Here is a 144,179-nt window from a genome sequence, read left to right as displayed (position 1 = left end):
TTTATAATATTATTACTAGCGACCCGCCCCGGCTTCGCACGGGTGCAATTCTGATACTAAATATACACTACAGAAAAACTGTGAACGTTGTACATATATAAAAACATAGCGGCCCGCTCCGGCTTCGCAAGGGTATAAAATAGATAGCCGGGCGGCCGGTACCGGTACGCTACGTCCCGCAATTTTTAAATCTGTAATATCTTCGAAAATATTCACTTAAATCATACGGTGTAACGGGCCATATAGATCTATATTAAATGAACAATGTATTCAAGGTATTTAATTGGTTAAGGATTAATGCTGTATTGGTTAAAATCGCTTCGAAAATTAGCCATTATTTGTCGTAAAAAGTAAATGACAAAAAAAAGTTATTGTGGGTTATCCATAAGAGATAGACATATACCATCGCGGACTTTTCCGTAGACCTTTTCAATGTGTATAATACTTAGTACATTATTTTGATAAAAAACGTATAGGCCAGTGGAAATTAACATTAAATTCGCAAAGCACGATGTAGATTTGAATTTTTGGTATGTTGTTTGGATCAGTTAGGGTGATGTAAATCCCAATTTGCAACTTCGAAAAAGTTGTGCTCGCTGCGCACCACGTGATAAACTGCGAAAATTTTGGACTTTTTTCACTTTTTGCTCTAAAAGTCATAAACTATGCGTTTCCGACAAGTATGATTCAGTACATAAATTAAGGTTATTAAATTTGCAACAATTTAAGCCTAACCGCAGCTCTCTAAACCTTATAACGACTAAACTGTGGCCATTCGAAGATGGTTCATTTTTCCGGAAATATTGAAATTTTTAGTTTTGCTCCCGTTTGAAGCAAAATATTGGCAAAAACCGCTCGTTCTATGAGAAGTTCGTATAATAAAGTTGTAGTGCATTTAATTTTCTTTCATAAGAGCATAGAACAAAGTCTGTGAGACAAATATTTCACACACAATATCTGAAAAACAAAAAGAAGGTAGAAATAGATTTTTAAAGAATTAAAACTGAGAGCATATAAAATCATAAAAAGAATAATACTTTTTCATTTGCAGGATAGGTAATTAACAAAATTACAAAATTTGGGAAAGTAGGAAAAAAGATTATACGCAAATAATAAACTGCGAAAATTTTGGACTTTTTTCACTTTTTGCTCTAAAAGTCATAAACTATGCGTTTCCGACAAGTATCATTCAGTACATAAATTAAGGTTATTAAATTTGCAACAATTTAAGCCTAATTAAAGCTCTCTAAATCTTATAGCGACTAAACTGTGGCCATTCGAAGATGGTTCATTTTTCCCGAAATATTGAAATTTTTAGTTTTGCTCCCGTTTGAAGCAAAATATTGGCAAAAACCGCTCGTTCTATGAGAAGGTCGTATAATAAAGTTGTAGTGCATTTAATTTTCTTTCATTAGAGCATAGAACAAAGTCTGTGAGACAAATAGTTCACTCACAATATCTGAAAAACAAAAAGAAGGTAGAAATAGATTTTTAAAGAATTGAAACTGAGGGCATATAAAATCATAAAAAGGATAATACTTTTTCATTTGCAGTATAGGTAATTAACAAAATTACAAAGCTAATTAAATTTGCAACAATTTAAGCCAAACCGCAGCTCTCTAAACCTTATAACAACTAAGCTGTGGCCTTTCAAAGATAGTCAGTTTTTCCCGAAAATTTCAAATTTTTAGTTTTGCTCCCGTTTGAACCAAAATATTGGCAAAAACCGCTCGTTCTATGAGAAAGTCGTATAATAAAGTTGTAGTGCATTTAATTTTCTTTCATTAGAGCATAGAACAAAGTCTGTGAGACAAATAGTTCACTCACAATATCTGAAAAACAAAAAGAAGGTAGAAATAGATTTTTAAAGAATTGAAACTGAGGGCATATAAAATCATAAAAAGGATAATACTTTTTCATTTGCAGGATAGGTAATTAACAAAATTAAATTTTCTACAACTTTATTTTATGACCTTCTCATAGAACGAGCGGTTTTGCCAATATTTTGGTTCAAACGGGAGCAAAACTAAAAATTTGAAAATTTCGGGAATAACTGACTATCTTTGAAAGGCCACAGCTTAGTTGTTATAAGGTTTAGAGAGCTGCGGCTAGGCTTAAATTGTTGCAAATTTAATTATCTTTGTAATTTTGTTAATTACCTATCCTGCAAATGAAAAAGTATTATCCTTTTTATGATTTTATATGCCCTCAGTTTCAATTCTTTAAAAATCTATTTCTACCTTCTTTTTGTTTTTCAGATATTGTGAGTGAACTATTTGTCTCACAGACTTTGTTCTATGCTCTTATGAAAGAAAATTAAATGCACTACAACTTTATTATACGAACTTCTCATAGAACGAGCGGTTTTTGCCAATATTTTGCTTCAAACGGGAGCAAAACTAAAAATTTCAATATTTCCGGAAAAATGAACCATCTTCGAATGGCCACAGTTTAGTCGTTATAAGGTTTAGAGAGCTGCGGTTAGGCTTAAATTGTTGCAAATTTAATAACCTTAATTTATGTACTGAATCATACTTGTCGGAAACGCATAGTTTATGACTTTTAGAGCAAAAAGTGAAAAAAGTCCAAAATTTTCGCAGTTTATCACGTGGTGCGCAGCGAGCACAACTTTTTCGAAGTTGCAAATTGGGATTTACATCACCCTAACTGATCCAAACAACATACCAAAAATTCAAATCTACATCGTGCTTTGCGAATTTAGGGTTTTTTAGTGTCGATTTCTACTGGCCTAGTAGGGTTCAGCCTGCGTTTGCAATGTAAGCGGAAAAAATATAATTTTTTACGACATCACATTAGAAACCTCAAAAATAACAGTACTTCTCCACTATTTAATGGATGTTATTATACATATAAACCTTCCTCTTGAATCACTCTATCTATTAAAAAAACCGCATCAAAATCCGTTGCGTAGTTTCAAAGATTTAAGCGTACAAAGGGACATAGGGACAGGGAAAGCGACTTTGTTTTATACTATGTAGTGATATATAGTATATATAGTATTATAGTATGGATTATATTATAGGCATACATGGTACACGATTCATTCGAAGACAGCGGCATCATAATAGACTCGACGCTCGGTTTCGCGCACAAGGCTCACTTGGTCAGGTCAAAAGGCACGCCATTGAGGTAAGCTTATTTTACATTGATAGGCTGATAGCCAAAAATTAGTTTTATTATGGTGGCTATGTAATAAATCCTTGGGATTTGTACATTTTTACATTTTTTTTCTAATTTCCAAGAATTTTTCCCAAGAAAAAGGAGGCTTATTTATTTCGTAGTAGGATCACTATTATTAATATCGTTAATAAATTTTATATTCTAACGCCATGAGTCACTTATGATTTCAATGTCCAAAAAAAGCAGTTGATTAACATAGAAAAGCAAAACATTCAAATTCAAAATGATTTATTGTGATTCACAGGTTATAAGGGTTAAAGGGTAAACATTAATAGAGACTATTTCTTGTCTATGTTCTTCTGTGATTCAGAAAAAAATTAGTGATTTTGCTTGTTTTAATTAGTATTTGTTTAATAACAGGAACAAACTATCAGACCCAGTAACAATAGAATCAGTAAAGGAAAAATGGACGGACGTCGTGAACATGAGCAGTGCAAAGAGGATCGACAAAATCACAGAAGTCACTATGGATTTAGTGCAGAACTTACAGGTAAATTAATTATCAATTATTATTATAAATCATGTGACATTTGTTATTTTATAGAATTATATAACCTTGGTCTAATGCACAAAAAAGTTATGGCTTTAAAAAATAATTTGTCAGACTGGTAGGTGATAAAAATTGATCGGTGAAAAACACATAGTAGAACAAAATTTATATGACATAATATATAAAATTTAAACGTTAAAAGTGTATGTTGTATATGATTTTTTCTCGATACTCAGATAAGATTAGGACTAGGATGATATTTTGAACATTTATAGTTAGTAAAACATTCCATTTTTAACCCTTTTTTACCTGGCTAGATCTACAATGAGAAACATTATCATACAATAGTAATATCATGTTGTTTCTAATGATGGAGGCATGAGGAAATAAATAAATGGTAGTAAATAATTTTCCAATATCCTATTTACTGTCGTCACTATAAACAGGATAATATGTGTGTAAGGATGTTTGTTTTGAGGATATAATTGCTTGAGGTAGTTACCATAATTTATGTAATGATGTATTACTTTATATGAATGACCAGTCTCTGAATTTTCACCCTGTATTTCGTACTTTAGTTTATGGCACTTCCTTCGTATTCAACCTCGACATAAAAAAAAAATTCAACTGACTTCAAAAAAGAGAAGGTTCTCAAATCGACTGTTTTTCTTTCGTAATAATGAGTGCCGTAAGTTTTACTCAAATTTGTATGTGTGTTAATGACAATATTACCCAAAATTAGAGTTAAATGAATGCACTTATAATACCCATTGCAAAGCAAAACCAAACAAACATACTTTCGAACTTATTATATTTTAATCCTAAGTCATATTATGTTTTATGTTTTAGGACTTCGAGGAACGAAGCAAGTTAGACAGCGAGAATCCCTCACACTGGTCGACTTATAGTTACAACTCGAAGGACCTCGTCTGCTACGCTTTAGGAGGTAAAACGAATAACATCATAATTAAATAACATTTAGTTATCTATTAGTTGGTAATTGATTGCATCTTTTAAAGAACTAAAAATAGAAATATTTAATAAAAATTAAATTATAAATGAAAGTAAATATAAGTAATAGCATTATACAACTTAATACGTAAAAACTTTTAAATGTAAAAAATGAACATTGGTTGATGTTGTAGCTCGTAAAATTGTTCTACATATAATATTTTATTCGTTTTTAAATATATTGTTACTTGATATTATGTAAAAAATAAAAAATTGTATTATGTTTGACTTTTCACAGTTGTGTAATTGACACATTAAATTATATTATTTAGTATCTATATACTAAATCGTTAAGTGCCTATAAAATCAGTTTTATATAAAATAGCTCAGTCCATGACCCCAATAAACTTCTTATAACTGAATAACAGAATAATTTTCTTGTACTACGAATATACGTAATTAATGTTTTTTAGTTGGTGCCTCCGTGGTGAACCCATCAGACTTGAAGTTCTTATACGAAAGCCATGAAGATTTCACAGCATTACCGACTTTCTTCATTTTAATGGGCATGTGCATGGAATCACCTGTAGTAAGCAAGGCAATGCCTCCTGGCAAATACGCCGATTTTACTAATGTAAGTATTTAGTACTAGGTTGCTAAACTGATATTAACGTTTCAGAGGCGGCTCGTGACAAAATTTTATGGGTGTTCACTTGAAATAAAACACTGAAAATACATGGTGTAAAGCAGTACAATTTATCAAAAAAATTACTTATAAAGAAAATGCATACGTGATACGTCTTTCTTTTTGGTGTGCAAAAATACCTATAACTTAAAGCGACAAGACCGATAGACGCCAATTGCAGTTCATTCAACAAATGGTACCGAGATTGTGAATGTTTTTTCATCTTGATTGAAAGATGAGCTAAGTCGTCAACGCACGTTTCAGTCCAAGCACTCTCACCTCCGCTGGCCGCGCCCGCTTTAAATAAAAGACACGGAAAACAAAATAGTTTGTTGCTTTCATCACAACCACACAACCACGGTGTTTTCACATATTGTTCAGATTTAAACACACGCGTATATGTTTTCGTTTTTGTCGTACATTTTTGCGTAAGATCAAGTTCAGGCCGTGGCGGTCCCTTAGCTTTACATTCAAGCCGAATTTGTAACGTTTTATCACACTTTTTTATGAACGCCACATTATAATTATTGTTCATTTTAACACTCACAAGTAATACTGATAACTACAGGCTATACAACACGTATTTTATAATTTTAATTAGAAAATTGCATGAATCGCGCGCGAGCATTGAAGTTGACTCGAGTGTTTGTTTATATTATAGAAGTAACTGGCAACGTCGCGCCGCGCCGCGCGCGCTATCGCTGTCCTGCCGGGCGGTAAAAACGAACCGGCAACGTTTGCGGGTGCGCCGCTCCGAATTTTGCTACTTTTCCATAGAAAATCTTTTGTTTCACGCGCAGGGCTTTGGCAAAACCCTCTCTTTCACTCCTATTGGATTTCGTATTAGGAAATGTACTAAATCTTTTTTCATTGGAGCGCAATCGTGAGCGCACCGCTTCGCGCGTTACATAATACAGTAGGTATTATACAGGTGTATGGGATGATGGAATGATGGATATATTCATTGGTATTAACAGTAGTTTTAAAGATTACGATTGATTTTAAATAGTAATAATTAATGGTAATAATTAAATTAAGGACTATGATTTTATTATATGTAATTATTTATGGGAGTTCACTGCACCAGCGCTCCTTAGGGCGAGCCGCCTCTGTAACGTTTACCTGTTACTTACATTACTCCCAAACACCCATTAAAACGTCGTCAAACAATTTTCGGGCAACATTGTATAAAGCATGTTCATTGAAATTAACATCTTATTTCGTGGCAGTAATGTTCTAAGTACATTGTATCGATCATAACATGTATCGAACTCTGCCTAATACAAAAGAAGGCAGAGTTTTGCTTCGGACAATTTTTTACTATCATATATTTTATTCAAGTAGTTTAATAGATGAAAATGATTATTTTCATTGTATTTTTATACAGATTTTGCACGGAGAGCAGTACGTGGAGTTCCTGGACGAATTCCCGGGTACTGAGGGACAATACACAACCAGAAACTATGTAGTCGACTTATTGGACAAGGGCTCCAGTGCTGTTGCTATTGTTAACAGTAAGTATAGCTTTTGGTCCCTTCTTTATATGGTTTTATGCAGGATGATTGGACGAAAGTGATGTACTTACAGATTTTTTTCTTTTGAATTTTATAATGTCTAAATTGGCATGTATATGTGTTCAAATGCAAAACAATAAAAATATCATTAACATCATTTTAAGTTTTATAACTATTCTATTTAGAATAATTTATTGTTACTTTACTTCTACAAGTCCAGCATTCTTTATTTATTTATAATAGACCGGGAGATACTGACACAAAATTTCGAGTCATTTGTAACAGGATGGCGGTTCTACAGGGGTCTTAGTACGCAATGACGAAAAGAAAAACGATGGTGTGAACACTGGTACCGGCGGCTTAGTCGCGTGGGCGTTAGTCGAACTCGTCGTAAAAATAGCGAAAGTCAAACGATTTGTAACACAAAAATTTTAGAATTTACCGATAGCCCATAAAAAAGAAGTAGGCGGTAGTGTCATGCCATACTTTTCCGGTGTGACTTACAGCCCGCCATACCGACGCAAATGTGTTGATTTAAAAAAAAACAATTCAACCATTTGTACCAGGCTAACTTTTGCACAGGTAACCATCGTCGTGTAGCCATTTACGAAAATCACCATACCATACTTTTCGGACGATTCCAAATGGTCGCCATACCGCCAAAAATCTGCAAAATTTTTTTTTTCGCCAAACTTTTTGTACCAGTATTGCATTTGGATTTTTGGAGAGTATTTGATAAAATGTGACCATTATTATATTTGCCATACTTCTAGTAGGGGGAAAAAGTGCTGCCATACTTCATAAATAAATTTATTATTAATTTATAGAAGTGAAGATTTCTACCACCTAGATCTTTGAAATTTTGTATTTATCTTTGTTGAACCTCAAACTAATAGGAAAGATTAATACCATACTGTTACAAATCGTTCAAAATACGAATAAAATCATACAATAAAAAAAAAATCTTATACACATTTGAAACCTCCCACAGGTATGGCATTATCACACTTCTATTTATAATCATTCAGGAGTTGTTGAAAAAAAAATTAGGGTGTTACAAATGGTTCGGCGAAAAAAAAAATTTGCAGATTTTCGGCGGTATGGCGACCATTTGGAATCGTCCGAAAAGTATGGCATGGCGATTTTCGTAAATGGCTGCACGACGATGGTTACCTGTGCAAAAGTTAGCCTGGTACAAATGGTTGAATTGTTTTTTTTAAATCAACACATTCGCGTCGGTATGGCGGGCTGTAAGTTACACCGGAAAAGTATGGCATGACACTACCGCCTACTTCTTTTTTATGGGCTATCGGTAAATTCTAAAATTTTTGTGTTACAAATCGTTTGACTTCGCTATTTTTCCAACGAGTTCGACTAACGCCCACGCGACTAAGCCGCCGGTACCAGCGTTCACACCAACGTTTTTCTTTTTGTCATTGCGTACTAAGACCCCTGTAGAACCGCCATCCTGTTACAAATGACTCGAAATTTTGTGTCAGTATCTCCCGGTCTATAAAGTTTGTCATAAAAATGTATTTAATGTTTTCAAAATTTTGAAGAAGCATATATACAGGGTGTCCCAGCAACGGTATACTAAGCCCCAAGGAGGTTATAGTTTTGCATACGCTGAGTACGTAAAAAATACTTATAAAATTCCAGACGAATTTTTTCGACAAATAAATGAATTCTTAAAACTCTATGTGTACACCCCTAACAAGCAACCCGTTCAACTTTGCCACCCGCACATGAGCTATCGTTTAAGATTATGTTTTTATAGACAATATGCTCATATTAGCGAAGCGGTATATGCCGGCTGCGCGAAGCTAGAGACGAAAACATGGATTTTAAGGAAAAATTAAGCAAAAAATTTTTGGCGTAATTTTGTTGTTTAAGTATTTTTTATGTGATCAGTGTATGCAAAACTACAAGTCCCTTCGCGCTTAGTATACCAATAGTGGGACACCCTGTATACAGGGTGTAATCGTTAAGTGTGCACAAGCGATTATTCCGTAACTATTGCAGATATCAAAAAACTTTAAACTGATATCGAAAGTACTTAACCTAATGAGTAAAATGGCCATAATAAATTTTTAAAAATAAAACGAGAAATAACCAAAAATGTTACATTAAACGCTCCCATACAATTTATTTCCCATACATTTTGTATTCATAGTAGATTTTCGAAGTGACGTCCTTATTGTGCAATACAATGAGGAGGTCTATTTACAGTTTCTAAATGAACTTCCCTCCAAATTTGCGAAGTAATTAAAGCAGAAAACCAAAAAAAAACAAAAAAAAAGCTAAAATCTTTCATATTAAATGTATAGGTTGATCCAAAAGTAATGATAATTGGGTATTTCCTGTGCACATAAGAATATAAAATAAATGTTTTATGCTTGCTCATGTAATCACTAAGTTATCACAAAAAAATTATATCTACAGGCCACGTTTCCAAGTATTAACATTAATTTTAATGTGAACAGTGCGAGCCAGAATGTTTCCCGACGAAAAGAAGAAACAACGATTCGACATTTAGAGGGTGAATTTCTAAATTTTTAATGAGATCAGGATAATTTTTAGTCACGATTTGTGACCATGGGCGTTACCTGGGTTCACCATGTTTATGCTGAAACCAAGAAACAATCAATGGCCTGGATGCGAGCTTCCAAAGTGACGGTGAAGATTTTCAAAGTGAAAATTAGTGGGATAGATTAAAGCCGTAGTTTTTTGGGACGCTGAAGAAATGTGGAATATTTTAAGAAGGTAGCCACTACTACACAGGGCTCTTACTACACAGACCAAATTAAAAGATTGCGGGTAGGTTAGTAAGAAAAAGAGACATGGCAAACTTCAGTCTTGAATGTTGGTTCACCAAGACAACGCACCAGATCACAAAGCGTCAGTTGCGATGGCTGTCAATCAAAAATCGGCATTGAAAATGCTTGAACACCCACCCTGTTTGTAAGATCTAACTCCTAGTTAATTCTATCTCTTACCTCGGCACAAGAAACACCGTCGATACAAGAAATTTTAAGACGACAGCGAAGTGATGGCAGATTTTGAGGGGTTTTTGTAGATGAAGTCAAAGTTTTTTTTTTCTAAGTTAAGAAAAAAAAATATCGAAGTATATTATCTAGTTAGAAGACTATCTAGAGAAATACATAATTATTTTAACTGTAATGACCTTGTTTAATATTGATTATCATTACTTTTGGATCAACCCATGTACATGGGATATTCATATCTCATACTAAATGTATGGGAGGGTTTAAAGTTAATTTTTTAGATATTTCTCGTATTATTTTTAAAAATTTATTATGGCCATTTTACTCATTAGGTTAAGTACTTTCGATATCAGTTTAAAGTTTTTTGATATCTGTAATAGTTACGGAATAATCGCCTGTGCACACTTAACGATTACACCCTGTATATGTACTGTGTGTATGAAAAAATCAATCAAAAATAACAATATACATAATAATTGTGTATAAGGAAATGGGAACGTAAATTAAAACGTTTATCGTACCTGCTGTGTAGCTAATATATATTTTCCTGTTAAATATACATAGGTAATATTGTTTGATAAGATTGTAACTGAGTGGTGTAATCTATATAGATGATTCGTATAATATTAAAGAAGAATAAATCTACAGATATCCTTGTATAGCTAGTTACAAATAATGTTTCATTAATCATACACTCCTATATTATAGAATCATAATATGTTTATGTCGAACCTGACATTTGTGCGTTCAAATAACTTTTTAACTGCATTCTAATGATATAAGTACTGCATAGAATTTAATTGACAGAACCACAGATTAAAAACTATTGTTAAAAAAAGACGGGTTGCACTCCGGGAGTGCCGGCAGAAGTGAAAACTTGATTATTAACGTTGAGCATGTTTGATATTTTGGAATGGTATCCGTCTTACGCTTTTTCGATCAGGTCACGTGTCCTGACGCGATTTTAAGATTATACCCATTACAGAAAAAGTGCTCAACGCCGCTAAAGAAGTTTTCACTTCAAAAATATTTCATCATTTAATTTTTTCCATAATTTCCTTCACCAGGCGAAGTCTACCAAGATAAACAACTAGTGTTACGCACACAGCAGCACATCTTCGTGGTCGGTCAGGGCGGGTTCAACGGGCCCAGGAACAGTAGCAAGGCGGTCGGAGTGCTCCCGGCGCCCAAGAGGAGCCCTGATGCTGTAGTGGAACAGAAGACGGCGGAAGACCAGGCGGCTTTGTATAGGTATGTTTGATAACAATCCATACTAATATTATAAATGCAAAAGCATAGAAATCTAAATAACAAGACACTAGAAGTCGTAAGCGTGCGTGACCTTGTCGCCACTCAGGTGATTTGCACAACACCAGTGCATTCGTCACTGTTCAGTTGCTCTGGAGACGTATGAGTGTATACATGGTGTGTTTCAGCAATTCCCATTGCGGAAATTCTTCCACAAGTTGTAATTATACTTATAAAGGAATAATATTTCATCGGAAAATATTTTTTTTTAGAAATAATGCCGTTTTTCCTTAAAATTATAGAATATTTACAAGTATTACGAGCGTCACCATAGTAATCGAAATAACAATGAATGACACAGTCGACCATTCTTATTATCACGTTTGTTCGTATTGGAGCAAAAAGTCTCATATACTTAGGGATGTTATTCTAAAATAAACCGTAAATTCGTGCGTTAGGATACATATTCAAAAGCTTAATTTAATAGATAAGTTAGTTTTCACTAAAATCAAGCTGTCCAATAAAAGGCATAGTTTACTTGTGTGTACTGTTTAGCTTTCGGTTTGAATGTGTTGATTTTGGCGACAGCGGTTTTCATACGAATTATGACATTATAGCACTTCTATGTGTCTTGTTATTTAGATTTCTATGTGCAAAAGTAACTCTGTCTGTCTGTCTGTTACTCAATCACGCCTAAACTACTGAACCAATTTTCATGAAATTTGGTATGGAGATATTTTGAAACCCGAGAAAGGACATAGGCTACCTTTTATCCCGGGAAAATGACGCATTCCCGGAAATCCCACGGGAACGGGAACTATGCGGGTTTTTCTTTGACTGCGCGGGCGAAGCCGCGGGCGGAAACCTAGTATTTGCTTCATCGGTTTTCTTGACGTTTTAATAAGTGTGCACATGTTACTACCAGGAATTATTTCGTGCAGAAATTGCGTAACAAATTTATAAACATTTTTTGATTTCTTTATTTCAATTAGTAAAAAGTTATGATATGCCTATCTGTAATTTTACTTTTTTTCGAAAACAAATAAGATTGTAAGATGCCATGGCTTGATGTATTAGGATTATTGATTGAAGTGAACTGTATAAAAATGGCACAGATTAAGAGCCGATTTTTCAATCCTTGGTTAAAATTTATCCGTCCAATAAAGTATTACACGAACATTTTAAAATGTCACCTGTAAACTGTCAAATACGGACAATTAGAATACATTTTTTAAATGGTAGTTTAATACGTTATTCGATGAATAAGTTTTAACCAACGATTGAAAAATCAGCCCTAAAGAAAAAGAAACTATTTTCCTCATTGTTTTCTTATTGTATACTAGCGGTCCGCCCTGGCTTCGCCCGTGGTACATATTTACGTTTTTTCTACATAAAAACCATCCTCGTACTTCAAAATATAATAAAAAAAGAATTATCGAAATCGGTTCAGCCGTTCTCGAGTTATGCGCTTACCAACGCATTTTGCGATTCATTTTTATATATAAGAAGATTATATTATTTTATCAACAGGTTGTCCGGCGACTTGAACCCACTCCACATCGATCCAAACGTAGCCACAGCCAGCGGTCACCCGCGTCCGATCTTGCACGGACTCGCTTCGCTCGGTTTCTCCGCTAGACACGTGCTCGCCAAGTGAGTAAATATTTATTTATATGTTAATTTTTTTAAGAGATGGAAATAATTTAAAAATGAGGAAATTTGAACTCGAAATACGAAATGTAAAATTTATAATTAAATATCTACCAATTTTTGCTTCAAAATGGCACGAATGTCGATAATTGCCTGACTGGTGTAGGCGAGCAAGAGAGTGAGAGCGAGAATGAAGTGTCATAACTACCTATCGACAGTTTAATGTCGCTATAAAATGTCCGACATATTAAATGATCTTATATATTATCAGTTTTTATTATATGTAATAATAATTTTGATTGTATAAGTAAATATCAATAGTATTTTTGAAAATAAAAATTACAGCTCATTCATAAATATGTTTTAGAAAATAAGCTTGACATTTTTTTAAATTTAATAAATAATTGTTCCTCAGATTCGCCGGCAACGACCCTAAAAACGTGAAAGCTATAAAGGCGCGTTTCGCCAAGCCAGTGTTGCCAGGACAGACGCTGGTCACTGAGATGTGGTTGGAGGGCAAGAGAGTGCACTTCCAGACTAAAGTGAAGGAGACTGGCAACACTGTGATTGCGGGTATGGCTTTATTTTAATTTTATTTTTTTTTAGTAGAAAATGTAGTTGTTTATGAATGCCTCTATAAATTTTTGGATTCAATCATTAGCACTATAATATGGAATAACTGTTTATATAAAACATTTTTTTTTTGTTTTATTAATATTTGTTTGTTTCCTGAAAAGAAACTGCTAGTAAATTGAGAAATACATTCAATTTTTGCTTGTCTGAATATTGAATAATCATGAACTTCCTGCATTTTATGAAATTTAGTAGGTATGTTTTACAGTTTCTCTTTTAACTCAAAAAATACATAATGACCCATCAAAATCCACGAAACAGTACAGTACATATATGTATAATATGCAATACCAATTTATTTTACAATTCTAGGAGCCTACATAGAGATGAAGAACGTAGTACAATCAAACTCAGTGGCCGCTCAGAGCGCACCTTCAGACTTGAAGAGCGACTCTATATTCATGAAAATGCAGGAAGAAGTTAAAGCAAATCCCGATAAAGCTAAGAGCGTTGCTGCGGTATTCGTGTATAAGATCACGAAGAATGGAAAGCTCGTGAAAACATGGAGTAAGAAACATTTTTTATTACGGGCCGATTTTTCAATACTTGGATAAAACTTATTCGTCAAATAATGTATAAAACTACCATTTTAAAAACGTATTCTAATTGTCCGTATTTGACAGTTTACGTGACATTTTAATATTATTGTGTAATACTTTATTGGACGGATAAGTTTTATCCAAGCGTTGAAAAATCGGCCCTTATTGTACTTTTTGTATGTTTGTGCTAATATTGAAATGTGGAAATCTGTTTGCTGATGATTTAATCTTTGAATTATTTTGATGGAGTTACTTAACAGTACTAAGGAATCTCGAACATGCAACATGTAAATTTAAATTTCCTAGATATTGGGATTTTTTTTAGAATTGCCAAATATTGTGAAGTGTGACTGAAACCATGTGCGGTATCAAGTTACATACAAATAAATTCTATGATGTGTCTTCATAGGTGTTAATTTTAACATTCAAACTAACATTTCTTTTTCTTTCAGCGATGAATCTTAAGTCAGATATTGGAGTATATGAAGGGGAACCCAAGACTGGTAAAGCTGATACCACAATAACTGTCAGCGATGATGATCTAATCGAAATTGCTTCAGGCCAACTGAGCCCACAAAATGCATTCCTCAAGGGAAAAATAAAGATCTCCGGCAACCTTATGCTCGCTCAAAAACTTGGTCCCCTGCTAAAGTCTAGCTCGAAATTGTAAAAAGGTTAAGCATTTATGAAATATGGGATTATTAAGGTTAATTACACACCAGTGTCAATCTATATAATAAGGATATGTTAATGAAATTTTATTTTACATGTTATGTATTTATAATCATTCCAACATATTGTAAGGTGGAGGAATAAATTTTTATTGTTTTTTTATAATATTGGTTTTATTTTGCCCTGCATAAGTAATTCGGTTTCTTTCACTTCATTCTCCCAGGAGGCTTTCATTTGTGGGTAAGCGCTGAGGTCAACAAACTTTGTGGCTTGGATTTCTGGCAAGCCTTTTGTTTTTACAGCTACACCAATTATACAGCAATAGACACCTGTAACATTATTGAAGTCAGATATTATGTAGAGGATTTTGTGTAACATGTTTGCTTGCCATTTATACAGCAAAGTTTAAATTTTATGAGGCCAGTCTCAGTAGATTTAATGTTGTCACAGGATAGTCAATTACCAAGCAATTTATGCAGAACCGATAACTAGCGTATTTATTTGCATTTATAATAAATCAAACTTTACGCATTATTTAATTTAGCAATATTTTCTAGGAAGCTTTTCTATAAAGTCCTTGTACAAAATTTATCAAGATATCAACGAACCTTTTCGCAATGAGTTCTTATTTATAACACCATCAGCTGATTCACATTTAACTATTTTTGCTCTTCCAAAAGTGTCTGAAATTATCAAAATATCATTTCCGACAGTTTGTTCAATTGTGCCTTGAAGCCATACATCTAAAGGTGCTGGTTTATTAATGAGATCATTCGTTAAAAACTTTTTGGGATTTAAAGCCATTTTGTATCTATATTACTGGATTTAATTCCTATACAAATGTAAACATTACCAATCGGCAATCATGTTTACATTTTACAATAATTTGACATCAGGATGACACATGCTGATGCTTTTGACACTTGACATTTTATGTTTTGAAAGATGTCAGTACAACTAAGTAGTATAGATTAAAAAGAAATTCTATGAAGGATTTTGAGGAAGAATAGAGGAACAACATAGAAATATAATATTATTTTACCGTTATTAGAAAGCTACGTCTTGAACTATATAATATTTATTTCTTCGGTCTTCGAGTCAAACCAATCCAATGTGGGACGGTTAGTAGGTATTAGCGTAATTTTAGATTTGTAATCAACTATTTGGAATGTTTTGACAAGGCAAAGTGTGAATGGATACTACATATTTATAGTATTATATTATCTGTGCTATGTACCTAAGACAATATATTATTATCCTCTAATTTCTATAAAGTGAAGTCCCATATCCCAGTGGGGTAAGGGGTAGATGCATTATACATCTGTTTCACTAATCGATTTTCTTTATGGACAAGTAAGTGATCAGCCTTCTGTGTCCTGCCAGACCGAGACATTTTTTTTTCTTCGTCTCCACATGGAATCGAAGCTAGGACAATTTCTACTATATATTGTCCTGGGTTCGATTCCCGTGGAAGTAATTTGTACCTATTATAATGGTAGGTACAAATTACTTCCACTACTTGTGGTGAAGAATGTTAATATGCTTACCTATAACGCGCTTATTTATGTTTATATGAAGTCAACCTCATAATTTATACTATAGGTACAGACTTTAACCCACTTTAAACTGAAATATATTTCTGAGGATGATATATATATATGATATGATATGATTCACACTTTGAACACTTATCAATCGATGAAAATATAATGCCTAATCCTGAATAATCGACAAAAAAATTCAAGTTAAGAAAAACAAGCGTCCAAATTCCTATATTATATTAGATACCTACATGATTTACCTACCTATAAATATTAAAAGGTACGTAATATTTTTGTAAAAAAATCCGTCATAGGTAGGTATAGTAAATAGTTACCCTGAAACTTGTCGCTCGATCTTTTTCTAATACATATGTAGGTATTACAATCTTCAGAAAGAAAGCTTGAAACTTATAAGCGCTTATAAGCGCTTATCGGCGCTTATAAGCGCTGGTAACCCGCGCAGGAAAATATATGAACATGCGCTTATAAGCGCTGATCGGCGCCGACAAGTTTGTTGAAACTTGTTGGAACTTGTCGGCGCCGATCAGCGCTTATAAGCGCATGTTCATATATTTTCCTGCGCGGGTTACCAGCGCTTATAAGCGCCGATAAGCGCTTATAAGTTTCAAGCTTTCTTTCTGAATACGCCCTAAGGCCCCAGGTTCCTTGTTAAAATATAGGTATTAACACAGACTAATAATAATATACTACTTATACAAGTATTAATTTTAATATGATTTTAATAAACTTATCTAAGTTTATTATAAAACATTTAGTTCAGACAGTAGATACCTACGTGTATTCTAAAAATCCTTGTCTGTTTTTCTGCAATATAACGATACATAGAAAATAGAAATATAATTAATTTTGAATTTCATTTCGATATTTTAACTTGCTTAAAATTAAAGGTTACCGGATTCAAAAAACTCTTATCACTTAAGTATTGAAATATCATCAAAAAATCTTTATTTTGTATCGCTGCCCACATCAGCTAAGATAGGAATAAAAAAAGGACTGTTCCTGACTCCTGTCATGTTTTATGTAGTACCTACAACTTATTTGGCGGCCTTATCACTTATTAGTGATCTCTTCCAGGCAACCACGGTAAAAGGTAACAAGCTTTTGCTTGTGATCACCAAGTAGCGGGACGAGCACAAGGTAAAAAGAATAATAAACAAGCGAGAAAACAAATAAAAGGGTATATCATCATTCATTTAAGTCTAGAATATAATAATTATGATAAAGGCAAATCAAATAAAACAAAAATCTTTTAAATCCGTTCAGCCGTTCTTGAGTTATAAGTGGTGTAACCATGTTGACACGATTTTCTTTTGAAATACATATAATATTTAGGAATACACTACCTACAGATCTATTTGAAAGTACACAAACACGTATTCGACTAGACATTCATATAAAACAGATTTTTGAACTATTTTAACAATAAATATCTATTATTAAAAGTGTAATCACAAAGAAGAAAAGCGCGCGATTGTTAACATCATTTTATATTTATGTGTTCCTATTTCAGTATCCACAAAAATCTTCCTCAATACTTTATCATGTATCAAAAATAAAAAATACAAATAGCATACACGCAATCCGGTGTTTATGAACCGATGCGGTGAGCATGAAATCACTCCAATATCAGAGCTCCCGCCGCCAACTCCGTAACAACTCAATCAACGCAATTTTAAAATAAACGTTTTTTATACAAGACACTATAAGTACCTACACACACAGTCGTACAACCGGCCGAACAAAAAATATGGCCCGGCGAAGGTCTCAATAATGACTTTCTCGGGAACTTGTTACATATAAACAACTCTCCAAGTATAGTCAAAAGCTCGGGCTTTATGCGGTTTTGAACCTTATATACCGAAGTGAAATTATGCATGTTGAATGCATTTTCGAATTCTATATTTCAAGAATTGAATATTCATTTTATTACTGAATGCATGTTTAAATTTTGCATTTTAGTTTTTGGATGTTGTATTGTTTCAATGTCTCTATGTAGAGATTAAAGATGCATTTTTTTTACTAAAATACAATGTTAACTCTACATTTAATACAAAAGTATAGAGTTGCTATGACAGACTATTCCCAACTAAGATTTACCTATAACTTGGACCATCAATCTTCATCCAATCGGTACATCATAGCCGAAGACAATCTCCGTCGCACGAGGACCGGTCGTCGCGTCGGTCTAATAAAAGTAAATAAAAACAAGACAAGTCTATTTCGTATAGAGCTGTGTTTAGCTTAGCGGAGGGAAGGGAACGCAAGACGGCAAGACATTGGGGCTGTCATCTGCCTGCGTTCACAACTTAATCGCAGGCGTGCGCGCCGGCCGAGTGTACGTTGTGTGTCGCTCCGCGCTAAAAATCGATAACAATCCAAATATCAAGACATTCGTTATCACAGTGATACCATTAATTAAACCCACCTGGAACTTGCTGAATGTTAAACGTGACGTATACCGTGATATATTAACAGTGATATTTTTGTGGGAGATCGTAAAAGTTCACAAAAACTTTCCGAGCCACAAGCCATGTGACTACGGCGAAAGCGGATAAATAAAAGTACGTACATTTATCTTATTTTAACTTAATTGTAATGTTTTTATAAATAGATTCACGGCGCTGCTCGCATTCCGAGAGCTTTTATCGTAAGTTTATGTAGGTAGTAGGAATAAGTATTATAAATGTAACGTCGTCTACTTATCTGTAAGACTCTACATCAGAATAAGAAAGTCGATTTTTATTGTATTTATATTAAATTGTGAGATTAGGTACATTTTAAAACAAAAGAAATGGGTGAATAGATTATATGTTACGTTAAAGTATAAAATGTAGAGCGAAAAGCTCTATTAAAAAAAAAATATATACGTTGTTTACGCATTTATACAGCATTATTATTTCGGAGATTTTGCATGGATTGCATGGATTATTTTATAATATGTTCAGTTTAACTTGTATGTACCTAAATATAATAATTATTCATTGCAAGTTGTTCCGTTAATGCTCATACAAACTCTACAATATTGTCGCATAAATTTCTTTCATTTGACTAGAGAAGAAATAATGAAACGTAATCAGTTCTGATGCATTGATTGATATTAATGTTTCTATTATTTCTGGTACATAAAAATGTAGCAAAAGCTCTATTTAAACTCATCTCTGCTCTACCTATATAAAGCGCGGGAATACTGGAGAGGGTAGAGACAATATCTGTTATCTACAGTTTTCATTGGCTAAATTCTCTCTTTACAATTTATGTTCTTATTTTTTCCAGATTGTTTTTCATATTCATTTTACTCTACCATCATTCGTACTTTAAATTCATTGAATGATCTACATAATATATCGTTTCTCGTATTGAATTATTTAAAAGTTTAAATAAAGCAGACAGTTTCAAGAATTACATCACAGAATTAAAAATTGCGGAAAAATCATTAGCATAGTCGTGGTGTTGCATAGAAATAGCCGTTGGATTAACAATACTGTATATTATTGTCTCGTACCGTGTCCTTAGCTGTAATGTAGACGTGATTTGAAATAATACGATGGGTTATTAACTAGCTGACGTAAATATATCGCACAAGGATACGTACACACTAGGCTACGAGTTGTTATTTATCATTTGTAATTTGTATAGCTTATATGAGATGTCAAACAGCATTATTAGAAATGTTAATTTTTCCACTTTTATGTTGCTTTCCTGTGGACAAGTACTCATCTATGTACTTGATGTCTGTTGATGATTCATTTACTTAAAGTTTATTATAAACACATACTTTATTTTTTGTCCAACATAAAAAGAAAAATATCCTGCTTTCATTACCTGTTATTGTTGATACGTTTTGAATCAATCAAAATCTTTAAAATGTAGACAGTTTCTATAGTCTATATGTACCAAAATATATATTATATAGCTTCTCCTACTTACGTGAATTCCTATTTGGACCGGCGATGTACCGAGTAGTTATAAACAGTACTTACTCAACGGCGCCCGTTGATTTATAGCGCCACGTTGCCCATAATAATGTTGTTTAACTTACTACCTGTGCCAGCTCGGGTTCACAATATATTTTAGAACGTACCCTTTACAGTATTTAGTAGTACACTCTTATAAAATAAAGACTTTAACGGATTTTAAACGCGATTTATTGATTATCCTTACCTAACTTCAATTGAGTTAATGTAGAGCATAATGTGAATCCAAGTATTATGAGATTATGTTGGTTATTGTTAAAATTGCCTTAATACACTAATAAGCATTATGTACAGGAGATATTAATGAAGACATTAAAATATACACATAATGTTAACACAAATGGAAATACATAATATGTCAAAAAATATTTAAAAAGAAATATGTTGATCCCCTTGAAACTAAAAAAAAAAATACTTATAACACGAGTCAGTTTTTACGACGTACATACTATATTTAGATTGTTTCAAATTATTTGAACGTCAACTTTAATAATTTGCGAGGCGTCTGTTGAGCTGAAAATTATTCAAATGCCTTCAAAGAATCGCCTTCTTTGTATTATGGTTAACTACTATGTTATTTTAAACGTGTTTGACTAACGTTCTAGTCTAATGCAGGGCATGTTAAGAAATCCGATAGCCGCATCCCATGTGTGTAATCTCTGTTTAATTGTGGATGAGTGTCCTCAAGGATATAAAGTTTCATGACACGTCTTGCCTACTCAGCTATCTCCGAGCTGAGCCACCAGTTTCCGTTTATTCCACATGTTTATCTAAGCTTTTGATTTGATAGTGTCAGTTTCATCATTAGACGTGTGTGTAGTCGTTAACATAATAATGTAATTGTCTTCATAAATCTCATTGATAACAAAACAACTGTTACTGCTTATCGTCGAATTGACATGCAATAAACTTGCTTTGAGTTATATTTGTTAACGTCTTAGTTTTACTGCATGAGCTTATAGACTTTAGATATCTTTTAGTTTTCCATCGTGGAATTCTAATATTGTCACGTATATTAACAGTCTCTGTAAGGAGTTACGACCGACACACAATGGTATAAATTAATCCAATTTATGAGGTGTCACGGCATACGATATGAGAAACCGGTGCCAATTGTGTGTTTTACGGCCAATTTGAAGGGACTCGACCAAATCTGATTGTTGTATATTTGGCCGCTGTTTTGGATTAAGTCACGCTTGTGTGACCCCTTTTCCTGTTTACTTCTTTAGTTATTAATAATAATTATTGTTATTCATCTCACATGCATAAATTATACGGAGACTATTGCAATATATTTTTAGGAATAAAATTTTTCCCGTTTCAATATTGATTTGTTCTAGTTTTCTAGGTGTATTCAATGATCCAATTATGATCTTCTGAATATTATACTTGATTAAAAATAATGTTAACAGTCCACAAAGAAAACAGATACTAGAGCAAGGTTAAGATTTCTGCATTTGATTTAATTACAAAATCAAAATCACGTTTTTCTACAAAACGTAGAGCAAAGCAGCTGTCTACCACATGTGTCGATATGTTCAACCTTCTTGTGATTTATAGTAGCCTTTTGTATCGTATTCAATCTTTCTTGACGTCCGAACCACACATGCCATGAAATAAAACTTAAGACATTTTCAGGTACCTACATTTGCAACCAAAATTATTCATATTCCCTAAAACTCCGTAACTCTTTAAAGATGTAGATTGTAGAGTAAAATATTGCCACAAATGTCTCTACACTGCTCTGTTATGAAGAGATATTTTTTTTACTATTTATTTAGTTTAGACGAGCTACCTGCGCCCTTTTAGGATTGTTTACTGTAATAATACTGTTTAAACATTGTTCTAGCTTCTGTCCGTCACTTTAAACATAAGACAACTTCGTAGATAAAGAAACATTAAAGTTTATTTTTTAGAATTTATTTTTACTTTATGATTGCGTTTATTGATGATAATTTTGTAACGCATATCGGCCTTTATCAAGCGGTTTTTAAACAGAACTTATTGATAAATAAATCAGATAATTATAGGGACATATCGAGAAACTTTTTTTTATAAAAAAATAGTTTTGATAATACGAAGATTTCACAAGAATTGTTTAAAGTAATAGGCACGTAATAGGAGTTTATTGCACCTTTATAGTGACAAGTGACAACTACCTAACACAAGTAATAGTGACAAGTTACTATGTATAGTGCCACAAACTTAACTGACCCGGTGACGGTGTCACTGATGTCGATTTTACTACTGGCGGCACGTAGTTCCAGATTTTTTCACTGGGTCAGTTAAGTTTGTGGCACTGTACTATTGAACTGCTACCATTAAAAAGCTATCTCATGTAATAATGGTACTCTACGTAGGTATAGGCCGGCCTAGCACTCACAAGTATCTACTTATATTGAAACATGTGATAAGGACCTTGGTTCCAATAAAGGAAATATGAGAGGTATGGGAAATTGAGTTATACGGGCGTAAGACGCATACAAGGGTTCTAAGAACATCTCAAGTGCAGTAGCAAGAAGGCAGAAGCATGATACACCAGCCTCCACACCACCTCGTATAAAGAATAGCTTTCCTCATTAAATGCATATTTAATAGTTCAATTGTATGCGATTAAAGTTCTTTTATGGGAAGGTATCCTGTTTCCGTGCAAGTTCCCTGAAATGAGCCTGCATTCCGGTATGTTAATATCGTTCTTAGAACTGACGCTATCGAAATATTGTTTTGTTCCTACTTATCTAGTATTTATTATTAAATAGGTTGTTATTGATCTTTCATTGTGCATTATTTAAGTGCAGATATCCTTTATGAAATTACATAGTTCGAAAAAATCAATACAATGAAGATACTTTCATTATGAACCTATGTGTTTATGATTTGAAACCTTAGTTTGAAACTCTATCATTTTATAAATACATTGCTGTAATAATATTTCACGAGTCTGTTATAATGTTCGTATTGTAATTGGTATAACAAATTACCAGATTTATTTCCGGCTATTAAATAGTGTAATGCAAATGTTTATCAGAGCTGATAACAAGTATCTTAACTACATGTTCTCGGTGTAATTACAGTGTGCTCCATTACGCAAGCGTATTGTCCCGAGGTTATGTTTTATTGCTCAAAATTAGACCGTGTAATTATTTGTTAAATATGCAACAATTAGCTGGTTTGTTTACTTTAAACACGTCTGAGTACCTACTGTACTGATATATTGCTCTAGTTTAGTGTGATTTTGAAATGTTTTTTTTTTAAATAATAATGAAATCGTGGAGAGTTGTATTGTTAATTTAGTCGAATGGAAAGATCAATTTTGAGTTATGGAAATATAAATAAATGGCTTTTCCTCCGTTTACTTCTTAAAAATTCGTTTACAGTATTTCTCTCGGTATTGATATTGTTATAGCAATGTGCAGAATAAATTCAAGAATTAAAAAGCTCTATGCACATTGTAACAAATTTTCTATCAATCAATTTCTCTTCGAAATCAACAAAACTTTTACCAAACTCGCTTGAAGTTAATACAATTCATCTCAATTTGTTTTCGTAGCACATCCACTCAACAAAAACAGGACGTAACAAATTATCTTAATTACCAAACGTTACCAAGTTTATCTATACTAATATTATAAAGAGGAAAAGTTTGTAAGTATGTATGTATGTATGTATGTATGTATGTATGGTTTTCACGCAAAAACTACTGGACCGATTTCAAAAATTCTTTCACCATTAGAAAGCTGCATCTTTACTGAGCAACATAGGCTATATTGCATTTTCAAAAAAATTAGAGATCCTTACCAAAAATGCAATAATGTAACCCAAGGTGTAAAAAAATCCTCAATAAAACTTCTGTCATCGCGTGCGCTGCAGAATCTATTGAAGATAGAACAAAAAAATGTTCTACGGTATTATAGAATGGATCAATATCTACAAGAAAGTCCGCGATACCATATGTCCATCTTCAGTAGTTATGTTACTACAACAACTTTTTTACGTTTTCAAAGTAAATAGAAGTGCCGACAGTAATCAAACCATGTTATCCATACACATATATTAATCCTTATCCCATTAAATGATGTTTTATTATAGACTGTTTCAATACCAGCAAAATACTTCTTAAATGAAAAGAATTGGATATTCCATTCAAAAGATATAACGAATTTTTAAAAGTGTCAATCTACAGAAAATAGTAGGTATACTGTTCGAGCAGGCCGTAGTGCGGGGGTCACGGAGGAATTCTACCAATATGCGTCTTGACGGAACAGTGGGGTTTTGGTCGGTAGGAATCCGTCATAACCCACGGCCCCTCCCCCGGAGGCCGTGGGTATCTATGAAAGATTTCCCCACTAAAACAAAAAAAAAAGGCCGTAGTGCGGGACGGGGTAAAGGTGATTTTCATGTGATTAAAAATTAAACCTATAGTCCGACCTATAGTAGACTTTTCACTGTAACGATATCGCTATCTATGCGAGTGAAACCGCAGGGCATTGCTAGTTGTAAATATAGGAGTTATTTATATTTAATAAAAGGTTATTAAAGACATAATTGCGACGAATCTTATCTTTATTTGAACGTTATCGCCAAGCGTGATTCGTTCATTCATCTAGGTTACAATATCGCCGGGTGTTTTCAAAACCAACAATCGTCTTATCACTTGCTGTAATTAGGTTCTTTAAGCGAACTCAATCATGTGCTAAAATTTCGTAACATAGTCGGTCGAAGGATACTTGTATAATATTAATTATTGTAATTTATTAAAATTGATTTGATACATTTTAAATTGGTTCTGGTATTGGTATAGGTTTATTTACCACTGTTTTCAGTTCTGTACCAATATTACACGCTATTATAAAAAGAGCGTGTGTGCCAAGCACACGTGTCAGAAGTGAAACTTCTTTTCACTTCTGACACGTGTGCTTCAAAGATACTAAAATCGCCGCCTTACTCCATGACGTGACGGTATTGCCATGACGTGACGGTATTGCTATGACACGAAGTTTTACTTCAGAAATATTGCAGAAAAAAGAGAAATGGGAACTTAGGTAATTTTGTAGAAAGGCTAAAAAGTAAAAATGATAAAGAAACTGATTGGCTCTCAAAAATTTCGTTGCGAATAAAGTTTTTTTCATCGATTTATGTTCAGAAGATGCTGCACATTACATAATAAGATTGTAAATAATGAATTCTAACTAAGTGCATCTAGGTTAGTGGTAATATTTAAACATTTGCTTTGTTCAACATGCAGCAATACCTTGAATTAATATTAGCAATGACATTCTATTCTAGTAATTTAACATCACGACTTGATGATAGAATAAATAGAGTTATAATCCCACAACTAAGACAAATAAATAAAGTATTTATGTAATTATATATTTTATTGAGTAGGTAGTCATATTAGCATTATATCAATGACAAAGGACACAATAGGCTATTTGACAGTATAAAAAATAAATTACTTTTTTGTGTAATCCATATATACAGGGTGTCCCACTGTTGGTATACTAAGCTCAAAGGATGTTATAGTTTTGCATACGCTGAGTACGTAAAAAATAATTAAAAAATTCCAGATTCATTTTTTTTTCAAATAGATGAATTCTTAAAACTCTATGTGTACACCCATAACAAGCGAGCCGCCCAACTTTGCCACCAGCACGTGAGCTATCGTTTAAGATTATGTTTTCATAGATAAAATGCTCATATAAGAGAAGCGGTATATGCCAGCTGCGCGAAGCTAGAGAAGAAAACATGGATTTTCAGGAAAAATTTAGCAAAAAATTTTGGACGTAATTTTTTTTTTAAGTATTTTTTACGTGATCAGTGTATGCAAAACTACAAGTTCCTTCGCGCTTAGTATACCAATAGTGGGACACCCTGTATATAAGGTTTTTGAAGCGATTTAAATTAATAAATGATATAAATAATAACTTATTTATTTATAAATTGTCGAGAAAAAACATCATATTTTTAAAATGACCACGTGACCGAAAACATCCATGATTGGCTGCATCTGCCATGACGTCACAACGGCGTAAATAACAAGTGATCCCAACGTTTACTCACGTCGTTGCTGAATTTCGCTTTTGGTTTTGTTTCTTGTATAACTTATTTCTTGTGATTCAAGGTGTCTGTAATCAGTTTTGTTCTTTATGTGTTATTTTTGTTTGTCATGGAACCTAATTTCGAAAAAGCAGACAGTAGAAATCTACCTAAAGTGGACGCTATAATTAGGAAATAATATTGTAATACTGTGCTATAATGGTTGGCATGTTCTTTAAAAACAACCAAGATTTTTACGCTCAATTGAGAAATGTGAAAACAGCTACGTCAGTTAATATTTCAATCGTCATTCATTACCTTTTTAGTTAATTGTACCTACAAACATGAATCACAATAGCACAATAATTATGAAGTATACATTTTTTAGATTAAGTCCTTTATTTTTCATTTCAGCCATCCAGTTTATAGGATTGACGGGTTTGTATTGATTATTTTCAATATCAATACAAACACGTCATCATCAATTTATATATATCATTATCTTACCTCAAGCAGGTAAGTAATGAGACGATTTATACTATGTATTGCAAATAAAATAAACTGCCTACTAGGTATTCAACACCATACTTACATCGAAGTGGTCTTCACAAAAAAATATAACTGTTTTAATTGATATATTTAATATCACTTGGATTTCTGCGAGCTAACTGCAACCACTTTCTACGCATTTTTATATCTTTTGGAGCACATATAAATAGTTTGTCAGGGGTTTATTTCTGCATCCAGGAACTACACACCACCTATAAGAACTCATTTTCTGGTTTTTAAACAGATTACCTTAATTATACTATAATTAAAACAAAAACGAACAATAAGTACTAGGAGCAAGTTGATGTTTACGCCGCTGTGACGTCACCATGGTCGCGAGACGCCATATTCTTCAAAATTGTGTTTTGGCGGCGTATTTGAATATCATGTTTTTATTTTCCATTTTCTCAATGAATAACTACAAAAAATTAAGAAACATGTGTTTTGTGTGCTCTATAAACGTAGGTATCTTAATAATTTGAGACAGTTTTCAAAACCTTGTCAAATAGCCTATTGTATACAAATAATATTAAGTCGGTAGGTACCTATACAAAAACAATAAAATCACAAAGAAGAAGTTTTCTCATGTACGTATTCCCTTATTTTTACCTTGGCCTTATAAAGTTATAAATAAAACTGATTATTACTTATTGTTTTATAAATTTCGACTAATTAAAAAAGTCAGAGCATACGGTACCACAATAATTAAAGAAAGCGTGAAATGTGCGTTTTTATGCCATCGCTTTATGGGCTGCGCTTTCTCAATATGGCATTCTGTTTAATTTATAGTTTCTGTCAAGATAATGATTTAACAGCACTTAAAAGGCAATATCAAATTATAATGTCCCAAAATAAGTTTGGTGTTTTCGTTAATTAAAGTAAAACTAAAATCTTTTAATATTATAATGGGTAGAATATCTTGATTAAATTATAAAGATTTGTTCTTATAAAATATATTTTACACAGAGGAATGAAACTCGCGTATTAACTCAGGTTCAAAATGATTAAAAACTAAAAAGAGAAATATTAATGCGTCTCTACCTAGATAATTGCAGAATAATATTATAATTAATGATCTACGTTCGAAAACGTCTAACTATTCACGTTTATCGAAACGTAATAAGATGTATGCTAACTAGGGTTGTACTCAACTTCCATTTGGAGGGAGTGGGACCAGACCTCAGCGGGAACCAGTTCGGCTTTCGCCGTGGTCGGTCCACACTCGACGCAATATCTCGCGTGAGAGCCACCGCAGAAGATGCGGCCGCTAGTGGAGAAGTCCTCCTGGCGGTGTCTTTGGACATCGCCAATGCGTTTAACACCCTACCGTGGGGCAGTATTCTGCAAGCTCTCCACTATCATCGCGTGCCGGGCTACATGGTGCGACTGCTGCGGTCATACCTCTCAGATAGGACTGTTGCCTATCCAACCCGCAATGGATGGAGTGAGAGGGAAGTGTCGTGCGGTGTCCCACAGGGGTCGGTCCTCGGGCCTCTTCTGTGGAACATCGGGTACGACTGGGTCCTGCGCGCCACTAACCTCCCAGGTGTTGGCGTAACTTGTTACGCCGACGATACTCTGGTGACTGCGCGTGGGACCACATACGAGGAGGCAGCTTTATTAGCTACCACGGGAGTTGAGCAGGTGGTGTGCCGCATCCGGCGGTTGGGACTACGGGTGGCGCTGGAGAAATCCGAAGCCATCTTCTTTCCCGGTCGCCGGAGGCTACATAGCGCCGGCTCAGAGATCCGGGTGGATGGGGTAGCGATCAGGGTCACCACCACCATGAGATACCTAGGCATCGTGTTGGATAGCCGATGGAGATTCACGGAGCACTTCCGTCGCCTCGCCCCCCGTCTTGTAGGGGCGGCTGGAGCACTGGGAAGTTTGCTGCCAAACCTTAGAGGTGCTGGGGGTGGGTGTCGCCGGCTATACACTGGCGTAATCCGCTCCATGACCCTCTACGGGGCCCCCATCTGGGCAGACACCCTGAGCGCCCGTACCAGACCCCTCTTGCGGAGGCCGCAGCGGGTCATGGCGCTCAGGGTAGTTAGGGCATACCGCACGGTGTCTTTTGAGGCTGCCTGTGTAATGGCCGGAACGCCGCCATGGGATCTGGACGCCGAGATGCTAGCGGACGTGTATCGCCGCGTCTCGGCGTCTGGGTCACATGGGGTGAATCCTTCCTACGAGGAAGTAAAGGAGTGGAGGGCCGAGGCTGCCGAGCGGCGGTTCCGAGAGTGGGAACGCCGGCTCGAGGAGCCCAGCGCGGGTGAGAGGACAGTTGCGGCCATACGTCCAGTCCTCCAAGAGTGGTGCGACAGGCGGCACGGGGCCATAACCTTCCGCCTTACGCAGATACTGTCCGGGCACGGCTGCTTCGGGCGGTACCTGTGTAAAGTCGCGAGGAGGGAGCCCAGCATGGTCTGCCACTGGTGTGCCTGCCCGGAGGACACGGCAGATCACACTCTTGCCGTGTGCCCCGCGTGGGCCGAGCCCCGTGCTCGCTTAGTCGCGAAAATCGGGCCGGATCTCTCTCTACCCTCTGTTGTTCGTGCAATGGTGGGTGGCGACAGATCCTGGCGTGCGGTGATCGCGTTCTCGGAGAGCGTGATCTCGCAGAAAGAGGAGGCAGAGCGGGTGCGCGAGAGGGATCCTCACGCGGACCCGATCCGGCGCAGACGTCTTAATGGGCGTCGTCGCCGCGTTGCGGCCGCTTTACACGGTCGCAACGTGCCTCCTTGACGAAGGGCGCCGGGCGGTGGAACGGGGAATGTAATCCATCGTCCGGTGCGGTGAGGCGACTTGAGACGTGTTCCGCTCATGCCGCCAACGGGAGGGAAGAGCAGGCAAACCACCTTTCCTGTTCTTGGCTTGCGCCTGGCCTGGAGATGGGCTGCCGCCGAGGGGGTCGCGGAAGAATTCCAACAAATACCCGCGGCCCCATCATTAAAGCGGCTCGACGGAACACAGTGGGGTTTTAGTCGGTAAGAATCCGACATAACCCACGGCTCCTTCCCCGGGGGCCGTGGGTATCTTTGGAAGATTTCCCCACTATTAAAAAAAAAAAAAAAAAAAAAAGGGTTGTACTCAACTTATTTGGCATACCAAATAAGTGTCGTATGTTCAAATCATACCAAATCATAATTTGGGCTTAAATCTAAATAAAAATGATTAGCTCATAGTAAAATACTCTACTAATTTTGCATTATTTTATTGGTACAAAGTATAAAATACAAAATAATTTTCAATAAAATACAAAGTTCCTAAAACCATACTAGTAGAGCATCATATATTAAGACAAATATTTGCGTATATAAAAATGTCAGCTCTAGATTACGGTGTCAACCCTATCAGGAACACGCTTCATTTGCTTTTCAGTCTAGAAACATGTGCATACATCCATGTTTTGAAACTGAATATTTAATTTCACAACAATTTTAGATGAATAATAATTTACTACGAAGTTATATCGGTGTTGGTGTAAAATAGAAACTTGATACTAATCCGATAAGCGGTCTAACGGGTTCCATAGGTTTAACGGAATACTGAATTCAAACATGATTCAAACTATATTTCTTGTTTATATAATAAACGACGGGAGACATTAACACTTGAAAATTCCTAATCTAAACATCTTGACGACGTGTTGATTTTGTGTGAGCAATTACGAGCGCTTTTCACACTTATGTGGTAATTAGCCCGGTTTACACGCACGCTCTTTCGCGCGCGATTCGGCTTTCACGCGGGAAAGAGCGAGCATTTAAACGATGACAGAGAGAACGAGATTGCGCGTCCACTCCGCACACACTCCAACGCGCCACGCTTTCCTTCGTTCAATCGCGCGCGATTATCGTTTACACGCACAATCTTTCCTCTTTCCTCAAAGACGCACGAATAATCGCGCGCGAAAGAATAAGTGCATAAAAAAACGTGACAAAACAATCCCTCGCGATTGTGCGCGCGTGCTTTCCCGCGTTCAATCCCGCGCACTCAATCACGCGGTAAAGAGTGTGCGTGTAAACCGGGCTATTGTTGGACAACGTTTTCGTGAAGAAATGTCACAGAATATATTTCCACCAAACGTTCTAATTTTAGGGTTTTAAATAAACATGTCGTGATATAACTTTAAGGTGTCACATATTTTAACATAAATATATTATTATGTAGTAAGTTCACACAATATTTTTATAGGCTTAAAAATATACTTCCATTCACTTGCTGGAAACGGGAATATCTTATTGAAAAATGAAAACTATAATATACAGTCAGTTTTAAAAGCTCATTCAACAATTTCTTCGTAGTTGGAAAAAGCGGCTCCAAGTTTGGGATTAAATAGAGATACTAATGTTTTATCTTTCTTTCGTGCATCACGACATCACTTCTCCGAAATATTGACGTTAGATTTTATCGACAAAAGCGATTAGTTCTCGAAATTTCAAACATCCAACTGGAATACTTGCGAGTCACGGATCTTAACCGTGGACAAAAAACGATGAGGCAACTAACAATACTTTATTAAAATACAATTTAATTAAACAAAATGAACGGGCACGCTCGTGATGGTAATCCGTGTGAGGGTTGAGTTGTGGTTTTTATTACGTGGAAATAAGGACGATTTTTTGTGAGCATCGACATCAATTGTTATTGTAATGTAACACTTGAAGTGCGAGTGGTTGGACATCTTGAGTTGTCACTTTGTTTTCTTTTACCATCAGCCTTTCCGCCGGACGACGACCTGCACTCATATCTTATTTAGTAGGGTTGGTAGCGTGTAACGTATAAACGTAATCAATAAATATTTTAACTTATATACCTAGGTAGCTATAGTTTCTAAATATCATGCACTAGCCGCTCCGCGCGGTTTCACCCCCGTGGTTCCTCTCCTGTTGGTCGCAGCGTGATGGTATATAGCCTATAGCCTTCCTCGATAAATGAGCTATCTAACACCGAAAGAATTTTTCAAATCGGACCAGTAGTTCCCGAGATTAGCGCGTTCAAACAAACAAACAAACAAACAAACTCTTCAGCTTTATTATATTAGTATAGATTTCTATAAAACGTTACGTGTTAATTTAAATAATTTATCTGGAGATTAGAAATTTTGCGTGAATAAGCGAAAGAGCAATTTATCAAACGAAAAGGAATACTTTTTAATAAGCTAACATCTAAATAATAAATCAAGAAATGTGCTGTTGCAGTTCTTGTATCAGTCGTTTATGTCCCTGAAAATAAGAAATATATCTCTATAACTAAAATATTCTATTGGTTAAATAAAATAACAACATAGTTCTCATCTAGGAATCATTATCTACCTGTTAAAAAAAATAATAAAAAAAAAACATCTAAAACAACACGCTGGCAGCCCTAGCGTGTTACGGTAAATGTGTAAGTTAGTAGCCAGTCGGGAGATACGTGACGCGATTCTGTTTGTTTGCCGAGGCCCGAGTGGCCACACTTCCCAGAAGGCTGCAAGAGGATTACCAAAGTTTCAACATCGCTGCAACAGCGATAGCACACTGTTAATAGATCATACGAGTAAGATTTAATAACGTTCATTTACGTTTTATTACTCTACAAACAGAGATAATAAACTGAGATATATAGGTATTCTAACAAAATGCATGACAAGAACCGCAATAATTATCTGAATATTATAATGATAAACTGAGCTCTTTTATCTTTAAGTATCGTACTTCTATCATGGGTAATATGAACTATGTATTATTATTTAATAAACAGAGTTTTTACTATTTTAATATGTATAAATCGGTCATCGATATTCTTACCTACTTATTGATAAAACAACACTACATAGTATAAAAAAGTCGCTTCCTCTGTCCCTACGTATGCTTAAATCTTTAAAACTACGCAACGGATTTTGATGTAGTTTTTTTAATAGTTAGAGTGATTCAAGTGGAAGATTTTAATTATATAATTTAGTAGGTTTTAGACAAAGCGGGCGAATATAATTCTAATTATTGTATTCTATATTGTTCAGGTAATGTGGTTGGCAGCGATTCTGCTGTCGCTCGCGGTGCTAGCGTCGGCGACGCCGTGCGAGGAGGCGCGCATGCGGTGCGCCTACCGCACCGGCTGCGGCGCCGCCCTCAACAACTACATGATGCTGTGCAGCGACGTGCTCTCGCAGCCCACTAGCGTGTGTCCCAAGGAGTGTGAACACGCGCTTATAGCGCTAACTTCTACGGAAGAGGGGAAGGAGTTGATGAATGTAAGATTGTATTTCCGAATAGGACTAGTCTATAAAATAAAGTTGTGTTAGTTACACAACATTAACTGAACTGCTGAACTGGTTAAAGTAATTTTGTTTGTTAGATTTGTCTCCACTTGGATTATGAACTGTGAAAAATGTGTAAGTTAATAATATAGAGGGCTTAATCCTTTGGCACCGTTTCCTGATAGTGTCATTAATAGCCACTTTTAGACTTTTATTTTCATACATTTTCATTTTAACTGATGGATAAACTATCCTAATACACATATCCAGCTGTGAAATCGACCATTTAAGTTCTGTGGCCTTCGGTGTTACTGGTAGGTAACTAAGTAGGAATGGAATTTTTAGCGGACGTTTACCTACTTAAATATTCTTCTAGTGTTTCTGATTTAAAATTCGGCTAGCAGTGATATATGCGGCAAACGTGTTAAAATTCTTAAAATACATAGTTAACTTTTAGCACCTACTAAACGAGATCCTATCTTGTCTCTATATTATGCTCAATCATTTCATGTAATATTATTCGTTGCATGTTTTGATCAATATGAAAGCTGCAAGCGTTAAAGTAACACAATATATACGCAATATACTGTATTCTATATGTGTTTTAAATGCGTGAACTGATTGAAAGTGCATTTCAGTAAATACGAGCACTGAGAGCAAGCACATCACTTCTCATCTGCCTTGTTTATGGCGTCTGCCCAATTGAGGCGCGACTCCTTAATTAAGAGCTGTATGCGAATATGATTTCTTGTTAGCAGTTACCAGTCAATCATAACGGCATGTTCTTTTATTCGTCTTATATTTGAAGTAGTTAATTTTATGTGCTGGCTGATGTCATTGTGAAAAATTGTTGGTTTCTAAAATGGTTCTCCGCAGCGGCGGCCTTACCCATTGCGAGGCTCCGGGCGGCAGGCCCTTTGCGAGGCCCTTTGCTCTTTGTGAAATGTATGTGATGCGAAAGTAGGTCTGGTTGTTTGGTTTAAGTATTTGTCATATTTGAGGAGAAATGATAAAGTTATACAAATGAATAAAATTTGAGTTTTATAATATTTATACAGGGTGTCCCAAAAAGTAGTGATGAACGGAAGCTGGGAGGTAGAGGACCTAGAGGGCTATCCGAATCACCCCCATGTATGTTATGCGATTTTTCGTATTTTCGGAGTTATGACATTTTTTTCAATTTTTCATCTATCGCTGAGTACGATGAGATTTTTATTTATGGTGACGTGAATTATTGCGCTAGATGCTTGATTTTTTATGTGTGCTAAGCTGAAAGAGAGGCCAATTCAGTATGGTAACATTTACTATCGTTAGATCTTCGAATGGAATAAAAAAAGAATTAAATGCCAAGAAATATGAAATTACCCAGTATGTTCACAACTTCAAGGGCCCATAAAAAATAAAGTCACATAAAAAAAGTTTTCCATTTGGCTTTTAAAAACTTGCTCTATCTATCAGGTAGCAACCCTAAAAATTTCATTTTATTATTCAGAAGGCTTCAATCGAAAAATTGAAATCTAAATATGGTAAGTGCAAAAATTTTATTAACATGGTGATCATTAAAACCAATAAATAGGTGTTTAATTACTTACCAGATTTTTTTTAAATAATCCCGCTGTTGCTCAATGCAAGTGCGACATCACCGTAAAAAGTTGTCTTTTAAATGTCTGAATGCCCTTTTATCATTTTTATTATTTCCGGGATATTTCTTCCAAATTGTGGCATTCTCTCAAATAGCCGAGGTCTTTTTGGTATCCCCATTGATACAAATCAATGGGTGTTAGGTTGAGGGACCGTGGAGGCCAGGCTTTAAGGCAGGCGTCACCGGCGCATGCGCAGGCTGCAACGACCAATCCATCTTTCAAGATATCTTTGCCCTTTAGCCTGGCCTCCACGGTCCCCGGACATAAACCCTATTGATTTTTTTCCGTGGGGATACTACAAAGACGAGAGACTGCCACAATTTGGACGAAATAACCCGGAAATTCATAGTAGCAGAAGAAACCATTAGAAACGATAAAAGGGCATTCAGACATTTAAAAGACAACTTTTTACGGTGATGTCGCACTTGCACTGAGCAACAGCGGCGTCATTTTAAAAATTTCTGGTAATTAAAGACCTTTTTATTGGTTTTAATTTGTTTTTATTAATCATCATGTTAATTCAATTTTTTCACTTACCAAATTTAGATTTCAATTTTTCGATTGAAGCCTTCTGAATAATAAAATTAAATTTTCAGGGTAGCTACCTGATAGATAGAGCAAGTTTTTAAAAGCCAAACGGAAAACTTTTTTATGTGATTTTATTTTTTTACGGGCCCTTGAAGTGGTGAACATACTGGGTAATTTTATCTTTCTTGGAATTTAATTTTTTTTTATTCCATTCAAAGATCTAACGATAGTAAATGTTGCCATACTGAATTGACCTATCTTTCAGCTTAGCACACAAAAAAAATCAAGCATCCTTCGCAATAATTGACGTCACCATAAATAAAAATCTCATCGTACTCAGCGATAGATGAAAAATTGAAAAAAATGTCATAACTCCGAAAATACGAAAAATCGCATAACATACATGGGGGTGATTCGGATAGCCCTCTAGGTCCTCTACCTCCTAGCTTCAGTATATCACTACTTTTTGGGACACCCTGTATATTTATACATAGAAAGATTTACCAAATTAACAAATACAGAGATGATAAATTTTAAAATTGATGTTTGCGGCTTTTCCTAAGGCTAAAATCTTTAATTAAAGCACAATAATCCAACGAATGAGCTACGTCACTTTCGATTGAAAGAATAGCAAGGGCTGAAAGCCGATCTTGTGTCATCGAATTCCTCAAATATGTTTTAATAATTTTAAGCCTCGAAAAACTTCTTTCCACACACACCACAACTGTCACAGGTGTGGTGGCAATAATTCTCAGGGCTATTTCGATAGTGGGGTAAACTTCAGTTAATTTGTTTTCTATTATGTATTTCAGCACCGAGATAATATCGTCGTTTCCTTCATACACACGCATGAACATACTCAGTACACGCACACATTTTCATTTTTTTAAATTTGCTTGGGTGGTTGCTTGTTGCGCGAGGCCCCTGCAAGAGCGAGGCCCCGGGCGATTGCCCCGTTCGCCACCCCCTAAGGCCGCCTCTGGTTCTCCGTATTCATAAATCTGTGCGATAAAATAAATAAGTACATTCAGATTCAGATTAATATGAATATGAATTATAAAAATAAAATAAATATAAATAAGACTTATTTTATAATTTCTATTATAATTTTTAGAAAATTGAATAAAGTAGTAAAATAATTACTTACACACATTATTACTACACTTAGTAAAATTTTATAACTATAATAGGTATACGGTACAAAACCCGTGTTGTTAGATTATATGTTAAAGTAATTTCTCATCTGGAAATTATGGAAGATGTTAAATTGGTGTTGTTTAGTACAGACGGGCTGCAATAAAATCTAATTTAGACGTCAGATTTGTCGGCCACGCGGCACCATGGGGTCGGTTGACGACCTCACATGACTTTTACCCTTTTTACTATCTGACTTTAAAACTTTGAACATGATGATTTTTATTGTAGTACAAGTATTTATTAGTTCGACGCAGTATGTAGTAAGTAGGTAGGTTAAAATACATAATAAGTATAGGGTTGCACTCGGCTAGCTTTGCCAATTTATACTGTGTAGTTTCTATTTTTAATTTTTTATCAAACATTCAATTTGAAATAATTCAGTTTGAAGCAGAGCTAGAGCTACTTTAACTACAAATAACTCTAGAGCTAAGTTTAGTGAATGTAGTTATGTACTGTGTTTTCTAAAATGGATTATGACTTCACCTTATTGATCAATTGAAATTTGATATAATTGCGATAATTGTAACTGAAACGGAATACTTAATTATGACTCTACATAGACTTTCCGTTTCATGCAGGTGTCTCTATTTATTCTATACACTCCTTGTATGTAGATTTCTTTTATTATCGTCATAAAACCCTCACTGAATATTAAAACAGTTAAATTTTATATGGCAAATCCACAATGGGCTGGTATCATCTATTAAAATTATTACACATAATTGGGCCCAAACTATTGCGTACTCGGAACCGGTCAAATGTTTAATTATGTCGCTGTAACGGTGTGATTATTGTTGGCCGTTGGGCAATGTGTATCGAAAGGCAGGGCAATCCCGCGCAGCCTTGAGATTTGACGTCTTGATCGGACCTACCGCAGCGCTCTCTTGCGCAGGTGTTGCCCTATCACAAAAAACATAGCGTAAGACGGAGGCTCCTTTATTCTTTGCCTACAATCCATATATCGACTTTTAATTAAACGTTACCGGCCTCAGCTAATTAGTTCCATGGCAAATGCCAACGATCGAATTCCACACGCGTTCCGTAGAGTCAACGTTGCTTGTTTCTACCGTCAATTCCACGGAAAATGTGTAACATATGGCAACGAAAAATAATCAATTCTAATGATCCATATGAGTCAGATGCTCACATATTCGTACTTGGTTCATTAACCGCTAATCTAGGTTGAACAAATGTAAATGTATGTAAAAAGTGCATAGAAATAGAGCAAAAAAGTTCTGTTTTATTTAGATTTATGTGAAAACTTAAGCAAATATATAGAGACTTTATTTTTCTCATAAAGATAGTTACGACGTTCTGGTATCGTAAAAAGTTTTATAGCCTAAATTTTTCGATGCGCATTTATGCCTTTCCCAAAATGTTTATAATAGGGTAATATGTATTTTTGTAACTTTTTTATAATAACTTTTTTTTGTTGCAGTGCCAATGTGAGGATGAGTACTGCGTGGATGCAAAACAGAAGATCAACGTGTGTCGTGCGCAGGTTTTGAGGGGCGCTGCGGACGCGACGGCCTCTTGCCGTTTATCGCAACTCATCTGCTTGGCCGATGCCCAGTGCGCTACAGCTTTAGACTATTATAACCAATTCTGCCGCTCCGTGTACCGGGGCAGAAAGTGCTCCAACAAATGTCTCAACTCAATAGAAATATTAAGAAAACAAGAGAAAGCTGCCGCGTTAACCGCCTGTCGTTGTGACGGAAATGAGGACTATGACTGTCCGCGAATGCAGAGCAATCTAGCGAGGCTATGCTTTCACAAGCACTCCAAGAACCACACGAAGGCTCATGATAGAGGCTATGAAGAGAGACATAGAAAGACCCATCACGTTGTACAATCTGCAGCTCACAGTTTTGCTGTATCGATCGTTCTAATTGCTCTATGCCTCATCTCTACAAAGTACAATACGTGACATCGTAGCTGGGCTACCTCATATTAATTAAGATTCCTAGATGTAGATTCGATGTAAATATGTACAGAGCAGTATTGTTTAAGCGCATAGTATTTACATTTGAAGTAGAGATTAGTGAGTGAGTGTGTTTGTGGTTAATATAGATATTCGAATAAGACTTATACGCTTTCGCCGCCCACGGGAGCGTGCGCGGGCGTCGCTATAAATACAGCGGCGCCGGTGGTCCGGTGACAAATGCTAGGGTGTACTGTCCCCGACGCCGACACCACGCCGATTGATCTAACGGCCGTCCTAACTTGTCAAACGCGAGACTATACCGCGACAAAAATCTCGTCACTATCGTTAAAAACGCGATATAACAAAGTCAGGGAAGTCTCCAGCGGTAATTCCGGTGACACTAATCTGTCGCTGTCGACGCGACAAATATGCGGGATGCGGTGCCGCCATTCCTCCTTTTTTCTTATCGCATTTTCACATCCTTTACGCTGTTCTTAATTACGCTTCTCATTAAAAAATTGGTGTTCCCTTTTGATAGTCGTGTCATTCTTTTTTGTTTCAGTATACATATAAATCAAAACGAAATAATTTTTTGCTATCGAACGTTATTAACAAAATAGTGTGCTCTACAATTGCTTACAAATGATGCTCGAGTTTCTCCAACTGTTTATTGTCAATTGAGACATAAATTATACTGTCAAGTGCGAGCTATGAATCACATAATAATTTGTTCCCACTACATCAGTTATTTTATTTGTCATTTGCATTTATAGTTTTGTCATGTCTGACCCTTATATTATGCGCTTTGGACATTAACTTCTTGTAGAGACTATAATTTTACCGTCCCAAATTGAAATTTCCATGCAAGAAAATTCTTCGAAGAGCCATTGTACGATGTGTATGGTGTCTTCATAATACTCGGGCCTTGTAATGAAGAAGATGGAACCGGTTTTCAGAGCAAGGTCTTACGTGTGATGCTCCGTTTGTTGCCGCGTAAATCGATACTTAACACACGTGTAGTAAGATTTGTTTAGTTGCCTATTTGTGCGTAACTTCATTAGTACATCCCTGATATTCTAGCAATTATGATATACAATGGCTACAAAAAGAAATCGCCAACAGAAAAGATAAACTTTATAAGAACTTTCTATTCTGAAATAGTTTGTGATGGAGTTTTTGCTTCATTGATATCTCAATTTATTTATTATTCACCTGTATAAAATTGCACGATCATTTGATATTCTCGAAGAATCCCTCATCGATTATTTACATGTAACAAACGTAGAATATAAAAAAATATATCTTATTCATAGAAAGTTGTATCAAGTAAATTCTTATGGCAGTTTTCTTGGCGGTATTTAGTATGCGCGTCAGGATGATTGCTTACTAATGTTTCTTTCGAAGCACCGTGGTATACATAATGCAGCGCACGATAATGTAGGAATATGAATGAACTGACATCTTCGCGATGACATTTATTAGTAGAAACCATGGTCTGTGCTCGCCCCGTTTTTGCCGCCATGTGATAATGTCATGGAACAACAATTATGTGAAAGTTGAATGTGTTGAGAATTATTTCGATATTGATGTTCTTATGAGTTGTAATAAATTTATTGGTAAGATAAGAAATCTTAAAATATGCAGTTTTTCACATTTTAATGTTCGGTTTGGAAAAAAGAATGTAAAAATTTGTCTCTATTTATTTGTAAGAAGTAAACCCTCTGATTTAAAATTCTGCATTTTTTTGATTCGTAGTTTAAATGTATTTTCAATAGATATAATATATCTACTTATTAAAAATTATTATGTGTATGTGTGCGTGTGTCTGTTTATTTGAGTATGTGATTGTATTGTTATATTTTGTTTTAATGTATTATAATTTCTAAGCACAATTAATTAAGGAATTAGGAAACCCTATTAACCACAGTTTACCAAAGTGAGATTATTAGAATTATTCAACAAAAAACTGTACATACATTTTATATAATATTTGGAGAGTTTTTAATATGAATGTCGTACAAAGTATTTTAGATTATGTTTATTTATTAATTTAGATTTAATTTAGTTTATAATAATTTGTTGCATTTGTTTCGTTTGTTTACAAAATCAAATATAAGGATTTTAGTTGTATTTATTATTCAAAATTACAATAAAATTTCTGTTTTCTAAAAGGTATTTTATTTTTGTTATTCAATAAGTATCCTATACCTCCATCATTCCAAATGTGAAAAATTTAGCAAAATTTTTTTGACGTAATTTTGTTGTTTAAGTATTCTTTACGTGATCAGTGTTTGCAAAACTACAAGTCCCTTCACGCTTAGTATACCAATAGTGGGACAGCCTGTATAAAACTCAAAGGTACAGCCCAAACTACTGTACCGATCAGCCTGGGCATGCAGATATAGCCACTGTGATGTAGCCAAGAAAGGATTTTGTCAAATTCTTCCCCCAAGAGGATTAAATAGGGGATGGAAGTTTGTACCATGAAATTTTGTTTTGAGCATGCGGGTGAAGCTACGGGCTTGTACAAAAGGATATAAGGATTAGGGCTTATACTGATAGAATGGAACTCATTTGATTTAAAATATGACTACTAAATAATAATACCTGAAATACTACCCAGATCGATATGCCATAGAAGTAAGTATAGAGAATGGTTTTGATTTAAAACTGTGTCAAAGGAATTGAGATTTGTACCTAAAAGTAAAAACAATGGCGATTTTTTAATCTGTCTGCAATCCTCCACTTGGGAAGTAGTCTTTACCTCATTCATCATACTTATACAATATGTATTATTAACGCGAAACTTTGTGAGGATGTAAGGATGTTGTTTCTCTTTCATGCTTCACCGGCTGAACAGAATAATACCTGGTAGATATAAGCCTGGAAAAAAGCTACCTACCTTTTATCTCAAATTAATGCAAGCAAAAGCTAGCACCTAACCTTTATACAAATGATGCCATTGCCGGAACAGTTTCTAAGATTCAAATTATCTCGAACAAAATTAATAAAATAATTATGCTTTAAAAATTTGATTTGATAGTAACAAGAAAAATGACCTTTTTTGCTACTGCAACTTTAAATAATTTAGCATGCATGAACTGATATAGTTTTTATATGGATTGAATTTGTTTTTTTGCATATTATTAATACAAAATAAAGATAAGAGCTGAGATTATTTGAGAGTGGCTAATATTTTTTGCTGCTCGAAATGTGGCAGTATTTTTATCGGTTTATCTTGTGTGTGATTACTCTTGGTTCGATAAGTTGAATAGAATTATATTATCAAAAGATCATGTCGCCCCTAGAACCGCCCGCCTAAAAGTACATGACGTATAAGAACTGTTTTATTGCCATAGCTTTTCTACAAGGATTTATATTGAATACGAAGGTTGCTAATAAAGGGAAAAAGGGTGACAAAAAGGTATTGAAATAAAATCCAAAAACTGTTTTAAAAATTAAAATTATCTATATTTCAATCCATAAGTATGTCTTCAGTAATATAATATCGCTAACACGCTCACAAGTCACTTCAACCTTTCAAGGTTCAAGTCATGCAAATTGAAAACGTTTTTATAAAAACGGGGCATCGATAAAATGTTGCAATACGTAGGTACACCTGCACGACTCGACTCAACGAGCGAAACATAAAAACGATGACACAGTGTATTTGCATATTTCATTGAAAATTCCGTGTACCTCTCATACAAAATAGTTTTTTTGTCGGTAATAACCCCGCTGTTACATAAGTGCTACATCCGTTCCCATACCTCTGTGGATTTGCCAAAATGATCACGTACCGGTGGATCAAGGACTCTCGAGCTGTAGACCTCGAGGTCAGCACTCTAGGGTCACTAATGAAATGCACTTATCTGCATTAGCACTTAGAGATAACAATTTGTATCCTGAGGGGCGACATCCGTTTTAGAAATGGATGTGGGAAACTGCAAACTTGGAACATTTAAGTACTAGACAATGGACATGTCGCGGTCGTAACTCGTAGGTCGATTATAAAATTATAAATGCTCTTTTTTCCCCTTAAACTAATAGAATCGGGTATACGTAGAAATAAATACAATGTGTGTTTTAATACAATTCGCAAATTTCATGCTATACAAAAATCTAACTAGGTATTCCTATTCTCTATACTTATTATCAACTCAGCTATATTGCGCCGGGGTATGTTTGAACTAAAATTTCCTAAATTTTATTTCTAAGCCGTATCTAATCCAGGCTCACCGAAATCGCAAATTGACATATTGTTTCTCCGGCTTGGCTCGTAGCAATTACGAGTGTCGCGGTGGGTGGCCCAGTTCTCCACTATAAAATGATTACCGCTCAGGAAAAATATACATCAGCCGCGACAGTTAGAAAATAAACGAAACAGACATAACGATCGAGACAAATTGCTTCGTTTGGATATAAATCTAATGTTGATGTTTTGGCAAGATACTTTTTTATGTGGTTTCGAAATTGATTAAATGCAAGTGGTTATACTATTTATATTATTTTAATGATATTGGAATAAAACACCGTATAAATTATCATTTATTTAATTGTAGAATCATCGTTACAAAGCTAAAGATGGGTTTATGATGTATAATTTCAACGTTTATATCACCCATCACCTCACAGAAACATATCACAAATTCTTCAAAACTGTTAAAGAATACAAACACCAAGAAAACATTTGCAGTAATTTTGAATAATTTCCACTGTTTCCTGGTCCGTACCTAATTGTGCCAATAGCTGTAGATGATGTAGAGACCACCGCTGGCGCAGGTCTAGCACGACGCTCCACGCCTCTAATGCGCCTGATTGCAGGCCACAGCACGATTTAGAAATACTGGAATAATATTCACTTTTTTGTCTACTTTCAGATTTCATTTTGGGGACAAAATGTGTGATGTAGTACCTAATAAGTTACTAGTTAGTACCTAATAAGTTTTTTGACTTGTCTACTGGTTATATGGGAACACGTCAGATAGCGTGTATTATGTTCACGAGTATATTTGAAGGTAAATTCTAAATCAAATTTGACTCTACAAATTCATTTTATCAAGTTTTAACAAGGTTAACCGTAAGTAACTAGTTTTTACAATACCTATATCTGTCGACGTAACAATATAGCGAAATGTCATTATTATACCAAAATATACAGTAATTCCTGTCCACACGATGTTATTAGAGCATTAACACCTACTGTCGATCCACATAGAGTTGCGTCACAAGATTGAGGGATATATTTATGTCGAGATCACGAGTCAAGCTCCAAGCCACACACGCAGACTATGGCGTAACAATGAAACTATTCGTTTTGGAGGCATAATTACAAAAACATCAGGCATCATTACTGGCCGGTGACGTGACCACACACACTTACATTCGATGCAATAATAATTGCAGAGGTAATTACGATTTAATGTATCACGTACGCTTCCGAGTTTCGGCTGTTTAAACGCTGAGATGGGCTTGTTCTGTATTCCCTATAGCATACATTTCAATGAGTTTTACAGTTTAAATCACAGTTTAATGTATAAGTCATGGAAAACTTTTTGTTGGTTTTCATTAAATGTTACGTGTTTATCGCTAAGCCAAGAAGGTAAGGAATAACTAAACGAGCAGCTTAGTATTCCTTACCTTCCCACCATAGTGCCAGTAGGTATAAGAATCGCAATTAACATACGCATGTTTTTTAAGGGGGCGCATAAAGCAAAATAACCAATCTTATATTAGATGATACGTATAATATGCAAGACCAAATCTAAAAAATAAAATATATATCAAACTAGATGATATGTTCAACGATTCTGTTTAATCAAAAACATAAAATATTAAAATTTACTCGATAAAAAAAAATCACCAAGTTAGCTCTAATTTTCACACTTTTACGTTTTCTACTTGACATGGTAATACTTATTATGATTTTTTTTTCATAAACAATTATATTAAAACCACTTTTATCGTGACAAAATCAAACGTTTATCTCGAGAAAAAAAGGGCGCCAAAAGTGGTTTATCGCAGATAAAACCAAAACTAAAAGTAATTACACAAAATGCTCTGACAAATATCTTGCAAATGTTTTAATATAATTGTTTATGAAAAAAAAATCATAATAAGTATTACCATGTCAAGTAGAAAACGTAAAAGTGTGAAAATTAGAGCTAACTTGGTGATTTTTTTTTATCGAGTAAATTTTAATATTTTATGTTTTTGATTAAACAGAATCGTTGAACATATCATCTAGTTTGATATATATTTTATTTTTTAGATTTGGTCTTGCATATTACACGTATCATCTAATAGAAGATTGGTTATTTTGCTTTATGCGCCCCCTTAATACTTTTTTTCAGGATTGATTAGGTAGACCGTAGGTACCCTAGTTCTGTATGTTTTTCTGTAAAAGTGCATTAAAGGAACTTCTATACTCTGAGCAATATTCTTCTTTAAAAGCATAATTTCGAAGCTATTATAGAAATAGCTTTGCATTTTACAATTTGCATATGGACAATTTGCAGTAGAAAGCGCAAATGTAGAAATGATAATATGTATTGCAAAAAGTTGAATCAGTACTGAATAAGAAATACGTACAAAGTAACAAAAGTACACAATTCCGCTTTTTATAAATTTAATGGATTGAGTTTTTATGATTTTATAATGTAGCTTAACCGTAAATTTTCCTGTCAAAATAGTATGAAAAAGTCGAATATATCACAATAGAATTTAAGTTATTTAAGTATTATCTTTAACTTCGTTAAACAGTTTAAATTCCAAAATTGTCAGAGTAAAATAAGCAAAAATCAAATGATACTATAAAGTTTATATATATTGAATTTATATAGAAATTGAAAAAGCACACTACACATACAATACAATATTTTGCGTGGAACTTGAAAACCGTGTATTTCTAAAGGCTTTTAATATTTGCTAACAATTTAACAATTCTATTGCTACTTAAATACTCAATACACGATTATTACTTATTTACGAGAATTAACAACGCAACATCCCGCATTATACAATAAAGAAAAGCAGCGTTTTATGTTGGACATAAACCCCACAATTTATACGAAGGCTACTGGCATTACCTTTATAATATCGCTAAGTAGTTATTAGCATTGTCTCGCTTCCTGCTTTCTTGAGTTTGAGAAGATTATGGGTTTATCTCGATTTAGGACCACTTCTATTATTTGCGTAAATAGCTGTAGTTTTGTTTGCTTCATATTTGATGTTTACCGGCAAACGATAAAGAGGACGAGAGTACTTAAAACTAAATCTTCTGGAAAAAATAAACAATAATGCACTTGAAGGTACCTACTTATGGGACGAATTTGTTTAAAAGGTTTTTTAGAGTGTCTACTAGTGCATAAGCAAAATTATGGCAATAATTAAACTATGAATTGCGTTTTGAATACATATTTTCATTACTTACCTTAATTGAAAAAAAATATTTTCAATCGCAGTAACAACCTCGTGTAGAGATAGAGGACCCTACTTTCCCACGTATAGTATATCAGTTTTTAGTTTGTACTCTACTAACAAATGGATAAATAAATAAATAAAATAACATATAACTATACACACACAAACACAGAACTAAGATTTATGCTGCATTTTGTCATTCTACATTGCAAAGAGCGCAGTTCATTGGACACATTTGAGCTTTATTCTTAATGGGCCCAGTGCGAAAATATAACAAGAAAACAATTGTATCATATTTTTTGACTTAATTGTGATCGTTAAGTCAAATCACTGTCTCAAATATATCAATAACTTTTACATTTAATTGCTGTTAACAAAAAGCTTTGCGAATTGGAATTACATTATTCAACGGCCATTGCAAAAATACAACCACGTTCGCACATGATCAATAAGTACCTTGTTAAGATAGACGTCAACATTCGGAGTAGAATGGGCATGGAATAAATCATTGAGTTTTTATAAAAGCATCATCGCCTGCGCACCACGGCGGCACATCAAAGCGCCGCGGCCGCTTGCTTTGAACGCGTCGCGCTGCGAAGCCTTCATCTTTGATTTGTTCCCGATTTCAAAGCCTTAATGTAGATGTTCGGTTTATAAGTCTAGGCAATGATCGGTGAATACCGAGTTCGGTGAACTGTGCCGATTTAAATAATTTATAGCTTAATTAAGCTCCTCTTGGAATTGAGCAATTATGTAGTAAGCTTATGGAGCTTTTTTGTACATGTAATATATCTCCAAAGATTAACTTATCTTCACCACTAATACAATATCATATTATTTTATTTAATACTATTTCGACATTGACATATTCTGTGTTTATGCACTAAATATTAAGATAATCTATTTTCACAAATGTTCAGTAAGGCATTGGTGTGATTTTTTTTATGATATCACAATAGTTATTTACAGTTGACCGGAGGCTAGAATTCAAAAGAAGAGTCAAGAATTTCGGTACGATTAGATTTTGGATAGGAAAAGCAGCTGGCTGGAGAGATGAACCCGAGGCGAGCCGCCTCGCCGCCGCCGATAGAGTCATTATGTACCATTACCTGACACCGCTTCTCAAACTTTACTATGCAGATTGGTTTATTCAAATTATTATGTTGAAGTTATATTAATGTCTTAAGAATCCTATTTATTGTTTGTTGTGTGTTTCATATGGAGTGATATTTTAATGGAAAATGAATCGTATCGTTCGAATAATATATAAATATATTAAGAAATATGTAGGTAATATATAAATATTTTGATTGTTGATGCTACATACAAAATATTTATATACATAATATATTACCATTATATGATGCTAGGTTACTCTTTCATAATCAAAACAATGAATAAGTAATTTCAAATTAATATTAAATGCATAATATTGTATTAATTTTAATGGTTTTTTTTATTTAAGGATTGCATCAAAAGTATTTTTTGTAGAGTTAGTGCCCATAAAAAAGAACAACAAGTTTGAAGAACACATGAAACAGTTTGAGATGCTCTGCCCTTTGCCTGATTAACTCGTCGAGCGGTGCGGTGAAGGGGCGGCGGCTGCGGGGGGAGGGGAGGTCAGCAGTCAAGCCGCACCAGACGTAATTTGTATCATTTTCTTCTCGCTTTTTCATACCTTTTTTGTATTTCCTACCACCAAAAGCTGGATACACTTGAACTTGAATACAAAAGCTTTGAGTCAATTTTATAATTTATTTATTTCCTGTTGCCTACGTTCAAACTTTTAGTAAAGTTTAAGACATTTTTATGTTATTTACAAACTAACACGTTACTATGTATTTCGTAGCAAGTTTACAAAAAAATAAGCTTTAAATATATTAATGTCGCACCGGAAATCATCTTATATTTTAATTATCAAAACTGATTCGTTACAAAGACATGCACAAGATAAAGCTCAAAAGCCCTGGCGTATAATTATAATATTTATTTAAATGATAAGGCAGAATTCGTCACGGTTGTTCGGCAAAGCAATTATAATACAATCGTGGCGTGGGCTCACTTCAACACGCTCACACGTGTCCGGATGTTGTAACTGTCAAGATTCTCAATTTATATAAGAAAGCTGACATCCTACATGTACCTACAATATTCTTAAAAACGTCTTATCAATCTTACATTTATATAATGTAATATAGAATGGCTTTGAGCTTTATGAAGTATTGTTTCATTTTAATTAAGATTTTGTTGGACTGTCAAGATTAGGAACTTATATATAAGAAAGCTACATATGTACCTACAATATTCTTCAAATTGTATATCAATCTTACCTTTATATGAAACGTAAAATGTTGATGGGCTTTGAGCCTTGTGAAGTATTGCTTCATTTTAATTAAGATAAAGCTTTTGTCGGACTGTCAAGATTGTGGACTTATATTATATATACCTAAAAAAGCTAAGACATCCTACATATACCTACAATATATGTACTTAAAAACGTCTTATCAATCTGACATTTATTATGTAATAAATATTGAATGGCTTTGAGCTTTATGAAGTATTGTTTCAATTTAATTAAGGTAGAGCTTTTGTGGAGCTGTCAATGTTCGGAATTTATAAGGAAGCCGACTTCCTACATGTACCTACAATATTCATAGAATCATCATATCAAACTGATATCTATGTGGAATTGCATGGCTTTGATGAAGCGTTATTTAACTTTAATTAAGATAGAACTTTTTTGAAACTTCAAGAATCTGAATTTATATATGAGCAATAATCTTAAAATCGTCCTATTTATCTAACATTCATATGTATATAACCTAGTGTTGTACCGGTCAAGATATCGAATTAATACAATAAGAAGAGGAAAATTGTATGATATAGGTATATAGATATTCTTACTCAAATAAATAATTCAGTACCGAGAGCGTGAACCATAGAAATAAACTTGTCGTTTATATTTGATTGCCCAGCTTAAGTTCAATATACGAAGCAATAACCTTTTTTTACATTTCGATGGGTGATAAAATCGCTGTCTCCGGAACAGGTTTATAGTAATGAAGTTGTTACAGTCGCACCTCTTTTTGTTGTTACCTTTTCATCGAAGGTGATTCGCTGATGAAATGCTTTTTGTATCTCGTGCGCGGACGCAATCTGACTTTGATGACCGGATTGTGGATCATTACATGGTGAATTGGTGAGTATTTGAAGAGATATTCAGGGAACTTGTCGATTACTAAATACCTACAGATTCATTAAGAGTTGACTATGCATTGTTGACAATTTTTTTATTGTTGACTATGAATGAAAGATGCCGACTGCAGCTATATACGAAGTTATTCCTTTTATTTCTAGGTGGAGAGGAAACTTGATATCTGTATTAGAGATCATTTATTTTACATTCTAAGCTAAGCTAAGCGTTATTTTAATTATTCTCTTACTTACTAAAATTTTAATATCATCGACGTTCATAATATACGTATCTATTTGCCATGTAACTATGATACTGTTCTACAAAACAAAAGGTTTCTGCATTCAACCGCTTTAACAGTTTATTTTCTTTCAGATAATTAAGCCTTATGCTGTATGCACGATGCTTACATTAATTTAGTAAGATCTCTAACAAGGGCTTAGGTCAGATCGTCTAGATAATTATTCCATCCATAGTATATATTCATTAAAAAAGTAAAACTATAATGAGGAATCCACCAGAGTAAGTATAGTTTGAGTAAGACGTTCTTTAGTGCATCATAAAACACATCATTCGGTTTATTGCTTTCTCAATAAAATATAATTTATCTTTTCGGTTTAGTTTAATGGAAAGCGTCTTAATGTATATACTATTATTAGTATGTATGTAGTACTTAGCTTATTTTTAAATATTTATTTTCTACATAAATTTATATACCTAGCTCGTTAAAGGTTATCTCAATAAACTGCTACATTTAAGAATAGGCTATTTGACAGTATAAAAAATAAATTAATTTTTTGTGTAATCCATATATATATAAGGTTTTTGAAGCGATTTAAATTAATAAATGATATAAATAATAACTTATTTATTTATAAATCGTCGAGAAAAAACATCATATTTTTTAAAATGACCACGTGACCGAAAACATCCATGATTGGCTGCATCTGCCATGACGTCACAGCGGCGTAAATAACAAGTGATCCCAACGTTTACTCACGTCGTTGCTGAATTTCGCTTTTGGTTTTGTTTCTTGTATAACTTATTTCTTGTGATTCAAGGTGTCTGTAATCAGTTTTGTTCTTTATGTGTTATTTTTGTTTGTCATGGAACCTAATTTCGAAAAAGCAGACAGTAGAAATCTACCTAAAGTGGACGCTATAATTAGGAAATAATATTGTAATACTGTGCTATAATGGTTGGCATGTTCTTTAAAAACAACCAAGATTTTTATGCTCCTCAATTGAGAAATGTGAAAACAGCTACGTAAGTTAATATTTCAATCGTCATTCATTACCTTTTTAGTTAATTGTACCTACAAACATGAATCACAATAGCACAATAATTATGAAGTATGTATACATTTTTTAGATTTAGTCCTTTATTTTTCATTTCAGCCATCCAGTTTATAGGATTGACGTGTTTGTATTGATTATTTTCAATATCAATACAAACACGTCATCATCAATTTATATATATCACTAGCGGTCCGCCCCGGCTTCGCCCGTGGTACATATTTACGTTTTCTCTACATAAAAACCATCCTCGTACTTCAAGGAATATAATAAAAAAAGAATTATCGAAATTGGTTCAGCCGTTCTCGAGTTATGCGCTTACCAACACATTTTGCGATTCATTTTTATATTATAGATTATCTTACCTCAAGCAGGTAAGTAATGAGACGATTTATACTATGTATTACAAATAAATAAACTGTCTACTAGGTATTCAACACCATACTTACATCGAAGTGGTCTTCACAAAAAAATATAACTGTTTTAATTGATATATCTAATATCACTTGGATTTCTGCGAGCTAACTGCAACCACTTTCTACGCATTTTTATATCTTTTGGAGCACATATAAATAGTTTGTCAGGGGTTTTAATAGTTGTATTTCTGCATCCAGGAACTACACACCACCTATAAGAACTCATTTTCTGGTTTTTAAACAGATAAACTTAATTATACTATAATTAAAACAAAAACGAACAATAAGTACTAGGAGCAAGTTGATGTTTACGCCGCTGTGACGTCACCATGGTCGCGAGACGCCATATTCTTCAATATTGTGTTTTGGCGGCGTATTTGAATATCATGTTTTTATTTTCCATTTTCTCAATGAATAACTACAAAAAATTAAGAAACATGTGTTTTGTGTGCTCTATAAACGTATCTTAATAATTTGAGACAGTTATCAAAACCTTGTCAAATAGCCTATTAAGAGGATGTAAGTATAGATTTCATTACACCTTGTTGTCTAAACTTGCACCTTAAAACTGCGTTCAGAAACTTGCCATAAATTAAAAAAAATACAAAAATGGTTATGGTTTAATGGTTATATTTCTCTAAATTATGTGTATGTTTTTAGTTAATGAACAGAGGTTCTCAGTCAATTTCCTTTTAAATACTTTTTGAGATCTTAATTAGGCACAATAGTTTAGTATAATGAGCAGACCAGCGCAATAAATGTGCCTTGTAAATCCTCGTCGACAGACTTTATGGCTAGCAGTCATCGTAAAATTGTCCATTCCCGCTAGTAACACGTTCTTTGCTTATAATTTTTATTGTGCACGTAAATTGTATATTGAGGATGTCCAATTAAACGGATATAACATAAAACTTTTTTAATACGATTGTTTTTTTAAGATATTACAACTGAAAATTGGCAATTGTTTGGTTTAAAAATTAAAACATATGTTAAAAAAATGAATACAATTAAATATTTTTGTTTTAATTAATTTGTTCGGTATTCGATTTCCTTATATATTTTTAATGCGTTGAATTCTTTTGTATAGTGACTTATAAGTCACATTATTCAATTAAATTAATTTATGTATTATAAATTATACCGTAGGTACTGCAACGGGATAAAGATTAATTATAAGATTCTGTTTTGAATCTTTCAAAAACAAATAATTTCTTGGGTCAAATAACTTTAAAATAAAAAAAATATTGACAAATGATATTACATAACTCATAGACCCCACAATCCTAATATGTATCTTCCTAATATCTATCTCCTTCGCTGTGTTAGAGGTCTATGCCTTCCCGATATACCTAGTACCTACAAATAAAGAAAAACTATTTATCATGTAGTTCCATATTATAATTAGATGTATGAATATAATATCCACCTACATAAATTACTGTATTCAAATGACGTAATTAAGTTAGTTACTATTGTGTATATTCATTAAATATTTAATTCTAGTCATGTTGTAGATGGTTGTAGCAAGCAAGGTTTACATTGCTATGCGAAAAGGTCACGTTCATCTCGCTTTTGTTTCTATTAGGAATTATGGACCACGACCCACGATTTATATTTTATTTCACTATTTTTATACGTAAAAATCTATTGTTAGATAGTACACGGCAGTCGTAAAGGTTCTCTTGTTGTTTTTTGTTGAATATACCTCTAGGTATCCGTGATCTTAAACTGTTCTCGATTTGGTTTGAATAAATAAATTATTATTTACAGGTGTTATGGGCTTAATTAATATGTATAAACTTTACTATAAAATAATAAGGTTTATATTTTTCGTTGAACGTGATAATTTTTTAGAACTATAACACCATATTTAATAGACCATGTACATATACTAGGTACATATTCACAAAAACCGTTGAGAAATATTTAAGAACCTGTTCAAAATCGACAAATATAATGTGACTTGCGCTAAATACTTTAATTAATATGCATACCTTCAATTTATATGTTCATTGTAGCATGAAAGTGGCTGTCAGGTGAGGTAGCAGTTCGATTCCGCGGTTGGACAACTTATATTGATTGCCTGTGATCGTACAGTGATTGATGCTGTACAAGATTTTTTATACTGATATAATTTTAATATGATGTATGAGAGTTATTTTAAAGGCGAACGTGTTAACGGCCGATGTAGATATATCTCTGTCATGAAATTTATCTCTTAGAAATAATATTAAAGTTCAAGAATTTTACATAATTATACAAGCATACATTTTTATAAAAGGAATAAATTAAGTTATTAATAATGTGAATATATTGAGAAACAATTTATTCTCATAGTTCTTCTTACAACATATTAAATAGGTAGGTACATATTTAGTAATCTGTTAACTTTGATTACCTACAGCCTCTATCTACTATAGGTGGAGGCTTAGATAAATTATTATAATTTAATACTTTTCATATTATATGAATCATGCTTATTCTTAAGAGGAACGTCTATAAATTAGAATGTTATTAAAAGGGCGATATGCAAAGTTTTTGATGCTGTGGCCCTGGTAATTAATGTGTACGTACAGTGTATACCGCTAAATAGAAACTGGTTGCTGGTTAGATTTCTATTCAAATATCTACTGGTATTTTCAAGCTTGATTTAAATTATCTCGAATGCGGGATTTATCGTAAATACACCTAACAGCCTTATTAGCATAAGCTATGGACGGTGGCAGTGCTTGAGTAAATTGCATACAAGAATCAAAACACTAAACTCTCTATCTCATATAAATATACTTGTATCCAACAGGAACTCGAGAGAAATAAATAAAGCCTTCAACTTGAAATAAAATAAAAAGAAAACGCATCTTACAAACCGAGCTAAGCTCTTACACAAAAGGAAAAGAGAGAGGTGTAGTTTTGAACGTGTTAAAGAGGGATGCAAGATGACCACGTGACACCTGCCGACCGCCAAATGAAGATATCGCAGCTGGAAAAGGATCAGAAACAGATGTGTTCAACCTTAAAAAATAAGATATATTAGATACCCGAACGTGTCCGTGGTATGAAACATGGCGCGGGAAAATAAACGATTCGTTACTTTGAACTTGTGTAAAATAGGTGTTAAAACCGTCCAGGTTTTTGCCGATTTCGAAAATAATAAACTGTGATTTTTTGGACGTTGTGGATGACAGCGTTTTTATAAGATATGATTTATGTGCCGTTATATTTTGTTTTATTTATAGCTTAAATTTTTTTTATGTAGTAGTTGAGTTCAAAGTCAAAGTTGCGAATAACCTTCATCTTTAAACATACAAAAGAAAATTAGTATTGTTTTATTATAAGATATACTTAAAAAGTTAAAACTGATTTTCGAAAATTAAAAGTGTAAAAAGCAATAAAATCAAAAAGTTATTACGCAGTGCAAATATGTGTTTTAAAAGAGCTTTCCAGACAAACTTTAAAACGGGAGCTGTCATCATATACAGGTGAAATAAATGCAAACATTTACAATTTACGACCAAAAAAGAACTCTCCCCCTTTCACTATAAGATCTATTTTGTAAAGTATAAAATTAAATTGCCAAGGTATCCGTAGCTCTGAAGTGAGTTTGGTTTACACAGTTCTTGGCAAATATTTGTAAAGTAAATTCAACCACTTGGTGTAAACTTAGTAATGCGAAGATTATCTCTTGAAATGAGGACGTAATCTTGACATGTGGAACACAATTGGTAGAGCAAACTATGTTAGATAATATAACAAAAAAAATATATATATATAAAAATACGTACATATTTCGAAACTTCCAAAACTTCCCTTTACGGTACCTGTTGATTTCGCAGCTTTGATTTCTGTGAAAAACGGTATTTTAAAACGTTTCAATGTGATTGTAATCATGGGCATTTCTTTGTCATCTCTTAATCTGATTACTAAGTATTTCTAAAGAATATTATTCTTAAAAATTAATTGAAAAATATTTATCCAACACGTTTCTATTTGAATAAATTGATTTGCATCTGAGGTACAAAATTTATGTTATAAATTCACAGTGTACCGGATCCCATCTTAATGAAATGATAATAATTACATATATTTATACAGAAAAAGCCGTAAAATATTTCAATCTACGATTGAAATTACAAATATCTTCAGTTGTAAAGTGAGAATCTCATACCCATGCGGCCATGGATTCATGTTTTATTGATGAGCTTCTATGTAGCATAAAATTAAATCATAATAAGATTTACATACCCATATGTAATGAAATTTACGACGTATTAGTTTCGACTGTATAATGTATCTACAAATTTATGAGATGATTAAATTTGTTCCGGGAATCCGATTGAGGTGAGACACGCACTATAGGTTTTTCGGATTGGATATTTTTTTCGTGTTGTACACTACATTCTGTGAGATTCTTTTTACCATAGATGTAAGATCTGTATCAAAGAACATGAGATTTATTAGTTTTCGATCAAAAATGCTTAAAAAGTTATGGATAGGTATGGTAGCGCAGCTAATGCTGTATCACTGTATTTATTTATTAATACACTATTGCTCTTAAAGTTAAACACTACAAAGAAATTATTAATCAAAACAAAAGACCGCGACGGTCTTATCGCTATATAGCAAATTCTTCCCAAGAAACAACCACGTACGAAGACAAATTAATAAAATTATCAATTTAAGTATATATATTTATAAGACTAAAAAAAATGCATTTATTGTAATTTTCAAAAGTAAAAAAATAACGAATATCGCTTACCTACTACCCATCAAGCAAATGACACCCAAAACAACGTAAGTACAGAAACATATCCACGGATGACAACAGGAAATAAGATACGTGAGAATAATATAAATTAAATATCCAGCCTCACCTCGGGGCTTCGATAATTGAGACGTCAATTTTTTCAACGGCACCGCCCGAGCCAGCTTTGAATATTTATAATGCTAGTGGAGCCGTAATTTTAGTCCATTCTCGTTATCTCAGTTTTTATCTTCCTTCGTTTCTTTTCGTGCCGATGATAGTTGTTTTTAAAATAAAAAATAGGCACTTATTAGAACTCAGTTGATGAATAATGTTAGGTAGGTAGGTATCTATTACAATTTATTAAATTAACGATCACTAGAATTCCGATGACCAATGTTTTTGTGGTATGTAAATTCCGAAGTTTTGAGAAGAAATATTTTTGAGGATTAGTAGGTACATGTACAATCAAGGTAAACAAAATTCTTAAATGTTGATCAAAGCAAAGATGAATGAACGCAATTAAATATCTTATTGTAGATATATAAATCAAGAATACTAAGCTTATTTAGACAAATATAATATTTATTTATTTCTATTATAAATTGAAAAGGGGAGATAAAACAGCACGAATATATCTGAAAAAATTACGCAAAGCGTTCCATTTCATTACCTACATTCGAAAAAAAATCAAGCCTTTATCCATCCATCATTTTAAAACGAGTACTAATAACATCGTGAATAGGTGACGTTTAATAAAAAAAAGCTTTTTGTAGCTCAAACAATTGAGATGTCAATCAGACTTACCTTGCTTGGGCTTTTGTAGAATTTCCATGGCTTTATGCGTATGCTCTTGCGACGATCTTTTATAATGTGCCTGGAGTTACAATAGTTTGCCTCACCTTTGTATCACAAACGACCCATAAAATTGCAGCTACTTCTTTATTGAAATGCACACAAAGCAAATTGTAAAAGTGCGCATTAATACGTTTCTTTATTTTATTCTTCAAATAATAGAAACCATAGAGTATAGAAACCTATCTTTCTATCTAAATTTATTCACCTAATGCTTAAAATTTATGGCAAATAATTGGAAAAATAGGTATTTACCTAGGGAAAATTTTTACCTTGATGGTAGTTTAGGAAAGAAAATCCTTAACTATAAATCGCTAGTTTATCAAATTAATTACGGTTACCGGTAAAACCTGCTAGCTTTGCCAACGGTTGCAGACTTTGCCATAGCAAACTTCTGAGGGAAAAAGTGTAGTCACATCTTAATATCAGTTTTTTGTCATGTATGCATGCCTTTATAGTAAAATTTATGAGTTAAATGGCAAAACCGAATGAGATGTGGCAGCCCAGCTTGTTTTTGAGATGTAATTTTCGGCGGTTACTTTTTTCGAATTTTGGCGGTATGAAACTTAGTGCTCCGGAACTTTTACAAAAACAAACGGGAAAAGCATTGCCTACGTAAGTATTGTTTTGATATTATGTTAACATAATGTTCTTTAGCTAAATAAAAGCTGATTTACTGTGCTACAAGCTACCTTTACTTCGCAATTGGTATTGGTAAATTCAACAACCCCAATCACAACGTCTGTGATGGTGACTTTGCCATGTTTTGTTGGAGGTTAGGGCTGCCACAAAATTTCTGATGAATATTTTATCAAGTTTAAAATAACAACAATTTTTATATTCAATCAAGATCATATAAATAAGAATTTGTCATTGTTTAAATCTTTTAGGAATGTCGTGTAATGTGTGATATTAAAAAAAAAGTTAGTTAGTTTAATGAATACTATTTTTTTTTGTTTTATTATGTAAAACAATTCAAAGTTAAGAAACTAACTAGAAGTAATTGATTATGTTTTTTTTTACTTTTACTAAATTGTTCCTACTACGAAAACATTTTTATTTGACAACCCTAACCCTAACTTCTTCTTATATAGGAAATATTTTGGAAAGGTTGGTGAATTTGCCACCTTCTTAGAGAGTTAAATTACCAGTGCTAAATAATATAAAGTTGTTACTTTATTTTACGGGATATAGGAAGAGTGCAAATATATTACTTTTTAACCTCATAAACTCCAAAAATTTCATTTTTTCTTTCATATGGCAAATTTACCAGAAGTAACAGCTAACTTTGCCATAATTGTTTTTATGCTTAAAATATTATAATTTACAAAAATGAAATAGATATTTAGTAATGATGTAAATTTTCATGAAATTTACTACGTCTAGGTGCAGGTTACTCATTACGTTTTCATACAATTATATTTTTTTAAAGCGAATCAAACTTTTTAACACATGAAAAAGTGGCAAAGTAAGCAGGTTTCACGGTACTAAAAATTATTCTCATTTTTCATTTTCAGATGTTGTTTTCTGAATTTAAAAAATTTTTTTGTTGAAGTAAAAAAAAATATTTTTTTAAATTTATGTATCGAGGGCAAGGGATTAAAAAAATTGTAATTTTTAATGTCGGTGTCTAGTAATATAACTTCACAAATCTATATCTTCTATACATATCTATACATATTATAAAGAGGAAAGGTTTGATTTTTTGTTTGTTTGTTTGTATGAATTGAATAGGCTCCGAAACTACTTGGCAGATTTGAAAAATTCTTTCACTGTTGGAAAGCTACATCATTTCTGAGTGACATAGGCTAGGTTTTATCCCGGAAATCCCACGGGAACGGGAACTATGCGGGTTTTTTTTGAAAACGCGGGCGAAGCCGCAGGCGGAAAGCTAGTCACAAATAAACTAGGGAGATATTAGTTAATAATATAGCCTACGGCCTACCCTACCCTAGTTTGTAAAATTGATTAATATAAAAATTCGTGTAATAATAACCTACTTAGTACTTACTTATACATTTAAACACAATTCAATTGTTTTATTAGATCTTAGACACATAATATTATACTGTACACCGTACCGTAGAATGTAGATAAACATAGTAGGTAAGTACTAATAACTAACATTTTAACGAGTTCCACTCAAGTAACAAAAATGCATTCTTGTACTATTTGATATTTCATTAGGATTTAGGGATCTATGATTGAGCTGTGAACTACTGTTTTCTTCTTCTTCTTCTTTCCTTTGTAGGTGCCTATGTGGGAACTCTAAGGTGTGGTGGGAACTAAGTAGGTTTCAGTTTTCAATTCCTACGTGCTATTCTAATTTTTTAAAAGTGTATTTAGTTTAGCGCCATCTTTGGAATATACTTTGTACTAATAGGCAATCAACAAGCAGTAAGCGCCATCTTCTATAAAATAATATATTCACATTTAAACAGCAAAAAATAATAAACTGCACCAGTAAATTTTGGTTAAAATATAAACAGTAATGTGAGATATTTATTATTGTTATTTAATGCAAATTATAATAGTTTTATTTTGTGTGAACGCATCCACGTCTACTCCACTGATACTGACAACATGACAGAAGTGAATCAGAAACAAATGGTTTGACGCAAAAAGTGACAGTTTTCTGTTTTATTCACAGAACAAACAGTGATTAGTGACATGTTTTATTTATTGTAAAATTACTATATTGTAATTCGAACTCGTGTGTGATTGTATGTTAATAACACTTTTAACGAATACAAAGTAATTGGCTAAGGTTATTATATAATTGTATTGTGAAAGTAATTTTGACATTTAGACAGCTTGCAATTTTATTAACACTTTATTGGGTTTACCTAATTTTGAGATACACTGCACATCTGTTATTCTATTATTATAAAATAACAACGTACCTTCCCGTTACGGTTCCTGTTTTCGAATAGTAATTGATTAACTAATTTATATTCATTATTTATTATGTTAAACTTGATGAGGTCAATGTCGAATGAACGAAGTCTGATCAATTGTATCACCAATACTTTAAATCTAGTAATCATACGATTTTTTGCATTAAATCAAGCAATCGTTCACTCTCTTACACGCCAAATATCCAATGTTTTGTTTTACTCTTGTAACAATAACAAAACAATATGTATTTGTTTCCAGGTCACAGTAAAATGTGGAATAACTAATGTCGTAATAAGTTTAAGTGAGAGGAAAAGATAAAATAGCATAACATAACAATGAGTAATATAGCAGGACCACATGGATTAAATTCTCTACCTACAGGTGTCAATCCAGATAATAATTTATTGCCTGGAGGCCCTATAATAAATCCAACAGTGAATCGAAATAGAAATAATAATCAAAATCCTCTTTTTAACGTAAGAGAGAGATTATTTCATGCATTGTTTTTTAAATTTGCAATTGCATACGCTCGGACATTCCCTAGGCCCTTGAGGAGATTTTTCGAGTTCCTTGTGCTCTTAAAAGCATTAGTGGCATTCTTTGTTCTTGCATATATACATATAGCATTCTCAAGAACACCAACAACATGCCTAAATCACATAAAGGACTCTTGGCCGAGGGATGGTATATTGCGAGTAGAAATTTTACGGAACCCATCACAAGATTATACAATTGAACAAAGTTATGCAAAGGAGCGTAAATTGAAAAAGGATAAAGATGAAATTAATTCAATGTTAGGCATGCTAGCTACAGAACGGTAAGTGAAGTTGAAATGCTATGAAATATCATTACTACAAAAAACCATACAGCATTACATAAATAAGATTAATGATTGGTTTTAGTATTATATTGATTTAAAATATGAATACAATGTTACTGTACCTATTTAACAATATTAAGATTATTCCTATATAATATAATATTAATCCCTCAGTCCCAGAATCACAGACACAATAGAAAATCTATTGTGTCGCGGCCCGATCGGGCCGCTCGGTGGTCAATGGGTTAAAATAACACTGTACTGATAAGAATTCCATTTGTATAATATTTTAGAATACTATTTGTATTACTATGAAGTATTTCTACTTAAAAACGATTTAGTTGCTGTGAAACAGCTCAAAATAATTAATGGTCACAATGATTCCAGCTTCATAAACATTGAATCATCAACCAATGATGATGTGGAAGATGATGAATACATGCGAGACGGTACAGACTATGGTAATATTACGAGACTTCACGATGACAGTGAAGACACATCTATAAACCAAGTTATAGAAACAGGACATATAAATACAAAAGCAGAGAGAGATAGAAATGAGGAAGTTGATCTGAACGCCACTATAATACCTGGAGAGGAAATAGAACCTACTTCATCGATATGGGAAGGAATTATGGGGTTAGTTGAAGATATCGACAGGGATTCTAAAATTGTTGATGTAAGTATATTATATTTTATAATAGACAGAAATAAGTACAAGCCTAAATGTGAATTGTTTCCTATAGATACATAGATATTTTATATGATAAAAATGAAACCTGTTTTCCTCGGTCACGGCATCACGCGTGAATGGGTGGACCGATATCGATAATTATTTTTTTATAACATTCTTTGAAGTACAAGGATTGTTCTTATAGAGAGAAAACGTAAATATGTACCACCATCGAAGCCGGGGCGGACCGCTAGTTTTTTATATGATTACAATAATTGAAAAAAATTATAAACAAATTTAGGAAAACAATGAATTATTAATGTTAAGTATGTAGATAAAGTTTATGAAGGATTACCTAAAAATATTTGCTATATTTATTTTTTAATAATATATGAGCTTTTTAAAATAATGAAATTTAAAATATAAATAATGTCATGAACACCATCAACTTTTTAGAAGTTTAAGGTAACAGTGGATGCTCTTTAAAAAGCCTTCATTAAAATAAAATCTCACCAATCAATAACCTTACAAGAGTGAAAGGTAGGCTCCAAAATATTCACTACAGTATTTTTGGTAGGGTCAATGACATACAACAGTATAAAATAATATGTGCACTCATTATCTTATAAGCACACTATGATTTACATACGTTTTTGAGAGTTAATTTTTAATTTACAGTAACTAGAAAAATGTTTTTTAATTATGAATTAGTAATATGTGTTTTTAAATAGTACGGCAAAGCATTTTTATTACATCTTTCGTGATTTTTTTAATCATAAAAAAAAGTTAAATGTAAGCCGATTTTAGATTTGAATAATTCATGACTAAAAATTATTCTCATATTTTAAAATTATACAACTTTGTTGTGATGTAAAATTATAGATCTGATAGTGATTTATTTATAATTTGTTTACGAAGTTAACAATGTTGCATATTTTTATACATATGCAAATTGTATTTTCTTCTAATAATTAACAACAGTAAAATTATCAATAACCTTAACTGCACTATGAAGCTGTTACCACAATAAGAGATAAGATAAAATAGTGCACTGTACTTGTTTGAGCATAATGTCTTAATTTTCATTATCTGTGAAGTCAAAGAATGTTGACGCAATTCTATAAATAGAACTACAGTTGTTTTCCAAGGCAATATAAATCTATTCACTAGGATGTCAGGAATGTTGAGATTCTTAATAATATTTTATTTATAAAAATATTAATCAGTTCAGTTTTAATATATTATTCCACTGATTTATACATCATACTTAATTGTTATGTACTCAAGATGCAATGCAATAAACATAAAAGGAAAATAGTACTTAACCTATTTATTAAAAACTGGTTATCAATGCTATTATTGAAAATTTAATCTTCCATATCAATATTAATTTAAAGTAGGTATATCACATACACACAGAATAAAAGTGCATTTTGTGAAGAGGGTAGACAAAAAAAAGGGATAACACAATTATAATGACAATAAGTTATGTAGATTTAAATGTAATTTATTGAGTCTTATCTAAATATTGATTATGTTTTTATTAAAAAACTAGCGGTCCGCCCCGGCTTCGCTCGTGGTACATAATATTTACGTTTTCCCTACATAAGAACCATCCTCGTACTTCAAGGAATATAATAAAAAAAGAATTATCGAAATCGGTTCAGCCGTTCTCGAGTTATGCGCTTACCAACACATTTTGCGATTCATTTTTATATATAAGAAGATAAGAAGATACTGTTTTAAAAAAGGATAATATAGAAAGTCATATAAATCAGGATGTCTTTGTGCAAGAGACACAAACTTAATTTCACATTTTAATTATTAAATCAATATAAGATTCTTTTCTAATTATCATGATTAAATAATTTTCATACTACATCTGTGTACCTATTGACCCAGAAATGAGTGATATTATACACAGCAGTATAAAAACATTGTGCTGTACCACTTTCACTGAGAGGTTGAAAGAAAAGTGATTGTTATTTGATGTTTATGTGGGGGTCATGTTGGAATTTTGCTCTAGCTAGTAATTACTTGATTTCTTTTCTCAGTGAAGATGTATTTGGGTATCTATATTTTAATACTAGAGTAATAAAAAACTTCAGTTAGTTTGTTTTATCGCGTTAATCTCAGAAACTGCCGCACCAATTTCAAAAATACTTTCCCCATTGGATAGAGGCTATATTCATTGTACCACGGATAAAGCCGAGGCGGACCGCTAGTCTTCTTATATATAAAAATGAATCGCAAAATGTGTTGGTAAGCGCATAACTCGAGAACGGCTGAACCGATTTCGATAATTCTTTTTTTATTATATTCCTTGAAGTACGAGGATGGTTTTTATGTAGAGAAAACGTAAATATGTACCACGGGCGAAGCCGGGGCGGACCGCTAGTACTATATAAAATTAAAATGAATTGTTTTCTGATATTATCATTTTGGTTTCAAAAAACTGCATTGTCATGTTTGCTAAGATAAGTAATTTCCATATACGATATAAACTAATTCACTATAAAGTAATTTTAAGTGCAGTATCCAAAGAAACACCTGAATTTTTGAGCATGTCATGCATATTAATGAAATAAGATAAATATGATGGATGGTTAAAAAACTAAGGTAAGATTTAAAAATATTTCATTCGTTTATTTTATTACTTTAACATGCTTTAATCTTATTTTCAGGAATCACTTGACGAGGCAGCTTCCAATGATTCATCCAAAGGTATAAAGCATTTTTTATCATAAATCTACTAATATTTTGAATTAGAATGTTAGTTATAACTATAGTCCTTTTCAACTAGGATGATTCCTGTGACACTTCATCGTGTTCCGAATTACGTATTTTATGTTTAAAACGCCAAAATAATTTTAGTGCATAATATCATATTTTATGGCGGCATTATTACCAAAAATATAAAAATGAAACATCTTAAGCTTATAAATCAAAAACAGTATTGTTTAGTTTAATATAATGAAAAATAAAATAAAATAACACAAAAATATAATACCTACGCAATTCGTGTACATGAAATGGATCGTTGAAAAATCATAGAGTTGGAAAATCATATAATCGGCGCCCATCTTGTGATCGTTTGTCAATCGAGTCAATCGTCTGTACGAGTGCGTCAGCCTTGTATACAAGTTGCATTTTTGTATTGATACTTTACGTGGTATTCTGTTATTGTTACTAATTGTAATTGTTGACTTTTTGTTGCTGTTGTTTGCTAAGTTTAACAATTAACTAAGGATAGTTAATTGTTGGCGAAATGCCGAAAAAACTAATTTTGGTACTTTATTCAAATCGATCTCATTTCCATATAAAATATTATCGATTATCGGAAAAAATTGATATGATTTCAGTAAAGACATCTCTACACGTGTCAAAAATCGATGTGTCACAGAAATCATCTTAGGTGGAAAGGACTATAATTATAATATTAACATCAAAATTGCTGAATTGATACATTAAAAATTGGCACGCAAAGCATTATTAACTTGAGATGATTTTAAATAAACTAAATGAAAACAATCTTTATCATTCAAACAATGTTCAATGTGCACTTTATTTAACTGATTAGATTATATTTTTATTCCAATAAAAAAATTAATATGCTTATAATTTAAGTCTTAGGTAATTCTTATTCTAGAAAGAAGTTTCTGCATATGTTTATTGAATTTCTTCGCTCATTTAGGCAAATTAAGTAAAGTCATACAAAAACCTCTCAACCGTATAATTTATGCTAAAACTTTCCACTGTTATGTCAAAATCATGTCACATATGGCTAATTGGCTTATGTGCCTGTTAAACTGCCTAATCACTGGTTTGTAGGCATTAATCGGCTTAAAGAATTGCGGCTCACGTGCGATATTATTCTTCATGTTACGCACATATTATAACTTATAAGCTTACTTGTAAGACATTCTAGTACTGTATGATGTAATAACGAAATGTATTACTGTCATGCTTATATTATGGTAGTTGAATCGGCAAAAATTTATTTCATTGGCTATTATAGTTATAGAAGGAAAATAAAACAAAAGAGATATATTTTTTAGCGCTGATTTTTCAATCCTTGGTTAAAACTTATTCGTCGAGTAATGTATAAAACTACCATTTTAAAAACGTATTCTAATTGCCCGTATTTGACAGTTTACGTGACATTTAAATATTATCGTGTAATACTTTATTGGACGGATAAGTTTTATCCAAACATTGAAAAATCGGGCCTAAATCATAATAGAATGATAAAAGGTTTTCAAGTATAAATTTCAAACATTCGTTTCTGCTTTCTTCATGTTATGAAGAAAAAAAGTAATACATATGTATACTTATTTCGTTGATTAGAACTCCCAATATCTTGCTCAATTTAATAGACGAACTTTTAACGAATTCTATTTAAATATTTCAATACATTTCATTTGATTACTGTATGATTGGATACACGATAACTGATAGGTTTTGCTTTGCTTTGTTTTGAAATAAATACATATTGTATCAAATTATCATCATTAAAAATTATGTTCTCGGTATTCGCAGCCACCAAAATAGTAGTTGAAAGCTACAGCTGTATTTAAGTACCCTTTTCATTTCTAGATGACGATTACATCCTCGAGTACTCCCTGGAGTATGGTTTCCTCCGCTTATCTCCAAACGCGAGGCTACTCCTCAAGATCCCCGTCAAGATTGTCACCCTGGACCCGCAGAAGGACGAATGCTTTGGGGACACATTCTCAAGATTCGTTCTTGATGAGTTCCTGGGCTATGATGATCTTCTGATGGCATCTATTAAGTCACTCGCTGAACAAGAGGACAATAAAGGCTATTTGAGGTTGGTATTGTGGTATTTTATGAAGAACATGATTATTAATGTGAAAGTGAATTACTTACTCTCAAGAATTGGTTGATTTTACCAAGTTATTTTAGATCTATCTAGATATTTGGTAACGACTAGATAATACACAGATAATAATAGTCAGGATGTGCGTATTTGTTTTTTAATTGGAAACCATTTGTAATAAAAATCTGAAGTTAGTAAAAAACTGAAACTGAAATAAATAGTGCTTTAGAATAGTCAATTTGTTTTAATGTAAGTAGACAGTAATTATTCATTAAAGTACTGTAATAAGTCATTAAAGTCGAATTAAAAATAAATTAAATATGCTGAGAAACAAATTAATAGGAAGGAAAAACAGTATATAAATTTCTACTTCAAAAAGTTGTTATTAAATTATTATCTCGTTGACCTTGCTTATTTACTGTTTGCTGTTACTTAATACATTTGCCTATAAATATGTATAATTATGGTTATGATTTTGTTTAACTTTCGACAATCCTGCTTATAATTATTCTGTTTTTGAAACCGTTATTATGTTATGAAAAATATGTATTATAAAAAATATATAACCTGTACATATATTTATTGATATAAAATCATACATATATTTAAATAATCCACTGACTACCAAACTTGTTGAAAATTGTCAAAGAGTAATATTTTTTTTTTATTGTTGGTAAAGTATTTGTAAATACTTTTACTCTTATAAATCCAGGAAAACAAGTTATTCGAGAGCTAATGCATTTTTCTATGATCTATACTAATTTTTTAATTCTAAAACAAAATGGCGCGTAAACAGCGTTATTTTGTGCCATTAAAAAAATAAATATAATATAAGTAAGCACATTTTCCCTTAGAAACGTGATCACCGGTGAGCATTACCGCTTCGTGTCGATGCTGACAGCGCGTAGTTCATACATAGCCGCTTTCTTCATTATGCTCGTGTTTGTAAGTATAACTTACATGTATTTTAATTTACTGCTGCAAATAAATATAAATTAAATATCTATATAAATAGAATTAAATCGCCAAATGTGTTGTTGAGCGTAAAATTCGGAAACATGAATGTGGAGGAATTCCACCTTCTTTCTTTCACATTCATATGTATGCTAAGCCACAAGGAAGGTTCTTATGGAGAGAAAATACCCTAAAAATTACCAGGCAAATACACGGGCGTAGTATTGAATAATTGTATATTTTGCAGATACCTTCAACTTTTTAAATTAATACGATATGTTGGGAGTTATAGAAACAAACAAACAGATCATATTTTTTTTTATCTACCTGTAAAAATATCTTATTATGTGCAAACATTCGCGTGTTTATAACTTGATATAAAAGTGATAATATGCATATGCTTAGAATATAAGGATGATGCTTAATAGGCAATTTAACTATTTTATTTTTTATTTTATTTTTCTTTATTAGGGATAATAAACAGCAGAACAGTGGTAAAATGTACAATAAAACTTAATCTAAATACAGGTATAACTGTCCAACCAACAACATTATCCACAGTTTGGATACATACATTTTGATACGTGCAACAAATGCGAATAAGAAAAAATAAATATAAATGTGCACTTAGCCATGGCAATAAAAATCAAATAAATTAAGAATTAGAGATAAAAGTAGAGGGACGCAAAAAAGATAGGTTAAAAGTAGAGGGACGCAAAATAAGATAGGTTATTGCATGTTTAAGAGCAGATCAACTAAACCTCTTCGAAACTTAAATTTTGAATTCGAAAAAATGTTAAGGTCAGAGAAATTTTTATTAAAATTGTCAACAACATGACGTAGAGGGGAGCGCAAGCCAGCATTCGAACGACATGACTCAGTAGCGAATAGATGATAAGTGCGCAGCTTTCGCCGGTATACAGTTCGTGGCACGGTGTAAAATAATTTACTCACGAGATACTGACAGTCAAATTTGTTATTACAAAGTCCGTACAAGAACATGGTCTGAAGGAGCAAACGCCTATTTTTAAGAGTCAAAAATTTGTATTTATTCAAAACGTCTGAATATGGGATATATTTTTTATGACATCTGTAGTTCATGGTATTGAAAAACCTTTTTTGAACTTTTTCAATAATATCCGCGTACTTGTTGTAAAATGGGTCCCACACGAGTAAAATGGGTCCCACACGAAAACTATGCAGTATAATAACAAATAATTGATACTTATACGTCTGTTTATTGTTATAATTTGCATAATTTATATATTCTTAAATATGTATGTGAATATTGATAAGATTATGACGATTAATCATGCGCGAAAAAATGCTACGTCATCATCATAACAATAATATAGGATGAAGATAAATTTCAAGGTTTATTGTGTTTTAATATTAATGCTCGTTAATTTAGTAAGCATTCAAATCAAATATAATTATCTTAATATATAAATCTCGTGTCACAATGTACTCAATGGACTCCTAAACCACTTAACCGATTATAATAAAATTCGCACACCATGTGCAGTTCGTACAACTTGAGAGATAGGATAGTTTAAACATGTGGGTACCACGGGCGAAGCCGGGGCGGACCACTAGTATAATGATAAAATTGATATAAGGACTTCTAAAAGTGTTACACAAAACGGTGTTTTTAACCGATCTAAATTTGATTGTAATTTTTTAGTTCAGAGCTTTCGTCTGGGTGAATCGATTTTGATTATTTGAAAAATGGTGCCTCCCTTGTTGTCCCATATCAATTTGTTCTAGCCCTGACAATTTGAAAGCGGTTTAGTTTAGGGCAAAAATAATTATTTGATAACTAAATGTTTTCAGTATCACGATTATTTTTTCAAAGTATTTCAGCGCCATCTATAAATTTTAACGAAAACTTAGCACTTTCATCATGTAAAAGTCTTATAAGGACACCGCCACCTAGTATCGAGTAGTATAAACAAGACAGATTGAAGTTCCTATATTCATAATTATGACCCGTTTTTATATAGTTCTGCTACTCGTCGCTGGATGGTATAGCTCAAAATTTACTCTTGAGATAGGTATAGGTCTACCAGAATCTGATGGCATATTTATATTTAAAAAATTAAAGATTTTCATGTGGCAACTTAATTTGACAACTATCAAATTGGTTGTCAAATTATTTGTTTTGATGATAAATTTTTAGGATTTTGTCTTCAAAATCTTCTAAATGTCGATAAAACCGCTGCGATCACAAGCAAGAGGTGTTGTTTACAATGTGTATAGAAAAATATTCGATGAAGAAGGGTCAAACTCATCACAATTTTCAATTTTAAAGCGCGTGAAAGATTTTATTGCTAAGTTGGACTTACCCGTTTTGATACTTTAAATTAAAAATGTTATAAATAGGTATATAATATTGTTTGTTCATTAAAATATAATTTTATGAAAACTTATAACAGGAGTTTCCAATTCGGCTATTTGTCAAGTCCAAGGTGTACAAGTCAATTTTATAATGTGTTAAATCTTACGAAAATAAACATTATTTTATTGCACGCCTCTTAAGCGAAGCGTTGAGGTGGGTACTACTGTCACTTCGCGCAAAACATCTGATTTTTCAAACTTAAAATGTCTTTATGTATCATACATTGCACTTGTAAGAGTTGTAAGATAATACATACACACACATATTAAGAAAAAAACCGGCCAAGTGCGAGTCGGACTCGCGCACCGAGGGTTCCGTACAAATAAGTTTAAAATTATTAAAAAAATATATATTGTGTGATGTAACTAAAAATTTATGGTTTTCGTAATTTTTCCTTTATCTATGCTATAAGACGTTGCTTCGTACAAAATTTCAAGATTCTGAGTTCACGGGAAGCACCCTGTAGGTTTTGATTCCCTTGCAAGTGTCGAAAATTTGCGGCATAAACGGCTGTATCTTTTGATTGCGTTGGCTTAGAAGTTTTATTTTTTCACAGCTTCAAGGGACAGTAGACCTGAGTAATTGATATAAATTTCAGCTTCATACCTCCACGCGTTCCTGAGAAAAAGGGTCTTGACAGACGGACGGACGGACGGACGGACAGACGGACAACAAAGTGATCCTATAAGGGTTCCGTTTTTTCCTTTTGAGGTACGGAACCCTAAAAACACTATTTTTAACATTCATGATATTTTTGATGTCATTTTTGTTATTTAAACTAGTTAAAAAACAGTTTAAAAAAGTTTTGTCTTGGACGTCCGTGTGTCTGTATGTGCGGAGGATTTTCTTGTTAACACGATAGCGACCGAAATACTTTACTAATCGAGTCTTTTTTTTTCTCTTACGCTTGAGTATGCTCAGGAATAGAACCCTTTCATTTTTCAGGGTCTGATTCGATGTGGTTTAATTGTTATTAAATAAACAAAAATAATAATTAATAAATTAATAAGTAATTAATAAATAATTATTAAAAAAAAATTATGAGGCGTGCACTTTTGGATTTTCCAAACTATTTTATTATTGTTTTATTTTATAAAAAATTATAAACAATCGTTAAATATAGTAAATAAGTTTTGATCTGCATTATCATTACATCCATATTTTCACATGCCATAATTATATATTATATTCAAATATAGGTGTGTAATACATAATATTATGTATTACCTTTAGAAAAGTAATATGTATATTATACATGTAATAAGTACCTACATAATATTACGTGGATATCTCATTATTAAATACAGTATTATCCACTTGTGTAATATAACTAATGATATTGGGGACAAAATAAAAAATACGCAGTATCAAGATCGTTCAGTCCATTTTCCCTAGGGTTGCACACTCAAAATTTTGATTTCCCTAATTGCCATCAGATTCTGGTTTACCTATATATATCTATAAATGTATATATTATCCGATGTTTTTTTGTATTTATGGCATTACTTACTTATAATTCGAGGACTTATTGGTTAGTTGGATTTTGTCTCCGATTAGATAACTGTTAAAACATTTAAATAATGAGCTAAAAACCTCTTCCCGTGTGAATCTAGAACAATCAGGCAGTGTTATATTATGGACCTTGATACTCATACATATTATCTATATTATATATTATTAACAAGTTAATTATTATTAAAAAAACAAAATACCCGACTGCACACTAAAAAAAGAGCTATATATTAATTACTCCGTGATTGAAATGAATCTAATGATACCGCATACATATTTTTTTAAAGGGAAATTTAGAAAAAATATTATTATGTCTTTATCCCGTGGGACTTTTAGGATAAAATGTATCCTATGACACTCCCGTAATCAAGACAAATCTAACGATACCTCATACATCAAAACCCATCAAGCCGTTTAGGCTACAGGTGGTCACAAAGGAAAAGACATACATACATACTTACATACACTCGAAAAACATTACCCTCCTTCTTTGGCAGTCGGGTAAAAATAGGTAAGAAACCTAATAACGGAAACTAGAATCGGCTGACAATGACTTAAAATATATAATACACTTTAAAAATAAAGAGAACTGAAGCTATCTAATATCTTTAATTATTAATTTAATTTCTTTACCTACCATTAATAAGTTGAGCTTTAGTAATTTGCACCTTTAAGGGCCGATTTTTCAATCCTTGGTTAAAACTTATCCGTCCTATAAAGTATTATACGATAATAATATTAAAATGTCACCTGTAAACTATCAAATACAGGTAATTAGAATACTTTTTTGAAATGATAGTTTAATACGTTATTCAACGAATAAGTTTTAACCAAGGATTGAAAAATCAGCCCTAACTCAACCTTTTAATAATATTATGTAGTTGGAATCTTAGGGATATTTTTATGACCATAGCTATAAATGGTAAGATACAAAGATAAAATAAAATAATCAAGTAAAAGAATACTTTGGAAAGTATTCTGTTGTCTGCAACAAACAATATATAAATACTGTTTTAGTTATTATCTTCAAATAATATTTTCCTCTTCAAGAAAGCCCCCAAACTTTCCAAGATGACTTCTTACGAGCGTCATGAAATATAGTGGTATACATCATAAGTGTTATGGTCGGGGGCATTATAGATCAATTAATAGGTAACGTAAGGCGAGTCCCTTTCGCGCCACTAAAATCAGCTCTCCCCAAGTTACAGTTATTGCACTTTTACAGCCCTTTCAAAGTTTATTACGGTTCCAAATTCCGCCTTTATACTGTACCACACACGTATGTGTTGAACAAAACTGTATAGCGCGAGCGGCGATCGTAAAACATTGCGGTACAATCGAGGTGAATAGTTGGTTGCGTTATGTCAGTTTTTCCGTATAACTGCTTCATGAAATTAGCTGCAATTAGCGTATGTGTAAAATTATTGTTTGTGGTTACACTAATACATACGTTAAAGGGTGGAAGCTACTAAGATACTTTTGTGGTTAGTATCTATTATAGTAATGTTATTTTAAGTTACTAATAATAGAAACATTGTCACAAAGTAAATTATAAATTGAGCTTATTAAATGAATCTCATTCAGAAATTATACTTTATAGCAATACATGCTATGGAAAATATGTAACTATTTTTTTTTTTCAAATTCTTCTTATTGTCGTCATGAAAATCGTGTTCGCCTGGGACGTTCAGTTAGAAACTTAACATTAGAAAACGCATACATATATGTATGTGCATATACACAAAACTATTCACAAAAGATAAATTTACGGATGTTCCAACCAATTGTATGACAATATTCCTTGTACACTACCTACCTCACAGGCCTAATCTGCATAGCGGTCCGAATTCACGTTCCAATATGGATGCACTGCAACTATTCACACTCATATGGAGCTGTCACGATACTGAGAAATTGTATTAATCAATTGTCAAACGTTGTCAACGTCTAGTACTCGCATTTCGTGTACGCATCCGTCAACGGTGCTTGCACGTGGAATTGTTAGACGACGATAGACGAGACATCGTTTATTGAGCTGGACTATAGCAGTTTTAAAACAGTATTATTTACAGGATGGGGAACTGACACATAGATATATACTGCACTGTCATTTTTCCACATTAGAAATAATACTGCTATAAGAAGCAGAAGCCGTTGCGCAGAAAGGTGCAGTCAAAATAGACATACTGGGATATGTTGTAAACAGTAATATAATCTTTCTGGTATTAAAACTCTTTCTCCATTCTTTGCTTACTTGTATTAAAAGCTTCTTAAAATTATCAAGCCAACATGTGAAATCTACGACCATACTAACCTAACACACACGTTACACAGTAAAAAGAGACAATACAATAAAGGACAATAATAAAAAAGAGAAATAGCAAATCACAATTATCTGATTGTTAAAATATATCTGAGCGAGATAGATATATGCAATAGATTGCACAGATATTGCCATTTGATACAGAGCTCAGATAATAAAAATCTGCATTTAATTGGAAAGTGGATTAAATCCACGGGAATTAATTTGATTGCAGAAATATTTTATGCTTATTGCTGGTGTGTTTCTATCCTCGAGGCTATGTTAGCTAATAATGGTATTAGTATAATCCGGTTGCGAACCGGCGATTATCTGTAAAGCCGTGCATAACACGTGCATGATACATTTTCATTAATTTAGATGATTATGTAAAATTGATTTCTGTTAGTTTATTGTTATGTACTGAAATTTCTAGATCAATTTGCTAGTTTCTTTATTATTATAGTGTTCTTTACGGACAAGCACAGTAACTTAATGAGCCTTTTGGGGTACAATTTTTAGAACTCTTAGAAGGAATTTTCTGCTAAGTATATGATTTTTCACGTTTATCTTTTTTTATTTCCTTGGCAGTTTTTATTAAGATGTTACGCTAATTGGGTTATATTCGTATTACATAGTTACTTTTTAAAATACATAGGTATATAATAGGTACAATAATAATCCTAGCTTGTGTCATATTTACAGGACACAAAAACTTCAAAGCTCCGTAAAACAAAGAACTCTCTTTTTAGGCTTCGTACAAAAATGAAACAGAGCACCAATTACTATCAAAGCAAAATCAATATTGGATTGGTTATACAGTTGTGTTGCGAATTTAGTGCGACGAGAGCTTCGCGAACAAACGTTTCTTAGATTGATCGATGTTGGGGCGATGGAATAGCATGCCATATATTAACGGCTCCGCGCCTTAATATTAACAGATTCGGAGGAGTGTGAGGCGTGTTGCAATGTTGTTCTATGGTGGCCGTGCGCACTATTTTAAGTAACAATAGGAGTATGTGCAATTTGACGATAATGAGCGAGAAAAATCAAATAATATGATTCTTTCTATTCGATTGGAAGTCTTTTAAAAATTTAAAACTCAAAGACATCTCTTGCCAAGTCCAATGCTTTTTGCTTTTACATAAAAAAGGTTAATTCTACTGAAATTCCAAGTATAGTTTGTTCTTCAGTAACGCATACAACATCTTTCAAAATCAGATAAACTAGTTTGCGCGAATCTTCATGAATGAAATACCTAAATTTATTTTTTCGACAGTCGTTGTATTTTATTATTATAGCGCTTAACGTGCTTATATTCAGGCGACCCAAGTAGGTGGATACAGGATGACCAAAATCAAAATAGTTTTGTACTTAAAAGCGTCAAGACACTAAAACAAATTCTTACAAATGATGCCTGCTAAAATTCCCAGCAGCTTTCAGGTAGGGGCTACGGAGCGGGGACACCGGGGCGCTATCAATCTTGCGGCCACATCATTCGCTCCCGCGATTGAATTTCATTAATGAAACGCTTAGTGCAGATTGAATCCATTTGAGTGTGAGTGCGATCGGCACCGCTTAATGTTCCCCCGTGCACTACTTCGGTCCGAGAAACTAATACTTTTAGCTTTCATTAACCACGTTGCAATATGTTGAGTGGAGTGCTGAGCGAGTTTTGAAATGGAATGTATAAAAACAATATTTTTTTAGCGATATAATAAAATGTCTGGAATTTGTTAATTAGGGTATCGAATTTGGCCTGAATATATTTTTCTACGGATGGACTAAAATTAGGGCCTTGAGGCAAATACTTATGATAATAATTTCTACTAGAAATTAATGAGCAATCGCAATTATATCCGTATTTGTTACTCAGTCATTTATTTTTTTTGTAATACCCATAATGACATTTTCTTCAACTAAATTAAAAATTTTATAAGTAGTTACTCCACGATTATATGCATTTTATATAATCGCCTTAATTATAAAGTAGGTCCGTCCGCCCCGGCTTCGCCCGTGGTACATGTTTATGTTTTCTTTCCATAAGAACCATCTTCGTACTTCAAGGAATATTATAAAAAAAGAATTATCGAAATCGGTCCACCCGTTCACGCGTGATGCCGTGACAATGAAAAACGAGTTTCATTTTTATATATTATAGAAGAACCAGATCGTTAGAATCCATGGTTAACTTTACTTAATACAAATGTAAATATTTTCGCAATGTTTTTCATATCAATAAAATCGAGTACTTTATAAGTTTATATTGTTTCAGACCGTTTCTATATCGATGCTCCTGCGCTACGCCCACCATCAAATATTTGTTTTTATTGGTAAGTGAAATCCATTTTTCTTTGTATTACATTATCTATGTTTTATAATGTTTTCTTAAAAACAACGAGGGTTCATTAACCTTTTCCTGTGTCACAAAGTTATGATTAAACGCTCTTTATTTTCTTAATCTTCGCAAGCATTAAATAAATCCAAGATACTCAAGTGGAACGAGACAATACCGTAATTTCGTCGGAAGCCTGAGATTTGTCGATTTTTAAATTGTAATAAACGACACACAGAGCTGTTTTCCCTAGTTGTCGGAATGAATTCTGTGAAAAATTCTCGAGCTGTGAGCCGGCTCAACGGCAATCTCTTTGTAATAACAATAATTGCGAACAGCGCCCGCGGCTAGACCCCACCCACCGCCTGCTGAAAAATAAAATAAAATAAAAAAAATAACAAAAAAATATAACGGTCGGATTTACCTAGCGCCCGCTCTTTGATCCGTCGACAATTAGCCAGATGGAGATAATTTGTTTCTTTCCCCATTTGCCGCCACTTGGCTTAGAGCTTCATTCGATGATTGTTTTCTATTTCAATTTCACAAAGAAATGAAAAATCTCAATTGTCGGAGCGGCGCGGATTGCCGCGGATTCAGGTAAGCCGGCATGTTTCGCGGCGGCCAATGACGTTAAGACTTCTTTGAATGGAAAACGGGACATTTATTTGGTTTGTTTGATTTCATTTGAAGTTTTAGTTAGTGCAGGATACTAATTAGCATATTACATGATTATTAATTTTGCTTTGTTTATACTCGTTGAAGATACTGGTTCTCACCCGGCAAGTTAGTTCACGTAGGTACCTAACGTTTTTTAACTCACGTCAGGTTTTTGTATATTTACATAGAATATAATACCTATGATAAATAATAAACAAATATTAAAAATAAATAAGTAACATTCGTCTTCTTAAGCATGTTTAAGCTTACGGTCTTTCCAAAAGATCTTTTCATATTTATATTAATACATAAGACTTATTTATTTTTTTATGTCAATACGCAAATCTCATCGATCTAAGCTATTTATAAATACACAGAAGCAAGATTAGCATACGATATGATGGCGCACAAAACATTTCGGGGGTAAGCGCTAATTCGAGGCACTCGTATTTCATCGGCATAATAATAAAGTTTCCCACTCCACCGTCCTGCAGGTATATTTTTCAATAACAAGATGAGTCGCCATAGAAACCAACTGGATCACATTGAACAGATTTACCCTCATCCGATATTGTGAGTTTGAATAGTTTATTCTAACTCCCAGAGAGCTACTTAAAGATAGAGATCTCCTTTAAACGCTCTTCAGTATTTTCCTGCGTGAATTCATTGAAATATCGGCAAGCGGGTTGGAAAATTTATTTATGTTCCGTTTAACCTGTTTTGTGTACGGATTTATATATGACTTGTAAAGTGGTTTATCTTCTGTTTGCATTTTTTTTTAATTCTACAACTCTTGTTCTTTAAAATGATTATAACAATGTATTTATTGTTTGTATTGCTACACTTAGTGAAATTATCGACGATTTTATGTTTTCTGACTTTAATGTTGCAGATACTGACTGTACTTTCCTATACATCTAAAAAGATCGAGCATATTAAACTTTTTAATAACAAGATTTGTCTGTTAACATTTTGTTTTCTAATAAATAAAATACGATTAAATTATTACGTCTTGAGTATCGATATAGCGATCTGTTACTAATTAAATCTGCGTTAGCGGAAACTCGTCGCAGAGGAAGTTTATTTACAATACTCTGAGAAGATATCAGAGCCTTCTAAGACTGCAAATTTATGAGAAATGCTTGTTTAATCCTAGCTATTTATTCCGAACGTATAGGGTTCTGTTTTACTAGTAGGTACTACTACGTTAAACGCTTTCAAGTAGTAAATAGTTCGTGGAAATTTAGGTTCACTGTAAGCATATTTAAACTAAGTAAGTAGATGTACACGGAAACGAAGCCTTTGACGTATTTACCTTATCTCTTTCTAAACCCTTTTCTGGGTAAACGAATATATATTCATTTGGTTAAATGTATATATGTTTGATTAAATATAGGCTCCCTACGAATTAGTAATCCCGGGTATTTCAATAAGCAGTAACAGTAGGTACTTATTAAAAGTTTCTACGAAAATTTACACACCTTCACCATAGTACAAACGTTTATACCACACAAATACAACTTACCTATCACGCATTAATAAGGCTCATTCCAATTCTTCATTCTGACTACATAAGGACATTTTTCAAGTGTCATGCACACACAATCCCTATAACATCATTTATAATTCGGTGGTAATTGGTAAAAATATGATGTGACCATTCAAAAGTGCCATAAGAAGTCTAATTGAATGAATAAATGTTTGAGTTTGACATTATAGCAAACGAAAACAGTGCTCATTATTTCACCAGCATTGCTTACAATGATATAGCAAAGCAAATTGCATTTATCAAGCACCAATGGTGCTAATGAGCATCCGTCCAGGTGTATTCGCGTAATGAGATCGCGAGTGACGCGCACGCAGTCAGCCGGGAAACGGCAACGCGGCGCGGATGTCAATAATAAGCTTAGCGAGATGTAGTAGGGATATGGTTGATTTGTTGTATGCGATTTATAGCCTTTTTTTGTTTGGATGTTGAAGTTAATTAAGTGCAACGTATGGTAGCTTAAAATGTCCAGTATTAAGGCGGTAGGATAGAATTTGTAAAAGTTCAAAATGATTCTGAAATTTTATAACGTAGGTGAAACATTTGATACCTACACAATAAACATCTCAAAATTAATACTTATTTCGTTGTTAGGAAATTTTCCATTTCCTTCATGTGGCCTTAAAATTAAAATTGGATATTTAGTGTGTCGGAAAAAGGTTTGCTTTAGAAATGATTACAATAAAATCGTTATTCGTGCGTTACACATTGAACAAACGTAAACGTAGAACAATACAAAAGGTGGTCGTGCAAAAACGTTTCCACAAACGTAAGGCGACCTCAGGGCTGTCACCTGTTCGAACTCACGGACGTTAGCCGATTACCTATTGTGCGCGATCGCATACAATCCGGCAAAGGAAACGAGCCGCATACAACCCTACATGATATAGGTATTATATAGGTAATCTGTACTTGTCCGACCATTGTGATTCTTACACGTTTAGCATCCCTTTGATTTTACTTTTACAGTACCTTTCCTACGTTTTATACACAAACAAGTGTGTCTTTCAATAACAAAACCTTTGTGTGGTTTAAATAAATACTTGGGCGTATAAAGAGAAATTTGTACAAATAGGTATCAACAGCGATTTGGGTCGGAATGTTACATACGGTACTTAGATAGATTTTATAACAAATTGTATATGTAATAAATGTTAGGAAATTTTCCATTTCCTTCATATGGCATTAAAACCTACGTGTAAAGTGAGGGTCTTTTGATTGAAGGTATATTTGAAATGACACAAAAATAAACATGTAGATATCATGTTCATATATCATTATATAAACATTAGCATTGGTTTATTACATTTTCCATGTATAATTAATTAAAATGTCCACTTGCACCGACATAAAACAAGTAATTGTGTTTGACATTGATTGTAATAAGATTGAATACAATGCAACTGTCCATTCGTGTTACTGATGAATAAATACTATTTGGGTAATCTATTCAACCTTTATTAACAGTGATGTAAGCTCATATGCACGTGAAGTTTATTTAAAAATATTTGAAAGAACACAAATCTGTGTGTGACTATTATTTACTATTTAATTTTCATAATTCTGTTCGTTTTTTTTTATATACGGAATAATTCATGAAAGTTATTTTTCAACTGTATCACCCGTGCATTAAAATTGTGTTCTATTTCTTAATTTTTTTCTGTCATTTCTTTTGTAATTTTTTATCTACTAGGTACTTAAGTGTTAAATTTTGCATTACTGCTTATAATATAGAGATATTTTTTTATATAGGTATGTAACTATCTATTATTAAATTTATCCGAAAGATAAGCTTTTATTTCAGCAATTCTACCTATTATAATAATAGCGTAACAGATACTACGAAAAGTAGCTGGAAATTTAATGTCACATTCACACGCGCTGAAAATAATCTATAAAATATTTTTCGCCCAACAACATGGCTTTGTATCGAGAACTGATGTATGTGATATTATTAATTAGGTTTCTGATTTCAACGTTACGGCTTAATTGGGTGTGCACCAACAAAAGGAGCGTGCAGTGTGAAATACTGCGAACTCTCTTTTAATTTTGCGTTTTATTTTATGGCTGTGGGTGTTTATTCAATATTTGGTGTGATGTTTTGGGTTTGGTCAGCATTGTGTTCTACGAATGTATTTATTAACTGGAGATTATATCATGGAAATGAATGAAAATGTTCGATTTTGGGTATTTTTTTATGTCAGAACAAGCACAAGGGTAGGTGGGCCACCCGATGTTGGTTACCACCGCCCATAAACAATTGTAACACTAAAAGTGTTACAGGTGCTTTGCCAGCCTTACAAATAAGTTCTCAGTAGCTCTAGTATTTGTCTCATCTCGAATAGAAGATGACTATTCAAATATTTTAAGGTTCATTTTCTGAACTCTGTTCTTAATGGCTTATAAATATTAAAGAACATCTCCTGTAGGTAATTGTTAAAAAGCCCATATAGCATTTCGCATAACGTAAAAGAATTTGAAGGTTTGCATAATTAAATATTGTTATTAGCTTCTGTATAAAACGTGAAATAACGAAGAAAGGCCTCTGAAAACATCGTTTGTTAAATTCAAATAAACATGGTTGTTTATAATTCCGATGTTAAACCTTTTCTTAAGGCTTCATGGCACTAATGGATAGAAAGAAAACAAGCTCCTTTAGAGATACTTTGTTTACCGTTAATGACTCAGTAAAAACATATCAAGTTCACCCATTGAGGGTTTTACATTGTGTTCTTGTGTCTGTACTCTGTGGACATGACAATAGAGATTTATTAGCTGCTTTCGTGTGTGATTATGTGTGACATTGTCGTTGATTTAAAATATTTTGCACATACCACTTTCGATTAGCTTCATTCTTCTTGTTTGTATGGATTTGTTGCGTAGGTGATAACGGTTCGATTTTATAAGATACGTGTAGTAAAAAAGAAAACTAAGTTATGTATTCAATTTGGAAATATAAACTTAACATAAAGTTAAATAATAGTTTTAATTGTAGCAATGGGTGGTCCAGCAGCCTGGCGCAGCATTTGCTTCGAGAAGCTTTTCGCTCTGTGTGGACGCGCCTAATGTTATGGAGAACTTACTAGTTACAATTTGTTACAGTTGTCTTCACTTGTCAGCAAATTTTATAATTAAACAATTGGAAAGAGTGATATTTAAATCGTTTTGTTAATACGTAACATAACAAGAGAGGTCGGTCGCGTGGCGTGTATCGCATTAAGTTTACACAAATCTGCGGTCCGCGGCCGACTTTTGGTTAATTAACCACTCCGTGTTGACAAACTGCTCTTGGAACATGTGGGTTAATATTCGTGCTTCTAATTTTGTGTTTTCGTTACGTTTGTTGACGGCTCTCGGACTGTGAATACGGGTGTTTTCACAATCAAAATGTTAGGAATTAAGTCGTATTTTTATTGCAAGCTATACCTACTGCGAAACATATTTTTAAGATTTATAATTTTAAGCTATATTTAATTGATGAACTTATGAAATATTTAAACAACTAGGCGTAACCAAATTTTATACATAAAGGAGTTATTGTGGAGGTATATCGGTATAAATGTGATTTTGACGAGACTTGTTAAAAAGCCGAAATAAATTTATCTAAAAAACAAGCACGCGAAAACGTAAGTAGGTACTTATGCTCTTCTCAAGAAATGACACAACACTTGAACAGTTCATATTTGTATATGTTTTCAAAATATTCCATAAAATCTGTCTCACACTCGTGTATGAATCGGCGTCATTACCTACGACATTCGCATGCTCATTACATACGAGTTAATTAGGTATATAATGAAGGTATTACTTCGAGCCGAGATATGTAAGTTCCCGTAACAAGTTTCAGGCAAATGTTAAAGGAGCAAAAGCAATTTGCTCGCGGGAGCAGGCGAGGCAGAAGCCGTGCAAGACCTGGCAAATATAGCTCTATTGGAAATAAACGTTTGCACTAACGTGTATTGAATATAATAATATACATAGCTTATGTACTAGCAAATTTGTTGGTTCAAACCGATTTGTTGATTTGTAATAACTATACAGCGAGGAAGCTTGGAGATTATTGCATTGGAAATACGAGCGGATTATTTTTTAATTGAACGATATGGAAAAATGTATTGACTTTAAAAATAAATTTTATTAGTCGAATGCCTTTCTAACTGAGAGACAAAGCTTTTTTAATTTGTAAATTGGAGAGTTGTAGGTTTTTTCACAATAATATTGAAAGTGGAGCAGATTAAGCTTCCATGTGTGCGTTTTTTAATAAATTGATAAATGTTGTTTTGTTGTATAAAATATATAAAAAATAGTACTAAGGTATAAAATTAATAGTACTAAAAAATTATCGATGATAAAAACCTTGTTCAGAAGAACTGGTAAATTACTTAATTAATGGATCAGTTTCAACACAAAAATCTTGTCATTATATTTCAACCATTAGGTGTATTTTATACATTCAATATTGTAACTCATGTTGAAGAAAAATAACATCAGAATATGAGCAAGTATATATCATTATTATAAGAACATAATAGAAAATATTCATAAAAAATATAACAGCGTTTATAATAACAACCTTGTTAAAATGAGAGAAGAAAATACTCTGGAATAACAACAACTTGAGCGTAGGTACTCCAAGCCTTTAAGTAGCTAATTTGCAGATTTTTGCTGCTATAAGGCGATTTACTTCATAATTTGCTTTATTATTCGATGCTCAAATATGAAATTTTCCTAATTTATGTAGCGAAAGGTATTACGGCTTAGAGAGTATCAAGTGGAAAAGGAATGTAAGTCGATAATAATGACGTGCCGACGTCAATAAAACTCCACGCCTCTTATTTTTGATTTTCAAACGAACTTGCGATAACGTTCGCAAATAATTTTATTTATATTTTCTTCGTGTACTTATTGCTTTTAAATCACCAAATAGAGTCGGGAATTTTGATGTTAGTACACGTTTATGTTATGAAATTAAAGAGATGCTTGTTAGCTTTTGGCTTGTTTTATCATTCATGAAGTCAACATACACTGGTGTGTGCTTTGCGAGGTACTCTATGAAAAATATTTGTAATCTTTGTAAGGTTATTTAACATATTTTTTTTTTGATGAACGCTATATAAATATCTACTTATTAGCCATCCAAATAAAGATGTATTCTAATTGTGATTTGCATTAAAAAATAACAACATATCCTAAGAACATATCCATCAAAAATTATAATAATAATATTTCAGTAAAAATTCTACTTAAAATAATCTTCTACTCCAAGATAAGCATTATGTACCCAAAACACAGTAATTTTTGCCACTTTTTCATCAGTTAGTGTGTCCAATTTAGTGCTATGGTGTTATATCGCAGGCCACTCATCTCTAACAATCGTTTCGCGTTTTCCATGCTAATTTGCCGGCTTCATTGTTTCTAGCATCAAGTATCAGAGAGGAAGCGGCAAGGGAGATTAACCCTACTCTCTGCAGCTTAGGCACGTGGGAATTAATCAGGTCCTTATGGGGCAATATTTTTGTAGTGCCCATTGCATTTGATGATCTTCTAATTATGATGTCCTTGTGTGTTTTTAATGGAAAATTAGCTATAGAGTGAATGAATATCTCGAACCGAATACATATCTATACAAAGGTATAAATACCTAAAAAAAACCTACATAAATGTACTGTCTGCACTCTGAACTACTGAAATTAATAAAAAAAACCCTGTGAATGGAATGAGAACCACTCATAAATTTTAAATGATGAACGAAAATATCGAATAACAAATTTTATCAATTTTAAAAAGATTATGCTTGTTTCTGCTATGTTCGTCCAACATTTATATAAAAAGATGTCCGACAAAATGCCACGTAAATTTGTACGGCATCTATCAAAGATGTACTGATGAATTTTTCAATAACGCCACCAAACATCAATACCTTGGGAATACGGGCGCGGAGAGCGGTAAATCGTAGAAGTGCGAGCGCACGGCAGAGACGGCGGAATTAATTCCGTGTGATGTACGATGAGCGATGGGTGCAATTCACAATTTCATTAATTTTGTAAACGTAAAAATGTTGTATTGGCGCCGTGTGGATTGAGCATTCTTGATGGTGGAATTGGAAGGGTGTGTAGAACGTTTTCAAGATATGATTTTTGTATTACTTAACGTCAAAGTATATTTTACACAAATAGTTAAATCATAGCGATCTATGATATCGTCGTCAATCCCTTGAGTTTATTACCAATCTCTCACTTCAGTGTGTTTAACTTTCGCATTCAAATTAGCGCATTTCCTATCGAATTCAACCCCCAAAGAATTACTATAACCGCGTTACGTTAGAGGCATTATTTAAAATGCAACGTGTCCCTTTTATTCAGTTAGGCGACATCAAGAGATTTGGAAGCGAAGGTCTATTCGCTGCGAAATCTGTACCGGGATAATCCCGAAGTAAGCAAACAAGCGGCCGCAAAGCTCCTACGAACTACAGGCACACGCGAACTATGTTAACGAAAACACGATAAAACCCTTATCTTATTACGACTTGGAAAAACTCGGGCGGATGTCTGCCCCCGATGAAAATCCAATTGCAGGTGACACGTTTTAAAAAAAGGTGTGAAGGGGATGTTGTTTAAATATCTCTGAATGATAGTGTACGTACGTGTTGTCGTATTAATAGAATTTTTTACGTCATGATAAAATTTATGAAGAAATTATTTCTTCATTTACGTGTAAGAAATGTAGGTAAACCTTTTCATGATATTTTGAACTTAAAAAAGTAGTATCATATTCAGTGTGTGTTAAAAAGTGCAGTGTTAAAAAGGACCTAGTAAAGCCCTTTAAAATATGAACTTAAAGTCATTCAGTTCAAAAGATGTTTAGAACAATGTGTTCTAAAGTTCTAGCACGATAAACTGTTAATAAACCAAATTAAGTTGCAAAAAGTGAAACAAAATATCGTTTTATTAACAGATATTTATAACACACCCGCGAAACGTAATTTCACATTCGAAACAATAAACTCAAATATTAAATAGCGAACGCAGACGTTCGGAAATGTAAAGCATAACAGACGAGATAAACCGTATATTTTAAAGCTTCTGTTGTCGAGTAGTAAAGAATGATCCGGTGTCGGGCTGCACCATTACTAGCCGCATGAAAAATTCATATAGGTGTCGTGTGATCGCGTTAGAGTCGCGGCATCGCAGGCGCAACTCTCGCGGGGCCAGGCTTTATGCACTATGGCGCACTTAACTGTGGCTGGTGATAATATACTTGAGTTATTGAAGGTCGCTATGATGAAATGACCGTTACGCTTTATTGAGTGCTGTATAATAAAATATGTTGTGTAATGTGTGGATGGAGGATATTGGTGGAACGCTAAATTTTGAGTTTTACTATTTTAGCATGTTGTTGTGCAAACAATAACTGTATGTTTTTAGGTCAATAATTTAATATATTTTTAAGACTTGATGTTTAATAAAATGTATTGTAATCGATACAGTCAATATGTATACTTGATAAAAAATGCTCGTTTGGCTGTTTTAAAAAAAATATCCTTAATATTAAGTATATTCAAAGGCGTATTCTTTATTATATGCCCTTGAAAAAAATTATTTTTAATATTGATTATTAAATGAACTCAACCACAAAAACATAACCATTACATAAAATAAATAAAATACTCTGTTACAGTGGACCTTCTACAAATGCTGGAGTTTAACGTCACCGTGTCGTTCCCGGCGGCGCCGCTTCTTACAGTTATATTGGCGTTAGTTGGTAAGTGTGTCGCTTTAGTGCTTTTGTTTAAATTATTATAAATAATGTTATTGTGAAAATGTAATGTGGATAGAGGAGATTGGAATTTTGTTGGAAAGATAGATGTAACTTAAGATCAGAGGGCCCATCTGGCCCTTTGCTTACATAATGCCGACAGTGTTGATTATTGAAATCAATATTTATCTTATCACAAGACAATATAATTAAGAAGATCACAATAGTGACAGAAAATTGAGTTGAATCCTTAACCTTTAAAGTTTGGTTAATTGCGTATAATGCTCTCATATGCACATTTTCCCTATTTACATCAAAATCAAAAGGAATCATAGCAATATATAGTAACATGATCACATAACATACACGCCAATTATAGTGAGGTTGGCGTCAACAAATTAATACCTACTACCAGCTTGCTCTGTCATTATGAACGTAGCAAATACAACATTAGCGACGAAGCCGTACTTAGTGTGCAAAGGAGCTCCGGTACCTCTTAGTCGCTGTATGAATACCGTTTCATTGAAATGAACTTTGCCATACATGAGAGCTTATTATGAAACTATGTGCGAGCATTTTATAAAGTGTGAATTCTGAAATAATTAGTCGTGGCTTTGGAGTGAGGGTTTTCATAGGAATATGTATAATGAATAGGTTATATTTTGTTAATTTTTAGGTGCGAAAAAATTTGGTTATTATTTATTATGTCATTAAGACTACTTAAAAAGCCTGGAAGAAATCGCTTTTAAGCGATTAGGTCACCTTTTGTACTTCGCATCCAAACAGATATATATATTTTACTGTACATTGTAATATTATATGGTATGGTACAATAAATGATTAAATAAATAAATAAATAAATAAAAACTTTTACGGGTTTGGCAAAGTTTTCAAACAGTATGTCTAATAGTATCATAGCTTCCATGATTCTGTGAAATATGTAACGATATACAGTTTTTGGCAAGGTAATTTATTAACATTCTGTTTGCTAGGGTAGGGCTGATGAGGTCTAATAATGCTGATTATTGTTTTCAGTGTTGGTGTTTCTTAATAATAATAACAAGATGTAGCAGAAGTTCGCCATGTAAAATGACATGTAACGTAATACTAACGTTCCCCCTTCAATATCCTTTTACATACACCTTGGCGATAACTAAGAATGTGGAACATCGATAGGAAGAATCCCTTTCACGTGAAATATCATGCAGACGGTACCGTCGCAGTTGTCCGCCGCTCGGGCGACTCACGGCCGGCGCTCAATGTAATTTGTCCGAGATCGCGCCGTATCCGTTCCATTTGGCGATTTGTATAGACCGATAATTTGGTGTGTCGGGCGTCTTATCGCGACGTTAGTAGGTCAGTCGATTCAACAAGTACGGGCGTCGCCTGTTGCTCGCTGGGCGGGGCGCCTGTTGCGTCAAGCAGACGCCAATTCCGCCCACTACGAGCTCCTTGTGCTCATGTTCGACAAATACTTTTGACCTATTTTAAGTGAATCCCGTTCGCTCCATTTCGTCTGTGCCTTGTAACGGAATGTCGCAAGAAATGAGCTGGTGGCAATCTGTTGCCTGATTTCTACGTGTACGCAGTTGACTTGCTGACTTCTTTTTGTTACCAAATACACGTTACGGATTGTTTCTCAGTTGAACGATGAGGTAGCATATGTCACAAAAATCTATACACGAATATAAGATCTGACCCGAGGCTTCGCCCGTTTGGTAAAGAGAATTCAAATGGCAAAGAAATCATTCACCGCAGCAAACAGTAGCTTGTATCACTTTCAAACCTCCTTACTTTGCCAAATAGAAAAGTCATATTATAAAATTTCTCCATAGCAAGTTGAATGAAAGAAAAAAAAAAACTGACAATTCATGTTCATAATTTGATGAAAACAGGCATTAGTTCCTCTTTGTCACATTTAGCGTGTCTATTATATGATCAGTAGTTAATTATTATTTTAAACTAGCGGTCCGCCCCGGCTTCGCCCGTGGTACATGTTTACGTTTTCTCTACATAAAAACCATCCTCGTACTTCAAGGAATATAATAAAAAAAGAATTATCGAAATCTGTTCAGCCGTTCTCGAGTTATGCGCTTACCAACAATGTTGCATATATAATTATTTAATGCAAACATCATTTCAACAACTTTTACAATATATATAAAATGTCTTTCACATGATTACTTGAGCATTTAATACCCAAAACTGAAGATGGAAAAGAAAAAGGAAAATTACTATATTACCCATCGTATAAAAGTTCTGTCTTGTCGGCTCTGAACCGCATGTCAGTTCTTCGTGTCCGATGGGAATAGCATTAATAACCTTTTAGTTCTAAACAGTGTCACTATTTCTATGTCATGGAATTATTCACGTTATCTTATAAGTTACGTCCCTAGTGTACTTTTTAAATGTTGTGTGCATATGATATGACTAGCTTCCGCCCGCGACTTTGTACGTGCATCCCCGTTTTTCCCTGTTCCCGCAAGAATTACGGGAAATCCTTTCTTAGCAGATGCCTACGTCCTAACATCTACCTGCATGCCAAATTTCAGCCCGATACGTCCAGTGGTTTGGGCTGTACGTTGATAGATCACTATATCAGTCACCTTTGAGTTTTATATATATAGATAGATTGTAGAACATGTACATGTTATACATGTATCTTGGTTAGGTGCAATTTGATTTGTGAGTTTCGTGTTCGATATGAGAATACATCCGATATATTAGTCTGCACGAAATTGTACGAAGCTACATCTCCTGGATGAAATCGGAATATTTGGGAGCACGGCAACAAATTCATCTTGTCCAATAACTTGCACAGTAAAGTTGCTGACTCAATTATTGTTACGAGCTCAAATTCTAATCTTGAAAGTTGAGCGTGTGTGCGCCCGCATTGCATGTCTGATTAATATCGCTACGGAGTCCTACGGCTTCTGACAACTCGAATAAAACCGCAATGACGAATGTATAGCTATGCTCCTTAATATTAGTTTGATGGAGGGCTATAAAACTTGTATGATACCTACCTGCCGTTTATTAAGTTTATAACAGGTGACAATATTCTTGTCTTGTTAATGTTTTGTAAACAGGTAACGATAATTTATTTATATTTCGTAATGCATACCTTAAAAATTGTAATGAATAATTGTATCTATATTTTTCTTCATGGCTAACTGAGGTTTTCTATTAGCACATATTAAGAGGATGCAGTTTTTTCCAATGCATTAAATTGATACTGGTTATAGATGCTTTTAAACTTAAAACGATGAAATAGCATCTGTAATAACTCAGAAAATTTCTGAGTCGTAATATATACCCGCATTCGCTCAAGTTGAAAAAAATCGTTTACGATTACTTTCAATCTGTTCAACATCGACTTCGGCACATTTATTAATCTCTATTATCTACTCGACTGTCCCATGAATTCGAAGACATTTCAATTACCCTCCCTAGCTAGCTTCAGATTAAATTTTTCATCTGTTCGCTTTCATACGATTTCTCTTTGCTTTTTCCAACTCGGAGTAGCCTATTCCATACTGGGATTACGAACAGAGTCAACAGGGACATCTCAAAGTAAAACAAACAGGGTTGGCATTTCATCGCGCAAAAATAATAACAGCGGAGCGAAGGTGATGCAGCATCAGGCGGGCTTATTTCAGTTGTCGTGTTTTTGTTTGCTCCCACATAGCATCACGTTCGCAGCGGGCACGCACGCACGGCGAAGCGGACCCTGCATACTAATAGATAGCACTGGATACGCAGAACTCACGGCTCGCTGCCGAAAATTGGATTCGCATCGCATACACTGCACACCGTATTAGCGCCGGCTTTCATGAAACAATGCCCAATCAAACGGAGTGCGCCTCTGCCCCGTATACACTGAATTTGATTCCTTGTTCAAATATATAAATGCCACTGCACAGTACACATAGTGACGGATTCATGAATAATTGTAAAACTGGTAAATATCGCATAATTTTGGGTATTTGCCGGGCGTGCCGGGTTATAATGTATCAATCGCGTAATCCCAGCGCAATTGTACAAGGCATGATCCCGATTTGTTTACGTGTTGCACAATATTTGTAAGTTTATTTATTGGTATTTTCGTCAATGTTTTGGAATAAATGAACACATTTAGGCGAATAATTTACGTGCTAATTTGTCAGATCTGTGGCATTAAACACACTAAATATGATATTATTTTTATTTTTCATATTTTTCGTGGGATCATTATGTTTTCCAATGATGGAAGTGCTCGAAACAGACGCGAATTCATTCGAAAACTCCGTCCCTTTGATTGGTTATTAATTTGTAAAATATGTGTAGCTTCCCGTGCCGAAGCGGGCTCTTAAGCCTGGACCGGGCTCGACAATGGAGCACGGGAGCATGGATTACTGCCCCTCCCCCCCCCCTAGGTGTTCCGTAACAAATGGAGAATTAATTTGACGTATCTGTTACTGGCCGTTCCTTACCGCTCCTCAAAACGGTCCATGTTAACAACCGTTGAATGAATTTTCAATTTTCCGTCCACAAACGAGTGTGTTTCCCCGATTTTAATGACCGCTTTTTTAGTAGCTTCCGTGTATACATGTGTTTCACTTTTAAATAATTTCGTCATACACCTTTGTGGTTTGAATTTCAGTTTTGGTAGTGCGAATAATTGGAGTTCAATGTTCGCTTTGTAAAATGTAATTAATGTGTTTCGATAAAGAGTATTTTTGGGAGGTTTATTTTTTATTTGTAATGTCAATAGTGCATTGGAAAATGTTATTATAAGTAATACGGAAAAAATATTTACACAGCATTTATACAGCATTTTGTCCTATTTTTAAGACACATTCTTATAATGGGTTCGTTATACCCGTTCCAACTAGACAAGTCTCGCACAGAGCATGTCATAGTGCTACCTAATTATGTGCCGAAACCCGGGTTGTGAGGTTTTGAAACAATAGATGGATGGCAGCGCCATGACGCGGCGGCCGCTATGCGATGACGTCGCATTAAAATGAAATCCATACGGGTGATTGATGAGGCACGTAAACAGTACGCCGCGCCCGCCTCATTCAATTTGCTGTCACTGTACTATATAATGCAGTTTCGTTTCCACATTTTTCGACGGTTAATCGAACGGCTGTATTGTTTTGCGAAACAGTTTTTCGTGGAATAGAAGGCTTTTTATAATATACGCAACGGTTTTCCTGCAATGTGTGTTCGATTGAATTGCGTCTGAAATAGGTGTATTTCAACTTGGTTATGTCAACAATACATATATGATGATTTACAAACAGAACAACGAACTAACAGATAGAATGTAATAATAAACAATTTAATAATAATAATAAACAATTTAAAAACGGTTCAGACACATTTAAAAAGAGCAACCATGGAGTTTCGTGCCGGTTCTTCTGCTTTCATAGATACTGCTTTCCGAATCGGTGGTAAATGTTAAAATGATGTTATGCGATTCAAAAATTCTTCTAGAAGGGGTCTAATTGAATGAATAAATGTTTGAGTTAGAGTTTAAGAAAAAAATTGTACTATTATACTATATAACTATTTTATACACAATATCAACCGCAGTCATGTGCTCCAAGCACTTTGAAAATTACAGCAAGAGCTATTTTTTATTGGCATGTTGCACCATGAAATGTAATTTGGCGTCACATCGCGCCCCGCTGGTCACGTCCACCTAATCCACTCGGCCACGTGTTTACTGCACTCGTAAATGTAGCACGGACATGAATTATCTATTTTTATTTGAAACAAGCGTTCCTGGATAGAGATTTCTTTTATGATGAGGTCTGTTTGGCGATGTTTAGCGCTTTTGCACGATATCTTTTTAATTTTTCTTAAAACCATTTTTAATTTTTATAATTTTATTTATATAATGTACTTTTTTTAGTATAAAATCGCAAGAATTTGTTTCAATAAAGTATTGAACCAAATAAATGCTAAATCGTATTGTTACGAACGATGATGTCTGTCTATTGTGTAAAAATAATAACACCAAAATCGCATTAAGAGTTGGCAGATCGTATCGAAGGTCAATCATAGTTCAATAACTAACGCGATATTACTTCTTAAGCTTCTTATAAATTGAATGTTGAAGTGAGTTTGTAATAAGTTAGTGTCTAGTAAGGAGTGGGGGTGCGAGTTGGCGATTGTTCGCAAAGTTGCCGATTGTTCGCTGTCGCCGGCTATATACCGATACTCAGAGTGCAGTCGGGTGCCACTGATACTTTTATTATTTCCTCGGAATTCGTGCAATCATAACGAAGCTACAATACGTTGTGTGCTCTGCCATCTTTTCGTTTGAGATCGCTCAATGGGAGTTACGCAAAGTTATAAGCTGTTAGATACGGTTTCGAGGGTTTGTTATTGGAAAATATTGGTGCACTCCACGGCTGCGGCATTATGTGTACGATGTTATAATGCTTTGCGTAACATTTTATATGAGCTTGCATTTGAGAAGGCAAATTAAGTGTTAAGTACCCTTACTTTTATTATATACCTAGTTTATGATATAGAAATTACTTATCTGTTTTAAGATTTTCATTCGCCTATGATTTAGATATTTTCTTAACTACTTTGCAAAACTATACTAGATTCATAACTCATTTAGTATTAATCCACTGCTGATAGAAACTTTCAGACGATCAATTTTATATCAGATCGAAGTTCACCCTTAAGCTCTCAGTGCATTCGATTGCAGACTTACTTTTAGTATCTTTAGATTGTTTAAACTTTTGCTTGATATCCTGCTTTAAAATAATCAAATTGGTCAAAATATTATGGAGCAGAATTGTTAAACAAAATCTATGTGTGGAAATAAGTTACCTACATAAAAAAAAACCTTTAAACGGTTTAATCGAAGGGTTTGAATATGTTTGTTAATACATAATATGTGTAATAATTTTTTTGCAAATAATGACGCCCGTAATTTTTATTACAAACACTCATCGTTACATCAACACCGTCGTAGCACCACCTACGCCGTAGCCGCGTAGCACGAAGCCTACGATTGTTCAATTTGTCTAATCTACAGAGCGATGGTTCATAAATCGGGTTTTATTCGTCCATCGCCACGTGTGTATGGGAGTGTAGATTTAGTGAGGTCGGGTGTGTAAAGTCCGGTGCACTCACGTGGCGAGGTGTAAAGCTGCCGACTTAATCTTACTAAGTGTATTGCACTTTGATACAACTTACATGATACACATATCGGTGTGTGGAGCTATTTAGGTCACCGTCATTTTCTACTGATAATATAATAAGTAGAAAGTTAATTACTTATATGCTTTTGTTTTCAAATATCAGTTAACAAGAAAAGTTATAAGATTAATTCATTATAACGTAAAGTTTAAAAAATGGACCAGAAAGCTATTCACGGAGGCTACATGTTTCCGATTTCTTCAGTGGAGGCAACAAGGCAATAGCGGCGCTTTATGATAAGGTTAATTAGATGGAACATTCATTCCCCCGAGCTGTGTACAGATGAGATGCGCCCGTCTGGCGAAAGATTGAGAAATAAATGCTCTTTCTTTTCGCCCTTTGACGCGGGCACCGGCTAGTGCACTGTCCGAAACATTCAACAAGTTTTTGCTGGTTATGGAATTAACTGTACAGGTTTTGTATAAAATATGAAATTAGCTAATTTTTGTACCTGGGTTTTGTATGCAAGTGTTACTGTACAATGATTTAACTTGAAGCGTAACTTTATGGATATTGAATCATTTATTTGTATAAAAAGACCGTTTAATTATTTTAAGGTATCTACTAGTGACATCCTGAAGAACGGTTTCCTTTCAATAAATATAAAGTTTATATGTTTATAATATAAGTAACAAAATGTTTTTCCTGGTAATATTCTCAAGACTTATAAATATCGATATCGATACAAATTGCAAATCAACATGCGTACAAGGCACACGGGCTTATTGCTCAACATAAAATCTCTGAAGTCATTAAATCGTAATCCCATTGGTGCAAACAAATATCTACTTAAAACTAATATCAAACAAATGAATCGATTTCCGTAGATACTTTGACCGCGTGCTGAATGTAGTTTGATCATTGCGAAGTTAACGAAGAACGCAGCGGGCATCGCCCGGAGCGGTAATTAGTCTGAAATCGAGAGAGGTCAAGTCAAACAGATCGATCTGTATGACATTTTATTGTTGTTCAGACGTAGTTTATGGTTATATTTGGTACGGTTCTTAGGTGATTGAATTAGAATAAGTGTAGACGCATATTTTGAGTATTAAATTATTGTAAAAATTTAATAAGATATAAGAAAGTAATAAAGTAGAACTTCAATAATATATTATAACTATAAATTCCTAACATGAGTTAAAATTCGTAGGAAATGTCCAAGAAATTTTATATAATTGACATTAAAATACAAAAGAAGGATAAAAACTTGACAACGCCGACCTCAGGATGTGTTTATCATTAATTTACCGACAGAATCGAGTCTATAATTAACGCCTTTATCGGCTAAGACGATATCAATGTTCCGGTTAAGCTCCGTCAAAGCCTCAGCAAAATGAAGCATAATATAATGCAGTGAAGCGTCAATTACGCTTCAAAGCTCCTAAGTGGGGTTGGGTATTGAAGAATTAAGTCAGTTTGTGTAAATTGGCTACATCCGTGTCGACAGGAAGCGACCGGTGTTCCCCCGTACAACTTTTGATTATATGACGCCGTGCTCATGTAGCAAATAGGGAACCGACTCGGTTCCGGTATGCTATTCTTGAGACTTGAGCATTTTGCCCGTATTTTTTTGCTGATAATGAAGTGGGATTGTATTGTATGATTGTTGTAGGAAAGGGTTGTGTAAAGTTTGCGTTTTCGTGTGTGTAACGTGTGTTTAAGTTGATTAAAAAAAATTTATACTATGCCGAGATATTTTATTTATAGACTAATACTAGCGGTCCGCCCCGGCTTCGCCCGTGGTACTTATTTCGCAATAAAAGGTAGTCTATTTTCTTTCTCAGGGTCTAAAGATTATCTGTGCCAAATTTCATCAAAATCGGTCCAGTAGTTTATGCGTGAAAACCATACATACATACATAATTACAAACCTTTCCCCTTTATAATATTAGTATAGAAGTATAGATGATTATTGATTGATGCCGCGTATAAAGATACTTTTTATCATTTTCGTATTCACTATAAAATTGTATTAAATATAGCTAGTGCGTGTAAATTATATTAGAATCAAAATAATATTGTAATTATGTTTAGCTAGTCGTCTTAGTCGTATTAAAGCCTAATTTCAAACTTTAAAGCAACAATCTATTCGAGTGGTTATTATAAAGGTGAAATACAGTCGAGTAAAATTTTTAACTTCCAATGCATTTTGTTTGCCATACTTTGTATTGAGGTGGAGTTTAAATCGAATTCTGCAATATTGCTTGGACTCCTCTCCCATGTGATTTTCTACTTGTTTTTCATTTCGAAATGCGTATAATATGTTACTTTGATTCTTTTATAGAGCCAATATGAACGTTATAAGTTTCCTGCCCCAAAGGTATTAGTGTTATTATGATGATAATTATTTTGATTTCAGAAGCATAATTTATTACGAATGTTTTATGTAAGTAATTAAACTATGAAATGAAAATATTTACCACAGTTTGATTACGATATTTTGAAATGAAAACATACCTAAATGCATTGTGGTTAAAATAATAATACGTGTACAATATTCATACTTATAGAAAGCTAAAGCTAGCAGGTTACAAAATTTATTACACTAATAATTGAATGAAAATCAAAATAGATGTGCATCGTTTTATGGAATACGAAGAAAATAAACAATATCGGTAGCGACCGGCAAGCCGTATCGATTTTCATTCGATACGTTTGCATCTCTTCATATTCCGCAATTGGTGGGAGTGTTTTCGTCTCGATGTGAGTGTTTCTCTACATTTGTTGTATCTGTTTCCGCGTCGAATGCTGTTCAATGGCTCGTGGCGAACACTTGCACGGACGGACGCCGTGTATTTGTTTGATGTATGTGACACTTGATGTGCGATCTGTGATGAGTTATTTACGTATTTCTCAAACATCATATTATAATGTTGTTTACTAGCTGTATGAAATTGAACAATTTTTATAGCACAGCGTATTATGACATTATGTTAGTACGTGACAGGCTTTAACACTTTGAAATTTTATACTATCAAAAACAGTAACGTCGCGTAACTACATAAAGGATAAAAATAAATCAACACACCAAAATTCGCGCTCTCAATAAAGTTATACTTACACCACACTTTTCCGCAGTATAATTTCATCGCTGTCGCCCGACAAAATTCGGTTCGGGAGTTGACAGCAGACGAATACCTAGTCGTGAACGTTAAAATGTGGGGACATTGAATTAGTGGCAGATTTTGCATTTTTCCCCGGCGAGGGATAAAAAGGCACGCCATCGGACCGACGTTGGAACAATTACGTTACGTTCACGCGGTGCCGCGGTAATTCGATCCGTCGGCAAATGTTGATTCGACCGCGGGGCACGGGAGCGCTGCGGGGTCGGTCGGCCGAACGTACGTCACACTGATCTACTTCGGCTATAGGTTTATTGAACTCCCACCTTAATTAAACTGAAAACCTCGCCAGCTCGCCGGTGTGGATGATCTATCTACCTTTTTTTGATGCCTTTTCCTGCTCGCATATTGGGTTATTTTTGTGCTTCCAAACTTGCTTGTGTTGTTGCTGCACTTCAATTTGGATGAGACTGAGTCATCTCATTTTAATCTTAATCTCTCTCATTTTAATATTAATAGATAAATAATGAAACCTCACACAATCTGGTTGAAGAAATATTTCTTTAGTTATTCTACATTTATTCGTTTTGAAGCATATGAAAAGAGTTATATAAAAAGGATATGTTCATCTTGCAGTTCTTATGAAAAAGCGTAGATTATGGATAAAATAATATATGTACTTTGTATAGAGTATGTTTTAGCTACGGCGTCTGTGTCATTTTACTGTACACTAATTGAGCCAGGTGCTCGTTAAGATTTAAGTCGAAATAACTTTTGAATACTGCGATTGAAATAAATTGTTTTTATTTTTGTTTTTATTGTTTGAGTACCTAAAATCATCCAGGAATAAAAAGGATATAGCTAACTCAGTGATTGTATGCATTAATGTATCAAGTTTTATCCGAACCCCACGTAAAATTCCGCTATTGTAAATTTAATTTGGTATCAACATTTATTTCTTGTTACCCCCAGAATTTAATCTACAGAATGTATGCAATAATCAGAATATATTCCGTAACAGTGGTATTCTTGATACATCATTAATTAATTATATGGAGAGTGCGCGAAAATCATACATTACTGCATAATAATTCTGTTACAATCTAGACGAGGATTGTGTTGGGGTATAATCCCTCTGATATTATGATGAGAGTACACTTTCAGCTATCAAATGAATTATCGAAATTAACCGCTTCATTGGTTCATCATTCATTTGTTACCAAAGGTTCCGGTTAATCTTGTTTGTGATATGTGATTTTTGGCACTATTAAATAAATTCTGTGTGACTGGACTCGTAGGTGAATATAGAATAAAACATTTCTTAGTTTATAAAGGACTTTATTCAGCACTTAATCTGTCGATGGATTTCATTCATTGGCGATTCTTGTTTAATATCACAAGAATAAAATAAGTAATTTATCCTAAAGGGGTTAATAAGAATCCAATTGGCGGTGTAATTCTTCATTCGGACTTAAAGTATTTTAAGTCTTAAAGACTTAAAAAATTGATTAATTTTAATAATTTCTCAATTACTTAGTGACCGATAATATAGAAATTAAGGCTGAAGCTGAAGGAAGTAGACCCTGACGAAATTGTTTCTTTGTTGAAGTACGGATCAATGGCGAACTCTTGTACGGCTTACTAATATTTTGGCTTCAAATTTAATGAAATTTGTATTGGTTCAATGGAACAATCAGTATATAGCCTGATGTTTAGAAACTTTGTTGTGATATTATGTCCTTGTTTACTAATAATATCTACTAGCTACATCAGTAGAACATCATTGGCCAACTAAACTAAATAGTTCACAATGTGAAAATTTTCTGTACCTATTATATTCGAGTAAAATAGGGTAGAAATAGTGACACATTACCAAACGAACCTTTGTATAAACTTAAACACTATTTACAACTTTATAAACTATTAAACTATCATAACTTGTAGCAATTTCACCAGAAGATTGTATAAGCTTTGGCCATTTAGATGGGCATGTAGATAAAAGCGTTCATCAAAGGTGAACCGAGAGAAGACGAGCGGCACAATAGGCTTTATTAACATGCATATGTCCCGTCGATACAAATTTGCGATGAGATGACGTTCTTGCGGTGGCTCGTTCTAAGGGATATTAACTTAGCCATTTCTAGCGTATAATAGACTCTTGACAGGGCTTATATTATCTTTGTGAGGAACTTGCAAGCTTCAGCTGAGCTAAATCTGGCCGATATTTGGGTTTAGCTTGTCTGTGATTTTTCTTTGACCTAGCATAAAATTAATTAATTAATTCAAGTATTCATGTATCAATAATAATAATTAATCTAGCTGAATCTGTTTTACTTTTGTAAGACATTAGATCCATTTAATTTACAACTGTAATTAGATTAAAACACGTCTGTAACGATTAATGTAAGACGTAATTAAACGTTGACCCTAATTCAACGTTAAACTAACTTTTTTCAATGAAGTGTTCGGGTCACGCTAAGACTCAATTTTATGGGGCACCAAGTCATTGAATCACTCCCTTAGGATTTGGATCATTAAGTGGGTAAATGGTTAATGAAAATAGAATGAGCACTAAACATCGAAGCGGAATTTCGCCAGTCACCTAGCCGTCGTTAAATTTTGTTATCGTCGCGATTAAGTAACAAAACAAGTCAGGGCTCGTTTACATTGCTCTTGCCCTCATGTAGGCGGAGTGAAAATAGCCTCGCTAAAATGCTTCCAATAATACTAACGAAAGTAGGAGTAGACTTTTCTAGAAAATATGTTATGAGTTAAACGAAGTGTACTAAATTGATATAAAGCTGACTTCATTGAATTTAGTTTTATTACACAGTGGACACGTTATTTTCCTACATTGTTCGCGACAGAAAGTGGTGCAATGTAAATGAGCCCTCAGAAGCGTTGACGGGGTGACGGCGCGGGGCGAGATGCGAATAATAATCTCAGTTTACGACGGAAGCCGAGTGAATCAATAAAAACACTAATAATGCACAAGCGTAATCCGGCTCCTGCAACGTGATTACCGGCACTAACGAGCTCGTAAAGACGGATCTCCGATGCATGGCTTAGCGCCGAAACATAAGCGTCGCGGGGCGTGCTAATACCGATGCCGTCTCTGGCCGACTCATGTTTGTGCTACGCGCTACGTTTGCTACGTTTTGTGTTCGATATGGGTTATAGTTTGATATACAGTTTTGATTGGTGATCAAATGAGTAATAGTCCTTGTGGTGTATGTCTATGACATCATTTACTGACCCGGAATGTACTAAAATGATTACTACAAATCGAAAGCGAAAGGTATAATTTGATTTCAGCTACTTATTAAATTCCATGGACTATACTACTACGGTAAAAACGTGAACAACGTTTAATGTTTATCAAAATTAAAATCTCTCTACAAAGATAAATTATTCGTTTTAAACAAAACGCGCACAATAATCTCGGACTTTTTCCACGGAAATCCTTAAATAGTGTAGGATCCATTATTCTCAATTTGCGCCAAGTTGAAGGAAGCGGCTGCGCGGCGGGTGTCCCCCTTGATTAAACCTCGGGACGTAAGGAGTAACAATTTGTGCATTTACCTCGGCTCCAGCTCCTGGCTCTACATGCCTTGGAATCACTGACACGCAATACTGCTTTAATTTGCAGCTGAATTCATGCTGCATATTTAATTTGAATCTCTGACACCGATGTATGTACTGGCACTTGCGTAGTCTTTGAATTAGCTATTTGTATTTAATTACTACAGAGTAACTCTTACTAATGAATGGAAAAGTATTCTCCTACTAAAAATACTGAAAAGCTGAATTGTTTTAAAACATCTAACAAGATAAAAGGCGCTAGTGTGTTAGTGCACAATGAAATAGGTGCGCAAATGAGAAAAGATTTCCTGATACTGCAGCGGCACCGGATCAGGAGTTTGGAATTAGTTTAGCGCATTTTCCTAATGCATTCTCGGACGTATGTTAAAAAGTCAAAGAAGTTAACAATTCAGGGAAGCACGCGACATAATCCGCAGCGAGACGAGTAAACAAATTACAGGCGGGTAGGTCCAGCAGGGCCGACGTGCCGCCGGTCCGCTATTAGGCCTTTGACACACTAGACGGAAACTCCGTCGCCGAACTTCCGCGGCGGTCAATCCGTTCTATACGGTACCAGCCACACTGAATATTCAGTGGCAGATCATCAGTCGGCTAACTGCCCTTATACGGTGTGGTCGTCACTGCGAGTTATCCGCTGAATGTGGCGCGATGCATACAAATACCTGTAATGCAACGTTGCCGATCTTACGCTGACGGAAGATCGGTGCGCGGACGACCGATCAGACGCGAGCGAGTGACGGTCCGCTCGGAACGCGGGATCATCCGCGACGGAACGACCGATCTTCCGCGTAGTGTGCCCGTTATTTGTATTTTATATGCAATAACATGTATTGGCGTTCCGCCGCGGAAGTTCGGCGACGGAGTTTCCGTCTAGTGTGGCAAAGGCCTTAATTTTAATTCCGTCGCAAGACGAAGATCGCCCCGGATGGGTGAACGGCACGCGCGAAACATCATGCGATGCAAAATTATTGAGATGTTTAATTGTGTGTGTACATCGGTTTATAGTGTTATTATGCAACATTTGGATAGTCAATGGCTTGGAGACTGATTATTAAGAATATGAAAATTGAATAACGTATATTTTTGGGAAACAGAAACTGAAATAAATCTCTGAAAAAAATTGCAGGTTCCTTAGAAGTTGCGTAAACAGCAAAGCCAGTAAGATCAAGCATCAGCCTACCCTTAAACATTAAACGTGACATAATACTAGCAGATTGATAAACAAGCTACATCCTGACATTTGCTTTATTGTTTACCCTCATTACAATTTCAGTCGTGTAGCCGAGCAGCTTAGAAACAATTAATTCGGCTTCACATTCCAAATTGTAAAATCGAGTTATTTTGTATTCATGGCGTATGAACGGCGGGCGTAATTCGAAGTGTGAATTAATTGGGCGAACATAGTTATGAGCGATCCGGTTAAACGTCGCCGGAGCCAGGTCGGGTGTCGGGTGTCGGCTTCCGATCGCGTCCTAACGTGTTTATTGTATCAGTGTCGGCCCTCATCAAAATGCAAATAAGGCAACGGCGCCGGACAGTTGTCCGTGTTATATTGAGTTATGCCGGCGACGTGTGCGAATTGTCTGAAAGTTTGAGTGGACTGCTGCGGTGTGCTCTTGTTTGATGCAGCCGGTTCATTGCATGCGAGCGGTGTTTTTATTGTTTTAATTTAATATTGATGAGGCTATAAATATGAAATAGAAATAAAAATAAGTACAGTTTATATGATAGAATACCATGTATACTTTTACGAAAATGTCATCACACTTTATATTAGTTTTCCACAAGTTTTAAAGATTTAAGCATGCATAGAGAGGGACTAACAGCAACATTGACTTTGTTTTAAACTATGTAGTGATTTAAATAATTTTTTATGTGTTTTTTGTAGTAAAACAAGAGGATAATGAATATATAAATGCAGAACAAAGTCAGTTTTGCAAGTCGACAACATTTTACAGCCAAGGTGGTTGTGATTTCATATTTCGTCTTTATGGTACGGCTTCATGGCCAGACGCTGAGTTTATCAGCGAAGCCACAGTTGGTTAAAATAAGTGCAAAATGGTGGAATTTAATATCTTACAAATTGAAAATAATAGTCTAAAAATGCGTCCAGACTAGAACATTTTGATATTCATGATTCACCTCTGTACAAAGTACAACTCCGTACACGATTTACCTGAATAAAATATAATATGCTATTACTACCTACATGACATCAGAGACATCTAGATACTAAAACAGCTGGTATATATCTATAAGGGTTATCACTACTAAATACTGATTATAGCACGATTCATTACATGAAATCTATCTAAATCTAAATATGGATGAAGAATTCGTAACTCTGCGGAAATATAAATCGCAAACACTGAATACATCCTTAAACTCTTCATTCAGGTCCTTGCATTCCACTATTTCGCCAAAAAGCCTACCTGACTTATCAACTGTAATAAATGACAGAGAAGAACTTAAAGAAGAAATCCGAAAATTAAGTTATCAACTACAAGCTGCACATAATGAAATTGACGAGTTAAACTTAGAAATAAACTCCCTAAAAAAACTTACCTCATCACAACAAATCACAATATCACAATATAAATCTATCTGCACAACGCCCACCATATTAAAAACTTCAAGTGTTAGAAAACGGCGTAAATACTTAAATGAATCTACTCTTGATGAGCAACTTAGTAATAGCTGCACAGACTTGAATTTAAACTATAAACAAAACAAAGATTACATAGCCTCACTTGAAAAAATATCGCTACCCTCAACATCGAATCATAAAACATCTAAGAAAAACGCATGCTCCTCGTCACTAGATGGCCAACAAGAAAAATCGACAAATTCAAAGTGTCCAATAGATAAATTCATAAATAATGAAGCACCCTATCCAACACAAGATGGCGCGAAGGCAAACTCTTCCACATCAGTACTCTCGCTAGATGGCGCTGAATTAAAAAATAATACAGATAATAAACGCATTATTAATTTACCTCTGAATGAGTCGACAAATGAGAACAAAATACTAATCCTAGGTGGACAGCAATGTATCGGTTTATCAACCGCATTGATACAAAGCAGGGAAAAGACAAAGTACCTAAAATATGCGATAAGTTCGTTTACAAAACCGTATGCCTCAACCCCTGAAATAACGAAAAATGTTTCCAATTTTCCAGATTCTCCCAATAATGTCCTAATTTTATGTATTGGCGAGCATGACAAAAATCCCTTCGAAATAATGTCAGAACTCATAGTTATCCTAAGAAATGTTAAAAATGCAAAAGTAATCTTGTTAAGTGTAATTAATAATCTGTACCTAAGCGAAAAAAAGCTAAATGAGATGTTATTTTATGTATGTAATAATTTTAAAAACTGTGACTTTGTAAATCTAAAACCCTTTTATAGGACAACTAAAATGTACTATTTTGAACTTTGTAAAATTCTCAACTATAAAATTGACATGTATTACTATACAAAAACATTTTTAACTTTCAAAAAAAGCCATTATAAAAGACAAAAAACGTTTTCTGTAAAAAAAGAGTTGCCTCCTGAAAAAGGTACCATACCATACTACTTTCCTATTGTTTCAAAAACAAAATGTTCAAAGCCGTCGGAGTTACACGTTAGTTCGATTCCAGACACGTCAGTAACATTTTTTCGAAAGCTAAACAACAAGAGTCTAACGTAGCTAGTCTATTACATCAAAATATTGCGGGCCTACTTAACAAAACGCAACTTATTGAAGTTACAATTAACGAGCTTTCGGAATTTGGTAATAAAATTAACTTTATTTGTTTTTCGGAAACTTTTATAAAAGCAGGACACGAAACATGCATACAATTAAAAAACTTTAAACTTGCAAGTTCCTTCTCTAGACGCAATGAAAAGCGAGGAGGAGTATGTATCTTAACTGACAAAACTATACAATCAATTAATATACCGTACTGTAATGAAATTTCGGTGGAAAAAGTATTTGAATGTTGCGGAGTCGAAATACCAAATATGAAAATGATTATTATTTGTATCTATAGGACACCAGATTCTAATAGTACCAACTTTCTAAACATTTTTGAAATTCTTTTACATAAAATGACTTTTAAATCAAATAAAAAAATCATAATTGCTGGCGACATGAACATTGATATTTTAAAAAATACTCCCATTTCCAATAGTTTTAAAGAAATCTTAATGGCCTACAACCTTTATTTGCACATTAACCAACCCACGCGGCGAAACTCCTGCTTGGATGTTATCATAAGTAACATTAGAGAGTCAATTGGCAAAGTTCATTTTCTTGATCTGTCAGACCATGAAACTGGCCAAACGTTACAATTTCCCATTGCCACAGTGAAGAAAAAAAATCACATCTTTATAAAAAAACGTTGTTACAGTAAAGAAAATACGAAGAAATTTGTAAATGCTCTAAACAGCTTATCCTGGACCGAAGTTCTACAACAAACCTCAAGTAATGAAGCTTTCAATGAATTTCATGACATAATTAAATTATTTTTTGATCTATGCTTTCCTATAAACAAAATAAAATTAAAGAACAGTGTAGCATCACCCAAATGGATTTCAAAAGGTATAAAAATCTCAAGTCGGAATAAACGTAAGCTTCGTCATACATACTACAAAAATAAATCTGAAAATAACAGAAATAATTATAAAAAATACGAAAGAGTTTTAAGAAAGTGTATTGTATCTTCTCAAAAATGTATTAACCGCAATTATATAAATAAATCAAAAAATAAATCAAAAGCGACATGGAATATAATATCAAATAAAATTAATAATAATAACATGTCTGAAAATATCGAATATATATCACAAAACGATATTGTAATAAATGAACCTGCTAAAATTGCAGAAGCATTCAATACGTTTTTCAATAGACATAACTCCGCTAATGGTTCTGGTTCTGCTAAGTATAGTATTGTGTCTAACGAATCCTCTATTTTCTTATCTCCGTGCATAGAATCCGATGTTTATAAAGCTGTACAATCCTTGAATAATACTGCAGCAGTAGGATATGACAATATACCAACATGTACTATTAAAATGTGTATAAAAGTAATATGTCCTGTATTAGTCCATCTGCTTAATCTATCTCTTACACAAGGTATATTCCCTGATAGACTCAAATATTCAATCATTAGACCTATACATAAAAAAGGCAAACGACAGGAATTAGTCAATTATAGACCAATTACCCTTATACCAATAATAGCAAAGATTTATGAAAAAATTATGTATAGCAGGTTAAATCGATTTATAAGTAAATTTAATATCATTAAACAAGAGCAGAATGGATTTCAACAAGGTAAATCGACCACACTCGCAACTCACACATTGACTAAAAATATAATTGACAACATTGATAGGCGTAATGAGGTATCTGTAGTCTTCTTTGATATGAGCTGTGCATTTGACTGTGTAGACCATGAATCTCTACTCAGAAAATGTTTTCTGTACGGAATAAGAGGTCCAGCGCACAAGTGGCTGACCTCATACTTGACTAACCGTATGCAATGTGTAGAGATATCGTATATAGACAACAATTCGTTAAAAAAGTCGGTAAGATCACAATACGTACATAATAAATACGGAGTGCCACAAGGCAGTATCCTCGGGCCTCTCCTGTTCTTATTGTACATAAATGATCTTCCTAACGTTACAGAACATAAATGTACTCTGTTCGCGGATGATGTATCCATCACCATACCTCGTAACAAATTGACTACCTACAAAGAAGACATCTATTTGACTATCAAAAATGTAACAGAATGGCTAAAATATAATAATTTAACTCCTAACATTACAAAGACAAAACTAATGCAATTCTGTAATTATCATAACATTAGACATAACCTTGACATAATTTATAATGGACAACGTATTGACGAAGTTACTGAAACGGTATTTTTAGGTATCACATTAGACAACCACTTAAATTGGAAAGCTCACACGGATTCTGTTTGTACCCGTGTAAATAAGTTTGTATTTGCCCTCAGAAGAATTAAACAGATTATTGATGAGAGAGCGGCAATCATTGCATATCATGGTTATGTTTCATCGTTGCTTCGGTATGGTCTTATTTTATGGGGCAACTCTACAAACGTAAACAAAGTCTTTATAGCTCAGAAAAGGTGTGTCAGAGCAATATGTGGAGTAGGGCCCTTAGAAAGTTGTCGAGACTTATTTAAGCGACTCGGACTTTTAACGCTTACTTCTTTATACATCTTGGAGGTTGGAATATTTGTAAAACAGCATCCCTATATGTACATTAAAAGTTGTCAAAATAGTCAGTACCCAACCAGGGATCCTCACAGATTGCAACTTCCAATTTGTCGCACTGCTTTATGTAGCAAAAACAGCCATGTTATGAGTGCGAAGATATATAACGGAATCCCAATGGCATTTAAGGAATTGCCCATGCAATTGTTTAAACTTAAATTAAAAAAGTGGCTGCAATCTCATTGCTTTTATAATATAAATGAGTTCTTTGCTTGTAAACACTAAAGATAGATGATAATAATAACTGTAATGTAAAATGTTAAAATTAATCTAAAAATATATTGTATTTTAGTGAGTTAAATACACATAAATATTTGCATGCCAGTTTGCTGGCGAGTTGTGCGGACTTTATTGTAATATATTATTGTAAAACCTTGTATTAACCACAATTCCTGCAAATAAATTATTTCATTTCATTTCATTTCATTTCATTTCATTTCATTTCATTTCATTTCATTTCATTATGTAATATTGCAAGTGATCGTTTGGAATATTATGTATGTAATCTATTCGATTACTTATAATACGGCTAATTTAAAACATGATTTCAATGAGAAAGTTACATCTGTACCGAGAAACAAATGATATTTTTTTATCAAAGTCAATCCGGACAATGCAGATAGTATACAGGCATTATGTTAGCAATCTGTAAGTATTTTTCGAGACAGACTTTCCAAACTAATTCAAGGTTAGTTGCATTCGAAGCTGTTAATAAGCGACGCTCGCGTTTCGGTCGTTAGAGCGTGATTGTCGACACCTAATTAGCGACATCCGACACGTCTTGTGTCGAGTGTCGAGTGTCGAGTGGCGCTCACATGTGACCCGCGATTTATTGCGGTGCACCGCGCGATGTATGAGGCTTGCATCTGATTAATTTTTCGCTTTTCTTGTGAACAAAGATGTCTTTACGATGTACTGCATGATTGGTTGAAGCGGAGTTAAGATAGGGTGTGATCGTGTATGTTTTGGGTTGTAGTTGTTTCCAGTAAATTATAAAACGGATAAAAAATGTAAACAATAAAAAGAAAAATGTTGTTATATATTAACTTACTTATTCACCCGACTGTCATTGATTTCGTCTTCTGAATATAGGTACGCAAACGCTTTTCTTTTCATCGATTAACTTCCAGGAATTTTGACGTGTCAAGTGTACTACTTAAGTAACTATATAATATACTATTTACTATATAATAGTAAAAAAGCTATTTCATCCTTGCTAGTTCAAATCTATCCTCTAATAACTACACTAGAATAACGGACACAAGAGCGATACGCGGACACTTTATAACGGTCTCGGACACCGATCTCATGTGTCGCCATCACACGAGATTTATTGCCGTGCATAAGCGGCGGCTCGCTAGCATCTGATTAATCATATGTGCAGCATCTTGTATGTAGACTGTGTCGATTAATGTGACGACAGGATTGAAGCATAGTTGTATGGAAATAGTAGATACACGTGGTGAAGTTTGGTCAAATAGATGTTAATTATGTATCTTCTTAATCACCAATAAAAAAGAACAAAATTAGGTTTCGTACTATGTAGTATATACTATCTTTTACATAAAGATGATATCGATTTATGACTTAGGAATGAGGGTATTTGTATATTCATGACATACGCAAATTAAATTGTGTATTTAAGAACATTGGTGGTACAAATTTTTCGTGCTAATAAAAATAAGAGAAGAAAGAAAATGAAAACAATTTCAACCACTATTATAATTACTTACACCCAATTACCCGTAAAGGTATTATACAACCATCCCATTTCAGACATTTTAGAACGATCAGAGCCCCTTGATATCGAAGAATAAAACTACACTCATAAAATGTAGCAAATAGATGAACAATGATTAGTCCAACTGAATTTTATATTGATTCTAATCCCTAATCTTTCCTTTTATTTTCATAGGCATGGAAGCAATCATGTCGGAGTTCTTCAACGACACCACGACGGCATTCTACATCATCCTCATAGTGTGGATTGCAGACCAGTATGATGCTATTTGCTGTCATACTGCCATCGCGAAACGACATTGGTTGAGGTAAGTGGAAGAACATTTTGAAAGTCTTACGCAAGACAGGTAGTAGGTAGTATGTATTTATTTATTTGGGTACATCGGCAGATCGCGCATACATAATTCCTTTATAATAAATACTACTACTACTACTGTGCCTAGCCTTATCCCAGTTCATTTGGGGTCGGCTCTCCTCGTCATTCTTCGCCAGAGACATCGATTCCGGGTCGTCGAATCATTTACTTGAGCTTTCTTCAGGTCTTTGTTGATAACAGACATCCAAGTTTGTAGAGGTCTACCGCGCTTTTTCGGTCCAGAATTTAATAATAATAATAAATACTAAGTAAGAATATTCTAATACTTGTCCCTATTATAGATGTACACAGCATTACAAAAAAAAAATAAAGAAAATGTAGTCATTATGTAGTATAAAATATAAATAATTTCGTATAAACTTACAGTTGATTAGAAGTTAATTCTAGAAATGTATGAAGGCTTTTAGTGTTGGGTAATTTGGTAAAGTCTTTTCAATCAATTCAAATTTTAAGTGTAATAAAAAATAAACGAAAACCGATCACTCAATCAATCAACCAATGTTTGAAAAATTCGAATAGCGAATACTATCTAAATCAAATGTAAACCATTTTTTTCTATTTAGAAATTGTATTTCATGCTAGAAAAAGTAAAAATATCGATCAAGTAACATAATCACTTTTATCAAAATAACCGTACAGATTAGAGAAAATTAACGCTAATCGTGTGTTAAACAATAAATCGTATTCCTTCAAATTAAAAAAAAAACGGACTCAAATTAGTACATGCAACAACCTTCAGGTTAATTTACCCTGAAAAGGCTTTCAAATTGTAATAATGTACGCAAACCAGAGCACATTGAGGCCGGGCGTTTATTGAAAAGTGATCATGTGTGCGCCAATATTAATTAGTGTATTGATACGGTGGCATCATTTGTGTCCCGGCCACTGTACATCAAATTATACCGCTATATTGTCAAGCCTATTCACTCGTATGGAATCGCAATAGGTCAGATTTCGTTTGCTTTAAAATGAATGGATTTTCCGTGAAATACTCTTTGTATTTTTGCGAACACGTTGAAACATTGTTTAAAAAGCTTTGTCGAGAGTAGTATATGGATATCTTGTCAGATATGAAAAGTACATTTGAAAGCCAGCGTAAATGATTGGTAATCCAGCTTTACTATACTATATATACTATACATTTATATGTGTGCATTTATGCAAATGTAGGGATGCTTTCAAGTCTCGAGTCATCTTCTTTCTACTTTGGATATTTATTTATAAACTAGCGGTCCGCTCCGGCTTCTCCCGTGGTACATATTTCGCAATAAAAAGTAGCCTATGTTCTTTCTCAGGGTCTAAAGATTATCTGTGCCAAATTTCATCAAAATCGGTCCAGTAGTTTATGCGTGAAATCCATCCATACATACATACACACATACATACAAACCTTTCCTCTTTATAATATTAGTATAGATAAATTCAACATCTTATTTTGAAATATTGTGAAGTTATATGAGACTTTTTCACATTGAAACAAATAATATAGACTTGTCGTGTATGCGTAGTGTTTGTATTGAGCTCGTTATTTCACCGGCATTTCAATGTTTGTCTCCAAACGTCGATATTATTTGACGTTTTCATGTTTACACGTGTTTTATTACGTTTGCATAAACACTGATTTACTTATAGATTCTTTTTGATATGAAATAGAAAATAGAGTTACTTGTTTAATATTACTTGTTAGCGAGGTTGTGAATTTTTTAAATTACCTACCATTCATTGTTAGCGGCATTATAAAGAAACATTATACAGGCAGATAATGTTTCGTTTTAAACTTTCTGAAGCTATTATTATAAATTGAGGATAATAACCACAATGATTCGAGGCTTGTATTGAAAATCTCTTTCAGCAAAAATGGTTGCGTTTATTTTATAATAAGTTCTGTGTTTTAATTTTATTATGACGTAAAAATTGTTTCTTAACTGTTTAATATTTTATAAGCCCGTTTGGTTTAATTAATTGGTTTATATGTAAAATAAAAGCACATTTCGTTAGAAAAAGAGCATACTGACAAATAAAAATGGAAAATAAATCTAGTTCAACGCATCGATGTCACCATATTTGGATAAGGAACGCGGCGGAGACAGTCACGTCTGTGCGTACCGAACACTTAATACCTCTCCGGGGATCATCTCGCAACTTTCGCACAAATAGTTGGAGCACTTTGTTTTTACGCCTAGCTCCTTGCCGTGTGCCTCTTTAATCAAAAGGCGTCCGGGCACGAAGCAATTTGGTGCCTGGTCCGCGAAAGCAATAAGGAGAGAGCTATTAAAACAAGCGCAAATAAAGCAAATTGAAAACGGCACCGCTTCACCCCTGGAGGGGAGTTAGTTTAACCCCCCTCTTTCCCCCGCACCGCGCCCCGCAACAACAACCCGATGTTGTCTACAGAGACCTTTGGTTCGTCTAAGTGCCATATAGTACATTTTACTTTTGTATAAAATGCGCGAGCATTAAAAAGTGATTATTTTTTATTGTTTCGAATGCACGGGGAGATGCAATGTTGATATTGCGTTTGGTTTTGGTTGATTCTTTTATTCAGCTGGATCGTTTGAGTTTATGCTAATTGATATTAGCGTTGACCACAATCGCAATATATTAGATAGATTTTTTATCGTAAGCCTCATCGAAGGACAATTGCGGCAGAGGGTGTAACCGTGTGACATATGTCCATCTTCCAGGAAATACCTCATTTATCACATAGTCACTTCGTTAATGTGATGGCTTAAATATAACGGTATTATCGGAAGCTTAAACATTAAGCATAATTTTTAACATGTGAAGTCAAGAAAATAGCGTTTTACTGTGACCTGAAACAACTAATATTAATAATATGTAAAAATTAATAGGCCTATAAATATTGCACTTGGCCCTAAATCATGCTTCTCCTCTCGACAGGGCTCGTGATTCAGGAACGTTTTCAGTATCAAATTCCGGATTTATAATAATTTTCACGTAGATTGTGTTTGTAATTGTTTCAATTTATTCGATTTGTACTACTTACATTGTTTTAAGGCGTAGTCAGGAATGTCATCCATACTAATATTATAAATGCGAAAGTAACTCTGTCTGTCTGTCTGTTACTCAATCACGCCTTAACTACTGAACCAATTTGCATGAAATTTAGTATAGAGATATTTTGATACCCGAGAAAGGACATAGGCTACTTTTTATCCCGGGTCATAGGATAGGTTTTATCCCGGAAATCCCACGGGAACGGGAACTATGCTGGTTTTTCTTTGACTGCGCGGGCGATGCCGCGGGTGGAAAGTTGTGAAATAACTCGTGAAATGAGCAAACAAAACATAATAAATTACTCATGATTGCGCAAAGAATTTTCATTAGTCTAGAAAAGCACTAGCATCTGAAAAGAGTAAAAATTTAATTTAGGTCGTCTTGTACCTGTATTATTACCGGATACTATGGCAATATTAGAGGATAAAGTAAGTTCTTTGTCAATTTAACTTCGCTATTCTTGTCCTCGTAATAATGTACTAAAACCTTCACTTTGTTCGCTTCTTTGCGTGCACAATTAAATTAGTGCGATGGAAGTATGGAAACGTATATTTTCCATTGTAAAGAAACTTGTATGTATACGATGTTTTTCCACGAGACTGATAAAGTACAGAATTTACGTGGATAAACGCTTTCAAAGAATGACGGGCTTAAAAATGCAATCGGAATTCCGATTTAAAATTTCCATTATTTGCAGAATGTTTAAAATATCTACATTTGTTTTTGAGCAGCGGATTGATTCTGACACAGTGAAATAATTTGTTAAAATTTTTTATAAGACTGTATTTGAAAAAATGTGAACTGTACACTGGAATATCAAATTTAAAGCAGATTGATTCTGTAGTATTTGTATGAAAGATCAAATATATTCATAAAATGTTGCGGATTTATTAAATGTCTCTTTTAAAGTAGTAAACTTTATTCAGACATTATCTTTTCGGAGAAAAGTTATATTAATTTTATTTTATTTTATGTATTAGATTAAAAAGAAACGTATGCCACTGCATACGTTTCTTTTTCCATCCACTGGTGGTGGGTACTTACATCCAGTAAAAGTTTAATTACGTAGTGCTTGACGAGAAAATGATGAACCATCTAGGACCTATAATTTCAATTGTTAAAGAAGAAGCACATCACTGAAACCGGTACAGCTTAGAGGTATGCGATCGTGCGGTCTTACAGAACCGTCGGGATGACGAGCGGTGTGCCGCATAAATCTTTGGGCGCCAATTAAGGGTCGCCCCGACAGTTTGTCTACGATACCGCCCTGATTGCTTCGCCGGGACACGCACTAGATAGATCGATAACCCTATAACACGATAATATTGACCATATCGATGAATAGATTAGGGTAAGAAAATAAATCATGGCATACGTGGACAATCGTAATGAGTGATCTTGTGTCATTTAGTTCGTAAGATACGAAATTTAGTAGTAGTTATGTAGGTAAAGAAATTCCCTTAAAATTATAAACGCACAAGCAATCACTTATTAAGCGCATTGATTTTTAGCGATTCACGTTAGATTTACATCATGACAACTGCCATAAGGAAATCAGTGTTCATTTTAGTGGTAGTGGCGTATAACAATGTGGAACTTAATTTTCTCAGCAAGAAATACTATCAAACGTCAATACCAAGAACTGCAATGTACATCTCCTGCAAATATTTGATAAGAGTAATAAACTACATAATAATAGGTGGGCGGTGGTCTATGAAGCCAGCTAGATAGATAAGAGTTATTCTAGAAGCAGCAATGCAACGCATCCTAATTATGTTGTATTAGACACGGGTATAATTTGAAAAGGCGCGAGTTGACGGCGTTACTTGTTAGGCGAGCAGCGAGCGGTGTCTCGTATGTCATTTTAAGGATGTGGCAAATTGAAGGCTCCGCCGGGCGTCATAGTGAGGGGAGCTTGATTTATGCCGAGGGGCCTCCGCGCCTCGCCTTCGATTATAGGTTTATTCACTCGGTCGAGGTCACTATTTTATATTTAGACGGGAAAGAATACACGCTTCAAGGACGTGTCATACGATAGGCGAAAGAATGACACGGCTGTGTGTAAAGGAACGTAATTATCTCTTGTTCTTGTGTGAGATGAGTAGACAGCTAAGGATACGTGTCTTCGCAACTGATGTCAGGATACACGTGTTACTTCAGTTGATAATGTTAAATCTGTGAGCTGTATGACTTTTTACAATCAACATATGTAACAGAAATAAAAGAAAAAGGTTCATGTCGGCATACGTCAATTGTAATAAAAACTACAATAATTATTAATTTATTACCTATATTAGAGGATCAGTATAATAGTTATTCGTTGGACAGTTGCAGTAATTTGAAACGTATTAAAAATAGAAAAGACATCATTTATATTTGTCCAAGTGTGTGAAATACGTGTGTCCGTATGTGACGATAGTAAATGTCAATCGGAGTAGACGCTGCTACGCACATCCAGTGGTCGTAATACCTCATTATAGTTTTATGTGAGCTACACGATAAACGGCGCGTGAATGTTCTGATTATGAGGGTATTTTATAAAATATTGTAGTTAGGATATGGGTATTAGTGCCTATAATTGGTAACATTATAGAATTTCTCATTGAAAGAAATGAAATGATATAGACCTTTCTATAATCGTAAACAACGGTAGGAATAATCGTGATTGTTGATTGTAAGCATAGGCCTAGAATACTTTTGGATTGGATTGCATAAAATTTTGAATGGCTTCGCTCGATGGACTGGAATAATGTAAACCGGGCATTACATTGATTTCGCTGTCTGCTTCAACTTCATCATGCATTAAGCATGTCTTGTAATAAGCTGTTTATTCCATTCTACAATCGTAACATTCCTGGTAATATCATAATCATAATATAACCTTGTCTTGTAATTAGCCATTTATTTTGCAATCGTGATATGCCTGTCAATATCATCATCATATAATCTTAAATCTTTTGGCACACGTCCGTTCGGTATCCTTGAAAATTGGACGGTAACTCTCAAGTAGACATACAAGCTACGTATTTTAGAGTGTAAGTGTAAGAGTAGTGTAGTGTAAGTATTTAGTGGTAGTAGCTATCGAGTGGAGTTAATAGTGGAGTGTCGCGGTGCGGTTGCTGGAGCGTGCCGCGAATGTGTTGACGGCTGCTAGTTTAAGTTAATTGCGGTTCATTGGTTAACTTGTACACATACCCTTCTATGTGATAGATATATAGATTTTGTTGGCAAGAAGAGCTATAATTTTGTAGAGAGTATGAGGGCCACAATTTAAGAAGAGAAACGAGATTTTCACTTAAATTTAAATAATTAAAATAACCACAAATAAATTATCATATCAATCATTCAGAGTTCCTATGATTCAGTTTGACATAATATACTACATTTTATTTATATTTATTAAAATTGAAATAACGGGATGATCAAAGGTAACGAAATCGGTGTTATTTTTAGGCTTAGATTATTTCCTGAAGAAGAAAAGAAAAAGATAAAAGTATTCGTGGATGGTATACTGGAATAACGTTCTGTAAACGAAGAGAATTAATGTTACACGAAAGTATATAATTAGAGAAGAACTCAAACTCGAAAACATCAAATTATACTTATCAGATTTTTGCCTCATATAGCTTGTACACGCGTACCTACTTCTACTTGACGTACAGCGCTTTTCGATGTTATCTTCACATTGACAGGTTGTGACAGAAAGCGTTGTTGCGGCGCTCGCAACTTAATGCCTGATGGCTGTCGTGTACGGTGATTAGGTTCGTTTGCTGCCAATTTTTCGGACCACGCTTTTATTTTTGTTGCTCGGTTATTGCTTTCTATTTGTGGCGTCTTATGGGTAAGAGGGTTTCACGAGCGTGTGGTCCGAACATGACTTTTTTCGGTTTGACATAGATATAATGGTGGGAAGACATATTTAAGAAAATAATGGTTGAATAAGAATTCACCATTTTGTCAGAGCGCTTACGATGACCAAATTTAGTAGTAAACAACTACGTTATTTCTTATTCTAAAGAGGAATATTCTAATTAGAATTGATTTATTACGTATAGAATCGGATTAGCAGACATACGAATAGATCAAGTGAAGCAAAAGTTTGCATTAAAGTTTATTTTGAAAATAAGCGACCTTCTTTACTTGCCGCCCACATTCAAATATCCAATACAACTAGTCACAATCGCGATGAGTGTGACAAACGATGAACCAGCGCGCAGTGAACAATTTCAAGCTGTCACCGTAGCTGAACATTAGCTGAAGTGACAGGCGAGCCCTCGAGTCTCGAGATGCAAATGAGCTGGCTTGGCGCCGCCACAGGCGCCGGCGTGCCCTGCTATACTGCTCACCGTTAAGCGAGCCTTCATTAATTAGTGGAAACAATTGAACGTCATTAACGGACGGACGTGTTACGTGCTAGTGGATATGTAATGACGTAGTAATCACTCATTGCTCGCCTTCCGCAATTTGACTACGTAAGATTGTAGCGCTTTTTGTAACAGTTGATGTGCTTTTCTGGTTATTTGCCTGTGATGTGAAGCTCACAGAAATTGCTTTATATAATCTGTTACATAACCTATCCACCATTTTAGGTAGTAAGTAGAAATCATCGACTTTTGTTACAGCAAGTTTCATTTATAGTGACGAAAAATAACTTTACAAGCGCTTTTATTACCTTACATAATCCCCAATACAAAACTAAGCATTACACACGACAAAAACGCGGCCATTTAATATAGCATAGTGCTAAATTGTTGAACAGAGCAATTACATTAGGCAACGTAATCGGTCGTTGTAATGAAGTTAAGCGTATCCGACGGTACACCGCGGCACCGCCCTCAATTAAAATCTCATTATGTGCGACACTCCATACTGTTGATTATGGATCAAGACGGACCGCTAACAAGTTGATTAAAATTGAGTATGCGAATTTGGGCACTTTGTAGCGTGTAGTGAGTGTGCTTTCGTATAGGTTGCCACGTGCAAATTCGTTCACTTATCGAGAAAGCATATTTGGAATTAAAAGTATGATGTATTTGATTTGTATAACATTGTATGATAGTTGTAGTTGCATAGTCGTAATTTTAGTAAAGTTATTTTTATATATATACATAAACATTTTAACTAATGTGTCACGGATCCTTCTAATGAATACAAATGGATAATATAATTTACACTTTTGAAATTTAATACGTTTCACAACATTTTTTCTAATTAGGAAAATCGAATTCATGTCCCTCGGCGCAATAGACGGCGGCCTACGTCAGAAGGTCGTCAATTACTTATCCTTTCTCTTAAGTCCATTTATATAACCCCTGAAATTCTCTCGAATTTCAACTTCCAATGGATTATTTGTTAATTATTACTCCAGGGAAAATAAAAAATAAACAATGTTTCGCTTATCTTGTTTTAGAAAGTTAAATCCATCCATAATTGGGCTGATATCTTCCGATACTTATTTTCACTTTTTTAGCTTTTAAAAAATACGATCCCTATCGTTAAGCCTTAGAAAAGCGTTAAGTATTTATGAATAAATCTCAGTCTTAAGGCAATGTATTCAGAAATTATGCTGAACTTATTAATATTATGATTTTAATGTATCTCGTTTTTTAATTTTTAATTTTTCGGTATTTCCTTTCCAAATGAATTAAATAGTTTGACTGTGTTTGAAACGATCAAACATTCTATTCTAAAATAATTCAATATATTTGCATTTGCAAAATCCCGTTGCTCATACATGTTCAAACCGTCTTAGATAAAATCTAATTGTTCAAAACAGATTATAAATTCGATCGTGTGTTGCCGCCATTATTTGACGTGAAGAAGCTATCTAGTCGATTATGAAAATAACATGTTGTTGCGCTCTCAGCTGTCGTCACGAGTTGTGCCGCATGTAATGATATACAAATGAACAGACAGACACCGCGGCGACACACCCTTTTAATGTAGAATAAATAAACCGCAATCGACAATTACGATTAATATGTGATTAATATTGTGAATCATAAAATATAGTTAATGTATTTGTAAAAAATCTATAAATATTATTTAACATTCATTCAAATTTGTGTAATATTAAGGCTTTTTTGTACTGGGAAACTAAAAATATCAAATGAACATGCAAAACTTTTAAAAATGAATATTGCGCTCAAAAAAGAACGTTGCAACAATTTTAACACACGATTTTGACAATATTTCGTAGATATAAACTAACTATATTGCTCTGGCACATGTTCATTAACTTCTTGGTGCTATTCAATATATTTACCAAGTAAAACTATAAAAACTTATACATAAAAATGACCATTTCACTAATTATCGGGCACAACAGCAAGACACAAAATGCGCGGCGCGCTGTTCGATCGGTCAAGTGCTACGGTTTGTTTGCAGTTAGGTGCGGCCGGCACGCCAGTGTTTGCGGCCAGTGTTTGACCGACATCTTTATGGTGACGGCCACTTCGCTTTACTGCCTACAACCTGTACTCGATTGTTATTAACGCTGTAGATTTGTATGTAAAAAGTAGGAACGAGAATTGAAATGACTAGTTTGAACTGAGTAGTGGGGAAATTTACTTTTAATTCCTAGTCAATCAATAATTGCATGATCACTTTTAATGGGGATATGAAAACTGTATGATATTTTTACTGACGTGAAAATCTTGAGCATTTTCTACACTATAGAAATGAAAAGGTATTCGTAGTTGATTTATAAATATTAATGATTTTATTCTGTTTTTATGTTCCGATAAATGAGTCTTTCTTTCTATTTTTAGTTATTGCATAGGTCTCAAATATAATGAAAATTAAAGTTCAGTCAGCACATACATTATAATTTATAACTAGCACCAATACCGTAAATAAAATTACCCTTCATTATGTCCGCAAGCGATCCCCGTACACGTGTGCAGCATTAAATACTTACCGGGCAAATTGTTTTATGTTTCACTGTTTCATATGAGATCGTTTTAAATGTACTACTTATAATTTATATTTTGAACTGCAGTAGCCGTGAAAAATTCTTGAGAAAATGTTTATGTAAATTATGTAGGAGAAGAATTAAATAACTATCTATTAATTTTATTACATACTGTATATTAGGGCAGAGTTACTTATACTAATTATAATCACATCACATATTAATGATGTCAATGCGTGTAAATAAGAAATAATTGATATTATTGAATTTTAAATGCCGTTTTTAAGTGATACTGAGCGCGTAACCCCGTGCCATTTTATACAATGGTAATTCAATGAACTAATTTTACATGAAGTCATACAAAACAATAGCCATTTAGTACGAAATTCATAACTAGAGATAGTTTCCGTGAACCACAGTGCAATTTTTCACAGTATTCCCATCAACGCCGGCTCTATCTCTATGATTTCATTATTTGCTTTCAATCAGAAATGTAAGCTGTACTCTCTTCGCGTAACGCCGCCTCATACACCTAGGATTTGAATGTTTGGTTACGTTTTCGGTTGCGATTGTTGTGTATTTCCTCTTTATAAACTTTATTACGTTAGCTATTGCTTTCCTCTATTATTATAAATATTGTTTATAAATTCTTGAGAATTAATATCTTTAATTACATCATACGCTGTTCTTATATAATTGTTTGCAATAATAGCTTCCCTTTGTACACATAGTTGCTACTTAGTCACTAATTTATCTAATAACAAATAAAGTAGTTGTATAAAGCTTTTAAAAAGGATTACTCCGCGTTATAATAAAATATAAAATATTTATTCAACATTTTATAAAATTCCACGATCTAATTTCATTTCTCTCTGTACAAAGGTTTTACATTTTCCAGGTATTCTTTGAAATACTTCATAGTAACATGTTGCTTTGATTAGTTCGTCTTACAGAGCACTAACAAGCCTGTGTCGGTTCGCATATTTTCTATTATAAGTGTGAAACCTAAGTAGATGCTATTTTATATTTCCTTTGTGGCTTAGTAACCTAGAAAGTATTTTACGTAACATTGTTATGAAAAAAATATTAATTAACTAACACAAACGCGTCTAATGAACTAAAGCATACTTTGCTTTCACTACAGGGACTTTTAGCAAAAATGAGCAATTCTTCATGTGTTCATTAACTAATTAATTAAACGTTATTTTTAGTGCATAACCTTCAACCTAGTAGACATATTATCTTCTGTCTTGGTGTTGTGATGTTTTCCTTTAGGTAATTCTGTATTTTAATTTGTTAACGAGGCATGTTTTTGTGTTAGTATTTTTGTATAAATAGTTCTAGTTTTACTAAAAAGAATAATTAATATACAAAACTATTATTCTGAACCTGATAAAAAAATAATGGAACAATTGCTAAAACAATATTTTATATATTATCCTAATGACCGCCTCCACGATGTTGTGGTTAACGCACTAGCATAATCGATTCAGGGTAATGATTAAAATAAAGTCACAGTCAACTTTGAATAAAATCGATGAGTAAAATATACATAAATACATCCTCACACCGAATCGCGATTTTGTTTGATATTTATTATATGGTCGACGCAGGCGACTCAGTCCAACGTCAGCACTATGCGTATCAATTCCGTAGTGCTACGGGGAGCTACGCTGTCACAATACTTTCAAAATTGGCATTTTTAGTCCGTATCCAAAGCGATCCGAAAGTTTGTTTTTTATTTAATTAATTTTCTAATGGTCGACGTACGCGACTTGTTCCAACGTCAGTGCTACGCGCATCAACTTTGTAGCGCTACGGGGAGCTACGTTGTCAGCGTGCATTCAGAGTTTGCACGATAACCCTATATCTCCGGGATAATGACTTCCTTATTAAGGAGGATGTTTGCGCCACTGGAGCGTGCCGTCTCGTGTTCAAATGCTGTATGTAACTTACACTGTGACTTCGTCGTTACTTGCACGGATTATTGGAATTGTTTAAAGTAGAAAATAACATTTTTTACAAGAAATATAGGTAATAGAACAAATCAATTTGATAAGTCTAACATAGAGTTACCAGGATGATGAATTTTAATGCTTATTATTCATTGAAAACCTTAAAGATTATTATAAATCTAAATAACATTACAATTCTTTCCTTATCTTGGCTATCGTGAAAATCTTAGGCAAGCAGTTAGTATGAAATGCTTGCCAAATATCAACTTCCTCCAAACTTAACAATAAATGTAAAAAGTATTTTATATTTTTGTATATCAAGGATGGCGGAAGTGAAAATACGAATCCATAAGAAAGCGCAATTGGAAAGAATCCATGCAAAACGACAACTTTTCGAGGCTTTCACGGCAATATCAAAACTTCACCGTTTTGATATAACAAACATTTTATGTACAAATTTCGTTCCAGTTATTTAAATGCTTTTTATGTAAATTTTGTGTATAAAAGTGTCAGTGAACATCGAACGGTAATTGATTTGGAAAGAATTATACATTTTTGAACAGTTTATTAAACCAAAAGCTGTCTGTATATTATCGAATTATTTTCATAAATTAAATATAAAACGATATTTTATAAGAATAAAAATAAACACTCTAAAATCTTGATTTTTTGGTTGAACTAATTGTACATGATCCGTAGTAGAATGTCATACTATTCAGATTCTTAAATTTGTACCTTTCCACCGCATTATGCCCCGTCATAAAGGCGAGTGCGCATTATATAAATATGCATTTTCACGTCCCAGCGGTTCGGCGGCGCTATTAAACGCCAGCTTACGACAATTGTTGCGCTTAAAGATCGGAAGTCGTTGGCTATATCGGCGTCGTATCGGAATTATCGTTTAGTGTAATGCACGGCGACAAGGAAAAGCTCTCTGCGCCCCGGCGAGCTGGCTTGCCTCGCCGGCCATTGCACTTGTGTGCATCTAGCTTTATATTTTTATTATTATTGAAATTTGTTACGCTCAGCGGCTCGTGGGGAACTTTGATTTTTCATATTTCACAATACTTAATGTAGAATAGATGCGGGCGCTTAGTGTTTATTGCTCTTGCGTGAATTGTTCTGTGACTTGTAGAATGTCCAATAATTAGTTAGGTAAATGTTTCCTACTGAAATTTAGATTGTGTGTATAAATTTGCTTTATATGGGTTTTATTCAATTATTCTCATACCTTATTAAAATCGGATCGAATAAGTAATAAAATTCTTCACAAATAGTGACTCTTTAATGTTGTAATACCCCATAATATTACGAACTTTTTAATTACAAAGCAACCATAAAAGTGCAAAATTTTTCTTTAATGAACTGTTTTAAAAAGTGCTCGCTAATATAGACCAAAGGTAGAAAGCCAACAATGTTAAAATTTTCCCCCTTCAAAGGAGCAATCTAAAAGTAGAACAATATACTGCACTCTTAGATACTTGAGGGTATTCGTAGTTGGTTTGTGTGGCGGTTTAGTTTCGATGTAAACAATAACAGTGGAGGCCGCCGGCTCTTTGGCCCGATGCTTGTGTTTTGCATTAAAGTACCATCGCGGCTTTGGCTTCCTTCAAAGATTTTCTATGTACTTTAGTACATCGAAAATGAAGTTGTTTTCTTGTAAATTTATTTAAAACTTTTTTACATTGTTATAGGTTATATTAGGTTCTATGAATAATAAGTTAATCATTGAACTTAATAATTTTTATTATGTTTATCTCATCCGAAGATTTTATATGATATCTTTGTCCTTGATGTAATTCTGCTTGCGTATACATTCAATCTATGTTTTGCCTTACCTGCATACTGAATTGTACCTTATCAAGGAAAATGATTTAGCATCTTAATAAACAACCTATTCAATCTTATAAAATTACCTGCAAGTTTTCCTTCAGAAATAAGCAATCTAGGTCATATAATCATCTTAATGTATCGACAAAGCGAATAGCTCACGATTCTGCTTCAAAGCTCCTTATTTGGCTGTTCGTTAGCGTCTGTCTATTCGCTACTAAGTCTAAAAATAGGTTTGAATTGAAGCGTAATTCGTTCAGCACATATTCACCAATAAATAGGATGAATGGTGAGTAGAGGCGATGTCAGCGGGCGGTGACGCACCGCGGACGTCCGACGGAGCGCCTGTACGGCGCCGCCTCCCTCTGCGATCATTGCTTGCCGTTATCCCACCCGTATTAAGCCACTTAGCTCAATCATGATTAATGTTTTACCCGAACGAAACCCGACCCGAGGCAAATAGAAAAGTTATTTACTCAACGTCGTAATTAGGCATTCACTACGAGTCTTAGATGTCTGCGAGTTTGTCGCTGGCTAGACCGAATGTCGACGTTCGATTCAATTTAAATAATATTGCTTTTTGAACAATTTAGTGTCGACTTCAGGTACAGGTACGCTACAGATTAATTAGTGAAATTCATCTGCGTTCGTTTGCTAATTCAATCAAGTCTCTCCAATGCAAGAATAATTGTTATTTCTATTTCTATTCGCTTCATCAATTTATTTATTGACCTTTTGAAGTTTTTACATTTTACTTTTAAAATAAATCGGGTGGGCGTATTAAAAAACGTACAAAGTATAAAGTAATTAATTCCAATTATTAATTGAAAGACAAATTTTGTGAACATCAGTATCGATACAGCCAATGTTAATATCGATTGAAAATAAAACCGATTTAAGTTATAGATCGGAACACAGACGGGGAAGTTTATCTAAATACCATTTAATTCTAGATTTAGACGAAGACGACTTAATTTAAATGCCTTATCCATGTTACAGTATCTTTGAAGAGGGTATCGTTTCGTCGCTTGATCTCGCTAATTAAAGGGATTATTCTAGACTAGTCGTGTTCTAGATAACAGCTTCTCAATATCGAAACAGATATTCTCATAGTTTGTAGCTGTTGAATAGATTTGTATTGGCTTTATTTGACACCAATTGAATGTCGTCGAATGTACTGTAATTTTGTCGTTAGTTGAATGTCTAAATTAGCTGGTATTTGGTTGCTTATTTTATTACTAAGCGTGCTCTTCTAACGTATTAATTGTAAAAACATATTGTTAAAAAAAAGTTTACGCTATAAAAGTAGTTTACTATAAAACATGTTTATAATATTGCCAACGTCCTATATGTATGCAAACCTAATTATATAAATATCACGTTGGACGTAAACACATGTGCACTGCACGTGTATATTGGATGATGCATTGTATTGTTGTCTGTCAATAATGTGCGATTAGTATTACACAGTAATAAGCGATTCTGATAGCGCATTTAATAAATTAATGATGTCCGAATTTCGAAAATAACCCACTCCTTAGCACATGGAAAGTAATTCAGTGAAGTCAGTGTCAAGTCAGTGAAGTAGCGATTCCCCAAGTGAACAATTTTTTTATACAATTGTATTGTGATAATGAATTAATTGGTCATCGACCGTAGTTATTATTAATACCAATAACATTGATATCAATAGGATAAAATATTGTTGTAATCGGATATTGATAAAATAATAAAAAAAAACTAGTTAAAAAGTATATTCTTGGCAGACTTTAAATGTATGTGATAATAGAATACTAAGTTCTAATTTTACATTTTATATAGTTAATTGGAAAATGAACCCCATTAAATATTTATAATTACAAAAAAGTCGTAAAACTCTTCATACTTGGTGACGTTGCAAATATAAATAGTATATAAAAAACTGTTCAATTATCTATCGCGATTGTTTTGTCTAGCGATTATTTCAATACTTTTAATACCTCTTATCGAGTATTCTCCTAATTAGCAGTTTATACGAAAAAATGGAAATAAAACAATTCCTATAAAGAAGCGCAAAGTAAACAACTGGAAATAGAAACAGTAAACATTTTAATCCCATTTTGCAGAAAGGAATTTTAATTTTTTTCACCGAGAAAAGAAAGATTGTTTATATCAGAATTTAATTGGACGCTACGGCGTACTACGCAGAAATAATTTGTTTTATTTTTCCTAATACTATTTATAAAGGAATATAAGGGATTTAGCTTACAAAGCGAAAACATTTATCATAAAATAATTCAATAAGAAAAACAATCCATACTTAAGATGGCTACATATTTTACACATGTTAAATACTAAGCTACTTCGTTTCTAACAAAATTTGGACAGTGATGAAATCAAAACAAAAAATTTCTTGAAAGGAACCAGGGAAACCCGCGAAATGCGGTCTTTTCAAGGTATTTGAAGTTGATGGTACTTTAACTTTTTAATGTAAAAAATGAACAAGTGTCCACGAATTTCTTTATGTATTTCAAACCTTAAAATCATAACTTTTACTTTACAGGTAAGTTAAGAAGTTGTGACTTTCAAAGGTTTAAGGGGTATGTTTCAAGAATCAAACACAATTAAAAGTATTCTAAAAAGCCTACATGATTTCGTCAAATATTTCAAATTGATCGTAGAGCGACAAAAGCGACGCCTACAGATCGCTACGGTGTCAACAGCATGCTCGTAGCGGGCTACGGGCCGCACGTAGAGCTGCGAATTCACGTCACGAACACGGCCGTTTTGTTTGCGCTTCCACTCGCTTTAATACGTAATTTGTTGTGAATGCCGCGAAATTGGCATACTGACAGCGGCTGCAATTGAATGTATCAACTGAGAACAATGCTTTGTGCCCGGGAACGGGTGGAGTGACGGCTGGAACTTGCCGCTCTTGAAATGTTGCTGTAGCGCTTGTAAATGCGGCTCTGCGTAATTAGAATAAAGAACCATTTTGCTTAATAGTGTTTAACAGTGTAGTTGTCGTACCTGAAGGTATTTTCTGCGGTTTATGTTATAGAGATTTTTAGTGCATATTTAAATAGATTTGCTAAAATGATAATAACCAAAAGCGAAAATAATACACATTTATTTGTAATAAAAATTTAATATTTACTTTTAGACTTGATTGATTTCATTAAAAATGCGTTCACATCCTACGATGAAATAAAAATCATAACAGCTTTTTGACTTAATTCATACAAAATATTCAAACATCCTATCAAATATTTCCTCGGTTGATATAATAGATTCTGTTTTACAAAATCTACATTAATCTTAACTGACAGAATAATTATAGCGTGAAGCAACGGCTCCAAACTAGTAATCATTTTAACCGTATGTCTAATGGTAGTGTCTAGTTGCTCTTATGTTACAACGATACAAGGAGAGTATATTAAGAGAGTATATTTATGCAGCGCTAGAGGGGACAAATGGCCGGGACAGCACAGCGGGACACCGGATGTCACGGAAAAATTGTTACCCGACCCTTGTGAAAAGGCCCTATTTTGATATTATTATCAACTGACCTTTGTTATAGCCGTTTTCATGATATGATATTGCAATTCTTATTTTATCACTATGTTGGGCTTTGCAACACAACCTCTTTAATTGTAACGGAAATGTTGAGCTTTCTTTGGTGCTTTTTATGTCGGAGAACTTCAAAAATGATTTATACTTTATGTAATTAATTTCATCCAGAAGTATGCGATGCACAAGAATATTATTATACTGTATAGACAGGGGCTATTATATTTTCAAATTTTATAAATCACACTTTCACATTGCGAATTATGTCTACTCCTTTATTGGTTTGATCTTAAAATTGTACACCACACACGACAAGCATTATACAAAATGAGGATCGTGTCATGTAATTGGTTATTTGCAAGTGAGCTCGCAGCAGAGTGTAGTTCTGTAATTCGGATCCTCTTGGATCGGGGGTAGTCATGGCGATGCTCGGCCTCTCGCCTGTTATTAGGCTCCTCTCAAACAATATGCCACAAATTGAGTTAACTCACTAATAATGGTATCGCGACTGCGGAGGGCCCGACTTTCCCATTGAGAGCGAAGGCAATCTTGCCTCTCCCCATCTTCTATTACCTTTTATTTTATTTGCCGAGATTAATAGGTACGACGTGTGTTGGTGTCCGCAAACGAGTCGCTCATTGTGTGACAGCGTCTCGATCTCAATTGAAATTATTATGATTTATCTTATTGAGCTCTTGATCGGAGTTATAATTGCGGTCTATATATGAATTGATTATGTATAGGATGGGATGCACTTTGCTTCCCTTTCAGATATTTAATGTAGAAGCAGTGATTACAGGATTTCTGTTTTAGGTAAATATCATAAAAGCTGTCTATTAGAGACATATTTGTATATTATCAGCAAACACCGGTATGCCCCAATCGTTATAATAAAACGTTTGATGTATTTTTATTGTGTACACATTTAGAAATATGAATAAGTACCTAAAGCAGTTAAAAAATTAAGACATACACGGATGTTTCTTTGCGAACGGGAGCGCACGCATGAGGCTTCGCGGCATTACGTCCCACTCGAGCCAGCTATGATTTCAATTATTGTTTGATGTCGTTATTTCTCTCGTGTTTATTCTGGCCGCGTTTCGCCATTTTTTATTTCACCCTTCTCCCTAATATTTGCCCGTGCAAACAAGAGCGCGGAGGTGCGCCGTGGAGCGTCGGCAACTGATATGTTTGGCGCGGCTGAGAAGTTTGCACAAGGCGCGTATAGCCGAATTGAATCGAGTGCTGTTACTTCGAGGGCCCGGCTTATCTGTCGCACCTACCGCCGCGTGATACTATCGCGTGACTTGGTGATAACAAGTTTAGACAGGAACGTCTTAAGTACGTGGTATGCGCAAAATATGCGATTTTTCAAAGTCGCATGTAGGGCCTAATTAATATTTATCCAGATTATTAATAGTAGAATTATAATAATCAAAAGGAAAATAAAATCAAGGGTAAAAGAAAAAATAATTATCTGTCTTCTATCAAATCAATCATGAGACAAAAATACATAGGTATACAACATTAATCTCAAATATACAATAGAGTTATAAGTTTACGTGGCCACTGTTTATTACCTGATAATTTAATTTACTCGCATACAAAATTACATTTAAACAGGAATAATTGACTTTTATCCATGTTTGAGTTTGAACATGTTTTCATAACGGCAGTTTATTAAAACACCGTGAATTTTCATATGAAGTTATTAATGAGGCTTATTTGCAGAGATAAAATTTCACGCATGGAAAGCGCGTCAATCAGTTTTAATTAGCCGCGTAATGTATCGCGTGTAAATATAATAAATGGCAGATGTTCGGGTTACCTGACCATTGTGCAGCATTGTGTGTGACACTGAGAACTTAATGGACTGCCACCCCCAGCCTCGCAGCATGTCAGTGCGGCGCCGTTGTCCTGGACAACCGGTCTAGTTACGTCTATACGCCTCTCTATATACATATACACATATATGTACGGGTTTCGTAAGAACGTGTTGATACGTTATGTGTGGGCTGGTATATAGGTGTTAAGAGTTCAGTTCAGTTAAAATGATGTGTGTAGGTTTGGCTTGAACATAGGTTTTGACTGTATAATTGTTTGCAAATATTTTGCTTTTACTTTGAGAAGATTGAAAATTGTACTCCAAAATTAAGTATTTGTTCTGTCAATTTCATTTTTTCAATTGAATACTAGTTAAATATATTATTAAAACGTTTTTAACAACAAACCATTTTTTTTAACCCATAACTCATACATAAATATACCACACAAAAATCAAGGAATTAGTTATATATTGAGCAAGTAAAAGTCACTCATACACACACAAGCCGCAAGTAGTGATATAATATGGAATATCCCGTATTCATAATCATATTAGTGTGTTCAATCTCGGAAGCTCTAATTACTAGAAGATGAGAGTATCGCACACGATGCACTAAGTGTGTAAAAGGACCAACAAGGCGTGACACTTAAGCCAGAAGATATATGCGGCGCGACAGCCAGCGTGATTCACACCGCAAAATTGCTCGCACCTGGGTCCCACAAATTACACAAATATAATACTTTATTACTAATACATAAGACGGATATTCCCATGCGCCGCCGTACCTTCGAAAATACACTTGATATTTTCTTTAAAGTGGTCCGTGTAAAGATCATATTCGTGCACTAGACTAGACTGGCGGTATTGCAATATTTCACCTCTTACCGAGAAATAACAATGCTCGAGCGAAGGCACTATAGCGGCGAAGTAGAACAACGGTAGCAATGCTTCATCATCATAGCTGGAGCCGCGAAATATTATTCCAAAGTGTACTTCTACAAATGCACTGGTAACTGGTAACTCTCTATTTGGCAAACGTACGAAATTATGTTATCATTTAATACTTTCAAGTAGAATTACACAATTCATTTAATACATAAGATTTAATGTTTTCATGAATTATAAAGGAGTCTGTTAGTCTCCTTAGTTGTAAACTCATATTTAATTAATTATAGTATTTATCTGAAGGGTACTTAGATATATGGTTATTTATCTGAGACAATTTTAAGAAAATAGATACCATACGCGTACTACTTTGTGTAAGTACAATGTGAAAATTTATCTGGAAATAAATATTTTTAAAATAATAATATTAAATGAATAATATAAAATGTAGGTTCTACTATTTTCATAATAAGTAGGTATATGCTCTTCCCATTATATCAAAATAGGATACTGTTAAAGTAAAATAATGGTAGAAGCGCTACAAACTAAGCGTAGACATAAAATTTTAAAAGTTCCCCTCCCACGCCGGCGCTACACAAAGAAAAGTATTCAGGCAAAAATTCTCAGCTTAAAAAGGACTAAGCAGCACACAATGGCAAGTTTCTAGATACGCTGTGATACAATAAACGAACAGACGTCATCATAAGCTCCCACAGGTGGCGCGCCGAGCCAAAACTTCTATACAATAAGGACAAATAGCGGAGAGTACATTTCTCGAATAAATACTGAAAAACTTGCGAAGTACGTGCTAATTTTAAAACACATACGTCCCGGTCATCCGTAGGTGGTATTTTGAAGTTTACAGCAAGTCAAATCTCTACAATTATGTTTAATCAGTTATGATACAATTAGTAGAAGGACTCATATCATAATTTGTACTGTTGTAAAGTTTTGTTTGTTTGTTAATAAATACTCCATTAAGGATATTCTTTAACGGCACTGAAACAAGCACACAATAGGTTTAATATCACAAGTAAATAAATAATAATTTTGATACGTTTCATTAGCGGTTCGCTTATGTCAGTTCACTTCATTAACTCGACCTCTAATGAGGTTAAATTATTTGCATACTTGATTTATATATTCTGTGATCTTGTTTACGGGTTTATTCCATTGTGATTCTTAACAATTATTTTAATTACTGTGTTTGAAAGCACGTTGCGCGGCTCACGTTGGTTCTATTTATATAACGTATTCTTTGGTTTCATTCCTTCCTTCCGCGAAATATTTTACATTATTTCAAAATTGCGAATTCATATCTAAATATACAATAGAATTTTCATTCAATCTTGTGTTTATATTCAAACCAAACAAATGGATATACGAAGGAAGAATCAATGAAGATCAAGAATATATATATATAAGTTTCACCTTTTAATCTATAAATTAAATACTTTTTAACAAATTGTATATTACCTATTATGGTCAATTTTAAAGGTATAAAGGTATTTGATGGACAAGAATATGAGATTAACTTTTATATTTTCATGAAGGCCAAGAGATTTTTCTCAAGTTCTTGAAAAAAATTCCAGCGACGGTGCGACGTTAAATTTTAAACTTAGAAAAAGGTTGAAACGTTAAAAAAATCGGATGCCGAGCGAATAGCTGGAATTTTTCAGTCAGTAAGAGAGTTCGGGGTGGCCGGGATGGGGGTATCCGATGTCCGCTCGGGGCTGGGAAATAATGCCATTTCCGATGAGGCCCCGGCGGGCGTGTCGACAACGAGATTAGGGGAAAAAAGACGGGATTTTAATAACACCAGCACACGTCTCAGGGCAAATAAACAGCCGGTCTGCTGGCCCGTTACACATCGCGGCCATCTCATTTAGTTACTCGGTTGGTGTGACTCCTGTCTCGCCAGCGGCGTGACGTGATTCAAAAACATTTATACGGTTGAGTATCGTACGTTGATGTGATGAACTTTAATTTGTGATACTCAAGCATACAAACATGGTCACCTGACATCTGATTAGGTAATTATGTTTTAAAATAACACGTAAATTAACATTCAATAAATTGTATTTTTTACTATTGATTGTTGTCGTAAACATTAGTGGTTAATTTGTGGTATGTCTTTTTTAAATATACCTTATATTGCATATAACAATTTATGAAAATTAAAAGTAAAATACCTAATGAAAATTTTCTCCTTTTGAAACTCCGGTTATTGTTTGACTCCTTTGTACAAAATTTGCTGAAATATTGCCACCACGTACCTTTAAACACGTAAGTACCTACAGGAACATTAAAAAGTGTGAAAAGTATAATGAAACGAAATGAAATTCGTTACATTTGGAAACCCATGAAGTGTTCAATTGAAAAGCGGAAACACTTAGGAAACGTTTTTCTAAAATGAGCACGTGACTGGATTCCCTTCGAGAAGCACCGCGTGGCGGGCCTTACATTTTTTGTAACAGCTTTTTTATTTTTCCACAAAGTAAAACATTGAAGCTCTTTTTTGACCTTTCTCTGTGCTATACTTTGTTAAGTGACTTGTTCATGAAATTTATTTGCGAAATGTTACAATTTACCAAAAAATAAGTCGTGATTCCAAAAAAGCAAATCTTTTTGGTATACCTAAGAAAAGTAAATAGTATGGCCCCGTATTATTTAAATCAGCAAAATATTAATGTTAACTTATGCTAGTTATATCACTAATAATGCATATCTAATATCTCAAGAGGTTTACCTTTACCTTAAACGAATGAAGCGCTCGCACTTTTACTCATTTCTGTCTATGAATAAGCGTTCCTTTCCGTACAAATCGTCAGCAATAAGTTAATTTAATATAAGCGGCGCGGACAGCGACAAATCGCAGCGAGTCCTCGCCTCGTTCGCATTAATATCCACGAATTTATTTAATTTGCCGCCTCATTGAAATAGACAATGGGATCGCGTGATCGTGCTGTATTTTTGGCGTGTGTCAATGTTAATTGTTACAACGTTTATCGCGTCAACGCTTTGGTGTTTGTGTTTTGATACCTATAAATTTTATATCCTATTATTTATCAAGAGCTCCATACATTCTAAAAATAAGTACGTAAGTACCTGAATATATAAATATTCAGTTCAGTGCATTCATAACCTTAAATTTTAATCAATTAAGCTGATAGAATTGCAGTATTTATCTAAAAAGACACTATCCGCTTTACAAACACCAAGACGGAATAAGTGAGAAGGTCTATAATTGCAAACGGGCAAGTATCGAGCAGCGAACGGTTAAACAATGATAAAGTTTGTGCCAAACACGAGAATAGAATGGGGCAAGGAACCGACAAGTTTGGAATCTTTGCACTATAAGGCTGCCTTTTGACTAGTCGAGCGAGAGGTCACGACTCACGCCCGCCACGCTCTTTCAGCCCCATCATTGAGCCTTGATGGGACTTCTTAAACGGAATTTGTGGTTTCATAACACTCGAAAATTAGTTTCACAATTAGCGAGCGGCTAAACTGTTAACTTTGATAAGTTTGTTACGAGTGCATTAGTTTCGACGGTCATTGATCGTGTTAGGTTTCTATTGTCGGTTTGATTCGACTTGACTTGAGTTGTTTGAAGATTGTTTTATGATTTGGGTGATGTTCTCTTTAAACAAAAATAGCGCTTCCCTATTCATAATACAAACAATAAAGACTTTCTAGTTTTCTACTAGTATTTTAGGTATGCTAGACTTCTAAAATACTTGAAACAAATCAGTTCAAATTATTAGTTCAACTATACTCGATTTACAGCGAATCGTACGTCAAACTTATGTGTGAATATTTATCCAGCGTCCCTGTGATCGCAGCGCTAGTGGAGTATACGGATATTATCGTTTTCCGCATTAAAGTTGGGGCGAGTGAGTTAGTCTGCTAAACCGCACTTGTCGGGCTCGATGTCAACTCGCTCGTAGATTAGTGTCGACACCAGCGGCTCGTCGCTGCATTTACATGGGATTCCATACGTTTACGCTCAGTCTCGATTGTCTTACTTTGCGAACTATGATTCGGTTTGGTCACTTTTCATTGTGTTTATTTTTGCTGTACAATTAATTGTTTAGATGCGACAAATTTTGTGAGAATGTAATAATTTTTAACGATTTGATTGAATTTTAAGAAAATTTGAACCAACAGCTAAGGAAAGATTTGATTCATAATCTTTATGCTATAGGTATCATAAAGTTAAAAGCTCCTTAAATACTATCATTTTATTAGTTAATCATTAATTACAATGCAACTTAAAAAAGTCCACAGCTTTTGATGTTAATTTTTTATTCATTGCAAACGTGTTGGTCTGAAAATATGCGTATATAAAATGTTCGGTATCGACATAAAGCATTCCTTCATTAAATTAATTATGCTCACCGCATTGATTATTATGAAAACGCATACAGCGATGGTGCATTATATGCGTAATGTAAATATTATTTATATGCGGTGTTGTATTGCGCGGCGACGGTCGCAGCTGCGCGGAATGTTGGCGGAATTTCATTTCGTTAGGCACACTCAGGGGTTGCGGATTCCTGCGGTCGCCCGTACTGTCCTTACTTGCCTCCAACCCGCTCATTTTGCCCCATAGTTTTGCGCCCATGACTCATTTAAGCGTCTAATTTAACCCTTCATTTGTACGATGTCTACATTTTATTGTCGGACGCGGTCTGAAGACGAATATTCCGTAAATAACTCTATCAATTCGAAATTAGCACGTATATGTATTAAAATAAATGCCATGATAAATTTACCATAAACGTCTTACAGGTTTGTGTATAATCTGATTAAGCCGTAATCGTTTTCTCGTATACCAGATCCATTTGGAGCTTAGCTATTATAATATTCATAAAGAGCGCATGTGGAGTGCGGGACTCTGTGAAGAAAATCCGAGTAAACGGCTAAGCGATCGGCGAACCTTGGTCGCGGTATTAGATAAATAATATTCAAAGCATTCTCCGATGTTCTCAAAGTATTGCAGGAAGGAGCGTCGCGACAGCATCTGCTCGTAATATTGTGTTATACTTATCGAATTTGCATGTTTTTACTGAATAACATTCCTTTGGAGCAGTCGAGATCAAAGGGCGAGCGAAAGTGATTTCGCACTGAGTTAGTTCAACAAGATTCTGTTTCGCCCCTCCTATACCGCTCCTGAATAATTTTCATGTAATAAGGAAAATTGTAAATGGGCATTCGACTTTGATATTTTATACGGCCTACAAAAGTTTAATATTCATCACGTTTTCATTGATTATAATGTATGGCTTCCATGAATATTAGGCGCGGCTTACTGTTTGATTCAATATAAAAATTATAACGAAATTGTTGACTTTGTTGGGTGGTAGCCAAAAATATGAAAATGGTACAACAAACGTGTACAAAGAAACTGGAAACGAACGCCTAACAACATTAATACATTACCAGACGTCACTTGTTTGTAATCTCGTTCGAGGGGTATTTACATTTCTATTAAAAATAGGGATACATTAAATATTTATGTACGAAATAACATTAAGAAAATAGAGTTTGCTCTGTTCCATGTATGTTTAATGCGTCACCGTTTGATGTAGCTGGAAGTGGCAACGCCTGGGACGCTTATCGCCGGACAGAATCGCCTTCCTCGTCTGCCCCTAAATTATTCCTAAAGCGATTTATCCGTGAAATTGTTACTTAAGAAGTACAAAGTGCAGCGGCCACTTTTTACTTATTTACGGCTCTTTTACTTTCCCTTTAATGCGATCTTTTGAAAAGGTACAGTTCGTATAATATTGTACGCATTATATTTTCTGGGATCGCTCTGTGGTCGAATATCGAGCTTCTCAATGTAAAGGCCTATCTACTGCACGTATCAGCATCAAACAATCATTCATAGGCGAAATATTTAAAATACATCTGAGAAGACAATCAACTACGTATCAAAAACATTTAAGTAAGATTAATATTTTATTTGGATAAATTATGTAATAGGAATTTTATTTTTCCTATGCGTGGTATTTCGATAATGAATCTTGTCCTGTGCTTAAATCTTGTTCTTATATCTATAAAAATTCTGTCACTAATGAGTGTATATAATGATATGTGTTGTGACTTATCTTCTTATATATAAAAATGAATCGCAAAATGTGTTGGTAAGCGCATAACTCGAGAACGGCTGAACCGATTTCGATACTTCTTTTTTTATTATATTCCTTGAAGTACGAGGATGGTTCCTATGTAGAGAAAACGTAAACATGTACCACGGGCGAAGCCGGGGCGGACCGCTAGTGTAGTATACAAATTACGATGATATATTCCAAGAAAATTTTAATCCTAACTTATAAATGATCTACGAAGTCATAAGCAAAAGGGGTTATTAAGAAATGTTTTCACAAACTACCGAGCAAACTAAGAACTAAAACGGAGCCGCAGCGTTTATAAGTTGAAGCTAGTATTTGATCTTGCGATGTGATACTTGTTGGAGTTGAATTAATATGTGTAGTGGGAGCGAGCGTAATTCGAAGCTAATTAGCGAGTGTTGTGTTCATGTTAACATATGAATACGGTGCCGTCATATTAATGGAGCATACACACGATTGGCGCAGGCTTGCATGCTTGATGCAATTTGGCGACAAGCTTGGTGAATGCTCTTAAACAATTTCTGTAATTGGACAGGGAAAATACGTGAAGATGAGTGTGTTCATCTATATGTTTGAAGTATTTAAAATTATGGTCTATATTAAAGAATGAGACAAAAAAAATTTGAATAATGAAGACAAATTTATGAATCTGTTATGTTTTTTCAATAAGATACCGTAAATTGTATAAGATATTCATGAAGTAGTATGAGCACTAATACTTTATGAATATTCCTGAATTTTAGAGCCTGACTTTAATTCTAAGCAATTTAAGAAAAATTAAATATGTAAATGGTATGCATCATTAGCATACCGTTGTACGAAATTATTCAACATAACATGGTACGATCTAAATATGTCCCAAAACTTATGGGGTCAGAGTCCACAGCCTCTGGCGCAATAGTTAAGGTAACAAGCCACTTCGCCAAGAATAACAACGAACAAGTAAAACAAAAGAAAGTTACAAACAATTACAAAAGCTTTGTTTTTAATTCTAATGAGGTTAATTTAAACGTGTAGCGGCACGTTGAATATATCGGTTTCATAACGCTTTAGAATGTACAATTGGCACAAATGCGTTTAATTAGGCGATTCACTGTAAAACAATATTTAGTATGAATTGAGTGCTAATGATGTTGCTCTGATTTCAAATGGCTGAATATCACTAGTTCATTTCGTTGTTAACAGCTAATAAGCTATTTAAATTCTATCAGAGCAAACAGCCTATTACGCAATTCCAACCAATTTTTCCATTCCAATCATAAATATTTATATGAAAAAGAAATATTAAATGCCTACCTACGCGAACGCAAATTGGTAAGATCAAAAAGTATAACATCTTTGTATCGTTTTAAATCCTTAATTAATTGCTACTTAAATACACAAAAGGGGACCTCGGTTGACACATCATCGCCAACAAAGCGGAGCTTAGAGCGTCTCGCACGGGCGCTAAAGAAAAATGTGTATCTCAGTGAATATCGATTTCAAATAAAATTGCAACCTTTTCAGATAACGAGGTGACATTTCCCCTTTTCCGCGGCCCGCTTGTCGTGCTCGCCGTACATTGAGAATTTATCCACCGAAATAAGGAGATAACGAACCTAATGGTATCGGCGACAAATATACGACACGCTAGCTATTGGCCTCGCAACGCCTGCGAAAGGCTGCGCCGACGGTTTATAAGTTCGTTATGATCGACGTGTATTTGAACGATTTAGATTTTGATTCAGGCGCAACAAGCCGCTTGTGTTAAATTCTTAATTGGCGTTTTATAAGAGTGGAATGCTATCGCTCAGTGCTTATGGTTTATAGAGACCTAAAAACGTCTGAGAAAAGAAATGCCTTTTATATAAAACCTATATCAGAAGCAAAATCAATAATATGTCTAATATAAACGCAATTCAATAATATAATCACGGGTTTGTTAAAATATTATGATCCACAGAAAACCTTTAAAGATAGGCCAATTAAATAATGCTCTTTTTATTTTCAGGTGAAACAATAAGCTTATTTATTAAGATTTTAGAACATGATAAGAAGTAACTAGGAAATGAGTTGCCTACTCTAAATTAATGTACAATATAATACAATTTTCACATGCAAGAATATACCAATGTTATAACAGAACACAGCGTCTGAAATATATCCTGTTTTCCATGTACTAGATGTAGAGTGTAGAAGCTAGAACATATTCGCATTGCGAGAGGGTGGAGTTACCAGCTCGTATGTCCACCCACTCGACACACGATACATGGCCGTCATATAGCGGAGTACATACATTTGTTGGTAATATTCACTTTATCATACTGTGTGAGACAAAATATTATTATGGATGTTACGTGATATCGTCATATTTGAAAAAGGCAGATTGGTGATAAATCTCACAATCACAAAACCGTGTGCATCGAATTTTCTTCGGTTTGATGTAAAACTTAAGAATCAATTTTCTTTAAACCATATATAAAAATTAAAAGTTGAACTGACATTTAATATTAATTTGAATATTTAGGATATTTATGTGTGTTTAATCTATGAGCGTCTTAATGATTTATCCGTGTATATTTTACGATTGTTGTATAATTAATCACAACGTTTTGTCAACAGATTCTTCTACCTGTACCACTTCTCGTTCTACGCGTACCACTACCGCTTCAACGGACAGTACAGCAGTTTGGCTCTCGTCACCTCTTGGCTATTCATACAGGTAATAATAATATTATATAAAGCCTATAAGATTTGTATATAAATGTGATTTAATATGATAACATTAACGTAAAATAATTTCGGTGTATTTGCTTGATAATATTGGTTCAAGTAGGACGTATGGAAAATGCCAAAGTAATCAATCGATATCTAAATACATATATATATTTTTAATAGAGGTCTTTGTAGTATTTGAGAACATTACGTAGGTTATATTTAAGCCAACTTTTTAAGTGCAAAGTAAGTTAAAAATCTGTTGGGGAATTTATAGACACTGTGATCAGTCGATACAATAATGTTTTTGTAATATAAGTATTTAATAGTATTCATCTCATTTCTCATTATTATGTTATCTTTTTTTTTCATTTTTTCCAGAACGTTACCCATTTTCGTGGAATACTTCAATTAGATTTACCGTTACACATCTTCACAGCCTCCCAAAATACGATTTTAACCAAGCGGCGTTATATACTATCAAAGTTTTATCATTGCCTATTTATCTATCTACATATATCAGAGAAAGTCGTGTTAGTTCTATTCTTATAACTCAAGAACATATCAACGGATTTTAATGATCTTTGTCTAGTTGGATTTGCCTCCGCTTGAATGAGTATAACAAAAGATAAAATTTAAAAAATCTCACAAATAAGAAAACTAAGATGGGCAGAACTGGGCGTGCAAACGTATTTCTTAGCGCATTAAGCACGTACAGATTAGAATAAGCTGTATTATATAAGGTCCTCGCAAACACGTGGACTGTGGAGGGATGTTTGCGCGGATCACTTTGATGTTGGCCAGCGGTTGCCGGCGGCGCTCTTGCACCGGCTGAAAAACCGTTTGTACAACGTCATGTTTGCTCGCAGATGCAGCTAATATTAATACTTATTCGTTGTTTGACCGAGCCCTGTTTGTGCGTTTCGTGTTTTATTAAAAATGTCTAAGTTCACCGCAACGTTTGTGTATGTAGAGCGTATGCTCTGGCGTCTCTTTCTTAACGTCCGATATTTTCTATTTGTTTATAAGTTTAGGGATATTGTATTTATTTAATCTATCATTAATCATATTATAAACTCATATATTAATAATGATTAATGCTATTTTGATTCATAAATACTCAAATCAAAATATTTTCTAACAATGTAGTAGGTATTCGTAGATGTTTAATTGCAATTCGTGCATGCAAATGCAACACATATAATATATACACATACATATTACACAAAAATATTACACAAAAATATTTGAAACAAAACCATTATCCAAATAATTTAAATAAATAAGTATAATATTCCAAATCCAAACATTTTCTGCGGGTTATCAAGATGATATTATATTTTCTGTATCTCAAAGAGTTTCTTAATTAGTGGTACACGTAAAGGCGGTATCCCCCATGCATATTCCCTGTTACTATTAAAGTAAATCTGAAATGGAGCAGCGGACCATTAAATGGGTCATGGAATTGCCTACGGGCGAAGGGCAGTTGGGCTCACATTGCATGTACGGGGATTTTAACTCGAAATATTCACTGTAATGTTATATCTCACTAATATTGTGAATGTAATGTATGCTGTTATGTATTTTATTCAATAGGGAACAACGAAATTATTGATATGAATGAATTTGGGTTTTAAACCTATGTGTGAAGAAGTATACTTATTGTATTAAAAGCCATATCCATTCAATGTGTGTATTTGCATTACTCGAAATTAATATGATAATAAACATGCACATATCGTACATAAAAATAATTCCACGTAATTAATATTTCAGCTATAAAGGTTCTAAAAATGTACAAAAAATGTATTCTTATTATTAAATAAATAAATAAATAATAAATAAATATTATAGGACATTATTACACAAATCGACCTCGTCCCACAGTAAGCACAGTTAAGGCTTGTGTTGTGGGTACTAGGCGACGATAAATATAATATTTAATAAATACATATATAGATAAACACCCAGACCCAAGAACAAATAATTGAGTTCATCACACAAATATTTGCCCTGACCGGGGATCGAACCCGGGACCGTCGGCTCAGTAGGCAGTTACTTTACCACTGCGCCAACCGTGTCGTCAAAATAAATGTAGTCAGTCAAGGATAGAATAGTTTAATTCGTAACAAATATGGATATCATTTCAAATACCCCAATAAACACGTATCTTATTTATAAACAGTTATCTCGTTATCGGATCAAATTGTCACCATATCGAGTGTCCCAAGAAGCCGGCTCTAATTAGATCTATAATAAACAATCATAACAGTTCGTTATGAGCAGGAAATGATTAGCGGGAATTTGTCCTTATATTTCATATGGGATGTTGGGTCCAGTTGTCTCCGCTCGGAGGGCGTCAATTTCCGTTCATACGGGGGCTAATATCACGCCGAGTGAGTCCCCCCCTCCCTGACCCCCTCCCGCCCCACGTGACCCCCCGCGAGTGCATATGACAGATATTGTATTCACTTTAAAGGAGATCTTACTAAATGCACGACAAATCTGCGAAACTCATTTCGTTGTACCGGCCCGCTTTTATTTTTGATGCTAAAGTTTGCTGTGCGATGTACGAGCACGATGGTACAGATGTGAATATGTTTGTTTTTACAGTCATATTTTACGCATTTTTCGTGAATGGTATAAACAGAGATCAAATGAGGGCGACAATTATTAATTATCCATGGTAAGAATGGTTAGATGAAACAACTATCCTATTTTGTGACTCATTAAGTATTTTATATTGTAAATTAGGTACATATAAATGTTCTACTTGTGTAAGTAAAGAATTTATATGATTTGATGAGAGTAGTATTCATTTATAATTAACATAATATTCATAATGTTCGAGACAGGGGCTTCACACGGATTATAGTCACTGACTAAATACTGGCTAAATACAATTTAAATGTTTACTAGATTTTCCAATAATTCATACATAATTTAAAAACGTATTAAATGATGCAATAGATTAATTAATAACAAATTAATTCTCTCTCAAACTGTATTGCATACTCTAATTGGAAATTAATTCTCATTGTCTTTGGCAGGTTTCTTAGAATCGACTTTAAAGCATATCTACATGTTACATTTGTAACAACTTAATCAAAGAATGATAAACCAATTAGTTTACAATAACAAAGCCAAAACAGTAATTATTTAATTATATATATGTAGGTAGGTAAGTAGGTAAACTTTACACTGTACTATACTATACAGATAGACAAAAATATAAAGTTTTTTTTTTTAGAAAGAATTGTTGTCATGTTAGGTAGTTAGTAGTATTTTAAACCATTGTTGATACAATCCATTTACAGTTTTGCATAAAACAGAAAAAATTGAGGCGTATTTTTATGACCGATTCATAGTATCGCACCTTTTTTGAATATTTTTGTATATTTAGCAAATTTTAGCTCCGATTCCTTAAAAAATTGGAAACTAACTTTTGCTTTCCATGTGTTGTACAATTTCAATTGTAGATAATAACTATGCATAAATTTTTCGAAAGTAACAATTATTTCAATTAAAGGTGCACTTCACGTTAAAGAGATTAAGTATTTTTTTTTATTAGTACTAATATAGATGTTACGGCTAAAGGTAGGTGAGAACATAAACTTAAGATTAGCCGGCTAAACTTAGGTTTATTTTCGACGAGGTGTTAATGTTAGTTTGTTCTATCTTTAGCCGGCTAAACTTAAGTGTAACCGCAGGCCCGTGGCTAAAAATGTCGGGGTGGGTAGATTTGGTTACTATAATACATGTAAGGAACAGGGCGAGTGTTTTCTGGCACTTCGCCGGCTGCTGCCGCAGCACGCTCGCTGCGCTCGCTCGGCTCGTGCGGGTCTTAAGAGTTCTAACCTAACCTAACCTAGCCACCAGCTTTCTGCCCTGAGTCGGGGTGGGTAGATTTGGTTACTATAATACATGTAAGGAACAGGGCGAGTGTTTTCTGGCACTGTGCGGGCCCCTCAAGCCCTCCACCGGCCCGGCGCTAACCAAATCTACCCACCCCGACATTTTTAGCCACGGGCCTGCGGTTACACTTAAGTTTAGCCGGCTAAAGATAGAACAAACTAACATTAACACCTCGTCGAAAATAAACCTAAGTTTAGCCGGCTAATCTTAAGTTTATGTTCTCACCTACCTTTAGCCGTGACATATACAACAAATGTTACTGTTAGTTTTAACCAAATAAAAGTAGTTAAAAAGACTACACATCCACTAAAACAATGTACACGCTAAAATAATTTAAGTGTACGTTTTGTAAAGCAAAACGCCCTACGGTGGAGAGAGGCTCTGTCGGCTTACAGTGGGAGACGTCGAAAAACAAGGCGGCTCCGCGGAATGCAAAGTGGGGCTTATCTTATAATCATCAAGCGTGTCAACTTATTAATAAAAATCATATTTCATGAGGTCGCCCGCTCCCGGTCGGCGACGCGACGAGCATCGTAAAATTTGCTTTCAACTTGGTGCTCGCTATATTTTAAAGTCTGCAAGCTTTATTGAATGCGTGAATATTCCAAGTTAATTTTGTATTTTGCTAAGCGAATGCAGTGGAGTGCAAATTGAGTGTACATTTGCGATGAATGGTATGACGGTTGTCGAAAAAGAAGTTGTTGAGTTGTATAATTTTATTACGCGTTTTAAATAATACAATTACTTTGTAACTATGATAGTTCACTTTATGTAGATTAAAAAAGATGAATATTGAATTATAAATAACTATGATAAGCCTTTCCTATAATTATAAACGAAGAATCCCAATACGTACATGAATTAAATGAGCCGTTAAAGCATCCAAGACTCGTGTTCATGCGAACTTACAATAGTTGATTTTAGTTAATTTCGAGGTGGTCCTAAGTCAACAACAAGGTCGGCCATTACTGGATCTCTGTAAGTGTGGTAATCTTCTAGATCTGCCACAAATTGTAGTTAAACTTTATACAAACACTTTCAGCGGCTTACGGTTCAGTAATACGACGTATTAGCACATTAGACCCTGTTTGACATTGATATTTTATATCCTTAATTAGTTACGTTCCGGTCTCGAAATGTTTCTCTTCAAAACTTATAGTAGATAAATAATAGTGATATATGAAATCTGACATATTACCACACATTTTCGCTTTTATTCTTACTTCATTTTACAGAACAATATAATGTTATATTTATTAACTTATACGATTATATTTTTCTATTCTTTATAAATTTATATATATACGATTATATTAATAATAGCATATTTCATATAAATTAGTTTCCGACGGTATTCGTTTGCGTTATTAGATACGTTATATGTATTTTTTTATTAAATCTTATATTCCTTGAAAAGGCAAAGACTTCTACTTAAGATAAGAAAACTTTTTTCCTGTACGTATATTTAAATTTTAAACAGATCGTGGAAAAATTGTAAAAAAACAGTATAATAATTCACAACACTGTATAAATGAAATATATTATCTCTACCTTAATCAATTGCGTTAACACAATATTCATCTAAAAATGTTCGTCTCAAGTTACATCAGATTAGCTAAATGAAAAGGGATTTACAAAAATATTTCCTCCTTCAGCGGGGAGACGAGCGAATTCTCGAACCTCTATTTTTCTTAGCATTTTAAATCAAAATAACTTTATTCTTGTCGGGATTCTCCATCTTCTTGTCATAATCAACACGCCGTTTGAAAAGTTTTTAAGACAATGTTGAATGTAAATGCATAAAGTATTTGGTAGACAGTTGTCGGCGAGTTCCAAAAACGGTTCCAAAGGTGACTAACCTTTGGAACCGTTTTAAGGGCTTAAGTACTCGGTTGCAGGAAAATTTTCAAGTGCAATCTCATATTTCACGCCTTGTATTTTTAAGAGTACCTAGTTGTTGCACTCGGAAAATGGAGAATGTGTCGTAAGAAAATATTTGAGGTACAATTTACTTACTACTTATCAATTCTCCGAATCTTATACATAAAAGCTTTTAAAAAGAAACAATGTAATCTTTTCCTTATACTTTTAAAGCGCTTATCCCGACATATTTAATGCTTCGACATTTTAAAAATTATCCCAAAATATGATAAGCAAACTCAACTGAATCGCTATTATAATCATCGGATTCAAAAATAAACCTCGCTTTTATTCGTGTAGCAATATAACAGGGGTTGATGTAAATCTCAAAGCAACTGATTTACGGGACGCATAAAAGGCACGATTTTTGTCCATTAAATACCTTTTAAACGTTTGATCCTTTTTTATATTTGCCACGGCGATGAGCAGGGAGCCGATTTCAGAGGTCATGTTAATTAACACGTTCCGAGCTTTTTTTTCCATACATAAAACTACTGTCCACGTTCTATTCATTTACTTTTTTTAACTATTACTTACTCGTTTTATGAGGTTATAAAATATAAGAAAAGTTAGAATGTAGTCTATATTCAAGATTAAGTTATAGATAGGATTAATTTCGAAACGTTACATTTGTTAAACGCGAAGAAAAATACAGAGATCGGAAAATATAATTTGAAATAAAAGTTTACTCGTAGCGGTCACAAGTTTCTTAATTAAAACTTACGTCAGAACTCGCCAAGGGAGGGTGCTCTGACCCACAAATAAATAAATAAAATGAGTACTCTCACCACTGTCACGATTCCCTCATTTATTTGTCTAAAAGAGTTCATTTCTACCGACCGACGTGTCTCAAACTACGATAAGACCTCGCACTAAAACGTCCTCTTTGAACTATATTATCGGGCAATAAAAATTCCTTTAGAATGTCATAAGTAAGAATTTAAAATTATTAACTTCTGACAAATAAAATGTTTTTTTTTGTTCGCAGCATTCCATGTTATACTTCTTCCATCACTACGAGTTGCCCGTGATACTACAGCAAGCTCAACTGCAGCAGCTCCTATTGCGTAGTCACCACGGTATGGGTGGTATGATGGGGCTAGCTGGTATAGCGGCTCTGGCGAGTGGAACTGCGTACCACGATGCCCCAGGAACTGGAACACAAGCGACACCACCAACCACACAGTCGACCACACAAACGGTACAGAACACAGTACAGTCAACTACACAGACCTCACCCTCCGTGTCTACAGCTCAAACAAATACGACACACACGGGTGACGTTATCACCTCTCGCAGTGTCACCACGGAAACGCACGCCACCGGTACCAACACGACAGGACTTGACAACGAAGACAGAGCAATCGCCGCATCCGACGAAAATAACATGAACAGCTCAAACAAGACTACAAATACTACGACCGACGCTGGCATACAAATCGAAGAGATCAGAAGAAAAACATCTGACAGCGATATCAATTTGATTCGCAACAACACAATCATAAGCAGCCTCGATGACGCTAAACACTCCTCTAGAGGAGTGAACGAGGCTGAAGCTAACAGTGTTGGTACAGACGCGCCGAGTCTTGCGTTGGATCGTCGACGAAAAGTGAATGTGGGGGTCGGAGAAGATCCGGCTTCCACTACCGAAGAAATGACTACGAGAATCGCGCCCAGAGCTTCCCCAGAAGCCGATGACCTAATTTAGCATCACTACCATATTACTTATAATTGCTTTGAAGACGTATTTAGTTTACAGCTATCTATTTCACTTAGAACTATTGATAGAGACGAACCCGGGCTCAATAGCAACGAAGTAAAATTTATATCGAAAGAGCCACTATGACACCAATAGGAATTACGGATATAGGGAATTTTTATATGATTGCTAAAATGAATTGTTGAGTCATACAGAGTAAAAATAATCTATAGAAGGGTACTTATAGCCGTTGCTAAGAATAAAGTTACTATTTAAGTTCAGTCATTGTTGAGACAATAGGGCCTTATAGAGAAGTATTTAACGGTGTACTAGAGATTGATATAACAACTAGGTAAATGTATTTAACTGAAATGAATTGGGTTATTGATAATATTTACAACTGCACTAAATATAGCTTCACTCAAAGGAGATCAAGTTCCGTATCCTGTTAAGTATATTTGTAATACAACATATTATAGAAAAATTAAAAATTAAACAAAAATATATTCTTCATATTCATTAACGCTAATGTCCTAATTTGATGATTTTCCGTTATATTAAATTCTAAAATGCCTGTATGGAAAATTTCCTGTCCTATCATTTTGCAATTTCGATTTAGTTACAACGTTTCGTCTGCTTTAGCAGTCTTCTATCTTCTATGTAATTGACTTTCCATACATATATGATACTAACAGAAT

At 34.0% G+C, this 144,179-nt stretch overlaps 4 protein-coding genes across 7 annotated transcripts in view; 3 read left to right on the top strand and 1 right to left on the bottom strand.

The window, feature by feature from the left end:
* Positions 1 to 14,747, top strand: part of Mfe2 (peroxisomal Multifunctional enzyme type 2) — a 21,859-nt gene extending 7,112 nt beyond the window's left edge. Inside the window, exons 6-15 of the mRNA XM_090110569.1 lie at positions 3,044 to 3,150; positions 3,562 to 3,691; positions 4,541 to 4,637; positions 5,116 to 5,276; positions 6,715 to 6,841; positions 10,914 to 11,097; positions 12,625 to 12,747; positions 13,160 to 13,317; positions 13,690 to 13,884; positions 14,369 to 14,747. Coding sequence (XP_089966695.1) covers positions 3,044 to 3,150; positions 3,562 to 3,691; positions 4,541 to 4,637; positions 5,116 to 5,276; positions 6,715 to 6,841; positions 10,914 to 11,097; positions 12,625 to 12,747; positions 13,160 to 13,317; positions 13,690 to 13,884; positions 14,369 to 14,586 — 1,500 coding nt within the window. The 3' untranslated portion in view covers positions 14,587 to 14,747. The remainder of the gene's footprint in view (positions 1 to 3,043; positions 3,151 to 3,561; positions 3,692 to 4,540; positions 4,638 to 5,115; positions 5,277 to 6,714; positions 6,842 to 10,913; positions 11,098 to 12,624; positions 12,748 to 13,159; positions 13,318 to 13,689; positions 13,885 to 14,368) is intronic.
* On the bottom strand, positions 14,747 to 15,462 carry LOC149901741 (uncharacterized). Its single transcript, XM_090110570.1, has 2 exons — positions 15,197 to 15,462; positions 14,747 to 14,917 (listed from the first exon to the last, which is right to left on the bottom strand). The coding sequence occupies exons 1-2, from the start codon at positions 15,390 to 15,392 to the stop codon at positions 14,748 to 14,750; spliced, it is 366 nt and encodes a 121-aa protein (XP_089966696.1). The 5' UTR covers positions 15,393 to 15,462; the 3' UTR covers position 14,747.
* Positions 15,463 to 18,442: 2,980 nt separating this feature from the next.
* On the top strand, positions 18,443 to 40,393 carry LOC149901740 (uncharacterized). Its single transcript, XM_090111039.1, has 3 exons — positions 18,443 to 18,711; positions 32,714 to 32,944; positions 37,757 to 40,393. The coding sequence occupies exons 2-3, from the start codon at positions 32,717 to 32,719 to the stop codon at positions 38,243 to 38,245; spliced, it is 717 nt and encodes a 238-aa protein (XP_089967165.1). The 5' UTR covers positions 18,443 to 18,711; positions 32,714 to 32,716; the 3' UTR covers positions 38,246 to 40,393.
* Positions 40,394 to 58,763: 18,370 nt separating this feature from the next.
* Positions 58,764 to 143,707, top strand: LOC149901739 (membralin). Of its 4 annotated transcripts, none has more exons than XM_090110702.1 (11): positions 58,764 to 58,931; positions 59,321 to 59,879; positions 60,270 to 60,561; positions 63,240 to 63,279; positions 65,152 to 65,386; positions 66,250 to 66,340; positions 74,834 to 74,891; positions 84,774 to 84,857; positions 106,938 to 107,070; positions 135,855 to 135,954; positions 142,771 to 143,707. In XM_090110702.1, exons 2-11 carry the CDS (start codon positions 59,398 to 59,400, stop codon positions 143,488 to 143,490), a joined length of 2,235 nt encoding a protein of 744 aa, XP_089966828.1. In that variant the 5' UTR covers positions 58,764 to 58,931; positions 59,321 to 59,397; the 3' UTR covers positions 143,491 to 143,707. The 4 variants fall into 4 exon arrangements, with proteins under 4 accessions (XP_089966828.1, XP_089966829.1, XP_089966830.1 ...); XM_090110703.1 differs by having other exon boundaries at positions 58,766 to 58,918; XM_090110704.1 differs by having other exon boundaries at positions 58,771 to 58,887.
* The last annotated feature ends 472 nt before the right edge of the window (positions 143,708 to 144,179 follow it).

Source organism: Colias eurytheme, chromosome 16, assembly GCF_061535395.1.
Source record: "Colias eurytheme isolate Ceu_HAF_F1 chromosome 16, ilColEury1 Martin Lab GWU primary, whole genome shotgun sequence".
NCBI lineage: Eukaryota > Metazoa > Arthropoda > Insecta > Lepidoptera > Pieridae > Colias > Colias eurytheme.
Note: the sequence above shows the minus strand (reverse complement) of the source record. Positions and strands in the feature narration are given on the sequence as shown.

Coding starts and splice junctions, on each gene's coding strand:
- LOC149901741 (XM_090110570.1), bottom strand. CDS start 15,392: ATGGCTTTAAATCCCAAAAAGTTTTTAACGAATGATCTCATTAATAAA. Junction 14,918..15,196: donor TAAGAACTCATTGCGAAAAG/GTTCGTTGATAT, acceptor ATAATGTTACAG/GTGTCTATTGCTGTATAATT.
- LOC149901740 (XM_090111039.1), top strand. CDS start 32,717: ATGTGGTTGGCAGCGATTCTGCTGTCGCTCGCGGTGCTAGCGTCGGCG. Junction 32,945..37,756: donor AGGGGAAGGAGTTGATGAAT/GTAAGATTGTAT, acceptor TTTTTGTTGCAG/TGCCAATGTGAGGATGAGTA.
- LOC149901739 (XM_090110702.1), top strand. CDS start 59,398: ATGAGTAATATAGCAGGACCACATGGATTAAATTCTCTACCTACAGGT. Junction 59,880..60,269: donor GGCATGCTAGCTACAGAACG/GTAAGTGAAGTT, acceptor CAATGATTCCAG/CTTCATAAACATTGAATCAT. Junction 63,280..65,151: donor TTCCAATGATTCATCCAAAG/GTATAAAGCATT, acceptor TTTCATTTCTAG/ATGACGATTACATCCTCGAG.